Source organism: Somniosus microcephalus, chromosome 17 (assembly GCF_052327205.1).
Source record: "Somniosus microcephalus isolate GS21.2 chromosome 17, FLI_Smic_1.0, whole genome shotgun sequence".
NCBI lineage: Eukaryota > Metazoa > Chordata > Chondrichthyes > Squaliformes > Somniosidae > Somniosus > Somniosus microcephalus.
The window spans coordinates 37,715,336-37,840,754 of NC_141003.1; the positions used below are offsets into that span (position 1 = coordinate 37,715,336).

At 43.5% G+C, this 125,419-nt stretch overlaps 2 protein-coding genes across 7 annotated transcripts; one reads left to right on the forward strand and one right to left on the reverse strand.

The window, feature by feature from the left end:
- Positions 1–20,300: 20,300 nt before the first annotated feature.
- actr6 (actin related protein 6) lies at positions 20,301–68,699 on the reverse strand. 2 transcript variants are annotated; one of them, XM_086010192.1, is made up of 11 exons: positions 68,615–68,699; positions 68,348–68,465; positions 59,364–59,432; positions 53,926–54,049; positions 53,678–53,813; positions 52,006–52,062; positions 46,995–47,093; positions 40,622–40,700; positions 28,298–28,469; positions 22,622–22,760; positions 20,301–21,225 (listed from the first exon to the last, which is right to left on the reverse strand). In XM_086010192.1, exons 1-11 carry the CDS (start codon positions 68,680–68,682, stop codon positions 21,096–21,098), a joined length of 1,191 nt encoding a protein of 396 aa, XP_085866318.1. In that variant the 5' UTR covers positions 68,683–68,699; the 3' UTR covers positions 20,301–21,095. The 2 variants fall into 2 exon arrangements, with proteins under 2 accessions (XP_085866318.1, XP_085866319.1); XM_086010193.1 differs by lacking the exon at positions 46,995–47,093.
- Positions 68,700–68,771: 72 nt separating this feature from the next.
- Positions 68,772–120,036, forward strand: LOC147105651 (T-complex protein 11-like protein 2). Of its 5 annotated transcripts, none has more exons than XM_086010188.1 (11): positions 68,772–68,858; positions 89,508–89,571; positions 91,293–91,459; positions 100,255–100,387; positions 105,584–105,704; positions 108,459–108,679; positions 108,902–109,038; positions 109,862–110,052; positions 112,541–112,722; positions 116,073–116,245; positions 117,550–120,036. In XM_086010188.1, exons 3-11 carry the CDS (start codon positions 91,300–91,302, stop codon positions 117,789–117,791), a joined length of 1,560 nt encoding a protein of 519 aa, XP_085866314.1. In that variant the 5' UTR covers positions 68,772–68,858; positions 89,508–89,571; positions 91,293–91,299; the 3' UTR covers positions 117,792–120,036. The 5 variants fall into 5 exon arrangements, with proteins under 5 accessions (XP_085866314.1, XP_085866316.1, XP_085866312.1 ...); XM_086010190.1 differs by lacking the exon at positions 68,772–68,858 and adding an exon at positions 86,727–86,744; XM_086010186.1 differs by lacking the exon at positions 68,772–68,858 and adding an exon at positions 86,902–86,963.
- Positions 120,037–125,419: the final 5,383 nt, after the last annotated feature.

The following is a 125,419-nucleotide window of genomic DNA, read 5'->3' on the forward strand; positions in this document are numbered from 1 at the left end:
CCTTCAACCAGACGAAATCAAAGTTCTCAGCTGAGGGCTCAATTTCTGCCCCACCACCAAAATGGACCCCAGCGGTCTCGCGGCAGACACAGAGGAATTCATCAGGAGAATGAGGCTCCGGGAATTCTTCCACAAATCCCAAGATGTCAGCAGCGAACCCAATGAGACAATCAATGATCCGGAACAGCAGACAGAGGGATCCGCAGTGCAGCAACCGAAGAAGAGTCAAATTGGACCCCTCCGGAGGGTCGCTGCCCTAAGCTTGACATGTATGCTCAAGCTGTCAGGAGATGCATCAATGCCAGATTCATCAGCCGCACTCAAGACAGTCCAGAATGTCACCCGAGCACAACGCAATGCCATCCACGCTCTCGAGTTCCACCGCAACATCGTCATCAAACCAGCAGACAAAGGAGGAGCCATCGTCATACAGAACAGAACGGACTATTGCAAAGAAGCATACCGACAACTGGATAACCAGGAACACTGCAGACAGTTACCCGCAGATCCGACCAAAGAACACACCCGCCAACTCAACAGACTGATCAAGACCTTCGATCCAGACCTTCAAAGCATCCTACACGCTCTCATCCCACGTACTCCCCACGTGGGAGCCATCTACTGCCTCCCAAAGATACACAAAGCCAACACCCGGACATCCTATCGTATCAGGCAATAGAACCCTGTGTGAGAGCCTCTCTGGATACATCGAGGGCATCCTGAAACCCATAGTACAGGGAACCCCCAGCTTCTGTCGCGATACTACAGACTTCTTACAGAAACTCGGCACCCACGGACCAGTTGAACCAGGAACACTCCTCGCCACGATGGACGTCTCGGCCCTCTACACCAGTATCCCCCATGATGACAGCATCGCTGCGACAGCCTCAGTACTCAACACCAACAACAGCCAAACTCCAGACGCCATCCTACAACTCATCTTCATCCTTGACCACAATGTCTTCACCTTCGACAACCAGTTCTTTACCCAAACACACGGAACAGCCATGGGGACCAAATTCGCACCCCAATACGCCAACATCTTCATGCACAAGTTCAAGCAAGACTTCTTCACTGCACAGGATCTCCAACCAACGCTATACACCAGATACATCGATGACATTTTCTTCCTATGGACCCACAGCGAAGAATCACTGAAAAGACTACACGATAACATCAACAAGTTCCATCCCACCATCAAACTCACCATGGACTACTCCTCAGAATCGGTTTCATTCTTGGACACACAAATCTTCATCAAAGACGGACACCTCAGCACTTCACTCTACCGCAAGCCCACGGACAACCTCACGATGCTCCACTTCTCCAGCTTCCACCCTAACCACGTTAAAGAAGCCATCCCCTATGGACAAGCCCTGCGAATACACAGGATCTGCTCCGATGAGGAGGAACGCGATGGACACCTACAGATGCTGAAAGACGCCCTCCTAAGAACGGGATATGACGCTCGACTCGTCAATCGACAGTTCCGACGGATCACAGGGAAAAATCGCATAGACCTCCTCAGAAGACAAACACGGGACACAACCAACAGAGTACCCTTCGTCATCCAGTAATTCCCCGGAGCAGAGAAACTACGCCATGTTATTCGCAGCCTTCAACATGTCATCGATGATGACGAACACCTCGCTAAGGCCATCCCCATGCCTCCACTACTCGCCTTCAAACAGCCGCCTAACCTCAAACAGACCATCGTTCACAGCAAATTACTCAGCTTTCAGGAGAACAGTGACCACGACACCACGCAACCCTGCCACGGCAACCTCTGCAAGACATGCCAGATCATCAACACAGATACCATCATCACACGTGAGGACACCACCCACCAGGTACATGGTACATACTCATGTGACTCGGCCAATGTTGTCTACCTCATACGTAGCAGGAAAGGATGCCCCGGAGCATGGTACATCGGCGAGACCATGCAGACACTGCGACAACGGATGAACGGACACCGCACAACAATCGCCAGGCAGGGAACACTTCAGCAGTCAAGGACATTCAGTCTCCGATCTTCGGGTAAGCATTCTCTAAGGCGGCCTTCAAGACACACGACAACGCAAAATCGTCGAGCAGAATCGGAAGCAACATGCGATAGAGCTAAGCGATCTCACAACCATCGGATCAAATCAAAGCTCTGCAGTCCTGCCACATCCAGTCATGAGTGGTGGTGGACAATTAAACAGTTAACAGGAGGAGGAGGCTCCAAAAATATCCCCATCCTCAATGATGGTGGAGCCCAGCACGTGAGTGCAAAAGACAAGGCTGAAGCATTTGCAAATATCTTCAGCCAGAAGTGCCGAGTGGATGATCCATCTCGGCCTCCTCCTGAAGTCCCCAGCATCACAGATGCCAGTCTTCAGCCCATTCAATTCACTCCACGTGATGTCAAGAAACGGCTGAAGACACTGGATACTGCAAAGGCTATGGGCCCTGACAACATTCCGGCAATAGTACTGAAGACTTGTGCTCCAGAACTAGCTGCGCCCCTAGCCAAGCTGGTCCAGTACATCTAAAACAAAGGCATCTACCCGGCAATGTGGAAAATTGCCCAAGTATGTCCTGTCTACAAAAAGCAGGACAAATCCGACCCGGCCAATTACCATCCCATCAGTATACTCTCAATCATCAGCAAAGTGATGGAAGGTGTCATCGACAGTGCTATCAAGCGGCACTTACTCAGCAATAACCTGCTAACTGACGCCCAGTTTGGGTTCCGCCAGGGCCACTCAGCTCCTGACCTCATTACAGCCTTGGTCCAAACATGGACAAAAGAGCTGAACTCAAGAGGTGAGGTGAAAGTGACTGCCGTTGACATCAAGGCAGCATTTGATCGAGTGTGGCATCAAGGAGCCCTAGCAAAACTGAAGTCAATGGGAATCAAGGGGAAAACTCTCCATTGGTTGGAATCATACCTAGCACAAAGGAAGTTGGCTGTGGTTGTTGGAGGTCATTCGTCTCAATCACATGACATCACTGCAGGAGTTCCTCAGGGCAGTGTCCTAGGCCCAACCATCTTCAGCTGTTTCATCAATGACCTTCCCTCCATCATAAGGTCAGAAGTGGGGATGTTTGCTGATGATTGCACACTGTTCAGCACCATTCGAGACTCGTCAGATACTGACGCAGTCCGTGTCCATATGCAGCAAGACCTGGACAACATTCAGACTTGGGCTGACAAGTGGCAAGTAACATTCGCACCACACAAGTGCTAGGCAATGACCATCTCCAACAAGCGAGACTCTAACCATCTCCCCTTGACATTCAATGGCATTACCATCACTGAATCCCCCACTATCAACATCCTGGGGGGTTACCATTGATCAGAAACTGAACTGAATCAGCCATATAAATACTGTGGCTACAAGAGCAGGCCAGAGGCTGGGAATTCTGCGGCGAGTGTCTCACCACCTGACTCCCCAAAGCCTTTCCACCATCTACAAGGCACAAGTCAGGAGTGTGATGGAATACTCTCCACTTGCCTGGATGAGTGCAGCTCCAACAACACTCGAAGCTCGACACCATTCAGGATAAAGCAGCCCGCTTGATTGGCATGCCATCCACCACCTTCAACATTCACTCCCTCCACCACTGGCGCACTGTGGCTGCAGTGTGTACCATCTACAAGATGCACTGCAGCAACTGGCCAAAGCTCCTTCAACAGCAGCTTCCAAACCCGCGACGTCTACCAGTTAGAAGGACAAGGGTAGCAGACGCATGGGAACATCACCACCTACAAGTTCCCCTCCAAGCCACACACCATCCTGACTTGGACCTGTATCGCCGTTCCTTCACTGTCGCTGGGCCAAAATCCTGGAACTCCCTTCCTAACAGCATTGTGGGTGTACCTACACCATATGGACTGCAGCGGTTCAAGAAGGCGGCTCACCACCATCTTCTCAAGGGCAATTAGGGATGGGCACTAAATGCAGGCCTAGCCAGCGACGCCCACATCCCATCAATGAATTAAAAAAAAAAGAAACTGATAGCCAAGTTCCGCACTCATGAGGACGGCCTCAACCGGGATCATGGGTTCATGTCACGCTACATGTAACCCCACCTGATGTAAAGTCATCCAGACTCGAGTCGTCATTGGCTTGTTCTCTCTACACAGATGCGGCTAGACCTGCTGTGATTTCCAGCAAAAAAATAATAATTTTTAAATATTGTTTTTTGTTTTTCATACAGACCCCAGCATCTGCAACATTTGACCCCTTGTGACCCCACCTCATTGTTCTTTGATGTAATGTTTTCCTGACTGACCTGTTTGGACACCATTCACACCTTTGATTGCTGTGATTATCTCTCTGCCGAGGTGTGATAAAGGGCAGTTAGAAAGATTACCTGTAATCATCTGGCAGTATTCTCTGACTATATATGCTGTGCCTATATGCATCTCTTCACTTCACCTGACGAAGGAGCAGCGCTCCGAAAGCTTGTGATTTCAAATAAAGCTGTTGGACTATAACCTGGTGTTGTGTGACTTCTTACATTTGTCCACCCCAGTCCAACACTGGCATCTCCACATCATGGCTACTATCGCCACCACAAACTGCCGGCTCAAAGTGGAGAGGATCTCCAAGAAGATCGCGCATATCGACACAGACATCAAGTTTCTACAGAGATGCAAGAAAGCAGACAAGATCCCGAAAGGACTACAGATCACGAACCCACTCAAGTCGACCTACAACACAGACTACGCTGAGAAACTCTGCCATCGTACCTCTCGCACACTCCTCAACCATCTCGTACACCAGCTCTACAGCAGACGCCGCAACCTCGAAACCAAGATAGAGTCCATGTTCTCAGCCTGTGCTCAGGACACAGCAGACCAGCTACGAGACACCGCCAAACAGACGAGGCAATGGAACTACGTTGCCTACATGCACACCAAGAACAGGAAGCTTCAGAAACTCGGCATCACCACCAGCAAAACCAAGCCTCCCCCGGTACCACGGTTGAAACCACAGGGAAGTCCATCATAACCTGGCAATCAGTAACCAGTGCTGTTCCGCAGGGGTCAATGCTGGGACCCCAACTCTTTACAATCTATATTAACGATTTGGAGGAAGGGACCGACCGCGTCGGTGGGAATCCTGTGCGGCAGAGCGGGGCTATAAAAGTCCCAGAGACCAGGTAAGGTCCCGCAGCGTCGGCGGGAATCCTGATCGGCAGAGCGGGGCTATAAAAGTCCCAGAGACCAGGTAAGGCCTCACAGCGTCGGCGGGAATCCTGAGCGGCAGAGCGGGGCTATAAAAGTCCCAGAGACCAGGTAAGGCCTCACAGCGTCGGCGGGAATCCTGAGCGGCAGAGCGGGGCTATAAAAGTCCCAGAGACCAGGTAAGGCCTCACAGCGTCGGCGGGAATCTCGAGCGGCAGAGCGGGGCTATAAAAGTCCCAGAGACCAGGTAAGGCCTCACAGCGTCGGCGGGAATCCTGAGCGGCAGAGCGGGGTTATAAAAGTCCCAGAGACCAGGAAGGTTTACCAATCTCCAGTCTGGGAACTCGGAGGGAAGGAGAGAGGTAAAAAGTAATCCAAGTGTGATGTCACCAGAAAGCGGGCAAGTGATTGGTTGGTAAGTATTTCTCCCTTTTTAAGCTTAAATCTCTTTGGTTTATAGTTTCTAAGGTGTGATATTCACCATCTAGAATCGGGGCAGAGGATATTTAAGAATAATATTAATAAATTTAATTAATTACATAGAATGGGAGATCAGGTGATGTGTTGCTGCTGCAATATGTGGGAGCTGGTGAACACCATTGATGCTCACGGTGATCACATTTGCAGTAAATGTTGGCTGCTCGAGGAACTCCGGCTCCGTGTTGAAGAGCTGGAGTCCGAGCTTCAAACACTGAGACACATCAGGGAGGGGGAGAGTTACCTGGACTTTGTGTATCACGAGGTATTCACACCAATTAGATTAATTAATTCAGATGTAGTCCGTGGCCAGGGTCAGGATGCTGTGACTAGAAGTGAGGCAGGTACGGGGATCCAGGAGGTAGTGTTGGAGGAGCCGCAGCCCTTGCACTTGTCCAACAGGTTCGAGGCTCGTACTCCCTGTGAGGATGGGAACAGGGACTGCGGGGAGGATGAGCAACCTGACCACAGCACCGTGGAGCAGGGAGCCATTCAAGTGGGGGGAGTTAAAAGAAATGTTGTAGTGGTAGGGGATAGTATCGTTAGGGGGATAGAGTTCTTTGCAGCCGAGAGCAAGAGTCCCGAAGGCTGTGTTGCCTGCCCGGTGCCAGGGTTAAGGACATCTCCTCTGGACTGGAGAGAAACTTGGAGTGGGAGGGGGAGGATCCAGTTGTCGTGGTCCATGTTGGTACCAACAACATAGATAGGACAAGGAAGGAGGTTCTGCTGAGGGAGTTTGAGCAGCTAGGGGCCAAATTAAAAAGCAGAACCACAAGGGTAATAATCTCTGGATTATTACCTGAGCCACGAGCGAATTTGGCTAGGACAAATAAAATTAGAGAGTTAAATGCGTGGCTCAAAGACTGGTGTGGGAGAAATGGGTTTTGCTTCCTGGGACACTGGCACCAGTACTGGGGCAGGAGGGAGCTGTTCTGTTGGGACGGGCTTCATTTGGCCAGTGCTGGGACTAGAGTCCTGGCGGATCATATAACTCGGGCTGTAGAGAGGGCTTTAAACTAACTAGTGGGGGGGAGGTTCCTAGAGAGCAATAATAAAAATGACAACAGAGAAGGTCATAGACTTAGGTAGCAGTGGGGAAATTAAAAACCAGAGTGTGTCAGGAAGGGGCAGAAGGAATGGAGTAAAAGGTAAAGTAATAAAAAGGGCAAAAGCAGGAACTAAGTGTCACAAAACATATTTGAAAGTTCTCTATCTGAATGCACGTAGCATTCGTTACAAAATAGACGAGTTAATGGCACAAATAACTACATATGGGTATGATCTTGTGGCCATTACAGAAACATGGCTGCAGGGTGACAATGCCTGGGAATTAAACATACCAGGTTATTTAACGATCAGGAAGGACAGGCAGGAAGGAAGGGGAGGTGGGGTGGCTATGTTAATAAAGGAAGGAATCACTGTAATACAGAGAAATGATATTGGGTCAAAAGATCAGGATAATGAAACAGTTTGGGTGGAGGTAAGGAATAATAAGGGGGAAAAAACACTAGTGGGCGTAGTCTATAGGCCTCCGAACAGTGGCAACTCTGTTGGACGGAGTATCAATCAGGAAATAGTTGAGGCTTGTAATAAGGGAACATCTATAATTATGGGGGATTTTAACTATCATGTTAATTGGACAAATCAAATTGGGCAGGGCTGCCTTGAGGATGAGTTCATTGAGTGTATTAGGGGTGGGTTTCTTCAGCAGTATGTAACTGAACCGACCAGGGGGCAAGCAACCTTAGATCTGGTCCTGTGTAACGAGACAGGATTAATTAAAAATGTCCTAGTAAAGGATCCACTTGGAATGAGTGACCATAACATGGTTGAATTCCATATTCAATTAGAGGGTGAGAAGGTTGGATCTCAAACAAGCGTGCTAAGCTTGAATAAAGGAGACTATGAAGGTATGAGAGCGGAATTGAGTAGAGTGGATTGGGAAAATAGATTAAAGGGTAAGACGATACATGATCAGTGGTGTACATTTAAGGAGTTATTTTACAACTTCCAAAAAAAATATATTCCACTGAGAAGAAAAGGGTGTAAAAGAAAAGACAGCCATCCGTGGCTAAGTAAAGAAATTAAGGATAGTATTCGACTAAAAACAAGGGCATATAAGGTAGCCAAATCTAGTGGGAGGATAGAGGATTGGGAAAACTTTAAAAGACAGCAAAAAATAACAAAAAGATTGATTAAGAAAGGGAAGATAGATTGTGAAAGTAAATTAGCAAAAAATATAAAAACAGATAGTAAGAGTTTTTATAGTTATATAAAAAGAAAAAGGGTGGCTAAAGTAAATGTCGGTCCCTTAGAGGATGAGACCGGGAAATTAATGGTGGGAAATATGGAGATGGCAAAAACACTGAATGAATATTTTGTATCAGTCTTTACAATAGAGGACACCAAGAATATCCCAACACTGGACAAGCAGGGAGCTATGGGGGGGGAGGAGATAAACACGATCAAAATCACTAAGGAAGTGGTACTCGGTAAAATAATGGGACTCAAGGCGGATAAATCACCTGGACCTGATGGCTTACATCCTAGGGTCTTGAGGGAACTGGCGGTAGGGATTGTGGATGCATTGGTAATAATTTTCCAAAACTCCCTGGACTCGGCAAAGGTCCCGGCAGACTGGAAAACTGCTAATGTAACACCCTTATTTAAAAAGGGCAGTAGACAGAAGGCTGGAAACTATAGACCGGTTAGCCTAACATCTGTGGTAGGTAAAATTTTGGAGTCCATTATTAAGGAGACAGTAACAGGACATTTGGATAATCATAATTTAATAGGACAAAGTCAGCATGGTTTTATGAAGGGGAAGTCATGTTTGACAAATTTGCTGGAGTTCTTTGAGGAAGTAACGTATAGGGTGGATAAAGGGGAACCAGTGGACGTAGTGTATTTAGACTTCCAAAAGGCATTTGACAAGGTGCCACACAAAAGATTATTGCTTAAGATAAAAAATCACGGGATTGGGGGTAATATTCTGGCATGGATAGAGGATTGGCTATCTAACAGAAGGCAGAGAGTTGGGATAAATGGTTCATTCTCAGACTAGCAATCAGTAACTAGTGGTGTTCCGCAGGGGTCAGTGCTGGGTCCCCAACTCTTTACAACCTATATTAACGATTTGGAGGGGACCGAGTGTAACATATCAAAGTTTGCAGATGATACTAAGATGGGAGGGAAAGTAGTGAGTGAGGAGGACATAAAAAACCTGCAAGGGGACATTGACAGGCTAAGTAAGTGGGCAGAGATTTGGCAGATGGAATACAATACTGGAAAGTGTGAGGTTATGCACTTTGGCAGGAAAAATCGTAGAGCAAGTTATTATCTTAATGGCAAGAAACTGGAAAGTACTGAAGTACAAAGGGATCTGGGGGTCCTGGTGCACGAAACTCAAAAGGTTAGTATGCAGGTGCAGCAAGTGATTAAGAAGGCCAATGGAATGTTGGCTTTCATTGCTAGGGGGATAGAATATAAAAATAGGGAGGTATTGCTTCAGTTGTACAAGGTATTGGTGAGACCGCACCTGGAATACTGCATACAGTTTTGGTGTCTATACTTAAGAAAGGACATACTTGCTCTCGAGTCAGTACAAAGAAGGTTCACTCGGTTAATCCCGGGGATGAGGGGATGGACATATGAGGAGAGGTTGAGTAGATTGGGACTCTACTCATTGGAGTTCAGAAGAATGAGAGGCGATCTTATTGAAACATATAAGATTGTGAAGGGGTTGGATCGGGTGGATGCGGGGAAGATGTTCCCGATGATGGGTGAAACTAGAACTAGGGGGCATAGTCTTAGAATAAGGGGCTGCTCTTTCAAAACTGAGATGAGGAGGAACTACTTCACTCAGAGGGTGGTAGGTCCATGGAATATGCTGCCCCAAAAAGCTGTAGAAGCTACATCATTACATAAATTTAAAACAGAAACAGACAGTTTCCTAGAAGTAAAGGGAATTAAGGGTTACGGGGAGCGGGCAGGAATTTGGACGTGAGTCTAGGTTCGGATCGGTCATGGCCCTGTGGGTAGCGGAGCGGGCCCAGGGGCCGTGTAGCCTGATCCTGCTCCTATTTCGTGTGTCTAATTCTGTTAGATTCAGGAGATGGTTCTGTGATCGTGGATTGGCGGTTAGGATCAGATCAGCCATGATCTTATTGAATGGCGGAGCAGGCTCGAGGGGCCGATTGGCCTACTCCTGCTCCTATTTCTTATGTTCTTATGCAACATATCCAAGTTTGCCGACAATACAAAGATGGGAGGGAAAGCAGTGAGTGAGGAGGACATAAAAAGCCTGCAAAAGGACATAGGCAGGCTAAGTGAGTGGGCAGGGATTTGGCAGATGCAATATAATGTTAGAAAGTGTGAGGTTATGCACTTTGGCAGAAAGAAATCAAAGAGCAAGTTATTATCTAAATGGAGAGAAACTGCAAAGTGCTACAGTACAAAGGGATCTGGGGGTCCTGGTGCATGAAACACAAAAAGTTAGTATGCAGGTGCAGCAGGTGATCAGGAAGGCCAATGGAATCTTGGCTTTTATTGCAAGGGGGATGGAGTATAAAAACAGGGAAGTCTTGCTGCAGTTATACAGGGTATTGGTGAGGCCACACCTGGAATACTGCGTGCAGTTTTGATTTCCATATTTAAGAAAAGATATACTTGCTCTCGAGGCGGTTCAGATTTCAGCGCCAGGGACCCGGGTTCGAATCCGGCCTCGGGTGACTGTCTGTGTGGAGTTTGCACATTCTCCCCGTGTTTGCGTGGGTTTCCTCCGGGTGCTCCGGTTTCCTCCCACAGTCCAAAGATGTGCAGGTTAGGTTGATTGGCTATGATAAATTGACCCTTAGTGTTAGGGGGATTAAATACGTGGGGTTACGGGGATCGGGTGGGATATGTGTCGGTGCAGGCTCGATGGGCCGAAATGGCCTCTATCTGCACTGTGGGGTTTCTGTGATTTCTGTGAAGGTTCACTCGGTTGATTCCGGAGATGAGGGGGTTGACGTATGAGGAAAGGTTGAGTAGGTTGGGACTCTACTCATTGGAGTTCAGAAGAATGAGAGGCGATCTTATCGAAACATATAAGATTGTGAGGGGGCTTGATTGGGTGGATGCGGTGAGATTGTTTCCACTGATGGGTGAGACTAGAACTAGGGGGCATAATCTTAGAATAAGGGGCTGCCCTTTCAAAACTGAGATGAGGAGAAACTTCTTCACTCAGAGGGTAGTAAATCTATGGAATTTGCTACTGCAGAGAGCTGTGGAAGCTGCAACATTAAATAAATTTAAAATGGAGATAGACAGTTTCCTAGCAGATAAGGGAATTAGGGGTTACGGGGAGAGGGCAGGGAAGTGGACATGAGTCTAGATTTGCATCAGCCATGATCCTATTGAATGGCGAAGCAGGCCCGAGGGGCCGTATGGTCTAATCCTGCTCCTACTTCTTATGTTCTTATGTAACTTGTCCGGCCACACCCTTCCACCAGACGAAATCAAAGTTCTCAGCCGTGGGCTCAATTTCTGCCCCACCACCAAAATGGACCCCATCGGTCTCGCGGTAGACACAGAGGAATTCATCAGGAGAATGAGGCTCCGGGAATTCTTCCACAAATCCCACGATGTCAGCAGCGAACCCAATCACACAATCAATGATCCGGAACAGCAGACAGAGGGAACCGCAGTGCAGCAACCGAAGAAGAAAGAGTCAAATTGGACCCCTCCGGAGGGTCACTGCCCTAAGCTTGACGTGTATGCTCAAGCTGTCAGGAGATGCATCAACGCCAAATTCATCAACCGCACAAGACAGTCCAGAATGTCACCCGAGCACAACGCAATGCCATCCACGCTCTCAAGATCAACCGCAACATCGTCATCAAACCAGCAGACAAAGGAGGAGCCATCGTCATAAAGAACAGAACGGACTATTGCAAAGAAGCATAGCGACAACTGGACAACCAGGAACACTACAGTTACCCACAGATCCGACCAAAGAACACACCTGCCAACTCAACAGACTGATCAAGACCTTCGATCCAGACCTTCAAAGCATCCTACGCGCTCTCATCCCACGTACTCCCCACGTGGGAGACTTCTACTGCCTCCCAAAGATACACAAAGCCAACACACCCGGACATCCTATCGTATCAGGCAATGGAACCCTGTGTGAGAACCTCTCTGGATACGTCGAGGGCATCCTGAAACCCATCGTACAGGGAACCCCCAGCTTCTGTCGCGACACTACAGATTTCTTACAGAAACTCAGCACCCACGGACCAGTTGAACCAGGAACACTCCTCACCACGATGGACGTCTCGGCACTCTACACCAGTATCCCCCACGATAACGGCATCGCTGCGACAGCCTCAGTACTCAACACCAACAACAGCCAATCTCCAGACGCCATCTTACAACTCATCCGCTTCATCCTTGACCACAATGTCTTCACCTTCGACAACCAGTTCTTTACCCAAACACACGGAACAGCCATGGGGACCAAATTTGCACCCCAATATGCCAACATCTTCATGTACAAGTTCGAGCAAGACTTCTTCGCTGCACAGGGCCTCCAACCAACGCTATACACTAGATACATCAATGACCTTTTCTTCCTATGGACCCACGGCGACGAATCACTGAAAAGACTACACGTTAACATCAACAGGTTCCATCCCACCATCAAACTCACCATGGACTACTCCTCAGAATCGGTTTCATTCTTGGACACACAAACCTTCATCAAAGACGGACACCTCAGCACTTCACTCTACCGCAAGCCCACGGACAACCTCATGATGCTCCACCCTAACCACGTTAAAGAAGCCATCCCCTATGGACAAGCCCTGCGAATACACAGGATCTTCTCAGACGAGGTGGAACGCGATGGACACCTACAGACGCTGAAAGATGCCCTCGTAAGAACGGGATATGACGCTCGACTTGTCAATCGACAGTTCCAACGGGCCACAGCGAAAAATCGCATAGACCTCCTCAGAAGACAAACACGGGACACAACCAATAGAGTACCCTTCATCGTCCAGTACTTCCCCGGAGCGGAGAAACTACACCATGTTATTCGCAGCCTTCAACATGTCATCGATGACGACGAACACCTCGCTAAGGCCATCCCCACCCCTCCACTACTCGCCTTCAAATGGCCACCTAACCTCAAACAGACCATCGTTCACAGCAAATTACTCAGCTTTCAGGAGAACAGTGACCATGACACCGCACAACCCCTGCCACGGCAACCTCTGCAAGATATGCCAGATCACCAACACAGATACCATCACACGTGCGGACACCACCCACCAGGTACATGGTACATACTCATGTGACTCGGCCAACGTTATCTACCTCATACGTTGCAGGAAAGGATGCCTCAGAGCATGGTACATCGGCGAGACCATGCAGACACTGCGACAATGGATGAACAGACACCCCGCAACAATCGCCAGGCAGGAGTGTTCCCTCCCAGTCGGGAAACACTTCAGCAGTCAAGGACATTCAGCCTCCGATCTTCGGGTAAGCATTCTCCAAGGCGGCCTTCGAGACACACGACGACGCAAAATCATCGAGCAGAAACTGATAGCTAAGTTCCGCACTCATGAGGACGGCCTCAACTGGGCTCTTGGGTTCATGTCACGCTACATGTAACCCCACCTGACGTAGAGTCATCCAGACTCGAGTCGTCGTTGGCTTGTTCTCTCTACACAGATGCGGCCAGACCTGCTGTGATTTCCAGCAAAAATTTTTTTTTTTAATGTTTTTTGTTTTTCATAGACCCCAGCATCTGCAACATTTGACCCCTTGTGACCCCACCTCATTGTTCTTTGATGTAATGTTTTCCTGACTGACCTGTTTGGACACCATTCACACCTTTGATTGCTGTGATTATCTCTCTGCCGAGGTGTGATAAAGGGCAGTTAGAAAGATTACCTGTAATCATCTGCAGTATTCTCTGACTATATATGCTGTGTCTATATGCATCTCTTCACTTCACCTGACGAAGGAGCAGCGCTCCGAAAGCTTGTGATTTCAAATAAAGCTGTTGGACTATAACCTGGTGTTGTGTGACTTCTTAAATTAACAGGTCATAATACTGCAGGACTACTCTGAACTGAGTTCACTTAACTTAGCTTCCTTTCCTTTAAGACTGTGAGAGCCGGTCTTCTGCTCTGTACCTTCCTTAGGCTCTGCAAAACTGGTGATAAGGCTCTTGCTCCTGACTTTTACTCTCAATTTATAAAAACATTTTTAGCCCTTTGATATGTTACTATTTTTTTTTTGTGGTACCCTGCTTGTTTGGTGTACACATCCAAACCACTGCCAATGCCTCCGTCTTGTAAATCTGTCACTTATCAAGGGCTTCTGGCCTAAAACTCAACTAAGGCTGACCTCTACTGGTCATCTTAAAGATGTTTTCACAGGAAGTATTTTTTTATTGGGATTGACGCTGACTATCAAATAAGGGAAACGTTGAGCCATTTGGTTTTTCAAAGGCTTTCAAGGTCATAAACACAGGAAAAGCCACTTGGCCCTTATTACAGCTCCAGCCCCATTGGGTTTTGTTCAGTTTTTTCCAAGTCTTCATTTTAAACAGATTTTAAATATCCCCAATATTAAACAGAATAAGAGTTTTAACTCCTACCATGGACCCACTCCTAATTTACCTAGTGTACTTACTGTACCAGATTGGCATTATCATGGAAGACTGTCTAATGCTAAAATCTAGGTAGACAGCAGGTCCCATTTATAGATAAGAATGGAAGAATACATCTAACATGCACACAGCTTTAAAATTATGCTGCACAAATGTGTACAAAAGCTTAATACATTTGAACAAAATTCTATTTTAACACAAGCATCAATCCATTTAAAATAGCAAAAAATGAAATTACACAAACCTGTTACTTACATAGCATGTACAGCACAGAAACAGGCCATTCGGCCCAGCTGGTCCATGCCGCTGATTATGTTCCACACGAGCCCCCCTCCCACGCCTCTTCCTCTAACCCGATCAGCATAACCTTCTATTCCTTTCTCCCTCATGCTTATCCAGCTTCACCTTAAATGCATCTATGCTATTCACCTCAAATACTTCTTATGGTAGCGAGTTCCACATTCTAAGCACTCTCTAGGTAAAGAAGTTTCTCCTGAATTCCCTATTGGATTTATTAGTTACTGTCTGTACACTAACACACAGGAATTATGGAATATATTTACAGGTCCCAGTCAGCCAAACTCAAATTTGAATTAGCTTCATATCAAACTGAACGACAGTTACAACCTGTGATACCTTTTCATAGAGATAATGTTCCAAGAGCTGATGGCATGGTCACAATTACAGGGGAAATAAAAGTTCTGCAGTGAAGGCACTAGAACTGCTCATAATCCATGCATCAATTTAGCTCTAGTTTTTTCCAAACGTTATATGCCACTTTTGTCATTTTAATTAAAGTGTGAATTAGACAGCCACATGATTAGGAATGTGAGATACAAATTATGTCCCTATGACTCCTCAGCTCGTATCCTTTGTTTAAATAGTTACTTGTGGTACAAACAAAACACACACATATATGGGGCAGTAGAATCATAGAACGGTCACAGCACGGAAGGCGGCCATTTGGTCTGTCGAGCCTATGCCGGCTCTCTACAAGAGCACTTTAGCTAGTCCCACTCCCCCGCCCTGCAAATTTCTTTCCTTCAGATACTTATCCGACTCCCTTTTGAAAGCCGTGATTGAATCTGCCTCCACCACCCTTTCAGGCAGTGCATTCCAGATCTTAACCACTCGCTGCGTAAAAATGTTTTTTCTTACGTCGCCTTTGGTTCTTTTGCCAATCACCTTAAATCTGTGTCCTCTGGTTCTCGTCCCTTCTGCCAATGGGAACAGTTTCCCTCTATCTACTCTGTCCAGACCCCTCATGATATTGAACACCTCTACCAAATCTCCTCTCAATCTTCAGTGCTCCAAGGAGAACCACCCCAGCTTTTCCAGTCTATCAACTAACTGAATCCCTTATTCCTGGAATCACTCTCATAAATCTTTTCTGCACCCTCTCTAAGGCTTTCACATCCTTCTTAAAGTGTGGTGCCCAGAATTGGACACAGTACTGCAGTTGGGGCCAAGCCAGTGTTTTATACAGGTTCATCATAATTTCCACTTTTGTACTCTATGCATGAAGCCCAGGACCCCGTAAGCCTTAACTGATTGCTCAACCTGCCCTGCCACCTTCAACAATTTGTACACACATACACCTAGGTTTCTCTGTTCATGCAAACCCTTCAGGATTGTACCATTTAGTTTATATGTCCTTTCCTTATTCTTTCTACCAAAATGTATCACTTCACACTTTTCTGCATTCAATTTCATCTGCCATGTGTCCGCCCATTTCACCGGCCTATGTCTTCGTGAAGTCTATCACGCTCCTCCTCAGTTCACTAAACTTCCAAGTTTTGTGTATCTGCAAATTTTGAAATTGTGCCCTGTACACCCACGTCCAAGTCATTAATAAATATACATTAAAAGCAGTGATCGTAGAACCAACCCCTGGGGAACACCACTGTATACCTTCCTTCAGTCCGATAAACCATTCACTACTCTGTTTCCTATCACTTAGCCAATTCCCTATCCATGCTGCCACTGTCCCTTTTATTCCATGGGCTTCAACTTTGCTGGCAAGCATATTATTTGGTACTTTGTCGAACGCCTTTTGGAAATCCATGTACACTACATCAACTGCATTACCCTCATCAACCCTCTCTGTTACCTCAGCAAAGAACTCAATCAAGTTAAACAAGATTTGCCTTTAACAAAACCATGCTGGCTTTCCTTAATTAATCCACACTTGTCCAAATGACTGTAAATTTTGTCCCTGATTACGGTTTCTAAAAGCTTCCCCCCTACAGAGGTCAAACTGACTGGCCGGGTTTATCTTTGCACCCTTTTTTGAACAATGGTGTAATATTTGCAATTCTCCAGTCCTCTGGTACCACCCCCTTATCTAAGGAGGTTTGGAATATTATGGCAGTACCTCAATTTCTTCCCTCAGCATCCCATCCACTTCTGGTGATTTATCTACTTTAAATACAGCCAATCATCCTAATACTTCCTCTTCATCAATTTTTATCCTATCAAGTATCTCCACTACCGCCTCCTTTACTATGTCTATGGCAGCATCCTCTTCCTTGGTGAAGACAGATGCAAAGTACTCGTTTAGTACCTCAGCCATACCCTCTGCCTCCATGAATAGGTCTCCTTTTTAGTCCTTAATCGGCCCACCCCTCTTCTTACTACCCTTTTATTATTTATACTAGCTGAAGTGCCCGGCGGTGCCGAGGCTTTTTCGAGGGCATGTTGTTGTTGGAAGAGAGAGAGAGCGACTGGGGGGGGGGGGGAAAAGAGAGAGCGACTGGGGGGGGGGGGGGAGGAAAGGGAGGGCGGGCGGGAAGGGAGGGCTTGAGGCTGAGAGACGGCCATGGCCACGCCCGGTTGCCGGGGTAACCCTGCCGCGCCGCCCCGCTCTCGAAGCCGCAGCCGCCCCGCATTCCCGAGAGCCCCGCTCTTCGAGCCCGCCCCGCTCTCCAAGCCCCAGCCAGCCCGCACTCCCGTTGCCGGGGTAACCCTTCCCGCTCACCAAGGCCGAGATCCGCACTCTCGAAAGCCCCGCCCCCCCCCCGCCCGAGCCGAGCGCGGAACAGAGTCTCACCTGCTCCTGCTGCGCGCGCACCCTGACCCTCGTGGCTGACGCCGTTGCCCCGGGTAACGTGACACCGGGGGGTTGAGGAGCTTAGCAGCAGCCCAGTTACCTAGCTCGGGCCTGGCTGGGCAAGAAAGGCCCAGGCTTTCAGGCCTAAGGAAAAAATGGGCAAAGGTAGGAAAAAGAATGTTCAGGTTAGATAAAATATTTACAAATGAGTGATTTATTTTAAAAGAATTTAATAAATTGAATTTTATTTTGCTGGAAATGTATATTTGAAAAGAAAGACGCAGAAAGCAGGAAAAAGAATGGAAGCAAGATGGCGGCTACTCACCTCGGTTCAGAACGATAAGGCCCGCCCACACACGCACCGATTGGTCGACCGTCAGGTCACCAAAGCGTAGGATTGGTCAATCGTCCCGTCACTCGACCGTAGGAGGGCCCGGCCGCACGCGGCAGCAAGCCGCCGTACGATTGGTCGACCTCGAGGTCACTCTGTCGCTAATGAGCGGATAATGAGATGCTAATGAGCAGAATGTTAAGGTTTTTCGGATACCGCGGGCGCGATTTTAGCCCAGCCGAAACGTAAATACGCTTAAAACCGTTTTGGAAAGGTAAGCTTTCTTTCGACGTAACGCACGCGTAGGTACGCCCTGTAACTTTTGAGCGCATAGCCCGACAGACGCACACGCGATGACAGACAGAATGACAGAAGGACCGATTTATATATATACAAGAATAGATAGAAGATAGATGACTATAGAAGACTTTTGGATTACCTTTTATGTTGGCTGCCATTCTATTCTCATGCCCTTTCTGCCCCTCTTATTTTCTTTTTCACTTCTCTGACCTTTCTATATATAGCCTGATTCTCGGCTGTATTTGTGACCTGACATGTCATACACGCTTTTTCTGCTTTATCATATTCTCTATCTCTTTCGTCATCCAGAGAGCCCTGACTTTAGTTGCCTTACTTTTCCCCCTAGTGGGAATGTACCTCGATTGTACCTGAACTATTTCCTCTTTAAAAGCAGCCCATTGTTCCATTACAGTTTTGCCTGCCAATCTTTGATTCCGGTTTACCTGGGCCAGATCTGTTCTCATCCCATTAAAATTGGCCTTCCCCCAGTTAAATGTTATTACTCTACATTGCTGTCCTTTTCCATAGCGAATCTAAACCTTATGATACTATGATCACTGTTCCCCAAATGTTCACCTACTGATGCTCCACTTGACCTACCTCATTCCCCAGAACCCGATCCAGCAATGCCTCCCCCCTTGTAGGGCCAGAGACATATTGATCACACTTCAGAAATTTTTTCACTATTACAATCCCAGTCTATATTAGAATAGTTGAAGTCCCCCATTATTACTATTCAAGTTGTTGCACCTCTCTAATTTCTCTGTAAATTTGCTCCTCCATATCTTTCCCACTATTTGGTGGTCTATAGAATACACCTAGTAGTGTCTATTATTTCTTAACTCTAGCCATATAAATTCTGTCCTTGACACCTCCAGGACATCCTCCCTCTCCAGCACTAACATTCTCCTTGACCAATACTGCCACATCACCTCTTATCTCTCCTTTCCACTTTATAAACAGGGATATTTAATACCAAATCCATCCTTTTTGAGCCAGGTCTCAGTTATTGCCACATCATATTTCCATGTGGCTATTTGTGCCTGCAGCTCACTTAACTTGTTTACTACACTAAACCCATCTTAGACCATCCTGTATTCTCTCTTAGTTTGACCCCACCCAACACCTTAGCATTTTTTACTTTAGTGCTCTCTGCCTATCCCAATCCTTTGAGCACTTTATTTCCCTTTTCTAATGTTATATCCTGGTGCCCATCCCCGCCAAATTAGTTTAAACCCTCCCCAACAGCACTAGCAAACCTCTCCACGAGGATATTGGTACCAGTTCTGTTGAGGTGCAACCCGCCCAGCCTGTACAGGTCCCACCTTCCCCAGAATCGGTCCCAATGCCCCAGGAATCTAAAGCCCTCCCTCCTGCACCATGTCTCCAGCCACTCATTGATCTGCGCGATCCTCCTATTTCTATACTCACTGGCGTGTGGCACCGGGCGTAATCCAGAGATTACTACCTTTGAGGTCCTGCTTTTTAATCTCTTTCCTAGCTCCCTTTAAGCCGCCGCCTCTGCTGCCTCCGCTCCTGCTCAGGTCCGCGCTGTGAATAGATAATTCATAACTTGTGCACATGAAGACAATTACATTTCTTTCAATTGCTATTAGTACAGCAGAGAAAGTACCTTAAGCCCATTAAATTACGTGGCCAGTCTATCGGTTTAAATTTTAAATTCACAGAGGTGGGACTGTCCCAAACACTACTCAATTTATCAGTGACTCACAGGGCAGTTTACAGTGTATACAGTAGATACATAAAAAAACCTCAAATTTTTAGTTGACTATCCTATGGTAAGTCACCTTTATCTGCTTCAATTCCATACATTGGAACCACTGGCTTGGAACATTAAACACCTCAGTCCTTTAGGATTTGACTGGAAGAATGAAGCAGTCCCACTATGGAGGTTTTCTCATTTTCACCCCACAGTGGCATCAATTTTGCTCCGCACATACGAGAACAAGAATTTAATTTTTCATTTATTGACCACAAGGTGTGACCATGCATATATATTCTACTAGCTGGGGAGCCCCGCGTTGCGAGGGCAATTTTGGGGCGCTTGGTCTCCCTGCCCGTGTGTGCCCCCTCTCCCTGTCATGTCCTCTCCCGGTCCTATCCCTCCCTCCCCTCCCCTCTCTCCATGCATATATATTCTATATATACACAATAAAAAGTTGACACACATCACACCTCAGATGTCACAGATTTCTGTGTCACATTTAAAAAAGCCAGTCCAACCTCAATGATTTTAGGATCTTTTAAGAACAGTTAGCCTCTGATTGACCCGAGGGAAGGTGCAGAAATTATGCTTTATGGCTTTAAGGAGACACACCAAATTACACAGCAGAATAATAAAGTGTGTGTTACATGGGATAATATTCCTGTCCTTATAAATACATCCTCATATGTATAGTGAACAGCATCACTATACATATCAAATTATAAATAAACTTAAATTTTTTTCTAAAAGGCAGAACTTTTTCTAAAGTGGTGCAAAAACTAGCACAGCAAGTTTCAGCTTTCAATGGTATTACTCTAGATTTAATAAGTGTAAATAATGTCTTAACTGAAAAAAAGTATGCATAAGTTTTCAAAAACAAATGAAAGTTTATAATACAATATATATAAGTTCAAAAGGAAGCGAATTAACTAGCCAAAATGAACATTCAAAGATTATTCAAAAATAAGTTATGCAGGGAAATGTTTCCTTCTTGCATGGTGTGTAGTGAAAGCATAAATAGGTTTTTTATTAAAAGAGTTGCGATTTTTTTACACAAACTGCACACAGGAAGTCTTTCCCTGGTTCTATCTCTCCTCTCTACACTCCAGTTTTATAGATAAATATCAGAAATACAAATTTAATGTTACAGCTTATTCGCTGTAGTTTTGTCAAAGGCAATGATACAGTCAGAGGATCACACACCACTAAGGCAGTTATTTTGATTCATTATAAAACAGTTCATAACTGTGGCATCAATATAGGAGATACTCATTTTCTCCAGTCAAAGTGTCACTACTGTATCTGCAGTATCCTCATCATTTTCTTCAAACTAATCAATTTCTCCAATTTTCATAGCTCTTGGCTTCAGATATCAAATTTCTCTTCACAGATGCAGTGCCCATTTTCTTCATAATCATCTCTGGTAACAACCAAGTCCATGAAATCTGAACTTTCAGAAAGCAGTTTTCCACCTTCCCATGAATGTGTGATAGGGCTGCAAGAAAGAAAAATCACCCAATGTTACTGTTCATTAAAGATATGAATTATACAGTAAAGATCACTAGAATTCCACAAGAGACTGGCACATTTTCACAGCAAAATTTGAAGACCGGCAAAACGCAACACAATCAATAAGAAAAAAGTGAGGCTGTAATATTCATGAAGGGGGGATCCCCACTTGCCAGGTACTGAATTAATTCATTTGTTGCTAGAGGGACATTTAGCGCTTTGCCATAATGACACCAAGCATGTTCCTAGGACAATGCATATGTGGACTGTAGCAATCACCATTATACCCTTTCCTCCCTTCCCGTGCCTGCATTTCCCATCTGATGTCCGTTTCTCCACATCAGATCTCCGAGTGACCCTTTCCCTTTCCTCCAGCAGCAGGGAGGGTTATTCCAGTATCCTCCAGGAGTGAAAAACTGTTCTTCTTTTCACTGGCACTACTGGATGGTAGGATGCCCCTGCTTCCAGGCACTCCGTCAATGGAGCAAAGCCCCGAGCAAGCATCACCAGCAGGAAAGCAAGGTCACAAGAGCACTCAAGTGCAGACTGAGTGAGTGGATGCTTGGACACAAAACCAGGCAAGCAGCCAGCTGTGCATGTATGTTCATTTTGAAAATGTAAAGTTGTCAGCCAATTCCTAGAATGAACATTAATAATCCCATTGATGCGCTATCAATTACTCATAAAAGACAGAGTTAAGAGAGTAACTAAAGGCTTTTATTAACAAAAGAATGAAGGTCTGCCTCGAGTGGTCAACCGGTCCAGAATACAAAGGGGCTGGGGAGCAGTCACCTTTATACTAGGACTTGTGGGAGGAGTCAGCCGAGGCATGTCCAGGCATGTACACAGTGGAATACAAACAGTGGTTTACCACACCCATCACAGATATTTCCACTAATACCCTTGTATACTCTGACCCTGTACTTGTTGAATGGTAATCTCGCTGTAGAACAATGTGATTGTGAGGTTATACAGTGATAATTCACAGCAGAATAAGTATTGTACAATGTATCAAGTGTACATACCTGCAGGACAATTTAAAGCGATAACATAAGAATAGCAATAATGAAAAGTTACTGAATTGAGTTTTTTTTAATGTTTAAATTAAGATAGAAGTGAAAATTAAAATCAAGACAAAAAGAAATCTATACTGGGGCCATATTTCAGCACCTCCAGTGAGCTTGTCAGAATGGTGCTGGCAGATACTGTGGGAAAACCCAGAGTCATCTGCTCATCCACTGACTGGCATACGGGGTGCATAGTCTGAGAGGGTATAAAGGAAAGAAAATGGGAATAAAAGTCATTCAAAATAAAGTTTAAAAGGTTCATAAATCACATTTTTGAAATGAAGTAATTAGTGGTATCTCTGCGACAAAACTTACTTTTCAGGCAGCAAAACAGATACATCATAATCACTTGGAGTAAGAGATCGGACATCAGCATAAACACGATCTCTGAACCCTGGCAGGAGAGAGTTGCCACCAGTCAGGATGATGTTCTTATAGAAATGTGGGTGCATCTCTAGATAAAATAAAAATAGGTTTAATTTTAAAAAGTTGGATTTGAACATGTTCAAAGGAAAATATAGATAGCTTACATGAATATTTAAATATAAATTATAATCATGCTGCTAGATAAGCACATCATAAGACTTGCCTTGATTTTAAAATTCTCATCCTTGTTTTCAAATCCCTCCATGGCTTCACCCCATCCCATCTCTGTAATCTCCTCCAGCCCTATAACCCTCAGAGAACTCTGCACTCCTCCAATTCTGGCCTCTTGTGTGGTGTATGTGCCTTTAAGAGCAATTATGGTGTATGTGCCTTTACGAGCCCCAGGTGTGCGTAATGCCGGTAATTGCCACTCGGGCTATATAAGCCTGTGTATTGTGTATATCCTTTAGAAACCCCCCCCCAGACTTGCTTAGTAAATACCTATGAACCAACTCCTGTCTTCAGTGTCTTTATCTACACACGGACACTACAGTGGCGACGAAGTGGAAACGGACTTACCTGCAATTCGGCAGCACCTCAAGGACATCGATTCCTCCAGCGTCCAGAAGACTCAAGGAAGTAAGAGAAACTGTGGTTTCACCAGCTGGCCAAGCTGGTGACAGGTACTGCGCTAATCCTTCCTGGGCGTCAGGCTGGAGCTCCAGCGGTGGGCTCTACAGCTGAGACAGGCAGCGAAATCGGAGGCAAGCAATAACGGACTGGGAGGGTGCACTCGAGATACAGCCGGCGGGGCAAGCAGGTCAGCGTTTAGACCTCCGTCGAAAACGAGTCTCCAACAGTGAATAAACGGAAACCACAGTAAAACAGCGTTGTTATCGGTAGCAGCGGCGGGAAAGCGCAGGAAGCGCCATATAGTTGCTACAGAGAGAAGAAAAAAAAAAAGCGCGGGAAGTGCCATATCTTTTCTGAAATGCCTAAATCTGGTAATATTGAGGCTTTTGATGGCGAAATAGAAGATTGGACCACATACGTGGAAAGAGTAGAGGTTTATTGCACTGCAAATGGAATAACAGATGAAAAAAAAGCTTCAGTACTTCTGAACTTAATGGGCGCGAAGACATACGGGCTGTTACGAAATTTAATCACTCCAGCCAAACCAAAGGACAAGACTTTTAAAGAAATTGTTGATACCCTGCAGGAGCATTTAAACCCAACACCGCTGCTGATAGCGGAACGATTCAAGTTCTTCAAGAGAAATCAACACAAGAATGAAAGTAACGCTGACTACCTAAACGAATTAAGAAAGCTATCAAAGTACTGCCAATTCGGAGCAGGACTATCGGATTATCTTCGAGACAAATTTGTTTGCGGTCTCTTAAGTGAAGGAACACAAAAAAGACTGCTTTCTGAAAAAGATTTAACATTGGACAAAGCTTTCAGTATGGCTGTATCATACGAAGCAGCAGCAAAAGGAGCTGCAGAGATACAACAAGAGACACAGGACTTCAGCACCCATAAAATGACACAGGAGTTCGGAAGATGTTATCGCTGCGGCAGATCCACCCATAACCAGAGGGACTGCTGGTTCAAGGGCAAAGCATGCAGGCAATGTGGTAAGATTGGACACATTGCACGGGTATGCCAATCTGGACAAAATAAATCCACTGACAGAAAACAAAAAATCAATAAAGAAAAGTACAGGAAGGTACAAGTGATGACGGACAATAGCTCCGAAGACCAGAATAGCAATAGCGACTCCGGAAACAAGAGACTAAGCTGTCTCAAATTACATAATGTACTTGCCAAAGAGGATTACCAAACCATTTGGGTTACCCTCACAATAGCAGGGTCCCCAGTTAAAATGGAGCTAGATACAGGATCAGCTCTAACCGTAATAAATCGACGAGATTACGAGAGGCTATTTTCGCATATACCTCTAAAAGACACATCCATTATCTTAAAAACATATACGGGGCAGAAAGTCTACCCCAAAGGAAAAATAAGGGTGCCTGTGGTATACAACGGCAAAGAAATACAAAAGTTGTATTTATACATTCTACAAGATGGTGGTCCACCGTTGTTGGGACGTGAATGCATAAGGAAGGTACGTTTAGACTGGCACTCCATTCAGGCACTGACGGTGACCAGTAAGGAAAAAAACAATGATGACATCATACCTGAACGATTAAAAGACATCTTGGCCAACGCCAAAGAAGTGTTTCAAGAGAAACTAGGAACCTTGAAAGGCATCACCGCCTCAATAAAAGTGGAAGATACAGCAATTCCAAAATTTTTTAAGGCAAGACCGGTGCCATACGCAATACGTCCGGCAGTCGAGGCAGAGCTGAAGAATTTGGAAAAGGCAGGCGTATTATCCAAAATAGATTGGAGCGAATGGGCAACACCCATCGTTCCAGTCATGAAAAAAACATTGAAAAATAACTCTGAGGAACAGAAAAAAATTCGCATCTGTGGGGACTTTAAGGTGACTGTAAACCCGGTCCTTCACACGGTACAGTATCCTCTTCCGAGGATAGAAGATATTTTCGCCTCACTATCCGGAGGGAAACGTTTCACAAAAATTGACTTGGCACAGGCATATCTACAGATGGAGGTTGAGGAGACCTCTAAAAAGTATCTCACAATAAACACACACAAAGGCCTGTACCAGTACAATCGACTGGTTTTTGGAATAGCATCAGCTCCAGCTATCTGGCAAAGAGCTATGGAGCAAGTCCTGCAAGGGATTCCGGGGACTCGATGCTACCTAGACGACATCCTTATAACAGGAGAAAACGACAACGAGCACCTTGTCAATTTGGAGCAGGTGCTCACTAGGCTGAAAGAACAGGGCCTACGAGCAAATCGCCCCAAGTGCGAATTTTTCCAAAATCAGATATCATATTGTGGCCACATAATTAATAAGGAAGGGTTGCATAAGTCACCTGAAAAAATTGAAGCAGTTATAAAAGCCCCAGCACCTGAAAATGTTTCACAATTAAGGTCATTCCTGGGATTAATAAATTACTATCATAAATTTTTACCGAACCTATCAACTATTCTACACCCTCTTAATGATCTTCTACAGACAGGAGTGATTTGGAAATGGAACGAAGACTGTAAATGTGCCTTCCATAAATGTAAAGACTTAATCACATCCGAGAAAATTTTGGCTCATTACAACCCATCACTACCAATCAGACTGGCGTGCGATGCATCCCCTTACGGCATAGGAGCGGTATTGTCCCATAGATTCCCTGATGGCTCGGAACGACCGATAGCTTTTGTGTCATGCTCATTGAACTCAGCTGAGCATAACTATGCCCAGATAGACAGGGAAGCACTCAGCCTGGTATGGGGAGTGAAGAAATTCAACCATTACCTACACGGACAAAAATTTACCTTGCTGACTGACCATCAACCCCTCATCTCCATATTCAACCCTAAAAAAGGTGTCCCCATTATGACGGCACAAAGACTAGAGGTGGTCCCTTTTTCTAGGGGCACACCAATACAACATTGAATACAAAGGGTCAAAACAGCATGGGAATGCTGACGGTTTATCACGCCTACCGTTGCCAACGATAGAAGAGGCACCTACAGTAGACCCAGTAGAGATATTCCACTCTACCATAGTGGAATGTCTACCGGTGACAAATTCTGCCATTGAAAGGGAGACAAGAAATGACCCTACTCTCTCACGGGTCTACGATTTAACAGTGAAGGGATGGCCAGCACATGGCGAACCACTGTTGCCAGCATTCTCGCAAAGAAGAGAACAGCTGTCAGTGTGCCGAGGAACCTTGATGTGTGGATCCAGAGTGGTGATTCCACCCAAACTCCAGGATAAAGTACTAAAGGAGCTTCACGAGGGGCATCTGGGTGGAGTGAAAATGAAGAACCTAGCTAGGGCGTTTGTATGGTGGCCAGGTATCGATGGAGACATCAAAGACATGACCAAGAGCTGCCTAGGATGCCAGAAGGTCCAAAATGCTCCGCCACAGGCCCCTCTACATCCATGGGAGTGGCCCTCATCTCCCTGGCAAAGGGTGCACATCGACTTTGCTGGTCCATTTATGGACTCAATGTTCTTAATCGCAGTTGATGCACACTCCAAGTGGCCGGAGGTAATAAAGATGTCCTCCACCACCACGGAAAAAACCATCACAGTATTAAGGACCATATTTGCCAGGAATGGGCTGCCGGAGCAGATATGTTCTGATAATGGACCGCAATTTGTGTCCGAAGAATTCAGAAAGTTCTTAAAGAACAATGGGGTAAAGCACTACATGTCCACCCCATACCATCCCGCCACCAATGGATTGGCTGAAAGGTTTGTCCAGACCTTCAAGAAGGCCATCAAGGCCATGGGTAATGAAGACATAAAACTTCAGCACAAGGTGGATAACTTCTTATTTGCATATAGGAATGCAACGCATATGGTTACTAACCAAACTCCCGCCATGATGTTCTACAATAGAAACCTAAGATGCCGGCTGGATTTGGTCAAGCCCAACATCCGAAGGGACGTGGAGAACCGGCAGTTTCAGGGCATGAATGAAAGGCCAACTAGGGCCTTCCAGATAGGCCAACCGGTTTTGGCCCGGGACTACCGTACCGAGAAATGGCAGCCTGGAACTATCTGCACACGATTAGGACCACTGATTTATACCGTGGACATCGGAGACAGCATAATAAGGCGCCATGCTGACCAAATCATCAAGTCATCCGAAAAGGGACAACCTACACCACCACTCTATACATCTAACGATGAAGTAGAGATACCCATATCTACCTCCGATCCGGTGATACTGGAGCCCGATGAACCCGACACTGGCCTTCAAGCCGAATCAGCCTTGCCAGAAGAACCTACTACACCACCAGAAACTACTACACCCCCGAGGCGTTATCCGGACCGAGTCAGGAAGCCTCCTGAGAGACTAACTTATAATTAATTAATACAGCAATGTATATTATTTTGCATATAACATGTAATTAATAATTACTTAAAATATGATGTACTAGTTAGCTAGAAGGGGAGGAATTGTGGTGTATGTGCCTTTAAGAGCAATTATGGTGTATGTGCCTTTAAGAGCCCCAGGTGTGCGTAATGCCGGTAATTGCCACTTGGGCTATATAAGCCTGTGTATTGTGTCTATCCTTTAGAAACCCCCCCCCCCCCCCCCAGACTTGCTTAGTAAATACCTATGAACCAACTCCTGTCTTCAGTGTCTTTATCTACACACGGACACTACATCTTGCACATCCCTGATTTTCATCGCTCCACCATTGGCGGCTGCGCTTTCAGTTGCTTAGGCCCTAAGCTCTGGAATTCCCTCCCTAAACCTTACTGCCTCTCTCTCCTCCTTTAAGACGCTACTTAAAACCTACCTCTTTGACCAAGCTTTTGGTCACCTGTCCCAATATCTCCCTAGGCAGCTCAGTGACAACACTCCTGTGACACACCTGGAGATGTTTTACTACGTTAAAGATGCTATATAAATGCAAGCTGTTGTTGTTGTTGTCTGAATGCATGTCATGACTCAAGTAATGTATATGCAAATAATCAGATGAAACTTGGCTTCCAGGCCTGAAGCTTCTCACCTTCAGGTAAACTTTGCACAGAATGAACAATTGCTTGCGGTATTCCCATCTCCTGAATGCCAATGTCAGAAGGGTGAAAGAGGATTTCAGGAACAGCAAATCTCTCATTAGTCAGACGCAGAGTCTGTTCACTTGTCTTGTATTTTCCACTAAAAACCATCTCTTCCAGAGGCTAAATTAAAAAACATTTAGCACAAACCAACACAATTGAGAAATTCTTAAAAAAATACACAACAAAACAGATGAAAACAGAGTCTCCTTTTCTGAAGAAGCCCCAAGATCCATATGCAGACTATTTGTCAGCAGCTAAATATAAACTTGAATAAGTTCTGTAAACAAGCAATAATTCTAAAATGAAGGATTTGAAGTAGTGTTCTGTGCTTAAAAAAAATTACCTCAATAATTTGAATTAAGTAATGCGAATGAGAGTGGAGAGCAGTGTTACCTTTAATTTTTGGGGGGCCGCATGGCCCCTTTAACGGGCTGCGTGACCCAATTAAAGTTCTGAGCATGTGCTTTTTTTTTCCAAATTAAAAGCCAACTCACTGGCTGCGCAGGACCCCTGGAGCGCCGTGTGGCCACGCAGCTTAAAATGAACATTGGTGGAGAGAGCGAGCCTGAGGGGGAAGTAGTACGAGAGGCCCACAGGTAAAAGTGGGAGAACCAGCAGCAGGGAGTCAGAGCGGAGAGTGCGAACCTGAGGGGAAGCTGTGCGAGAGACCCACAGGTAAAAGTGTGAGAACCAGCAGCGGGGAGCCAGTGAGAGCGGAAGTAGTGCGAGAGGCCCACAGGTAAAAGTGGGAGAACCAGCAGCGGGATGTCAGTGAGAGCGGAGAGCGCGAACCTGAGGGGGGAAGTAGTGCGAGAGGCCCACAGGTAAAAGTGGGAGAACCGCAGCGGGGTGTCAGTGAGAGCGGAGAGCGCGAACCTGAGGGGAAGCTGTGCGAGAGGCCCACAGGTAAAAGTGGGAGAACCAGCAGCGGGGAGCCAGTGAGAGCGATAAGTCAAGAGTCAGAGCACGAGCTGAACGCGGAACACCGAGAAAGAAATTCAGAAGTGATGTCACTGCTGCGGAGGGAATGGATTGGTGGGTAACAGGCAAGCGTCAGTTTGTTTTATTAAATTGTTCATTTTTTCTTCATTGGAATTCACTTGATGGTAGTTTTAGATTTATAGATATAAATAATTTCCAGTGTTTTTAGTTAACTTTTTACTATTTTAGTATCTCAGTCTTTCAGAAGTCAGTTTCTTAGATTATAGGTCAGTGTCTTAGCCGTCAGTGTCTTCGATTTTGAGAGTTCAGTGTCAAGTGTTTTAGTGGTCAGGGTCTCAGGTGATTTAGAGGTCAGTGGATTGCCTACCATGGCAGGCCAGTGGAGACCCATTGCATGCGCATCCTGTTCTATGTGGGAACTCCAGGACACTTCATGCTTCTGGATAACCATGTGTGCAGGAAGTGCTGGCTGTTGCTCGAGTTCAAGGAGCAGCTGGAGTCACTGCAGTGCATCCGGGAGTCAGAGAGTTTCCTCGGACGTATGTTCCAGGAGGTGGTCACCTCACTGGCATAGAAGGTGCAGGAGGTGAGGGAATGGATGGCCACCAGACAGGGTAAGAGGAAGTCACAGGTCGTGCAGGAATCCCCATACCAATGCCACTCGCTAACTGGTTTTCAATTTTGAATAAGGGGAGGGTGACGACTCCTTGGAGGAATGCAGCAAGAATCAAACCTCCGGCACCACGGGAAATTTGACTGCATACTGAGGAATAAGAAAGAGTAGAAATGCAGCAGTCATAGGGGATTTGATAGTTAGGGGCATAAACAGGTGTTTCTGTAACTGCAAGTTGATTCCCAAATGGTATGTTGTCTCCCTGGTGCCAGAGTAAAAGATATCACCAAGCGGGTGCAGGACATTCTGCGAGGGGAAGGGTAACAGCCAGAAGTCATGGTCCACGTTGGAACCAATGACACAGGTAGAAAAAGTGTTGAGGTCCTTCAGGCAGAGTTTCAGGAGCTAGAAAAAAAGATTAAAAAACAGGACCTGACCTCAAGGGTGATAATCGCAGGATTACTCCCAGTGCACGTGCTAGTGAGTATAGAAACAGAAAGATAGTGCAGGTAAATGCATGGCTGGAGAAATGTTGCAGGAGGGAGGGTTTCAGATTCTTGGGCATTGGGACTGGTTCAGGGGAAGGGGCACCTTGTGGACGGGTTGCATCTGAACAAAGCCGGGATCAATATTCTTACTGAGAGGTTAACTAGTACTAGTTGGGAAGTGTTTAAATTAATTTGGCAGGGGGAGGGGAACCAGAAAATAGCAGTAATGAGATCAGAGGACAGAGAGATATAAACAGCAGTAAAATAGAAATAGCCCAAAAATTGCAGGGACCAGATTGAGGAAAATAGCTAAAGTGACGAGGGCAGTATTAAATTGTATGTACGTCAATATCCAGTGTAACTAATAAGGTTGGTGAGCTGCAGGCACAAGTTGCCACATGGGATTATGACTTAGTTGCATCAACAGAGACATGGCTCAAACAAGGCCAGGAATGGGTTCTTAATATTCTTGGTTACATAAGAAATAGGAGCAGGAGTAGGCCATTCGGCCCTTCGAGCCTGCTCCGCCATTCAGTGAGATCATGGCTGATCTTCTACCTCAACTCCATTCAATTTCAATTTCAATTTTATTGGTCACATAACTAAATACAAGAAGTGTAATCTAGTCAGTGAAATGCTTTTTTCTTGACGAGCCGAGAGCACCAAGCAGCAAGAACACTTAGCTGCCTGGTGCGCACGGAGCTCGCAAGGACGGCAGCCATCTTCATCGGCGCCATCACAAAAAAACACATACCGACATATACATGCATACATACTTTAAATATAAATAAAGCAGACATAAAATAAATAAAAGACATAAAAAGACAGCACATAAAATGAACAAGCAATAATGTAAAAAAAGTAATTTCTACAGTAATTACATTGATATTTCTAACCAGGCTTCTAGAATAATCTCTGGTTACAGGGTGGCCGCACTGGGAGAGCATCGTGAGGAACTCACAACTTATAATTAAATAAATTTAATTAATTAATTAATTAATAAAATTAAATAAAGTGCCCCCTCAGTCTTTCTCTATGTTTCCATCTTGGTCTCTCTCGATGTTTCCTCTCTCTCTCTCTCTCTCTCTCTCTCGATGTATCCTCTGTCTTTCTCGATGTTTCCCCTCGGTTTCTTCCACACACCTGGCCTGCACATTACCCGTGGCTGTCCAACTTGGCGTCTTGGTAACCGGGTTCAGCTCCAGCTCTCATCCTTCAAACTGTCTCTCTAGCTCTCGACCTTCAAACTGCTCACTCCAGCTCTCGACCTTCAAACTGTCTCTCCAGCTCTCGCTCCTTCAAACTGTCTCTCCAGCTCTCGACCTTCAAACTGTCTCTCCAGCTCTCGACCTTCAAACTGTCTCTCCAGCTCTCGACCTTCAAACTGCTCTCTCCAGCTCTCGACCTTCAAACTGTCTCTCCAGCTCTCGACCTTCAAACTGCTCTCTCCAGCTCTCGACCTTCAAACTGCTCTCTCCAGCTCTGATCCTTCAAACTGCTCTCTCCAGCTCTCGACCTTCAAACTGCTCTCTCCAGCTCTGATCCTTCAAACTGCCCTCTCCAGCTCTCGTCCTTCAATCTGTCTCTCCAGCTCTCGACCTTCAAACTGTCACTCCAGCTCTCGACCTTCAAACTGTCTCTCCAGCTCTCGACCTTCAAAACATTCACCGGCCCTATCACCATATCTCTTGATGCCTTTACTAATCAGAAATCTATCGACTTCTGTTTTGAATATACCCAATGACTGAGCCTCCACAGCTCTCTGGGGTAGAGCATTCCAAAGATTCACCACCCTGTGTGTGAAGAAATTTCTTCTCATCTCAGTCCTGAATGGCCTACCCTTTATCCTGAGGCTGTGGTCCCTGGTTCTAGACTCCCCAGCCAAGGGAAACATTCTCCCAGCATCCACCCTATCAAGCCTTGTAATAATTTTGTATGCTTCAATGAGATCCCCTCTCATTCTTCTGAATTCAAGAGAATACAGGCCTAGTTTACTCAATCTCTTCTCATACAACAGTCCCGCCATCCCAGGAATCAATCTCGTGAACCTTCGTTGCACTCCCTCTATGGCAAGTATATCCTTGGTTAGGTAAGGAGACCAAAATTGTACACAGTACTCCAGGTGTGGTCTCACCAAGGCCCTATATAATTGGAGTAAGACTTCTTTACTCCTGTACTCAAATCCTCTTGTAATGAAGGCCAGCATACCATTTGCCTTCCTAATAGCTTGTTGCACCTGCACAGTCACTTTCAGTGACTCATGTACAAGAACACCCAGGTCCCTTTGAGCATCTGCATTCCCCAATCTTTCACCATTTAGGAAATACTCTGCCTTTCTGTTTTTTCTACCAAAGTGCATAACTTCACATTTATCCACATTATATTCCATCTGCCATGTTCTCACCCACTCACTGAGCCTGTTGAGATCCCCTTGAAGCCTCTTCACATCCTCTTCACAACTGACACCTAGCTTTGTAACATTTTGTATTATCAGCAAATTTGGAAATGTTACATTTAGTCCCCTCATCCAAATCATGGATATAGATTGTGAATAGCTGGGGCCCAAGCACCAATCCTTGCGGTACCCCACTAGTCACAGCCTGCCATCCTGAAAAAGACCAGTTTATCCCTACTCTTAGTTTTCTGTCTGTTAACCAATTCTCAATCCATGCTAGTATATTACCCCCAATTCCATGTGCCCTAATTTTGTTCACCAACCTCTTATCGAAGGCCAAGTATTCAGGAAGGATAGAGATGGAAAATGAGGGGGCATGGTACAGGAAACTTTGGTTTATCCGGAAGTTGTATGTCCGGAAACCTCGATCTACCGGCAGAAATCAGGAGCCGTTCTGTTAGGTTTTTTTTCTTCTCGTGACTTTGTTTTCAACAGTCGGGCTCTGGAAAGTCTCTCTGAAGCTGTTGCTAAGCTATAGAGACGCTTCCAAGGTACGGGCCGACTGTTTACAAGCTATTGCTAAGCAACAGTGTTTGTTGTCAGATACGGAGATGAAAACCTCTGTATGCTTCAACATTAACTTTGTATGTCCGGCAGTTTTGATAGATCAGCAACAGCTCGGTCCCGTCGGTGCCAGATATAACAAAGTTTCCTGTAGTATTGATTAAGGATGATGTTACAGTTCTAAATGGAAAGAATATACTAGATGGTTCTAGGACTGAATCTATTTGGCTTGAGTTGAGAAACAGGAGGGGGAGCTGTTATATTGTTGGGAGTATTTCTATAGAGCTCCAAACAGTAAGGAAATAGATGAGCAAATTTTTCGGCAAATTTCAAAGGTGGGTAACAAAAGTAGAGTAGTAATATTTGGAGACTTTAATTACCCTAATACAAACTGGTAAAAATGCTAACTGGACAAGAGCGAATTTCAGTGATTTAAGAAGGGAGCAAGCATAGATTGGAAAGGGCGATTGCCGGGTAAAGCAGTAACGGAGCAATGGAGAACATTCAGGGAAGAGATAGTTCATGTACAAACTAGGCATTTTCCTTTGAAGGAAAAAGGTAGAGCTTCCAAAACTAATGCGCCCTGGATGACAAAGGAAATAAAAGTTAAAATAAAACAGAAAAAGGAGGCTTATGACAAATCACAGAAGCAAGATTCAGTTAATAACCAGGAAGGTTATGGGAAGTACGGGAGGGAATTGAAAAAGTTAATACGGGAGGCAAAATGAGGTTGAGAAAAGATTTGCAGGCAACATTAAATTGAACCCTAAAACATTTTATAAACATATAAAGTGTAAATGGTTAGCTAGGGAAAAAGTTGGGCCTATTAAGGGCCCAAAAGGAAATCTTCATGTAGAGGACATGGCAAAGTATTAAACGAGTACTTTGCATCTGTCTTCACAAAGAAAGCGGATAATGTGAAGGTTACACTGAGGGAAGTTATGGACAAGATAGTATTAGACAGAGAAGACGTACTAAAAAGATTAGCATTACTGAAAATTGGTAAGTCACCTGGTCCAGATAGAATGCATCTTAGGTTGCTGATAGAAGCAAAGGTAGAAATAGCAGAGGCATTGATCACAATCTTTCAAGCCTCAGTGGATACAGGAGTAGTGCCGGAGGACTGGAGGGTTGCTAATGTTATACCACTATTCAAGAAAAGGGAGAGGGATAAACTGGGAAACTACAGGCCAATCAGCCTAACATCAGTGGTGGGGAAGTTATTGGAAATGATTATCAGGGACAAAATAAACTTACATTTGGAAAGGCATGGGTGAATCAAGGAGGGCCAGCATGGATTTGTTAAAGGCAAATCGCACCAGACTAACTGAATTGAATTCTTTAATGGGGTAATAGAGAAGGTTGATCAAGGTAGTGCAGTAGATGTTATATATATATATATTATATATATATGGACTTTCAGAAGGCATTCAACAAAGTGTGTCACAGGATATTAAGAAGCTGGAAGCCCATGGAATTAAGGGGAAACTGGCGGTATGGAAACAAAATTGGCTCAGTGACAGGAAGCAAGGTGTGGTAGTGGATGGATGTTTTTCAGTCTGGGAGGTGGGTTGCAGTGCTGTTCCCCAATGGTCAGTTTTGGGTCCATTACTCTTTCCAATTTTTATAAAACGACCTAGACTCGGGTGTAGGGAGCAGCATTATAAAGTTTGCAGATGATACGAAACTCGGTAAAGTAGTAGTGATGAGGATAGTTATAGACTTCAGGATGACGGACAGGATGCTGAAATGAGCAGAAGCATGGCAGATGGAGTTCAACGTGGAGAAGTGTGAAGTGATGCACTTTGGGAGGACTAATATGGAAAGACAGTATACTATAAATGGCATGATTTTGGAAAGCCTAGATGAGCAGAGACACCTTGGTGCCCATATATACAAATCCTTAAAGGTGGCATGGCAAGTTGATAAGGTGGTTAAAAAAGCATCTGGGTTACTTGGGGTTATAAATAGATGAATAGAATATAAAAGCAAAGAGATCTTGCTAGAACTTTATAAATCACTGGTTAGGCCTCAGCTGGAGTACTGTGGACAATTCTGGGCACCACACTTCAGGAAAGATGTAACAGCCTTAAAAAGGGTACAGAGGAGATTTACCAGGAAGTTACCAGGGATGAGGGACTTCAGTTGAGAAGTTAGGACTGTGCTCCTTGGAACAGAGAAGGTTAAGAGGTGATCTAATAGAAGTTGTCAAGATGATGAGAGGTTTTGATAGAGTAGATGGACCCTCTGGCGAGTGGGTCATTAAAATCATTGGCAATAGATCTAGAGGAGAGAGGAGTAGAAATGTTTTCACTGAGTTGTCAGGATCTGGAACGCTCTACCTGAAAAGGTGCTGGAAGCTGATTCTGTAGATAATTTTAAAATGGAGTTGGACAGGTACTTGAGGATAAGGAATTACAGGGTTACGGACAAAAAGCAGGGATGTGGGACTAAGTATGACTGCTCTTTCAAAGAAAGAGCACAGGCACGATGGGCCGAATGGCCTCCTTCTGTGCTGTAAGTTTCTATGATTCTATGAATAACACAGCAAGATAGTAATTTAGTTCTAGAAAAACGGAATTATCAGATTATATGAATTAAGTCACACTCTAAGAAAGTCAGGACATTTTCAGTTACATTAACAGGCAACACATTTTAAAAATACAAAGTACTGTAGCTTGTATTTAAGATTGTTTATTGCAGGAATTAACTCTTGTACTAAATTATTGCTTAGAGACCGTCCCAAGGGGTGTTGGGACAAAAGTTGAAATCTCTGATTCCCCATGCCGTTGTGTCTTGACCCAGCTGCATCATTTGATAGGTTAATGCTGAGGGGAAACTAGGCGTTGCTCCACAAGAGGGGAAAAATAAAAATGAAAGGAGTCCCATTCCTAAGTTATGCACACACATTTACCAGCAGCTGACTCAAGTAGCAGAGGCAAGGGGACAGGTTAAGTGTGTGTTACAGGGAGAACAGGGAATTCATTGAGAAGGAATATTGAGGAGGTATTGCCCTGAAATAGTAAAAATATTTTAATTATTTGGAATTTTCTAGATCAAGAGTGAACTATATCCTTGCTTGGCTGTTTACCGTGAATTTCAAACCTTTAAAAAATATACAAAAGCACCCTCCTCAACTCCAGGCAGCAGAAATACCCATCTACAGTTGTCATAGTAATGGTAATCAGAGCAGATGGTCTATTTCTCAAATCAACCAAAAATAGGAAAGTGCAGCTATGGGTGGATTTGTAAGCAATGGCTTGAAGGAAAGCCAGTACTTAACATAATGATATCCTGATTGATGATGGGCAAATTGCAGTGGCTTTGTATTTGATTACTAGTCTGCACTGCATCCTGGAGAAGTTGCCCAGAGCATAATCATAAAAGATAATCTTACATCAAACAAACAGACTTCCTCCTTCCCCAAAACCAGTGAACACTGTTCTAGTCTCTGTTATGTAACCACGGGAATGGTATGCATTTACAAGCCCCAAAATGATCAAGTTACAATGCCTACCTCAACAGTTTCCCATAACAAATAGAAGAATTCAAATAGGTGAACTGGAGGACATTGCAAACCACTTTGGAAGCCTGTCCATTCAAGTCAAACATTGATCCTTGTATCACAATTTTATATTTGAGACTCCAAGCCAACGCCATCATGTATTGCAGTGCAGATGGGCAGCTCTAAAGCTAATGTGGTCTGGTCCAGAAGCAATTTAAAACAGCAGGGAACTGGGTGGCACAGTAGGTTACACACTGGCCTGTCACCATGGCAACTTGAATTCAAATCAAGGGATGAAAGTCTCCTTTAGCTGCTGACTGGAAGGGTCGTGTACAAAATGAGTATGAACAGATCATATTGGGCATATGTGCACAGCCAAAACTATCCCTAATTAGCAATCTCAGAGGCCACAGGAGAGCTGATGTGGGAAATTGAAAAAATGTCACACTGGTGCAGTAAGAGATACTATTCTGTGATTGGGGCTGAGGTACACTGTTGGGACAGAGTGCTGGGAACTTTACTTTGCAACTGGCTGTGCTACACATGACACGGACTGTTTCATGCTGACACTGTGGGCCTGAAATGGGAAGAGTTTCACATCCTCAGCACTATCATCCCTGAACACAAAGAAAAAAAAAGATCTTTTTTTTTTAAAAGAATAGCTACAGGTCCCAGTGCAGACCAGACTCCAAATTTCACAGGTGCAGATCATACACGGGGGAACATAGAGAACACATTGTGGATCTCTGAACAAACCTCTGCAATTTAACACTCACTAGTCAGGATGTCATTATGCCAAGTACAAGAACTAGGCATCACAAGGCATTTTTACCTTGAGAGAATGCCATCAATGACAGACGTACACCACTCAGATATAAAAAGGACCTGATCTCTGGAGACCCAACAGTACTCAGATGTTCTAAATTGGGGGAAGGCCGATTTTAATATGATAAGGCAGGATCTGGCCAAATTGGACTGGGAGCAGCTACTTATAGGAAAATCCGCATCAAAACAGTGGGAGACTTTCAGAAGGGAAATAGAGAGAGTACAACGCCAACATGTTCCTGTAAAGGTCAAGGGTGGGACCAACAAGCAAAGGGAACCTTGGATGACAAGGGATATACAAAAATGCATTAGAAATAAAAGGGGGGCTTTTGGCAGTTACAAAAGACTAAAGACGGAAGAAGCCCTAGAGGAGTATAAAAAATGCAGGGGCATACTTAAAAAAGAAATTAGGAGGGCGAGGAGGGGCCATGAAATAACACTGGCGAGCAAAATAAAGGAAAATCCTAAGATGTTTTATAAGTATATTAAGGGCAAGAGGATAACCAGGGAAAGGGTAGGGCCCATTAGGGACCAAAGTGGCAATCTGTGTGTAGAGCCAGATGATGTAGGCGGGGTTTTAAATGAATTTTTTGCATCTGTGTTCACTATGGAGAAAGACGATGCAGACATAGAAATCGGGCAAGGGGGCTGTGACATACTTGAACATATTAGCATCGAGAGGGAGGAGGTGCTAGCGGTTTTAGCAGGCCAAAAAGTGGATAAATCCCCAGGCCCAGACGAGATGTATCCCAGGCTGCTGTGGGAGGCAAAGGAGGAGATTGCAGGGGCTCTGACACAAATTTTCAGAACCTCTCTGGCCACAGGGGATGTACCAGAGGACTGGAGAACAGCTAACGTAGTACCATTATTCAAGAAGGGTAGCAGGGATAAACCAGGGAATTACAGGCCAGTGAGCCTAACATCTGTGGTAGGGAAATTATTGGAAAAAATTCTGAGGGACAAAATTAGTCTCCACTTGGAGAGGCAAGGATTAATCGGGGATAGTCAGCATGGCTTTGTCAAGGGTAAATCATGTCTGACAAATCTGATTGAATTTTTCGAGGGGGTGGATGAGGGAAATGCTGTGGATGTGGTTTACATGGACTTCAGTAAAGCTTTTGACAAAGTCCCGCATAGGAGACTGGTCAAGAAGGTAAGAGCCCATGGGATCCAGGGTGCCTTGGCGCGTTGGATCCTAAACTGGCTGAGTGGCAGGAGGCAGAGGGTGATGGTCGAAGGTTGCTTTTGTGACTGGAAGCCTGTGTCCAGTGGGGTACCTCAGGGATCGGTGCTGGGTCCCTTGTTGTTTGTGATCTACATAAATGATTTGGATGAGAATGTAAAAGGTATGATCAGTAAGTTCGCAGATGACACGAAAATTGGTGGGGTGGTAAATTGTGAGGAGGAAAGCCTCAGGCTACAGGACGATATAAACGGGTTGGTCAGATGGGCGGAAAAGTGGCAAATGGAATTTAACCCTGAAAAGTGCGAGGTGATGCATTTTGGACGGACAAATAAGGCAAGGGAATACACAATGAGTGGTAGGACCCTAGGAAGTACAGAGGGTCAGAGGGACCTTGGTGTACATGTACATAGATCCCTGAAGGCAGCGGAACAGGTAGATAAGGTGGTTAAAAAGGCATATGGGATACTTGCCTTCATTAGCCGAGGCATAGAATAGAAGAGCAGGGAGGTTATGATGGAACTGTACAAAACGCTGGTGAGGCCACAGCTGGAGTACTGTGTGCAGTTCTGGTCGCCTCACTATAGGAAGGATGTGATTGCTTTGGAGAGGGTGCAGAGAAGATTCACCAGGATGTTACCTGGGATGGAGCGCCTCAGCTATGAAGAGAGGCTGGACAGGCTGGGGTTGTTTTCCTTGGAGCAAAGAAGGCTGAGGGGGGACCTGATTGAGGTGTACAAAATGATGAGGGGCATAGATAGGGTAGACAAAGAGGAACTTTTCCCCTTAGTAGGGGGGTCAATAACAAGGGGGCATAGATTCAGGGTAAGGGGCAGGAGATTTAGAGGGGATTTGAGGAGGAACTTTTTCACCCAGAGGGTGGTTGGAATGTGGAACTCAATGCCTGAAAGGGTGGTAGAGGCAGGAACCCTCACAACATTCAAGAAGCATTTGGATGAGCACTTGAAATGCCATTGCATACAAGGCTATGGACCAAATGCTGGAAAATGGGATTAGACTGGACAGGGATGGATGGGCGGCGCAGACACGATGGGCCGAAGGGCCTCTTTCTGTGCTGTAAAACTCTATGACTCTATGAGATGTACACGCAAGTTCTCATAGTCTGCAGTGTGGCTTGCTAAACATAAAGCTGGTTCTGTATGTCAATGTGCCTGTGTCATGGTGCTATTTTGTGTCAATACTCATGCCCTGCAATTCATAGGACACAAAATTGACTTTCCAAATCAAGTTTGTAATATCAAGTTGAAGTAATCAGAAGAAATGTGGGGAGGTTGAATAAAGAGTTCAGCCTTTAATGCTTATACTAACAAACGGCTGCTGCAACATAGCAATATCATGATCTCATTCATGCAGGGGCAGTTGCAAAAATCACAGCTGTACACAGTCTAGATCCACGTGACAAAACTGACCTCTCAGGCCTCGATTTGAAATGGTTCAGGAATAAGGTACAGTGGAGAGAGGCACATGGAGGCTGTACTTTGTATGCTTGAGCACTGCTGTCCCAGGACCCCAATCTAAATATTGAAGTGCCTATTGCTTTGCATGATAACCTTCAAAGAAATACTACATTTGATAGCATACCTGCAGTAATACTGGATGATCAATGGCACAGTTAGTACACAATTCATATGAACAATGGAACTATGTTGTGATGAAAACAAGTTTCCAGATTAAATGCTAATGTTCAGTGTCTGGGTGAATTAACAATTAAAGAGTAAAATTTCTAGATGATTTACCTTACAGAAGCCCTTCTTAATGGTACTGAAGTCAGGAAGCACGTAATCTCTCATTATTGTGTTCGCTTCGCCTTTCAGCCTAGATAAAATTTTAAAAATCAATTATTGTTTTGATGGATCTAATAAGGAGTGTATCTAAAATATTCTCATCTGGCTTGATGAATGACATAATAAATGCATTCATAACGCCTCATTTGGGTACCAATATCACCAGGCCAGCACTTCCTCATCCAGGATCATCTGCATGACAAAGCAAGCTGGAAAACTGTCTACAGACTATCCAACGCTTGCAAACTTTATCACTTGCCTGCTGGAGCCCCACCGCACCCCCTGCCCAACGTCTGCCCAGTGGCTCTATGAATAAATGCCTCTCACTGTCTCAATGTGTACAGTCATCTTTCTTGGTGCAACTTGTGACCTCTAATAGTGAAGATAAGCTTTTAAATTGTATAGGGAGGGAGAAGTACTTTAAAAGTACATCCTCCTTGCTAGTAGGTGTCAGTGGTAGCACGCTCACCTCTGAGTCAGAAGGTCATGGATTCAAACCCCACTTCAGAGACTGGAGTTCCAACTCTGGTTGGAGGCATTCCTGGAGGTTTGATCACGTGACATTGCGACCACGTGACATCTACAGATGTTATTGCATTTACTGTAGTCCCCAGTAGTTGAGTATTTTTGCTTGTGGTTTTGCACCAGCAGCTGTTGTGCGTGAAGTTCCAAGAACCAGGAGGCCACTCATGAGCAGGGGAAGAGGGGTGGGAGAAACTTTGATTCCACCAGTAACTAATGGCAACTCACTGAAATTGCACTGATAACTAATAATAACATTGTAACACTCAGATTTCCCTCATAACCAACAGCAATACAATAGCTCAGATTGTCTATTTGTATCTGGTAGTAATAGGTGCAATGCCCCGATAACCTACCTGTAACCAGTAGCAATCCTATAACCCGCTGATATTCGCCCTGAAACCATAGCCAGAATCCCCCTGCACTGCACAAGGAGGGGTCGGCTACCCAGTCTATGCCACTTTTAACTGGCTCGATCTCTTTTCCTATCTCCTTGCACTAGTTTGGACTCTGGTTCCATGTGAAGGTGACAACTCTGAACTGGGAACCTCAGTCAGAGCTGATCTGTACTTGGACTTCACACGTCAAAACTGGGCAGCACAGACCGTGAACCAAACCAAGAGATCGTACAAAAGGCAATGGGCTGTGTTTGGGAAACTTCTCACAGGGCACATCATCCTAAACTCAGCTCAGCACCAACATTACTAAACCACTCCCTGGGCTCAGACTCAATAAAAGGAAAGTTTTCACAGAATTATAAAAATTAGAGCACAGGAAAGCCATTCGGCCCCTGATGCTGGCGCTCTCTCCTGTAACCCTATCCCCTCCACCGAAGATCTTTTTATATTCCTCCTTTTCAAATATATTTTTTTAATTCATTCATGGGATGTGGGCGTCACTGGCAAGGCCAGTATTTATTGCCCATCCCCAATTGCCCTAGAGAAGGTGGTGGTGAGCTGCCCTGCTTGAATTGCTGCAGTCCGTGTGGTGAAGGTACTCCCACAGAGCTGTTAGGGAGGTCCAGGATTTTGACCCAGCGATGAAGGAACGGCGATATATTTCCAAGTCAGGATGGTGTGTGACTTGGAGGGGAACTTGGAGGTGGTGGTGTTCCCATATGCATGCTGCCCTTTTCCTTCTAGGTGGTAGAGGTCGTGGGTTTGGGAGGTGCTGTCGAAGAAGCCCTGGCGAGTTGCTGCAGTGCATCTTGTAGATGGTACACACTGCAGCCACGGTACGCCGGTGGTGGAGGGAGTGAATGTTTAAGGTGGTGGATGGGGTGCCAATCAAGCGGGCTGTTTTGTCCTGGATGGTGTCGAGCTTCTTGAGTGTTGTTGGAGCTGCACTCATCCAGGCAAGTGGAGAATATGTCATCACACTCCTGACTTGTGCCTTGTGGATGGTGGAAAGGCTTTGGGGAGTCAGGGGGTGTCTCACTCACCGCAGAATACCCAGCCTCTAACCTGCTTTTGTAGCCATAGTATTTATGTAGCTGGTCCAGTTGAGTTTCTGTTCAATGGTGACCCCAGGATGTTGATGGTGGGGGATTAGATGATGATAATGCTGTTGAATGTCAAGGGGAGATGGTTAGACTTTTGTTGGTTGGAATATCCCATTCCCTTTGAAATGAAGTTTTAGTCTCTACCTCAATAACCACACGTGTTGAAGGACCCAGTGTCTAATAGCCCTCAGTTCAAGAATATCATGGAGCAGGGGGTGGGGTGGGGTCAGAGGGGGCGCACTGCGGTGGGAAATTTAAATCACTGATCGCCTAGGCTGCTGGATGCAGCACTTGGGGGAGGTACTCCCGATTCCGGGAAACTCCCAGTCTGTCCAGGAGGGTTGGGAACCCTATCAAAGACAATAGCACATAATCTATGCTGACACTTCAGTGCAGTGCTGAGGGAATGTTGCCCTGTTGGAGGTTCCCTCTTTTGGATGCGACATTAAACTGAGGACCCGTCTGCCCTCTCAGGTGGATGTAAAAGATCCCATGGCACTATTCGAAGAAAAGCAAGGGCGTTCTCCCAGTGTACTGCCTAATATTTATTCCTCCACCAACATTAAAGCAGATTATCTGGTCATTATCTCATTGCTGTTTGCGGGAGCTTGCTGTGCACTAATTGGCTGCCACATTGCCCTACATTATAAGTGACTACACTTCAAAAATACTTCATTGGCTGTGAAGCACTCTGTGACATTGTAAAAGGCACTATATAAATACAGCTGTTTCACAGAATCACAGAATCTACAGTGCAGATAAGAGGCCATTTCGGCCCATCGAGCCTGCACCGACACATATCCCACCCTATCCCCGTAACCCCACGTATTTAATCCCCTAACACTAAGGGTCAATTTATCATAGCCAAATCAACCTAACCTGCACATCTTTGGACTGTGGGAGGAAACCGGAGCACCCGGAGGAAACCCACGCAGACACAGGGAGAATGTGCAAACTCCACACAGACAGTCGCCCGAGGCCAGATTTGAACCCGGGTCCCTGGCGCTGTGAGGCAACAGTGCTAACCACTATGCCACCGTGCCTTTCCTTTAAATTAAAGATCCGTTCACACAAAACTTTGGTAATTTGGTAATGCATCAAAGTTTCAGTCAGAGTAACTACAATTTTAAAAAAATAGATCCAACAAACCACGTCTTATAGTGCATTTATTCTAGTTGTCATAAATACCTGTAGTTGCGCACTCACAGTTCTGTAATGGCAGTGTGAAGCTGTTCTGCGTTGTGATTAGACATGCGTTTGTGCCCACTTCACCTCATATGATGAGTCTGCAATATGGGCTGCCAGTTGAGGCCAAGTTAAGAGCCTCAGAGGGGAGAAAGAGTGGAGCAGGAGGAAAGGAGTACTCAGGGGAGCAGAGCTACAAAAAGACAGATGTCAAAATAAAGAACTGGATAGAGTCCCCAGGTAGCTTTCAAATTCACATTGTTGTGCAGTCTGCATTATGGATGAGCAAAAAGAAAATCAACCAACCCACTAACTCAGCATAACAAGACACAATATGTGGCAGGGGATGAGACAATAATCCCTTTAGATGTACACACATGACTGGCAAAGCCTAGCATCTTGCTAGAGACTGATGGTATTTTGTAAATCACTCAAGTGTTATCATTTTAACGCAGAGCTGTTTGAATGCCAGCATTCAAAATGAGCAGAAATGGAAAAATGCAGAAAGGAGTAACGATAAAGAAGTCAAAAAGGGCAAGAAATAACAAGGGAAACTGAATAGTAAGGGTAAATTCTTCAGCCTTGATGCTCAGGCAGCTGGCCTAATAAACTGCGAGCCTTGCAACCATCTGTATTAGGAACCACCATCCCCACTGGATCTTCTAAAACTGGCCAAATTATATATCCAGTACAAGCTTTCAGCCTGGAGGGCCACCCACCAGGGGTTACCTTCCCACAAGAGGGGTGCAGACTGTGTGGGGAAAAACAAAGAGCGAATGCTATGTCCAACACTTTGATATGTTGATGGGGTGAGATGAAGTAAAATGGAAAGGAGTTCGTGTGGGACATAAACAGCATAAACAGTGGCATAGACCTGTTGGGCCGAATGGCCTGTCCCTGTGCTGTAAATACTATTCAAGTATGGATGCCACAAAGTGTTTCCTCTCAACCAGTCAAAGCTCGACAGTGGCCATATGCAAAGCGCTCAATCATACAGTTCTTTCAATGGTTTAACGTACATGCCCCATACTGCAGCAGCGCAAAGTTTCTAACTATGACTTAAAACTGGAATTGTCAAACTAGCATCTGTAAAAGCCCCTAAAGCAAGTTGCATAATAGCCCCTAAAGCAAGCTGCATAATGCATGCTCATTTAATCACACGTGCTGGGAGGCACAGTATGTGCTCTTCAAATTTCCACCATCTCAACACTACTCTGCTTGCCAGACAAAGCAGGGCAACAGGAGGGAACAAATCTGCATAGAATGAGGAGGGCCCTGAAACTTAAGCCTAAGCTTTTTGGTTTTCCTGGTATTTTTTTCCCCGCTTCATATTCATACACATATACTCCAGCACATCACGACATTCAGTACATAGCCATGTTTGAAGAGGTGTTTTGTGGCCAACATTCTAACAAATGTTCCTCTTCCAGTTCTGAAAGCAACCCAACAGCCAACTTTACCTGCTACACAAATGGAATGAGTTAGAGTGTCCAGCAACACTCACTCCACTCATCAAGCACCAGTACAAGTACATCCAGTGCAGGTGGATTTAGACAGTCAGTTCGAGGAGGATGTATCAGGTGAATCACAGTGCACAAGTGATTAAGAGCATATGGCGGTGACAGTTGAGGAGCAGGATGGTCAGCTCACATTCTTCCTCAGCTACAGAGCCCTGGGATTCAGACCTCATGGGCTTACATTTAAAAGGCTGCTACCTGATCAATATGTAATCAATTAAGAATGTGCAAAACACCCTGCATGGTCTTGCAGCAACTGTGATGGAATGCACTAGTTACTTGTGTGCAGTTATGCTTGACCACTTTACATCACGGAGTGTATGGCAACTTCAGGGATATCTTGAGTGCAGCCCACAGTAACAAAGGTACATTTAACACTGCATCAACATACGTGTAGTATGTTCCAAAAGTTACCCTGGTGGCTTCATGTGCCTCATTGCATCTTCACTTAGCTAATGCTCACAGCTTTTGCAACAGTGTCATGAACCAGTCCGTCCTCTCAGTCAGGTTTCTCCTTCAGAAATTTGTCTTAAAATGAAAGAATGTATGACTGCCTCTTGGGAAAACTGGCATTTAACTCTATGAATGTGTGTTTCAGATTGATAGAGGAATCCTGCGATGTGGCAAAATTGCAGTACCCTCTCATTCTGTTGCTAGTTTTCCATGGGGACACTGATGAAGTGCGCTTGCCTTGGTTAACAATGCATCAGTGGGCTGATTGATGCTTCTGCCTACTGCAGATTTTCACTTATGCATCCTGTGGTAGCTTGCAACACGCCTTAAGTATAAACGTTCAGGACAGTGGTGACCATAACTGCCAACAGCATCACCTTCCCATGGTGAAAATTGTCCAGCAAACACAACTCTCTCGCAGCGCCCCTGGTAAAATGCAGCCTGTGAAGGTAGTTGTTCTCAGACACTCAGGTAGACTGCTTTCCTTCCCCCTCAATAAAACTCAAAACTGAGGGGAGTATCCAGTTTTGAATCTAATACAAATGTGAATAATCAAGTGTTAATCTAAGAATAAGAAATACCACTGACAAGGATCTCCACTCAATTTCACAGGCCCACTCGCCTGTTCTGAGCCAGTGCAAACTATATCGGCAGCTGGAAAATCTACCCTGTAAACTGCAAGCTGAGGCCTCCCAGACAGTATACAAGATAAACAAAGCTTCCCTCAGGTAGAGAAGAACAAGGATCATATCACTAATATGTATATTTGAATACCTTTTAATATCCTATCATTTTCAAAAGTTATTTTAGGTATTTCATTTCCCCTTCCACATCCACACTCTTCTCTTCAGGTCTATCTTTCTAACATCCCCATTATCCTTCTCAATTGGAAGGATGCAGTGGTCCAGCGAACAGACATCCCACAGATAATATCAATGCCACTTTTTAAATGGCCTCATCAGGAGGTGTGCATGAGAAACATGAAGCGAGTCTCTTGCTAGCTTTTCCTCTCCATCTCGCAAAGGAGCAAAACCCATCTCAATGGGAAGCCCAATTATGAAGATTAAAGGAAGCTGGGTCTGTGAATGTTAGAACAGACTGGCATTTTGACTTGACTCTCAGTTAGAAAGCTAGTGCAGTTACTTACTGTGCTATTTCCATATCTTTGTAGAAGTCTTGAGACACGTAACATACATCCTCCTTCACTTGATTAATGACATGCGTCTCATCCATCACATGCAACTGTCTAAGAGACACAGATTTACCCAGTTTGAATCAAATGCAAATGTGAATAAACGGACAATTTAAGAATCAGAAATACTAGTTACCAACACTTTTAGGATTGAATTATATTCCAAATTTATATACTGATAAAATGTTTGATAGTGTGCTAAATTACTGCAGTACCCATCATCAGATGGGTGGACATTTGATGATAATTGTCAGATAGTAGAAACAGAATTCATATTAAGATATATTTATGGGCTTTTATTATATATCTATTAATAATCTTCCCGTCTGCACAGCCTGATATCCTATCGTCATGTTTTTCTCCCACCTTAATGTCAACTTTTTCCTATTATGAATTCCTCAGTCCACATTTATAATTTGTTTTACTTGTATACTCAGCACTCGAACTACACAATCTGATCTGGGTTCCTACAAATCACTCAAATTGCATTCTGAATATATATATATATATATATTTTTTTAAACTTAAATTTCTAACTGATAAGGGTTTAAACAAAAACATTTTCTAATTACAGATTTCACAATAACATGGTTAAATTTCACCACTGATCTGTTGTTGTGTATTCTAATGCATTCATTAAAGTTTCTACTTGAAGTCCTCAGCCTCTCCCAAAAACAATATTTTTGCCCAGGCTGGTGACATTGAGCTGAATTAGGATTGTGCTGTCCAAGCGTGTGCAATGTAAACTTGCAGCTTCTGGTCAAGTTTTTCCAGAGTTATTTTACAATAAAGCTAGAGGACAAATTTCAAAATCTTTATTCAGATAAAATTTACACTGCCTGTGCTTTTTTTTTTTAAAAACTCATTTACTTTCAGGTTCCTCCTCCTCAGCGATGCCAGGTTAAGGGGCCCCTCACGCGGTCAATCTCCAGGACCCTCACTCCAGTTCTGTCAAATCCCACAGCCATCCTCTCAATGACACCAGTGTGTACGGCTATCCTCAAGTGCAGCAAAATCCCATTTTCCCAATTTCTATGGTTATAATTGGAACAATGTACACTTGTCACACTGCAATTACACCCTCCTGCCAGTGGTAGTGCTAAAGGACCTCAGTTTTGTCATTTGCTGCTTCTCTGCCTGCACAACAGAGAAATGTCTCTGCTGCAACAAACTCTGCTTCCCAAATTGCCATATGTTTTGCCAAAGTATTGTATAAAAAGCACAGAATAACTTTAAAACAGGGACTGAATTGCATCTGTATGCTCTAGTCAATCTAACACCGCACCCCCAGTCACCTGGCCACCACATATAATGTCACAGGAGATCAACTAGCTTACTATTAAAGTTTTTTAAAGCACTTTTATACAGAGACTTGAAGGTTGGGTTGAAGCACAGGGTGCGATCAGGGCAGGGGAAGGTGTGAGGGGAAGCAGCAGGGAGGGAGAAGGCAGCATTGAACCGTAGGCTCCATTTAGCAGCTCCAAGTCTATGGGCAACAGCTTCGTATCACCGGTTTTAGAGACAGAGCTGGGTGGTTTGCGCAAGTGTGTGACAATGCTGCCTACCTTGAATGATTCAGGACTAAAGTATAATCATGACAGGAAAGTCATTGCAGGATTTTATGCAAGACACATTTTATTTATTTGATCCTCTCTTATTGTGTTGCTTCTTTTATAAGGGGAGAAATGTTATACCATGTAACACACAATGTATTATTTCACTGCTACAGTACAGTTGTGAGATCTCCTGGTCCCTTCAAGGTGACATGGTGTAAATCCTTTAAACAAACCCATCCTCTGCTCGATTAGTGGCTATTTATACCTTGAGGTCTACTGGAGGGAAACTATTCTTTTGCAGACATGCAAAGGCTTGCAAATCCCTGGCTCCTCTCCAAAACCAGAAAAACCACCAGGGCATGACTGGCTTCCTTTCTCTTACTTTAAATATGATGAGCACGTTAAAAAATGTAACTTACAAACTACATGCATCTCCTATAAAGACAGCAATATGGTGTCATGTGATGTATAATGTATTATTCTGCTTTGAAGTGAAAGGGTGCCACTTTATACACCACTTCCTAGCAGCTAGCTTTAGAGATGAACTAGTGGAAGCCTGGACGCAGGTTGCCCCTCGCACTATTAGCCATTGGTGATGAATGGCACATTGTATAAGCCAAGAGAGCCTCCCTCTCAAGTCAGCTTAGTTATCATCAGCTTTTACTTCGGTTGTAAGTTTTAAAAGGGACCTAATGAAACATTTTCAGAAAAAACAAATGAATTTGAATAATTTTCAGCTATTTTAATCCAGCAGATAAACAGCTGAAAATGCTGTAGCACAAAGGTGTACAGTTTATTTGTGATGTTCTTGCAAATGATGATGGTGATGGAGTCTCCCATCAAGTCGATGGATGAGTCTCAGTTGTTGCAAGTGTGCTGATGGGAGAATTGGAAGCCCAATAAGGCAGATACAGGAGTTGTCTTTTGTGCCAGGCACTTGGCATCAAAATCTCACGACCTCACAGCCACAAATTCATTCAAACCGGCATAGCAGACATGGTGCCATCATGGTCTACCCAGCCACTTTAGAAGACTCTCCCATAGTGCATCATGATTCACAGAATCAAATGCCTTTGTCGTCAAGTCAACAAACAGCATGTAGAGAGGTTCAGATGCTCTTCTCTACACTTTGTGGATTTGACGTGCTGAGAAAATCATGTCAAATGTTCAGCGACCAGTCCATGGTGACTATTTCAGCATGAGTGACCACCTTTGCGCCCAGAGGTGCAAAATATTGGCATCTTTGAAATTTTGTGGTACACTTTCATGTTCCCAGATTTTATTGTAGAGTGCAAGGAATTTCTTCTTAAGCTTGTGGCCCCTATACTTGTAGATCTCTGAAGGGATACCATCCAACCAGATACATTTAATATAACTCCTGTATCTTCCCCTCCCTCTTGCTCCACTATCACTCTCCCGACCCTGAACCGTCCATGTACTCCTGACCCACGTGGATCCCACAACCTCAACCAGTTTCCTCGTCCCTTCCCCTCCTACATTCCTTTCCTATCAGTGTCCCTCAAAGAGGAATTTGTTTTCAAAATTCAATTTTCTCTTTTTAAAAAAGGAAATTAAATTAGAATGAGGAAAAACATTTTGTTTAAACTCTTATTTTGGACAATAGGGGCTGGTGTTTCCGCTCGGAGTGAAATCAGGAAAATGCACTGGAAATTACGTCAATTTTGCAGAGTTGAAGTTATACCCCTCAACCTCGTTTGCATAAGCCCAAACATAAAATGTCCCACGGATCAGCGCAATCAAGCAGCATTATCGATCGTAACTGATTATTGGGAACATGCCCAATGGAGTCTCAAGGTGACTGAAGTAAACTAATTTAAACTGAAAATTCGTTCAAGTAATTGCTGCAACTAAAGAAACAGGCCAATCAGTGGGTTCAATTGACTGCTGGTCACGGGTCTTATGCGCCAAGGGCAGATCAACTGACTGAATTTGAACTCATTTATTCTGAATTTAAAGTAATTGTAGCATCAGCATGAGAAACAGACCCAAAAGAGGCTTCAACTGACTGTTGGTCACTGCAGCTGCAGGTCACCAACGATGGATTAATGTAACCACGGATGCTCATGGGTCTGAAATTTTGGCCGCAACAGAATGAGTATCCCCGAAAGAACGCAATCGGTGGAAACTCACCATGCTGACCTGGGAGCATGGCTAGTTTTGTAGGCGAGAACTGCTTTGGGCAAATTGACTTTTGAACTAGCATAAAAGATCATGGAAACTCGAGCGTAACTAGTTATAGACCTAACTCACAAGTTTTAAATTCCACAGTCTTTTGTGCTATTTCAGTCAATTCCGCCCAGATTGCGCTGATATCTGGCCGGAAACCAAGTGGAAACTAGAAATTTCAGTTGCCGAGACTAAAGTGCATGGGAAAAACCTTTCAGAAGGCATTTAAGTGATTCATGGGGACAAGCCATCTGATGGCCCTATTGTGCAATTTAAGAGGAAGCTAGATAAGCACATGAGGGAGAAAGGAATAGAATATATGCTGATAGGGTTAGATGAAGAGGGGTGGGAGGAGGCTTGTGTGGAGCATAAATGTCGGCATAGACCAGTTGGGTCAAATGGCCTGTTTCTGTGCTGTAGTCTATGTAATAAAGCACCTTTATAGACTCAACCCAAACAATGATTTAAATTATAGACTCAAACCAAATTCTGATTTAAAGAGGACTGTGCGTGATTAAACTAAGTAACCATGCTAAATTTTAAGAGTAGGATTAGTGCATCAAGTTTCCTGATCATTATAGGCGAGACGGTTTGTAAATGGAGATGATGCAACATTGAAGCTTCCCGCCATCCTTTATATGGAAAGGCGGTAAGTTTTACATCAGTCTACTTATAGAATTCCAAAACACTGTAATTTTGATTGATTTGTATCCCTATTATTATCCCTTTTAAATTAGTACAAATCTTTCAACACAAAATTATCTGTTAATCCTCTATTCAGTAAGCCACAATAAACCTTTCACAACCTAGCCGATTATCCTATGAATACCCTAAAATAGTTTCTAGTCTTTTATTTGACCATTATCTCATTCTTCCCTTCAAAACATTTGCATTCTTTTAAAAAAACTATACTAGACTTACATAAATTTGGTTAGCAAATTGGTACAATACCTAGACTCCACAAAATTTAAGAGTGCTTTGGAGAATAATGCATTTAATATAGTTTAGTTAATGAAACAATTACTGTGTTCATTATTTTAATAGAATCAGTTGTTGGACTTTCTTTGTAAGAAACCAATCCTTTGCTGACACAATTTAAAATACCCAAAGCTTCCTGGCGACTATCAACTGAAATGTAACACCCAGCACAAAATCTGAGAAATCCCCATACGTCACCCACCATCTCCCCTTCCCAAAGCCAGTAAAGTCTGAGGAAGCCATACCTGTAGGATATTATTTCCTTGAGATGGTTAGAAAGCAGTTTCCCTCCAACATTAATCCTAAGGAGAACAGAATACAATACAATTATTTTGTGTTTCACTTAGTCAGCCAGATGTCCAACATGTGCCAGAACCCAGTAACTGAAATTCACATGATTCGAACTTCAATTTGCCAGATATGGAGTGTACAATCTATCCTAGCAAGTACTCAGACCACTTACTTAAACCCAGATAATATAGATACAGTCTGACAATGGCTAAGATCCTCAAGTGTTCAAAGGGATAATGCTAGACTTTAACTGACTAAAAGTGTACATATAGAAACATAGAAGATAGGAGCAGGAGTAGGCCATTCGGCCCCTCGAGCCTGCTCCCCCATTTAATGAGATCATGTCTGATCATCCAAATTCAGTACCCTGTCCCTACTTTCTCCCCATATCCCTTTAGCCTTAAGAAATATATCTAACTCCTTCTTGAATATATTTAATGAATAGGCCTCAACTGCCTTCTGTGATAGAGAATTCCACAGGTTCACCACTCTCTGGGTGAAGAAATTCCTCCTCATCACTGTTCTAAATGGCTTACCCCTTATCTGAGATGAGGAGAAACTTCTTCACCCAGAGGGTAGTAAATCTATGGAATTTGCTACCTCGGAGAGCTGTGGAAGTTGCGACATTAAATAAATTTAAAACGGAGAGAGACAGTTTCCTAGCTGATAAGGGAATTAAGGGTTATGGGGAGCGGGCAGGGAAGTGGACGTGAGTCTAGGTTCGGATCAGCCATGATCCTATTGAATGGCGGAGCAGGCCCGAGGGGCCGTATGGCCTACTCCTGCTCCTACTTCTACTTCTTATGTTTAGACTGTGACCCCTGGTTCTGGACTCCCCCACCATCGGGAATATCCTTCCTGCATCTAGTCTGTCTAGTCCTGTTAGAATTTTAAAAGTTTCAATGAGTGTACAGAACTGACAAGCTTCCAGTTACATGTCCAGCTAGGTAAATCCTACCGGATAGGACTATGGCTTACCAGGTGATCTGGAGGTGTGGAAAGAATCCCAGCCCACAGGTGATACATCTGGCCATTGTTAGTGACCTCAAAAATATAGCGAGAGTGCCTCCAAGTTGTACTTCTAGTGAAAATGTAAACATTCTCTTAGAATGCATTTAGTTTCACTAGAAATAGTAAACATAGAAAAACTTTCTACATTTCTGATGTTAAATCTTCCCCTTTCTTCCCGCCTCCCCCAACCCACCAAGTTCCATCAATTAGCCAGTCTGGCTGGTCACTCACCAATATTGCTCTGATTCTCTGACTCAAATGTTGGATTAGAGTCGGCCACAAATGATGGCCTCAGTTTCACTCTCTCATCAACAGACATGTCATCTTGAAGTCACCACAACACCAGAGAAGCCACTTGCCTTCCTCTTTCCCCCTCCTAGGAAGATCTAGTTACCAGTTGATCTACAGTGCATTTTGGAATTTTTTACTACCCGAGAAATGAAATGAATTAATTAATTAATTAGTGAGCAAGAATATCTTATAATGTATTGTAAGCTTCACGTAGTTGACTACAATCAATATGGACTTGTTGATTTTGCTTAAATGGACATGACTAAAATTGAGGGAGATGATATTCAGTAATACAAATTATATATATTTACTATTCTGACTTACCTGCAAATACCTTCGTTCATCTTTTTTCCTTTACAATAAGGAACAACATGTGTGAAAGAGTAGCCACTATCCACCACGAGACAGCAGAGTTCAGATTTATTTTCTTGAAAATACTTGTGAGCGCTCAGTGTCCCAGCTGAAAAATACATTTAAGAATATTCAAATCATACTCCTAGTTTTAAAAGTATATCAAATAATCTATTACTAGTAGCTCCTGTTAGAACAAACAACTAAGTATAAACACTCACCATTTGTCCTGTAGACTGCTTGAAACTGGTATTCTTCAAATAAGATTTCATTCATTGATTCTTGGATGGAGTTAAAATTGAAATACGGTTCAGTGATGATTATATTGCTTTCAGGAAAATCCACCTACATGGAAGTTTTAAAACAATTAGATACATTTTGACAAAGCTCCATAATTATTCCTTTATGTCATGCGAAGTAGGCTCTGAAATTAGCTGTGATCTAGACATTTTGGAAATGTAACAATCAAGCATGGAAGAGGGAGAAAGTCACTGCACCACAATAATCATTAATACAGTCATTTCTGCAGGTCTGTAGCTGACAAGAGAACAATAAAATAATTAGGAACCTGCATATGGACAAAGCTGTGGAAAAGAATTTTGCACATTTTGTTCTCAATTATGAAAGTACTGTAGTTGTGTTGTGTTCACGTGTACACAATGAAAATTCTGCTAGGATTCATACTATTGGCACAAGACAGAAATGTTCATATGACCACAACCCCATAAACTCCAACAATATAGGGAATGAAAGAACTTGCATTTATATAGCGCCTTTCACATCTTCAATTAAATTTCTTTAGAGGTGTAGTCACTCTCGTGGTGTAGGTAAATAAATACCTACATAGATTATAAGGAACAGTTGGACTGTGCTTCAAGAATATCGGGATGCAACACATTTTGAGGTTGTGAAGAAAGAAATAAGGACAAAATTGAAACAAAACAAAAAGGCATACACCAAGTACATAGACAACAAAGGAGGGACAAAAGGGAATATTAAAACGTTAGGAAAGAAGTCTAAAATACAATTAGAAACTAGGCAATTAAATTATCAAGGAATATATAAAGAAATAGTAAGCGTATTCTACAGACACTTACTCACAGGTAATGACAACGAAATGGCAGAAATATTAAATAATTACTTTGCCTCGGTATTTACCAGGGAGACTAACATGCTGGACATGACATTAGAAGAAGAGATCAAAAGGATATAAAGACATTCAAGATAGAAAGAGGGGAGATAATTGATAAACTAATCAAACTTAGAGAGGATAAAACCCCTGGTCCGGATGAACGCATCCACGCATATTAAAAGAAGTTCGGGAAGAGATAGCAGAGGCACTATTATACATATAAAAAATCCTTAGAAAAGGGAATACAGCCAGAGGACTGGCAGACAGCTAATGTGATTCCTAGATGTAAAAAGGGAGAAAGAACAATTCCAGGGAATTAGCTTAACGTCGATGGTAGGAAAGATAATGGGCCAGATTTCACGACCCATACGGGTGCGTATGCCCCTGTAGGGGCCGCGCAAGTGCCGGTTTCAGGCATGCGAAGTGCATGCACTGAAAACCGGCACTTGCGATCGGTCAAGAATTCTCTTGACAGATCATCTGCATGCCCAAGAAAAGTGCCTCTGCGGGTGGAGAGTAAGGCCTGCTTTTACCAGCTTAAGAGTTTTAAAAAATAGAAAAATGAAATTTGATAACTCATTTATAAATTAAAAATACTATTCAAAAAGGTACGTTTATTTTTAGCCTTGTAAAAACATTTAATTCCCCCCCAAATTACATTTTTGTTTAAAATATTTAATTAAATGGCATTTTAATTAATTTTAAATGTGTAATATTTAAAAAAAACATATTTAATGTTTTAGTGCGTTTTTAAATGTGATCCCCATTCATACTTTTGACAGTTCTGTATGCACAGAACGGTCAAAAGTATGAAGGGGGATTCTCTCCTTTCATTGGTTCGCCTGGCCCACATGATCCCGGGGCGCTTGCGAACCGCGTGCGCCCCGAGATACGTGGGCCTCTGCGCATTTCGAAGAGGAGAGTCCCAGGATCGCAAGCCATGGGATCTACGGAACCAGCAGTTAAGTTTGTAGATTTTTTTTTTTGATCGGAGGCATCCGCCTGTAGGAAGCCTCCGATCGGAAATTCAGGGCCATTGGAATCCTTACTCAAAGATGTAATAGAAAAACATGTAGAAACTGAAAATATAGTAAAGAGTAGTCAGCATTGATTCCAAAAGGGAAGGTCATGCTTGACCAACCTTATTGAATTCTTTGAAAAAGTACCAGAAAGGGTAGATAAGGGTAATGCAGTAGGCGTAATATATTTGGTTTTCCAAAAAGCCTTCGATAAGGTATCGCATAGGCGCTATATAAATGCAAGTTGTTGTTGTTGAAAATGTAGCAATGATATGTAAATACTGTAGAACCACTGAAACAGCATGCTGGAAACACTCAGCAGGTCAGGCAGCATCGTGGAGAGAGAAACTGTGTTAACGCTTCAGGTCGATGACCCTTCGTCAGAGCTGGAAAAAGTTGGAAAAGTAACAGATTTTTAAGCAAGTGCAGGGGCAGGGAAAGGGAGTAAAGAACAAAAGGGAAGGCCTGTGATAGGATGGAAGGCAGGAGAGATTAAAAAACAAAAGGGATGATGGTGCAAGGCAAAAGGAGATGGTAATGGGACAAGTTAAGAAACAAAAGATGAGTCTACATGAAGTGTAAATGGGAATGGCAGAATCATCAACAGCTGCCATGTGTAAAAAAAACCAGAGGTTATGGTCTGAAATTGTTGAACTCAATGTCGAGTCCAGAAGGCTTTAAAGTGCCTAATCGAAAGATGAGGTGCTGTTCCTCGAGCTTATGTTGAGCTTTGTTGGAACAGTGCAAGAAGCCGAGGACAGAGAGGTCAGAGTGGGAGTGGAGCAGAGAATTAAAGTGACAGGTTACCGGGGTAAAGGTATGGGGTAAAGGTAGTTAATCAGATTGGCTAATGGGAAGTAGTGTTCCACAAAGATCGGTGCTGGGATCACTGTTGTTCACCATTTACATAAATGATTTGGACTCAGGAATTGGAAGTACAATTACAAAATTTGCAGATGACACCAAATTGGTGGGGATGTAATTACTAGAGGACTGTCCCAAAATACAGGAAGACATCAATAAACTTGTCAGAAATAAAATGCTGGAAAAACTCAGCAGGTCAGGCAACATCCGTGGAGAGAAATTTGAGTTGACGTTTCGGGTTTGACCCTTCTTCAAAACTGGAGAGAAAAGGAACTAGATCGAAGGCAGGGCTGCGATCGGACAAAAGAATAGGTTGGAAAAGATCTAGAGAGGGTAAGAGGCCAGGGGGAGGGGTCCAGGTAGAATGGGAATTCTGCAAGCGGGAGAAAGGGTCAGTTGTGCGGGGGGAAGACTCCTGGCCAAAGAAGTGGGCACGGAGACGAAGGCGGCGGAAAAAGAGCTCAGCATCGTGCCGAGCTCGAAATTCATTGAGGTGGGGGCGTAAGGGGATGAAGCTCAGGCCTTTGCTGAGGACTGATCGTTCAGGGTCAGAGAGTGGAAGGTCAGAGGGGATAGTGAACACACGGCAGGGGGTGAGATTGGGAGAAGGGGGGTCAGAGGAAAGTGAAGGGGAAGAAGGTTCCGGAGGGGCGTTGGTGTCCAAGAGTTGATGAAGCTTGCGATCCTTGACATCGGAAAGGAAGAAGAAAAGTTTTTTGTTGAAGCGTCGGATGAGTCGAAGGATGAAGTGGAACTGAGGACCCGGACAGCTTTGAGATAGAGTGCGCCGGTGTTGCTGAAGAGAGAAGTCGAGTGTGTTCATGTGGCGCCGCATGGCGTTGAGCGTGGATCTCAGGATGCGGCGAGAGCAGTAGTTCGAGGAACGATGAATATCTTGTCAGACCTGAAACATTAACTGTTTCTGTCTTCACAGATGCTGCCTGACCTGACCCGCTGAGTATTTCCAGCATTTTATGTTTTTATTTCAGATTTCCAGCATCCAGTGTTTTGCTTTTGTATCCGTTCAGTACTGCACTGAAATGTGGTCAAAACCTGAAGGGAAGCTGAAACCCACAGGCGTCTGACTCAGAGACAATGGTGCTACAAACTGAACAAAGCAAACACCTGGAAAGAATTTCAAAAACAATTTAACGCCTACTAAACACATTTTGAGAGTGGGTCTACTGGAAATACAGCTTTTTAACAAGTTCAGGTTACTGCATTTAATTATATGTTTTTCCAGCTATTTTTATATTACTCAGTAACTCCATCTGCCATTCAGCCCAAATCTGCAAAAGAATGCTGTAAATTAAAAACACCTATTGCAGAAAGCAAAACAAATAACCTAAAACTTCCGTACTTCAGAAAAAAAGTTATTTCACTGAGCCTAAATGTTGACAACTTAGAAAAGGGAATCTGCAAGTTATTGTGCTGCCTTCAGAGAAAAGTATCACCACATTTGGTTGCCAACACATGCAACTCTGCCACATCCCGCCCTTCCCCTTGTCCACTAAGCCAAGCTTCCCCCAAGGATCCCCCCTGCCCCAACCCTGAACTGGCACCTCTCTCTAGTTTCCCATCTTCCCTCATATCCTCTCCAAGCTCATCTTGACCACGAGATCCACCTTCTGCTCTCTCGACCCTATTACCACTAAACTGCCGACCACCCAACTTCCCTTCCTCCCCATGCTAGCGGATATTGTAAATGGTTTCCTACTCGGGCACTGTCCCCCACTCCTCAAAAAACCCACACGGCCCCTCTGTCCTTGCAAACTACCACCCCATCGCCAACCTCTTTCCTCTCAAGTCCTGGAACCTGTTATCGCCTCCCAAATCCATACCTATTTTTCCTGCTACTCCATGTTTCAACCTCTCCAATCAGTGTTCCACCCCTGCCAAAGTACTGAAACGGCCCTAATCAAAGTCATAAATTACATCCTGTGACTGTGGTGCACCATCCCTCCTCATTGTTCTCGATCTCTCTGCAGCATTTTAAAATTCTCATCCTCATGTTCAAATCACTCCATGGACTCGCCCTTTCCTCTCTCTCTAACCTCCTCCAGCCCTACAACCCTCCGAAAACTCTGCGTTCCTCTAACTTTGGCCTCTTGTGCATTCCCCACTCTCTTTGCCCCGCCAGTGGCAGCCGTGCCTTCAGCCATATAGGCCCTAAACTCTGGAACTCCCTCCCTAAACCTCGTTGCCTCTCCACCTCTCTCTCCTCCTTAAAACCATGCTTTGTCCCCCATTTCAATATCTCTTTTTTTTGGCCAGGTGTCAATTTTTATCTGTGAAGCGGCTTGGGATGTTTTCCTACGTTAAAGGTGCTATATAAATGCAAGTTATTGTTGTTGTTGCAGGACCATTTGTGGTGTTATCTGAGGGATAGTACTCACAGATCTGAAGGAATATGTTGAAAATTCTAATAATTGACAATAGCAACTATTTATTAAATAGGACAACTGAACTCAATAAGGTAGCCTACTAAGAGACTTTTATATGTGGAAAGTAGGACCCAAGGTGCCTCTAGGGCACTCATTGGTGTTTGCTGTGTTACCTGTAGGATAGTGGAACACAAGAATCAAAAGGTTAGGTTCACAAAGTAAGAACCAATGAAACATGCAAATCATCATACAGCACTTACCTTGTACATTTCTCTGCCAAACAGATGATCCCATACTTGCCTCTGAACATCCCAGTTTACCAAGTATCCCTGAAAGTGAGAAATGTTAGATAATGTAAACGAGGTTATCTAACAACTAAAAAGACTTGCATTTTATATAGCACCTTTCACATCCACCAGACATCCCAAAGCACTTTACAGCCAATGAAGTACTTTTTGAAGTGTAGTCACTGTTGCAATGTAGGAAACGTGGCAGCCAATTTGCGCACAGCAAGCTCCCACAAACAGCAATGTGATAATGACCAGATAATCTTTTTGGTGATGCTGATTGAGGGATAAATATTGGCCAGGACACCGGGGAGAACTCCCCTGCTCTTTTTCGAAATAGTGCCAAAGGATCTTTTACGTCCACCCGACAGCAGACGGGGCCTCAGTTTAACGGCACCTCCAAAAGTGCAGCACTCCCTCAGTACTGCAGTGGAGTGTCAGCCTAGAATTTTGTGCTCAGGTCTCTGGAGTGGACTTGAACCCACAACCTTCTGATTCAGAGGTGAGGGTGCTACCCACTGAGCCACAGCTGACACTACAGCAAGTTCTGAATTAACAGTTGTAGAGCTGAAGCTAGCTATTAATGTGCACATATATGAAACATATTTTTATTCAGTTTTCTCCCCTCCCCTTTTGCAACCCATCAGGATTTTCCATCCATTATTTTAAAACTATTACACAGAATTATGTGAAACTTGTAGTTCAGTCTTACCACTATAGTTGTAAAAAAAACTCAATACACTGATGCTTTAATGTCTTGGAACATTTCCAGTAGAATATGCCAGATTGCTGCCAATACTTATGAAAGACGTGTACCTACAAGTAGAATTTCCGGGTAGATCACTCGAATTGCTTTCTCAAGATGCAGTCCGAGATTAGGAGAACATTTTCTAGTGTACTGCTGAGATACAGTATGAATATTACTTACACATGGACACACACATACAATTTGGCTTTATCCAAATCCGAGAGGCAATAGTTGCGTTGAATTTTTCAGCTCAACAATTTCAGAAACTAACTTGCCTATAGCTAGTTGGAAAGTGGAATCTTGCACATTAATAAATCACACTACTCTTTTAAAAGCTAATCACAAGATTGAGGATGAAAACATAAGGGAAGGGATATATTTTCATTTCTCATTGTGAAAAATCATTTTCAACTATTCAGATACATAAAAGTACAGGAAACTTTTTGGTATCCGGCACTGACGGGACCGAGCTGGTGCCGTACCATCAAAACTGCCGTAGAAACCAGCGCTAATGTTAAAACATACGGAGCTTTTGAGCTCTGTGTGAATCAACAAACTCTGTTGCTTAGCAACAGATTCAAAACAGTCGGCTGCAGCTTAAAAGCGTCTCTGTAGCTAAGCAACAGCTTCAGCTAGACCTTGCAGAGCCTGACTGGAAAAAAAAAGCAACGAGAAGTAAAAAAACTTAAAGGAAACGGCTCCTGAATTTTGCCGGTAGAGCGAGCTTTCTGGACATTTCCGGTTAAACGAAAGTTTCCTGTATATGCTTTCTTCCCCTCCCTAAAAGCAATTTTATTCAATTTTCTCCCCTTTCCTCTCAACTGAACTGACTAATGCTGGGTTACAATTCCAGCAGCATCAGTAGTGCCCTGATGATCTTGCCCAAATGGCCATTCTCCACATGTGAACCTAGTCTCAGCAGGCTATTCTGCCATCAAAGACATCAGAGCCAAGCCTTATTCTATCCTTCCCCAACGTCAACACATGCACTTTCCAGCAGGGGTCACAACAGCTGTCAGAAGTGTGAACCTTGGTTGCTTCTTCCCCTCCCTTACCTAGGAACACCGAGGCCAATTGTAGCACCCTACCTGCTCCCGGCTGGGATCAATTAGCTCAGCACGCTGGGAATCAAACCTTGGAGAGACTCCCTTATATGGGTTAGCTCTAAATAGTGCAGTGTCTTCTTATCTACTCAACCATTGGAGAGCTCACATGGAACATATTAAAATAGCACGCAGCAAGCCCAACTCTGCTCCAGTTTCATCACTGCACGTGTAACAGGTCAACTGAGCACATAAATGGGCACATTCCACCCGTTTACAGCGCATTTAAACATTTTCTTATTGACCACACCTTTTAGTTCCCCCAACCTTCTCCACATTACTCCATTCCCCCCCCCCCTTCCTGTTACCGAGCGGTATGCATGGTTTCTTCTAACTGTAAAGCACTCATTTCTCCCTGTGCTTGAAAAATACTATAAAAATTGCAAGTTATTCTCTGCCTCCAGATGGTATGTTTACGTTTTAGTGCCACCCCCAGACGCAGTGCTGCAATATAAATGCCCGCTACAGTCAACTGTTCACTTTCCATTTGGGGAATGCTGATCTGTGTTTCCGTTTTCTTTAATGGTTTGCTTTCCATCTCTAGCTAATATATCAAACACACCCACAATGCACAGAGAATTAGCACGTTGTACCCTATGATCACATCAGTAGAAAGCTGATTCGCTTTGCATTTTTAAACTTTGCAATTAATCTATTCAAAATAAATTTAAACTTTAATCTCTACTGATCCAGCAGAAGATAAATAACATATTGTATTAAATAGAGAGAGTTTGGAGATTTTGGAGAAACAGAGTTTGGAGAAATTAAACAAGCCTAAATATAAACAAAACAGGAGAGCATAGGACAGACTAAACTAAGGTAGGCCATAAATAGCCAGGGAATAAATAGAGTTATAGAACAGGAGTGTAAAAAAATTGAAAATAAAGCAAGAGGAACTGCTAATAAAAATGAGTTAAACTGTCTGTACAGCAATGCACAGTGTCCATAATAAAACAGGGGAACTAGAGGCAATAATAAGATGCAAGGAACCTTACGGAGACATGGCTACAGAAAAATCAGGATGGGAATTAAACATTGCAGGGTATAACATATTTAGAAAAATTATAGAGGGGGAAAAAGGGAGGTGGAGTAGCTGTACTTATTACAGATTAAATAATGGCAGTAGAAAAAAGTGATGCAGCCATCAGTAAGACAGAAATAGAATCCATGTGGATAGAGATAAAAGATAAGAAAGGATCAATCACACTAATAGGGGTAGTCTACAAACTACCTAATATTGGGAGATGGAGGAAGAAATATGCAAACAAATTAGGGAAATGGGTAAAAGAAAACATAGAATAATCATCATGGGGGATTTCAACTACCCTGAAATTAATTGGCCAGAAGAGGTAGGTAACGGGGGAAAAGGATGGAGTTCCTACAATGTGTACAAGACTCCTTTCTAACCCAGTATGTAAGAAGCCTAACAATGGAGGATTCGCTACTGGATCTATTAATGGGGAATGAACCAGAACAGATAAGAGAAGTAAAAGTAGGGACTATCTAGGCAATAGTGACCATAATATAATACACTTTAAAATAATAACTGAGAAGACCATAAGCATGACAAAGATCAGGGTAATAGATTGGGGAAAAGCTGATTTTGAGGGGCTGAGAATAGAACTTGGGAAAATAAAATGGACAACAATATTGGTAAACAATAAAGTAGAACATCAATAGGAAACATTTAAAACGGTGTTCACAGAGTCCAAGAAAAATATATTCTGCAAAAAAAAAAAAACTAAACACCAATGAGACACCATGAATGAATAAAGACAAGGGAAAAATTGAGGGTAAGGAAAGAGGCGTACACTAAGTACATGGACAACAGGGGAGAGCATGTCAAGGGAGAAGGGATTAGGAGAGAAGTCAAAAAAACAATTAGGAAGGCAAAGAGGAACTAAGAAAGTAAATGATCAAGGAATATAAAACAAAATAGTAAAATATTCTACAGACACAAATAAAAAAAGGAAAGTCAGGATGGGAATAGGCCACTAAGGGATGGACAGGATAAAAATCACAGGCAGCGATTGAGAGATGGCAGAAATATTAAATAATTACTTTGCTTCAGTATTTACCAGGAAGACCGATCAGGTGGACATGATATTGGAAAATGAAATTAGAAATGATATAACAGCATTTAAAATAAAGAGAAATATTAAATAAACTAATCAAACTCAAAGAGGGTAAAACACCTGGTCCGGAAGGATTGTATCCAGGCATTTTAAAAGAGTCTAGAAGAGAGCAGAGGCACGATTATACATATTTAATAATTCATTAGAATAAGGTGCAGTGCCAGAGGAATGGTGGATTGCTAATGTAATACCGATATTTAAGAAGGGAGGTAGACCAGTCAGCTTAACATCGGTGGTAGAAAAAATAATGGAATCTCTACTAAAGGAGAAAATAGAAAGCAAAAATATAATTAGTCAGCATTGATTTTTTCAAAAGGGAAAGCCTTGCTTGACCAACCTCACTGAATTCTTTGAAGAGGTAACAGAGTGAGTAGACAAGGGTGATGCAGTAGATGTAATTTATCTAGATTTCCAAAAGGCCTTCGAGAAGGTGCCACATAATAGACTAGTGAACAAAGTCAGAGCATAAGTCAAGGGACAAGTAGCAGAATGGATAGCTAGCTGGCTGCAAGACAGAAAGCAGAAAGTAGGGGTAAGGGTAGCTATACAGAGTAGAAGGTGGAAAGTGGGGCCCACAAGAATCAGTGTTAGGACCACTGTTGTTCACAATTGATATTAAAGATTTAGGCCTAGAAATTCAGTATAGCCACGTTTGGGGCGCTACAGCCGGGCGGCCGCTAAAGTTTGCGCCCGGCGCAACTTTGCGCCACCTTCGCCGATATTCAGTGGCATTGCCCCAAGAGGTTGCTGCTGCGCTAAAACAGGCGATGCACGACTATCATTAGGCGCTAAGCCGGCGGCCCGGGGCGATACCCCCGAGGGCGGGCGCAGCGCAGGTTCGGCGAGTTGCTGATTGACGGCAGACACTCTGGCGCCGGTGAGCTCTTAAAGGGGGAGGGTGGATTTGTTTGCCTTCCACGCCCTGCACACTGCAGCCCTGAAGCAAGGCCTGACCACTGCTGCTTGATCTGTACAACGCCCAGGACTATGGAGAAGGCCAACGTTTGCACCCATTGCAGCCCCCATTATATGTTTCCAATCAATGCTAAGGCTCTGAAGTTAAAGACAAGTGCAAAGCTGTGGCCTGAAGCCACAAGTACCTGTGCGAGTGTTGAGCCAAAGCAGAAAGCTCTCTACCTTTGTCTCTCTGCAAAGATCCGTCTCTCACAAAGAAGGAGTGTTGCAAAATGGCTGCCATTTCTACTGCAGGAGGAGTGCCCTTTAATTTGCGCCCCCCTCGCCCCGCAGCGACTGGGAACCGTTCCCCTCTACCAGTCGCTAGGGGCGCCAGGCGCACAATAGGCCAGCGCCACTGAATTTCCGGTTTGGGGCGCACAAAGGGCGTTGCACCATGAAATGACGTCAGGATCTGCGCGCGCAGCTGAGCGCGCGCAAAGGCTTTGCGCCGCCGCTAAATCTTTACTGAAGTTGGGGAGAGGCGCAGATCGTGCTGCGCCCGGCCGCTGGCCGCCTAGCGCCCCACATCTCCTCCTCCTAAGGCGCTAGCGGCTGGCGCAAACAACTGAATTTCTAGGCCTTAGTCTTTGGAATCAAAGACACAATTTCTAAATTTGCAGATGGCACCAAATTGGCAGGGGTGGGGTGGAAAGAGAGGGGCAGGAATAGTCAAGACTGAGGAGGACTGCAACAAATTACAAGACAACATTAATAAACTTGCAGAATGGGCATATAATTGACAAATGAATTTCAACATAGATAAGTGTAAGGTATTACATTTTGGTAAGAAAAATAAGGAGGTCACATAATACTTGGAAAATAAGAATCTAAATGGGGTAGAGGAGCAAAGGGAATACAAATAGTACAAATACACAAATCACTAAAAGTAGTGACGCAGCTTCATAAGGCCGTAAAAAAGCAAACTATGCACTGGTAGAAAAGTTATACTAAACTTGTATCGAACCTTGGTTAGATCACACTTGGAGTACTGTGTACAGTTCCGGTCACCATATTATAAAAAAGGATATAGAGATACTGGAGAGGTTGCAAAAACGATTTACAAGGATGATACCAGAAATGCGAGGTTATACCCATCAGGAAAGGATGAACAGGCTGGGTCTCTTTTCTCTTGAAAACAGAAGGCTGACCTAATAGAGGTCTTTAAAATTATGAAAGGTTTTGATAAGAGTAGACACAGAAAGTGTTTCCACTTGTGGGGAAGAACAAAACTAGAGGCCATCAATATAAGAAAGTCACCAAGAAATCAAATTGGGAATTCAGAAGAAACTTCTTTACCCAGAGTGTGGCAAGAATGTGGAACTCGCTACCACAGGGAGTAGCTGAGGTGAACAGTATTGATACATTTAAGGGGAAGCTAGATAAGCATATGAGGGAGAAGGGAATAGAGGGTTATGCTGATAAAATTAGATGAGAAAGGATGGGATGAGGCTTGAATGAAGAATAAATGCTGGCATGGACTGGTTGGGCCAAATGACATAGAAACATAGAAGATAGGAGCAGGAGTAGGCCATTCGGCCCCTCGAGCCTGCTCCGCCATTCAATGAGATCATGGCTGATCATCCAAATTCAGTACCCTGTCCCTGCCTTCTCCCCATATCCCTTGATCCCTTTAGCCTTAAGAAATATATCTAACTCCTTCTTGAATATATTTAATGAATTGGCCTCCACTGCCTTCTGTGGTAGAGAATTCCACAGGTTCACCACTCTCCGGGTGAAAAAAATCCTCCTCATCTCTGTCCTAAATGGCTTACCCCTTATCCTTAGACTGTGACCCCTGGTTCTGGACTCCCTGGCCATCAGGAACATCCTTCCTGCATCTAGTCTGTCTAGTCCTGTTAGAATTTTGTAAGTTTCAATGAGATCCCCTCTCATTCTTCTAAACTCCTGTGAGTATAAGCCCAATCGACCCAATCTCTCCTCATACATCATTCCTGCCATCCCAGGTATCAGTCTGGTGAATCTTCGCTGAACTCCCTCCATGGCAAGAACATCCTTCCTCAGATAAGGCGACCAAAACTGCACACAATACTCACCAAGGCCCTGTACAACTGCAGCAAGACATCCTTGTTCCTGTACTCAAACCCTCTCGCTACGAAGGCCAACATACCATCTGCCTTCTTAACCGCCTGCTGCACCTGCATGCTTACCTTCAGCGACTGGTGCACAAGGACACCCAGGTCTCGTTGCACTTCCCCTTCTCCCAATCTATTGCCGTTCAGATAATAATCTGCCTTCTTGTTTTTGACACCAAAGTGGATAACCTTGCATTTATCCACATTATACTGCATCTGCTATGCTTCTGCCCAAATCATACTGGAGTTTCTCGGCATCCTCCTCACAGCACACACGCCCACCCAGCTTTGTGTCATCTGCAAACTTGGAGATATTACATCTAGTTCCCTCGTCTAGATCATTTATATATATTGTGAATAGCCGGGGTCCTAGGACCGCTCCCTGCGGTACCCCACTAGTCACTGCCTGCCAGTCGGAAAAAGAGCCATTTATTCCAACTCTTTGCTTCCTGTCTGCCAACCAGTTCTCTATCCAAGTCAGTACCTTGCCCCCAATCCCATGTGCCTTAACTTTACACGCTAATCTCTTGTGCGGGACCTTATCGAAAGCTTTCTGAAAGTCCAAATACACCACATCCACTGGTTCTCCCTTATCTCTCTTCTTCTTCGGCAGTCCCTCGGAGCGGAGGATGACTTGCTTCCACATTAAAAATGAGTTTACAGGTGACTGATGAGTCCAATGCGGGACCTAGTCTCTGTCACAGGTGGGGCAGACGGTGGTTGAAGGGGCGGGTGGGTGGGGTGCTTGGGTTGACGTGCGCTCCTTGCGCTGCCTGCGCTTGCTCCCGGCGAAGAGACTCGAGGTGTTCGGCGCCTTCCCGGATGCTTCTCCTCCACTTTATGTGGTCTTGGGCCAGGGATTCCCAGGTGTCGGTGGGGAGGTTACACTTTTTCAAAGGAGGCTTTGAGGGTGTCCTTGAAGCGTTTCCTCTGCCCACCTGGGGCTCTCTTGCCGTGCCGGAGCTCAGAGTAGAGCGCTTGTTTTTGGAGTCTCGTATCGGGCATGCGGACAATGTGACCCGTCCATCGGAGCTGATTGAGCGTGGTCAGAGCTCCGATGCTGGGGATGTTGGCCTGAGCAAGAACACTGACATTGGTACGCCTATCCTGCCAATGGATTTGCAGGATCTTGCGGAGGCAGCGTTGGTGGTATCTCTCCAGTGCTTTGAGGTGCCTGCTGTACATGGTCCATGTCTCTGAGGCATACAGCAGGGCAGGTATCACTGCTACCCTGTAGACCATGAGCTTAGTGCCAGGTTTGAGGTCCTGGTCTTCAAACACTCTCTTCCTCAGGCGACCTTATCTCCCTTATCTATTCTACTAGTTACATCCTCAAAAAATTCCAGTAGATTAGTCAAGCACGATTTACCTTTTGTAAATCCATGTTGACTTTGTCCCATCCGGTCACTGTTTTCCAAGTGCTCTGCTATTACATCTTTTATAACCTGTTTCTGTGCTGTATATTCTATGTAATTACAAATGATAAAGGGACCACCAGATGGCATTTGGTAGTCAACATTTTGAAATTTAGTACTAAAGGTTAAGGTAGCATTAACATATCCAAATTCTGACGTCGTAATACTACATTCCCAATATCCAGACATAAGTTATTCTGTCCACGTTACTTTGCAATGCAGGGTTATAGTGTAAATATAGCTTGAATCCGGCGTCACAGCTCGACCTGAAACCCAAATGATGCTGAGTGACAATCCCTGGAGACGTGGGTCTCACTCCCTTCGGAGTCAGCTCAATCCCTGGAGACGTGGGTCTCACTCCCTTCGGAGTCGTGCGGCACCTGAAGCACCGCAGGTTTATCCTCATTGCGCGCACACAGCAACACCAAACTCGTGCGGGGGTGACTATCGCAGCACGGGTCACTCAGTAACACCGCATTACAGCTCGAGCGCGGCCGGGCACCCACCTTCTGAAAAGGAAGGATGTAATATAAGCCGGAGGGGTCCTTGATCTCATCGATCTGGTTGGAGGTGAAGGTTTTGAGACGAGCAGTCCTTGATCGGAACTGGCAGTTGGGCAAAACGCTACAAGAGAAAAGGGGGGAGATAAACAAAAGATCAGTTAAAAGCCATGCGTTTCCGTCAGCCTATAGGCAGGAGGAGTCCGGGACGGCTGCAAATAGCACCGAGGGGCCGGGCCTCCTGAGCAGCCGCGGCCTCTCTTGGTGACGCACCTCACTCGCTTCTCGCTGAAGCCGATCTTGGCCATGCTCGCGCCATTGTCCAGCACCAGAGTCGCCATCTCGCGCGCACCGCCGCGGTCTCCGCGCAACCAGTCAGCCAATCAGCAGCCGCCCTCCTGTCCGTCCTCGGTACCATGCCCCCACAGTGTTCAAAACCACCGCTAAAAGGTTCCGGAGTCTGGAGCCGTCAAGGTCGGGGATTTAGTTGCGGTGGATTTTTAAAGGAAGAGAACAAGTAAGACAGATGACAAAGATAGTTTAACTTGACTTGGGTTTCTTGTTAAAAAAAAGTCACAATTGCAGATCAAAATGAAGCGTCTGTTACTTCTAATGAGTAACTGATAATTTGACAAGTCATTAAAATGGTTTCTGTCCATCAACCTACTGGGATTAGACAAGCGTGACTCTAAAGCAGGGTTGCCAACCCTTCAGGATTGACCTGGAGTCTCCAGGTATTGAAGATTAATCTCCAGGACACTGCTGCTAGCAACCCTGGAGAAAAATCAGAGGGGCATTCAAAAATGTGATGTCTTTTTTTCATTTTCTTTGAACACTTCTGTTATCAGTTATAAAAAATATTGGAGATGTGAAAAAAGGCTGACTGACAGTAAAGAATCATCCAATTGGGTAATGAAGAGTCTTTTTGCTTTCCAATTGGCGTGGGAAGGACGTGTTGGGCGACCAATGGGGGGGGGGGGCAGGAGGTCATATGATGAAACCTCCAAGAATACACAGTGTGATGAAATATATTCCATTCATCACTGCCTGTTTTCTGTGTCTTGTAACTGCCTGCTTTCTGTGTCTTTTCCCTTCCCCCAGTCCTCATGTATTATGTATTGGAATGTGCTGGAACTGGTTGTGTGCAGGGCTCCACCCATACCTGGCTCCTTTGTAATCTAACTTCAGTCGGGCATCAGCCTCCTGAAGGTAGACATCTCTCTATTTTACGTGTTATGTTCTGAGTTAATAAAAGCCTTACTTTTGTTCTGCTAACTTCGAGTCTCGGAATAATTGAGGCACATCACACAGTTGGCAACCCTTCCATAAATTTTAATTCACCACTCCATTCCCACTCGGACCTCGCCGTCCTTGGCCTCTTGTATTGTTCCACGGAAGCTCAACGTAAACTCGAGGAACAGCACCTCATCTTCCGATTAGGCACTCTGCAGCCTTCCGGACTCGATATCGAGTTCAACAATTTCAGATCATAACCTCGGCCCCTATTACACATTTTTTCTTGTAATTTTCCACTCCTTTCCCCCCCCCCCCCCACTTTCCTTTCTGTTTCTCTCTCACACCTGGCAGCTATCTCTTGCCCTGCTAGTACACTTTACACCTAATCTCAGCCTATTACCATCTCGCCTATCTCTTTTACTTCTTTTGTTTCTTTCACTTCTTTTGTCCGATCGCAGCCCTGCCTTCGATCTATTTTCTTTTCTTTCCAGTTTTGAAGAAGGGTTCGACCCGAAACGTCAACTCAAATTTCTCTCCACGGATGTTGCCTGACCTGCTGAGTTTTTCCAGCATTTTCTGTTGTTATTTCTTCCATAAAGAGATTAACAAATAAGTAAAAAGTTATTAAAAGAGGGCATTAAATTTTTACAAATACCACAGAGAGAATTGGGGGTAATATATTAGCATGGATTGAGGATTGGTTAATGGACAGAAAACAGAGAGTAGGAATAAATGACTCATTTTCAGGTTGGCAGGGTGTAACTAGTGGGGTGACGCAAGGATCAGTGTGGAGAAATGTGAAGTTATCCACTTTGGTAGGAAAAATAGAAAAGTAGAATATTTTTTTAATGGTGAGAGATTGGGAAATATTAGTATTCAGAGGGACCTGAATGTCCTTGTACATGAATCACTGAAAGTTAACATGCAGGTACAGCAAGTAGTTAGGAAAGCAAATGGTATGTTAGGCTTTATTACAAAAGGATTGGAGTATAATAGTAAAGAAGTCTTACTGCAATTATATAGGGCCTTGGTGAGACCACACCTGGACTACTGTGTACCGTTTTGGTCTCCTCACCTAAGGAAGGATATACTTGCCTTAGAGGGAGTGCAACAAAGGTTCACCAGACTGATTCCTGGGATGAGGGGATCGTCCTGTGAGGAGAGATTGAGGAGACTCGGCCTATATTCCCTAGAATGTAGAAGAGTGAGCGGTGATCTCATTGAAACATATAACATTTTATAGGGCTTGACAGGGTAGATGCTGGGAGGATGTTTCCTCTGGCTGGGGAGTCTAGAACTAGGGGTCACAGTCTCAGTATAAGAGGTCGGGCATTTAGGACTGAGATGAGGAGAAATTTCTTCACTCAGGGCTGTGAGTCTTTGGAATTCTGTACCCCAGAGGGCTGTGGATGCACATCATTGAGTATATTCAAGACAGAGATCAATAGATATTTGGATATTAAGGGAATCAAGGGATATGGGGATAATGTGGGAAGGTGGAGTTGAGGTAGAAGGTCAGCCATGATCTTATTGAATGACGGACAAGGCTCGAGGGGCCGAATGGTCTACTCCTGCTCCTATTTCTTATGTTCTTAAATGGAGATGGGAGGAAAGCCAGGATGAATACAGGAGTAGGCAGAATCAGAGGGGTTAAGAGAAAAAAAGCATATAGCTGTAGAGACAAAATTTAAGGCAAAATTATTTCAGTACTGCACTAGCAAGAGCACTGTCGGAGAACAGAAGAGAACATTAAAAGATGCAAATAGGCTTGAAGTTAATAAGCATAAGATATTAAATGGTCTGAATGATTACTTCTCAATGTATTCGCAAGGGAAGACATGAACAACGTGCCCTCTCACAAAAGTACAGAGGCTTAATTCAAGACTTAAATATAAATGAGTTTGAAGTCTAATGAAGTCTGTTTGTCTTGATCCTGTATTCGTTTTGCACTCATGTATATTACCCTCCCCCACTGTGTATAGTTTCACTTCCTCTTTCCCGACTAACCTGGGAGGTTCCAGGTCTTGGCTCTTGGCTCTGCCCCTGACTTCTCTTACATAAAGATCCCAGGATCTGTATGACTCATTCCTGTGAACCAGTCGGCGTGTTGAGATGTTAGCTCTGATCTTAGTGATTAAAAGCCAACTTGTTTAAGTCTATAACTTCTAGTTTTGTGGTTATTGAAGGCCCATCAATTTTAATCACTAAAGAATACTAGGATGGATCGACTCCTAAAACCAGAGCGTCTGGACTTGGATCCACATTCTGCTGAAGCATCAAATCAATTTGGACACTGGCTCAAATGCTTCGAACTCTTCGCGGGGGCCTCATCCGCTAGCGAGGTAGATAAACTGAGTCTACTGACTACTCGCGTAAGTCGTCGGATTTATTCGTTCATCCGGGACGCCACCTCTTACACGGAGGCCATCACTATCCTGAAGGCCCAATACCAGAGGCCGGTAAACGAAGTGTACGCCAGACATCTGCTGGCTACACGCAGGCAGCGACCAGAGGAATCAATGGACGATTTCTTACAGGGCCTAAAGGACCTGGTCCAGGACTGTAACTGCAAGGCCGTGACGGCCAACGCGTACTCTGACGAATTGGTCCGCGATTCCTTCATCACGGGCCTCGAATCGAATTATATCCGGCAGAGACTGCTGGAGAAGGAGGTCCTGGACTTAAAAAAGGCAGTGGCCACTGCGCGATCGCTGGACGTGGCCCAGAAAAACTCTGACTCTTATTCTTCCGGCCATGCGGCCCTCACCGCCTCGTGCGCGCTGAGGGGGCCGCCATCTTGGAATCAGCCATCTTCCCCATCCAGGTCTCAGACCAGCTCTACGCTGTCGGAGTCCCCACACAGAAGTTCACCCAGGAGTCCTACTACAGCGGCAATGTCTCGAGGCCCGAAATGCTACTTCTGCGGCCAGGCCAAGCACCCCAGACAACGATGCCCAGCGAAGGACGCTACATGCTTCAAATGTAAGAAAAAGGGGCATTTTAGCAAAGTCTGCAGGGGGAATCCGATTTCCAACTCCGTCACCGCCTCGTGCGTGCCGTGCGGGCCGCCATCTTGGGATCCGCCATCTTTTCCTGACTCAACGGCCGCCCAGGGCCCAACAGTGGCTTCGATCACGGTGGATCAATCCAGGCCACACCCGTTGACAAAATCCATGATGGACATACAGGTAAACGGGAATTTAACGAAATGTTTAATTAACTGTGGGAGTACCGAGAGTTTTATCCACCCTAGCCTGGTACGGCGGCACTCATTAACGGTAACCCCTACATGGAGCCGAATTGCTATGGCTGCTAAGCCCCACACTTCGGACATTTTGGGCTACTGTGTGGTAACACTGACTGTAAAAGGCACGGACTACAAGGATTTTAAACTCCTCGTGATGCCAGAACTCTGTGTTAATGTAATCTTGGGCCTGGACTTCCAGTGCCACCACGAAAGTGTCACGCTAGCATATGGCGGGTCCCAGCCGCCACTCAGTCTGTGGCCTATCAACCTTAAAAATCAGCCCGCCCTCTTTATTCGCTAATCTCGCTCCGAACTGTAGGCCCATAGCGACCAAAAGTAGACGGTACAGTCTGGAAGACAGACACTTTATCAAGGCGGAAGTGGACAGACTCCTGCGGGAAGGCATTATTGAATGCAGTACCAGCCCGTGGCGTGCCCAAGTAGTCATAGTTAAAAATAGCGAAAAGAAACGGATGGTAATTGACTACAGCCAGACTGTTAATATTTATACCCAGCTGGACGCCTACCCTTTACCCCGCATATCAGAAATGGTCAACCAGATTGCGCAATACCGAGTCTTCTCGACTATCGACCTCAAATCCGCGTATCACCAGCTCCCCATTAGAACGGAGCACCGCCCATACACCGCCTTCGAGGCGAACGGACGCCTCTACCATTTTCTCAGAGTGCCCTTCGGAGTAACAAATGGGGTCTCGGTCTTCCAACGTGAGATGGACCGCATGGTTGACGAGAATAAACTACAAGCTACCTACCCCTATCTGGACAATGTCACTATCTGCGGGCACAACCAGCAAGACCACGATCTAAATCTTGCGAGATTTTTAAAAACTGCCCTAAAGCTGAATCTAACCTACAACGAAGACAAATGTGTCTTCAACACAACCCGTCTCGGCTGTGTGGTGGAAGATGGGGTAATTGGACCGGACCCTGACCGATTACGCCCCCTAAAGGAACTGCCCGTGCCACACAATCCCAAAGCTTTAAAAAAGTGCCTGGGATTTTTTTCGTATTATGCCCAATGGGTGCCCAATTACTCTGATAAGGCCCGACCCCTCATTAAATCGACGTCCTTCCCACTATCAGCTGAAGCTCGGGAGGCTTTCACCAGTATTAAACAGGACATTGAAAGGGCTGCAGTGTGTGCAGTGGACGAATGCATTCCCTTTCAAGTCGAAAGCGATGCGTCAGACTTTGCCTAAGCTGCGACCCTCAATCAGGCTGGGAGACCTGTGGCCTTCTTCTCCCGAACCCTTCAGGGACCTGAAATCAGGCACTCTTCTGTCGAGAAGGAGGCACAGGCTATAGTGGAGGCAGTGCGGCACTGGAGACACTACCTAGCCGGCAAACGTTTCACCCTGTTCACCGACCTGCGGTCGGTGGCTTTCATGTTTAATAATAAACAAAGGGGGAAAATCAAGAATGACAAAATACTCAGGTGGAGGATCGAACTATCCACATTCGACTATGATATTATGTACAGGCCGGGAGCCCTTAATGACGCCCTATCGCGGGGAATGTGTGCCAGCATTCATACGGACAAATTACAGGGTCTCCACAATGACCTCTGTCACCCAGGGGTCACCCGACTATACCATTTTATAAAGTCCCGCAATCTGCCCCACTCCATCGAGGAGGTCAGGGCAATGACCAGAGCCTGCCGCATCTGTGCGGAATGCAAGCCTCGTTTCTACAGGCCTGACCGTGCACACCTTATCAAAGCCACACGGCCATTCGAGCGCCTAAGTCTGGACTTCAAGGGACCCCTTCCCTCTGCCGACCGTAACGTATACTTCCTCAATATCATTGATGAATATTCCCGCTTCCCCTTCGCAATTCCCTGCCCAGACATGACCAGTGCCATGGTCATCAAGTGTCTCTGTAATCTATTCTGCATGTTTGGCATGCCGAACTACATACACAGCGATAGGGGGACGTCATTCATGAGTGACGAGCTGCGCCAGTTCTTGCTCTCGAAGGGGATAGCCACTAGCAGAACCACTAGCTACAACCCCCGGGGTAATGGGCAAGTGGAAAGGGAGAATGCTACTGTTTGGAAGGCTGTCACGTTAGCCTTAAAGTCAAAAGGCCTTCCGACCTCCCGCTGGCAGGAAGTCCTCCCAGACGTGCTCCACTCCATAAGGTCTCTGTTATGTACGGCCACTAACGCTACCCCTCACGAAAAGATGTTCGTTTTCCCCCGGAAATCCACCTCGGGCATATCTCTACCCGCGTGGCTGACGTCTCCGGGGACAGTACTATTGCGGAAGCACGTGAGAGGCCATAAACGGACCCCCTTGTGGAAAAGGTACAGCTCCTCCATGCAAACCCTCAGTACGCCTATATCGAATACTCTGACGGGCGAGAGGACACTGTTTCCATAAAAGACCTCGCTCCCTCGGGGAGCGGAGAGAACGATGGGAGACTACCCGATGAAGACCTACACTACAAAGAGACAGGACGCCCAGAGGTATCAATACCCAACTTTAACCTGGAGGACACTGCAGATAACCTGGAAGACACTGCGGAGGCCCGGACAGCGGAGGAACCAGATTCCACTCCCCTAGAGGCACCCCAACCGGCTTTGCGCCGATCACTGAGAACTGCAAAACCTCCTGACAGACTCACTTATACCAACTTTTAAGAAACATCACCCCGATGGACTAAATCTATAGAAGGGGTGAATGTAATGAAATCTGTTTGTCTTGATCCAGTATTCGTTTTGCACTCATGTATATTACCCTCCCCCACTGTGTATAGTTTCACTTCCTCTTTCCCGACTAACCTGGGAGGTTCCAGGTCTTGGCTCTTGGCTCCGCCCCTGACTTCTCTTACATAAAGATCCCAGGACCTGTATGACTCATTCCTGTGAACCAGTCGGCATGTTGAGATGTTAGCTCTGATCTTAGTGATTAAAAGCCAACTTGTTTAAGTCTATAACTTCTAGTTTTGTGGTTATTGAAGGCCCATCAAAGTCCCAGATAAAATGAAAGGGCTTTAAACCAATAAATCCCCAGAGTTATTTATTCCAGAGTGTTGAGAGGGACTGGCAAGGAGATATTGGAGGCACTGACAATCATTATAAGTGAGTCAGTTGACACTGGTAAGTACCAGTAGATTGAACATAGGCTAACGTGGTGTCCATATTCAAAAAAGTTGACAAAACAGATGCAGGCAACTACACACCCATTAATATTACTTCAATTCCATATAAAATAACAGATCTGATAACAGGAGTAAACTTGAGGATTATGTGTACAGCACCAACCTATTAAGCAGTAGTCAATGCGGCTAAAGTTTTTGATTTATTTGAGGGAGTGACAACTCAAGCCAACATTGGTAAAACCTACAACGTTGTATACTTGAACTTTCAAAAGACAAAAGATTAGTAATTACGCTCAAAGCTGTCAGAATTCAGAACAAAACCTGGATATGAATTTAAAAATCTGGATGAAAAGTAAAAACAGAGAAAAGGGTAGCATGAGTACTGGTTAAAGGGGTAATGTTGGGGGGGAGGGGTTGGATACTGAGTGGGATGTCTATGCTCAGTATTGGGACCGTGACTGTTTCCAGTTTACATCAATGACTTGATTCTGAAACTCAATCCAAATTGTCTAAATTTGCAGATGATATCAAACTAGGGGGGACAATTGAATTGAAGAGGCAGCCCAGAAACCATAGAATGAGCTACCCAAAATATGTGAGTGGGCTGAACAATGGCTGATGAAATTTAATGCAGACAAGTGTAAAGTATTGCACATAGGAAACAAAAATGGGAAACATGCATACTTCATGAATGGTTTTGAAATAGCTACGGATGAAGTTGAAAAAGACCCTGGAGTCTTGGCAGATTCAGCAATTAACATGCCCAGCCAATGCAGAACAATAATCAATAAACTAATAAAATGTTAAAATAAATAGCTAATACAGTAAATTACAAATCAGAAAAAGTCATGATCAAACTAGTCAGACCACACCTTGAGTACTGTGTCCAGTTCTGATCACCAAGAAACAAGGAGACATTCAATAGCTGGAGGCAGTGCAGGGCAGAGCTGCAAGGTAGATCCTTAGTATCAAGGGTCTGAGTTGTGGGAGGAATGCCCTGACCTAGGAACTGCCTTAAATGTGTCCTCAAAATGTAGTCAGACTGAATGCTGCGGGAAAGGAACGGGCTACTGCTAACTAAACCATGAAGGCTTATACAAACAAAACATTCCTCACCAGGGATAGCAAACAAGCCATCAAGGTAATAGGCCTGGAGATAGCTCATTAAAGGTTCGGTTCGGTAACCATATTCACAAGTCTCACCACAAATGATGGTTCTCAGCTGCGGCTCAGTGGTAGCACTGTTGCCTCTGAGTCAAAAGATTGTGGGTTGTAAGTCCCGCTCCGGAGACCTGAGCACAAAATCTAGACTGACAATCCAGTGCTGCACTGTCTGAGGTGCCATCTTTTGGATGAGTCATTAAACCCCATCTGCCCTCCTTATTTTGAAGAAGAGCAGGGACGTTCTCCCTGGTGTCCTGGCAAATATTTATCCCTCAATCAACAGATTATCTGGTCATTATCATATTGCTGTTTGTGTGACCTTGTGTGTAAATTGGCTGCCACTTTTCCCTACATTACATCAGTGACTACACTTCAAAAGTACTTTATTGGCTTGTAAGTGCTTTCTGAGGTTGTGAAAGGTGCTAGATGAATGCAAGACTTTCTGTGTTCTGCAGGTGACTCTGGATCCTCTTAACACCTTCCCATCTTGAGTTCATAAGTTTTAGGAATGGACATCAGCTCAAAGATTAACAGATGGACCAAGACTGTCCTCCATACAGCAAGCTGACTTCCCAGATCTATTTGTACAATTGACAGATGCATAATGTTAGTATAGATGGCTGAGCTACAAAGAGCATGTTTTTCAGCTCTGAATAGCAAATGATGCACAAGCTAATCATGAGTTATCTTCTTCTTAGGCAGCCCCTCGGAACTGAGGATGACTTGCTTCCACATTAAAAATGAGCTCGCAGGTGACTGATGAGTCCAATGCGGGACCTACAGTCTCTGTCACAAGTGGGGCAGACGGTGGTTGAAGGGGCGGGTGGGTGGGGTGCTTGGGTTGACGTGCGCTCCTTCCGCTGTTTACGCTTGGCTTCCGCTTGCTCCCGGTGAAGAGACTCGAGGTGTTCGGCGCCTTCCCGGATGCTTCTCTTCCACTTTGTGCGGTCTTGGGCCAGGCATTCCCAGGTGTCGGTGGGGATGTTGCACTTTTTCAAGGAGGCTTTGAGGGTGTCCTTGAAGTGTTTCCTCTGCCCACCTGGGGCTCTCTTGCCGTGCCGGAGCTCCAAGTAGAGTACTTGCTTTGGGAGTCTCGTATCGGGCATGCGAACAATGTGGCCCGTCCGTTGGTGCTGATCGAGTGTGGTCAGAGCTTCGATACTGGGGATGTTGGCCTGAGCAGGAACACTGACGTTGGTGCACCTATTCTGCCAATGGATTTGCAGGATTTTGCGGAGGCAGCGTTGGTGGTACCTCTCCAGTGCTTTGAGGTGCCTGCTGTACATGGGTTATAATGAAGTGTGTGATATAGTGGCCCTGAAATTGCGGTTGGAGGCGTACCTCCAGAGTACGCCTCCGACCCCTGAAACATTTTCAAACTTACCGCCAGGCTCCCAGGCTGCGGAGAGTCCGGGGCCCGGGCCTCCAGGTGTGCGCCTGCGTAAAGGCCCACTGATCCCAGGGATGCAAGCGGTTCAGAAGCGTCCCTGGGATCACGTGGGCCAGGTCCCCCAATCACAAGAGGGATTCCATTGCAGTCATTTCCAAACAGAATTCCCTAATGACATGCAGTGGAATCCCCAAATAATTAAGCAATTTACTCAATTCTAATAAATGTACATGTTCTGATTTTCAAATTTAATTAAAAATCCCTTCATTACACCAAATACAAAAAAAAATGTTTTTGAAAAATAATTTTAAACATAATTCGGGCCAATATTTGCATAAACTAATGTTAAGCATTTAAGTGTTTGTGCATCATTTTTAATTTTTAAATGTTTCATTTAAGATTTATAATAACCCTTACGCTGATGAAAGCAGGCCCTGTGCAACGCTCGGAAACACTTACACTGGGCAAAGTCTAATAAGTGAGACTGCCATCTTCTGCCTCAATGGCATGAAGTCAGACTAATTTCCTACATTGCAACATTGACTACCACTTCAAAAAAAGTACTTCATTGGCTGCAAAGCACTTTGGGACGTCCAGTGGTCATGAAAGGCGCTATATAAATGCAAGTCTTTTTCTTTAATGAAGGGTCTGTTTCGCCAGTCGTGCAGAGTAGCACAGAAAGTGCCATATTAGCAATATGAGTCGGTTTGCCACAGAAAAAGCCACAGACTACACCAGTACTGTAATCTCCTGTTTTGAACTCTGATGTGTTTTTATTTCTCCTGCTGCAAGATAAAAGAGAAAACAAGAATATGTTTTACGACCACGTTTCTTTATTGTCTGTAATGCAAGTGAAATGATTCTATAAAACGGTTGGCTTGTAGGTTTATTACAAGGCTTTCACTTGTGCAATGGCCGCTGGCACAGCCCCGCTATCATAGCATTCAGTGTTGCTTTTTCTCACTCTCCGTCAGCTTGCAATTTATGACCATGTTTACGTTAAGGGCAGGAGGCAATGTCTCTGGCATAAGGCTCACAACTGAAAACCTCTTGGATAGAGTTTGCTCGATGCTTGCAGTGCTGCCAATGATGTCGCTGTGGATTATTAACTAGAATGCACTAGTGTGTGAATCCGGAACACTGACGTTTCCTCAGCTGAAACAGTAAGTTTCACAACACAGCAACACGTTCAAGACATCGGGTTAAAAGTTAGTGAGTAAATTATTAAACTAACAACTGTCCTTGGAGTAGAAACAGCAGTTGGTGAATGAGTGCTCCGCCCTGTTTGAAGGTATAAAATGGGTTGATGACGTGTGTACAAATATAAAAATAAAGGCTTTCTAGTTGACATCTATTTGACTATATATATATATAAATATATATTTATAGAAATTATATGAATAGCAAGGGTATTTTTCCATTTAAAAAAGTATAGTTAATAAACAGTTGGATTTAACAAAGATAGAGATTAGTAAAGGAACTTGAGACAATAGGAAGGTAATTTAATCTGAACACTAACTTGGTAATTATATTTATCAGATGGTCAATGAGACAGAGCATTAATGGAAGGCAGTAGTTAAGAACACAGAAAGAACAATAAACTTTTTTTCTTCCTTTCTGATGTCAAGGATCGCAAGCTTCATCAACTCTTGAACACCAATGCCCCTCCGGAACCTTCTTCCCCTTCACTTTCCTCTGACCCCCCTTCTCCCAATCTCACCCCCTGCCGCGTTTTCACTATCCCCTCTGACCTTCCCCTCTCTGACCCCGAACGATCAGTCCTCAGCAAAGGCCTGAGCTTCATCCCCTTATGCCCCCACCTCAATGAATTTCGAGCTCGGCGCGATGCTGAGCTCTTTTTCCGCCGCCTTCGCCTCCGTGCCCACTTCATTGGCCAGGAGTCTTCCCCCCGCACGGCTGACCCTTTCTCCCACTTACAGAATTCTCGTTCTACCTGGACCCCTCCCTCTGGCCTCTTACCCTCTCTAGATCTTTTCATTGCAAACAGCTGCCGTGACATCGGCCGTCTCCATTTCTCTGCTCCCCTCACTCACTCCAACCCACCTCCCTCTGAACTTGCAGCACTCCATTCTCTCAGATCCAACCCCGACATTGTCATTAAACCTGTTGACAAGGGTGGTGCTGTTGTTGTTTGGCGAACCGACCTCTACCTAGCGGAAGCTGAACGCCAACTCTCCGACACCTCCTCCTACCTGCACCTGAACCATGACCCCACTACCGAACATCAAGCCATTGTTTCCAAGACTGTCACTGACCTCCTCCTCTGGAGATCTTCCCCCCACGGCCGCCAACCTCATAGTTCCCCAGCCCCGCACAGCCCGCTTCTACCTCCTTCCCAAGATCCACAAACAGGACTGCCCTGGTAGACCCATCGTTTCAGCCTGTTCTTGCCCCACGGAACTTATCTCTTCCTATCTCGACTCTATCTTTTCTCCCCTTGTCCAGTCTCTTCCCACCTACATCCGTGACTCTTCCGACGCCCTCCGCCACTTTAACAGTTTCCTGGCCCCAACTGCCTCCTTTTCACTATGGACGTACAATCCCTCTACACCTCCATCCCCCACCAGGATGGCCTGAGGGCGCTCCGCTTCTTCCTTGAACAGAGGCCCAACCAGTCCCCATCCTCCACCACCACCCTCCTCCGCCTGGCTGAACTTGTTCTCACATTGGACAACTTCTCCTTTGACTCCACTCATTTCCTCCAAATCAAAGATGTTGCTATGGGTACCCGCATGGATCCTAGCTATGCCATCTTTTTCCGGTACATTGATGACTGTATCGGTGCCGTCTCCTGCTCTCGCCCTGAACTAGAAAATTTCATTCACTTTGCTTCCAATTTCAACCCTTCCCTCACCTTCACATGGTCCATCTCTGACTCTTCCCTTCCCTTCCTCGACTTCTCCATCTCCATCTCTGGGGATAGGTTATTGACAAACATTCACTACAAGCCCACTGACTCCCACAGCTACCTGGACTACACTTCCTCTCACCCTGCCTCCTGTAAGGACTCTATTCCATTCTCCTAGTTTCTCCGTCTCCGCCGCATCTGCTCAGTCTATGCCACCTTCCATACCAGTGCTTCCGACATGTCTTCCTTTTTCCTCAACCGAGGACTCCCCTCTACTGTGGTTGACACGGCCCTCGACCGTGTCTGTTCTATCTCCCGCACTTCTGCCCTCACCCCTGCCCCTCCCTCCCGGAACCACGATAGAGTTCCCCTTGTCCTCACCTTTCACCCCACCAGCCTCCACATTCAACGGATCACCCTCCGCCATTTCCGCCACCTCCAGCGTGATCCACCACCAAACACCTCTTCCCCTCACCTCCCCTTTCAGCATTCCATAGGGACTGCTCCCTCCGCAACACCCTAGTCCACTCCTCTACCACCCCTAGCACCCCTTCCCCTAGCACCTTCTCGTGCAAGCGCAGGAGATGCAACACATGCCCTTATACCTCCCCCCTTCCCACTGTCCAGGGCCCCAAACACCCCTTCCAGGTGAAACAGCAATTTACTTGTACTTCTTGCAATTCAGTATACTGTATTCGCTGCTCACGATGTGGTCTCCTCTACATTGGGGAGACGAAACGCAAATTGGGTGACCACTTTGCGGAACACCTCCATTCAGTCCGTAAGGGGGACCCCGAGCTCCTAGTGGCCTGTCACTTTAATTCACTGCCCCATTCCCACTCAGACCTCACCGTCCTCGGCCTCTTGCATTGTTCCACGGAAGCTCAGCGTAAGCTTGAGGAACAGCACCTCATCTTTCGATTGGGCATTCTACAGCCCTCTGGACTCAACATAGAGTTCAACAATTTCAGATCATAACCTCGGCCCCTATCACATACTGTATATATATTTTCTTTTTTTTATCCACACTTTTTGTTTGGCCTTTTCTTCTTCCCTCCCACATGGCAGCTGTCCTTCATTCTGCCAGCGCAATTCACACCCCATCTAGAGCCATCCTTTGTTCCTTTAACCTGTCCCATTACCACCTCCTCTTGCCTTGAATATCTCTTAATGTCTCTTAATCGCTCCTGCCTTCTATCCTATCACTGACCTTCCCTTTTGTTCTTTCATCCCCTCCCCCTTTTCCCAGCCCCTAAACTTGCTTTCCATTTCCTGCTTTTTTCCAGTTCTGACGAAAGGTCTTCGACCTGAAACGTTAACTCTGTTTCTCTCTCCACGGAGGCTGCAATGGCCTGCTGAGTTTTTTCAGCATTTTCTGTTGTTATTGAGGATTGTAGGTTGTTTCCACTCGATGAAATACATCCCATTTAAGGTATAGTATATTTTAAATCAGAATTGGCTTTGGAGAAGACATGAATTGTCTAGGAAAAATATCCTGTATCTGAAGCTGGTGGGGTCCTTCTTTAAATATAGAGCTGGGGCTCTGATGCAATCAACGGGCCTGACTGCTATTTTAACCGGAGGATGAGCGAGTAAGCCATTCTGGCTTTCCCGCCAGGTCCACCGAGTGAGCGGGAAGAGGAGCAAGGGCCAGAAGAGTCCCAAACAGGTCATTTAAAAAACTTTTTTTTAACATTCTTTGTGGGGCTAGGAGGAGCAGGAGTGGTCCTCTGGGCCCCACAAGGAAAGTTTAAGGCTCCCCTGCCCCGGGCTCCCCCCTTTCACGATCACAAGACCCTCCTGAAACCCCCTCCCCATGACTTATTCTTAAAAGTTGACACAATCTCTGCTTCAATCACTAACTCTAGTACTGCATTCCACAGCCTCACAACCTTTTTATTAAAAAAAGTTTCTCCTCCTGTGTCCTAAATCTCTTGCATGTAATCTTATATCTATGTCTCCTCATTTTAGACCATATAACCACTGGAAACTGTGTTTCTATATACCATGTCCCATCCCTTCATCATTTTAAATACCTCAATCAAATCACTGCATCATTTCATCTGTTCCAATAAAAACAACCACAATTTTTCACAAGTCTTTCTTCATATTTGTATTTCCTCATACCAGGCATCATCGACAAAGTCTGTACCGCACTCTATATCTTTCCTATAGCGTGAAGTCCAAAAGTGTTCACAGTACTCCAACTCTGTTAATAGCATGGTTTTATATAGATTCCCCATTCCTTCTTCACTTTTATGCCCTATACTTCTTGCCATAACACACATTGTTCCTTTAGCTTTTTATGGCCTTATCCACTTGAGGTGTTGCTTTTAATGTGAACCTAAACCATTAAATCCTTCTGCTCTTCCACATCATCCAGCCATCCCCATTCAAAGTATAAGTTTTTTTTAACCATAAATGCATCACCTCGCACTTACTGACATTGAATCCCATCTGTCACTTTTTTGTCTATGCAAACATATTTTCTTGCAGCTTCCTTTGGTTCTTGGGATTATTTATTATGCCTCCAATTTTAGTATCATCTACAAGTTTGGACACCATTCCCTCTAGTCCTATATCCAAAACTTATATACAGAGTGGTTCCAGAACCGAACCCCGTGGGACACTGCTACCCACTCCCAACCACTCTGAGACCTGCCCTTAAGTCCTACTCTGCTCCCTTCTAACCATTTTTTAAATACAATTTGCTACCCTTCCCCTAATTCCATAGTCTATTCCTGTACCCTCCTGTGTGGTACCTTTTCAAAGGCTTTCTGCAAATCCAAGTATACCACATCCACTACATTTTCACTAATCCACCATATCTGTCACCTTCTCAGAAGCATGATCTTCCTTTTTGAAATCCATGTTGGCTGCATCTATTTGCTCTTCATGTAGATATTTAGTAACTCATCTTTAATTAAAGATTCCACTGATATAAACACTAATTTATCTGTAATTACCCAGGTTGACTCTCTGATCAAACTGACCCTGACCCGTAGGGGGCGATTTTGTCAGCCCTGGGGAGGCGGGTTTGGAGGTGGGACTGCCGGGAAAATGGCAGAATCTGGGGGCGGGTACCCATCCCGCCTCCATGTCATCTTTCCAGGAGGCAGGTACCCGACCCGTGCTGGGTCCCGTCTCTTGGAGGCGGGAAGGGGATTATAGCCACTTAACTGCCTGTTAACAGGTAGTTAGTTAACAGAAAGTTAAGAGGATTATCCCCATTTTTCCATCAGAGGTGCGGGCTTCCCGACGTCAGGAAACCCCGCCAGGGTCACCAAGATGAACAGTGAGTCTGCGGGGATCGGAGGGGTCCAAAAGTGCGCTGTGGAGGTGGGTGCAAGTGTGGAGAGGTAAGTATGTGAGATGAGTGAAAAGTGTTAGAAAAAGTTTACTGACCTTTGTTTCTTCCTGCAGGCTTCAATTGTTGGGGATCCGGAGGCTCCGGCATCTCAATGGCAGTGATGACAGAATGGCTGCTGCATTCTCCGATCCAACAGCCATCTGCTTTCTGCTCAGAAAATAGGTTTGGTGAGCCTTGAGTACAAGAACTCACCAAACAACAGAGAATTTCAGTGTTTGACAGCTTCTCAAAGCTGTCAAACGATGACAATTCATCTGTCAAAAATTTTTGACAGATGAAATGTCATTCGCTGACGTTCTCTGTAACCGGCTTCCCCTTAATTGGCCTGCTAAGCCCACTGGGCGGGCTTAACAAGGTCAATCAAGGGAAAATAGCGTGGGTTGGCCACAAGTCAATGGGGGCGGGACTAAAACCCGACAAGCAGCAGTCCCGCCTCCAATGCGCCCCCATTGGCAAAATCACCCCCGTAGTTTCAACTTGCACAGTCCCATTGAGCAAGTTTCTCATCTTGATTCCATTCTTTCCCATTGATCATTGATTATGCTTCCCATTTTTGTCTGTCCCTTTCCTTTTATGTGATCCCTCTGACTCCTTTCGTCCTTTCCTTGATATCTCTTTCTGGAAAGTGATGCACATGCTCTCCTGTTATTATCGCTCAAATCAGTAACCCTATCCTACAGCGCAACAGTAGATCTACAAAAATGTAACAGGGGAACCATTGATGGCAAGACATTTACATAGCTGCAAACAAGTTGTCATCATTACTACAAAGGCCCTGAAACAAAGCTGCCACCAGTGCTTTTAGGAGAACCTTCCACATTGCTATCAGCTTAGTACCATCAGAGGGATGGTGACTTTCCTCCAGCTGCGAAGGACCTGAAGATAAAAATAATACAAGACCTCTATTGAGAGAAGTGTGTGTAAGCTTCTATTTTTAGTAATACAGTACATGTATTGTGTGGTTTTCGTATCCCAGTGCCATCAGAGGGTGGAGTGCAGTGGAAAACTCTCCCAAATAAACATTTGAATTAATGTAAAATAAATGTCAGAATTTAATGTGTCAGCTGGAAGTTGTCACCTGGTGCGGGGATAACGGGCAAGTCAGAGGGCCTCTCGTGGGACTGCTCCTGGGCCTGGCCAAGGTGGCCATCAACAGGTCCAGGCAGCGGGCGGTCGAGGGGGCCGTTCGGCCCGACTACCTGCCTCTCTTCTGCGGTTACGTTCGCGCCCGGGTGGCCCTGGAGATGGAGCACGTGGTGTCCACCAGCACGCTCGAGGCCTTCTGCGACCGGTGGGTACCAGTAGGACTGGAGTGCATTATCACCACCGAAAATGGAATTTTAATTTAATTTGTTAAGTTTCCGTTAAACTTTTTAAAGTTGCAGCTTTTATTGATTGTGCCCCTTTGGTTGACTTTTAATAGGCAATTGCCGCATAAATAAGAGTCAGCTGGAAGTTGTGTTCATGGTACAGCGAGAACCAGGACATTTCCTTCTCGAATAGATGGGTACAAATTGTACAGTTCCCCCGATGAGTGTGCATATTTGTTATAATTCAGCCAGCAATTTCCTGACCACTGCAAGTGTGAATTTTAAATGAACAATTGTTCTGTGTAACTACTATTGGAGTGGCAGCGCTTTGTTCCGTGAAAGACGAAAGATCGAGATGATAAAGTTTGTTTCACCAGGAAGCATATTTCCTTCGAAGCGTTGGGGAGGGGAGAACGGCAATGCTGCAGGTTCAGCATAAACCCTTGAGGCACTAGACGCTGCCACCTTTCCTGCCCGCTGGTTGCTAAGGCATTCTGTTAAGTAGCCCAACAGCTGCACACAGTTTGCCGGTTACTATGGAGCCAGCGCCGCCAGGTCCCGTCACGGGACGCCCACTCATTGTAGCAACAATAACGTCATCACGTCACATCCGTAAACAAACAGGCCGAGCTCATCGGTCCTGACACCGCGCGGGGGAGAGGGGCTTCGGGGAGAGCAGACATCAGCTGCCAAGGTACTTTTGCCGACAAAACATCGGCTTCCGAGACGACAGGTTCCGCAAAAACCAAACGTTCACGGCTGCTGAAGCGTCTAGCCGGCGGGTAACGCTTAAGATGTCCGGATGGTGACGGCATGCGCCCCCGCCGGCGGAGTGGACTCGCCGGGTCCCGGGCGATACATAAAGAGTGGCGCGCGCCACTGCCCCAGCTGCTGCTGCTGGTGCCCTTTAAATGTGAGTGACAGCTGGAGCTCAGCGATCCCCAGCCCGCTCAACCCAGCCCCCCGAACCCAACCCCAGCCCGCCGCCGCTGCTGGAGCCCAGCGAGACCCAGCCCGCCGCCGCTGGAGCCCAGTGAGCCCCAACCCGCTACTGCCTAAGCCCAGCGAACCCCAACCCCAGTCCCCTGCTGCTGGAGCCCTTTTAAATGTGAGTGACAGCTGGAACTCAGCGAGCCCCAGCCCAGCACCCTCCTGCCTACTCCTAAAGTCTCGTAAGGCACTGTTCACCTGCGACAGTCGGCATTCCGGGGTCGGCGCTACCTTGTCAGTCCCGTTGCCCTGCTTTGACAGCGTATTATTTATGCATCGACTGCACTTTTTTTTAGATTTCTCGTAAACAAGGGGTTAATTCGAGTAAGGCGCTCCAAAGTGATTTCTGTTTGTAAAGGGAGCCCCAATTCTCCTTTTTCCCCCCTCCCCTGTTTACACCGGGTAGTCTCGGTTCAGTGGCTGATGTGTCCTTCCTGGGCTGTTCTTCGTCCTCTAGTTGTGGAGGTGTTGATGTTTTTTTCGGCTTGTTATGATAGCTCTGATCACATGGGTGCCTGCGTGACGTGGGAAGAGGAGCTTTGCAACTGTACATCAACTCTCCACAGCGGCCCATCTATGGCCGTGTTGTTGCACCGAGTGCAGCAGTTTCCTTAGCGTGGGGTTGCAGTGAATTCACTCATTTCTTTATTGGCCTTTCTCATTCCATTTACCTCTCCGGCTACTCCGGATTTGCCGCTGCAATTCCGGTCTGCCTCCTATATGAAACTGCCTTTGTAGCAGTTTGAGTGTACATCAGTTCTCGCTAAACTGCAGCTATCTGAACTTCTATTTTTGAGTATCAACCATAAAGGTCATGCATGACTTGGTGAAAGCAAACATATATTCAGGCAGAAAGAACAGCTGTGTAATTCAGTGCTAAATGTATATCCCTTATTAAAACCGTATACAGTTACTTTGTACTTAACCCAGGGCAGTGATCATATTAGTGTGGTTACTCTGATTTCAGTAAAATATAGTAATGGGCATGTTTCCTGTAGAGTTGCATTGGGAGTCAAGACTAAGTGTAGTTTTCAAGTTAAGCATGGGTAGCGAGTGGGGGATAATCGGACTAGGGTGTTCAAATATAACTCGGTCCCCATTTTAAAGGCATACATTATGTCCTTATTTTTATTTGGTTATAAATTCCTATGACCATATTTATGTAAACTTGTTTGTAATTGCACTCTCCCGCCAGTGGTGGCACTGTAGCACTTTCACTGGGGGAGGTGGAATTACAAAATGATATTTTCATAGGCAGTTAAACATGTGAATGGGGAATCCATAATGGAAAGCGTTAAGTGGAAGTGCGTTCAAATGCAAGATGTTTAATTTGACTGGCCAGCTTCTGCAGCATCGATTCAATACTATTAAATCAACTCTAGGGAGTAATAAACAAACTCTTCAATGACCTAATTCTACAATTGAAATGAATAGAGATGAGATATCTAGTGAAAAGACTTGCATGCAGAAAGACACTCTTGAGAAAATGTGTTGGGGTATTAAGTTTGATTTATTGTAGTTTAAGCACGCTCAGAAACGTCAGGCCAGGAGCCTGATACTCCCAGGATTAGAATAGTAAACTGTCAATACCTTTTTAAATGGGTTTGATTTTTCATCATGACCTGCATATGAAGACTATTACCCTAAACTGTTGCCGCTACTTGACTGAGGCATGAGATGACCTGTCTCACTGTCACCTTTAAAAGAGAGGAAGAACGTCAGTGGTTGGCCCATAAAACCAGAAAGATTCCAAGTTTGATTCCTGATCTCTGCTGAGATAACTGAGCTCAGTGGGGCAGCAGTAAGGATGGTGCAATTAGCCTCAACACCCAGGGGTTAAAAAATGGCAGGGTCCTATTTCTGATTGCTGTTCAATGATCCCAGATCTCTGTTGAGGACACAATCGGACATAGCTATGATGCATCCATGGTTAAAGTGAGGATACAATCTGGTTTGTCTTGATGCTTCTGTGGTCAAATAGTGTGCCAACATTCACTGTCAAGATTCATGTATGACTGGTGCTTATGGAACTGTACCACAGTAGTTGCAATTGAGGAAAAATGTAATGTTGAAAATGTCAGACAACAGAAAATGTATAGGCCTCTAATTAGAATCTGATTCTACAAAGTTCTTTTTGTAGAGACTCAGTCTGAATTGAGGCAGCATATGATGTTACTGTTTAAATTGTTTTTGTATAATCTAACTGGTAACTATATCCAATCATGAACTAAGCTGTACACAAATATGGTACATTTAAGATCCTCCTAGCTACTTCACTTCATGTTTTCAAGAGACTTTCAAATCCTATCCACATTTTAACTTATTGGCACTCATTGAGTGAAAACTCATGACGTCTGCAGTTGTATGCTGTATTGTGTGGTCAAATGTAACATGAAAGTAAATTCTCTTTAGTTTGACTTTTAATTTAAAAGCTTGCAGGTTTGATCAATTTTTGTTTATTTTTAAGGTGCACTTCAAATCGGACACTTGGTTTATTTACGATCCTTTTGTAGAGCTACTACACTTGAAAGGTAAGCAATATTTTCATTTTGGAGGGAAAAGGAATGAACAGATTATCAGCAATAAGGGTTTTTATTTCTGCATCAGGTGTCCCATCCATCAGCGAGTAGTTAAAAATGACAAAAACTCTTTAAATATTTTAAGAAAATATTTATGGGGGGGGATGAATTCAAACTGGGTTCATATACATGTTAATCTATAATTATTAAATGTAATTTTTTGAGTCCATTTCACCAATCAGATTGGTTGAAGTGCCCACTGCGAATGCAGAACCAATCAGATCCCAGAGACCACTTCTCTTCATTCAGTCTGTCCATTCAACCTATCAGATCCAAGACCATGTCATCAGGAACTAATCCGAACCAAGAACCAGCTATGTAATTTCATCTCTGGTTAGGACCACTTACATTAAAACTTTCTAATAGAATAAACAAATAACAAATTTAATAATTGGTGTAAAAATCTTAAACTTAATCATAAACTTTCCCATCCCACCTTCCAATAGCTCTTGCATCGCATTTTTACACAGACTCTCTTTCCTCCCCCCCCCCCCCCCCCGCTCCTATTCAAAATCAAGCAATCTTCAGACCCTCTCCTTCTAACAGACACGGCACCTGCGTGTTCCTGGACTTGGCCCAAGGTTCTAATGAAGAATGCATGTGCATGCTGATGAATCCATCCTTTCAACCCCCCCCCCCCTTCACCCCATGCTCTCCTATTAACTGCGTGTCATGGATCTCTCTTCGGTTCTGACACCTGTTGCTCCCCACTCCGCTGCTTGCTTCCTTGTGCTGCTTTCTGGTCCCAACCACTGAGCTTTGCTGCTTGGCCGAAGTGTATCTTAAATCGTCCAAGCTGAGACAAACGCCACCTGCCACAGACCCATTGTGGGAGGAAAAAAAGCAATGATATTTGGATCACACTGATGGCAGAGCTCACTATTCTCTCCCAGACAATCCATGCATCTGAGAAACTAACCTGCAAAAGAAAAGAAAATTCCAATGAATGTATACTAGAAACTGCAAATAAAAAAGGGGAAAGGCTGAAACTGACACATGGCAGGAGTGAGAATAGCTTCACTTTCGCTGTTGCAGCCTCTGTCACAGTTTAGGTTTTTATTTCTTTTTATCAATTTATTAGATTACGGGCATTAAAATTAACCAGAGCTGCTCCTCCTTGGAGACCAGAGTCACGTGGGGGGAGGGGGGGAAGGATAGAATGAGCTGCTGAAAGTGAAGATTAACAGAGAGAGACACAGAGTGAGATAGTTGCATTAAGAGATGCTGTGTTTTTTCTCTACTTTTTGAACGTGAGCACTACCTTGGGAAGTCAATTGGCTTTGTCAAGGAAGTTGCAGTCTTACATTTTCTTGTACTTACCCCCTTTTGACTTGGAGGCATGTGATAATTTTTCTGCTATTTTCCTTGCTTGTAGGCTAGCTCAGTTTATTCAGGCCTTAATTTGTTTGGGTTTATAAGTGCAACTGGCAGGAGATTGCTAACTTTTGGCTGAGGGCTATACAAGTAACTCTTGGCATTTTTGTTTCTTCTATTCTGTTTGGTTGGTCTGGCATTTTTGTTCCTTCTATTCTGTTTGGTTGGTCTATTATTTTATATCATTTCTTTCAAGTTATTTTACGAAATCCCAATTAAATGTTTTAAAGATGATTTCAGAAAACACATGACCAGTTTGCAATAATGAATTTCTATGTTTGCACATTTTGTTTTTACAGTGAGAAGATGCCTTTCAGTAATGAGAAACATTCCTTGAATGATGAATCATTGAACAGTGACACTGAATCTTGTGAACGGTCAGATAGTGTCAACTCTTCAAGTGATTATGAATATGCTCGACAAAGCTTCAGTAGTGATTCTTCTAGCAAACCCAGCTCGCCAGCCTGTAGGTCTTTTGAGCTCCATTTTTTAAAAAAAGTTACAAAGTGTAGTCTGTGATAAATAATAATGTATGTGAAACCATCATACCACCTTCTACACAATATTGGGTTGAATGCAGACTTGCTTTATTTTGCTGTGCAAGAAGCCCCTAAAATGTTTGGTTTAGGTAACAACTGAGTGGTGTCGCAGTACAGGAAACTTTTTTATCCAGAACCGACATGGTGCCGGTTCATCAAAAATTCCGGATAACTGAAAGCTATAGTAAAAGAGACGGAGCTGAGAGCTCCGTATAAAGCAACAAACCCTGTTGCTTAGCAACAGGTTCAGAACAATGGCCACAAGTTCCAAGCGTCTCTGTAGCTTAGCAACAGCTGCAGCCACACCCTTGCACAGCAACAGATCGAGGAAGGCAAGTAATAAAACTTACCTGAACCTACTACTGAATTTTGCCGGTTAACCGAGATTTCCGGTTATTTAGGTGCCAGTAAATCGAAAGTTTCCTGTACCATGATTTAAAAAAATGTTCAAATGTATAAGATTGTAAGTAGCATGGAGTCCAGTTCGACGGAGTACTGCTTCTACAGAGTACTAAACTCTGAATTTGGTGAGTGAAAGAATTTTAAGGGTTTTAAGGGTCGATCTCTTTCTAATATTTAGTTAAGTTTTGCATTTAGCATTTAATTTAACTTTAACCTTAACTTGTAGTTTCTTTCACAGTGTTAGGCAGTGGTAAACAAGCTGCCTGCTAGTGGCAGTTACATAGTTAATTAGGTGGCTAGCTAGAACTAGTTACCTGGTAATTACTATCAGCAGGAGCTGACTTGGGTCTCTGCAATTTCTGCTAGTATAAATACAGGAGGCTTTTGCTAACGCACGGAGTCCAGTTCGACGGAGTACTGCTTCTACAGGGTACTAAACTCTGAATTTGGTGAGTGAGGGAATTCGGTGCATTGAGGGAAGTGGTGCTCTTCTGGTATTTTTTTAAAACAAGGAGCAGTCCGAGAGAGGGTGTGTGAGACAGCGATACCGGAGAGCTGAGGTCTAGAGACATTAATTAAAAGCAATAGTTTAAACAAGATACTAATTAGATTCTGAAAGAGGGAATAGACATTTTTTAGATCATGAATGGGTAGCTGATACCTGTTGCTTGCAATTCCTGCGCCATGTGGGAACTTCAGGACACTTCATCTGTCTTGGGGGACCATGTGTGTGGGTAGTGTTCGAGCTCAGGGTTTCTGAGCTTGAGGGGCAGCTGGAGTCACTGCGGAGCATCAGGGAGGCTGAGAGTTTCCTGGACCATACGTTCCAGGCGGTGGCCACCCCACAGGCAGAGAGTTCAGGATAGTAAATGGGTGGTCATCCGGAAGAGGCAGGAAGTGCAGGAGTCTTCGGGGTGTATGTCACTCTCAAACTGGTACGCAGCATTGGAGACTGCTGGGAGTGACAACACCTTGAAAGAGTGCAGTCCAGACCATGGCACCAATGGGCAAGGGACGGCACAGTGGGGATCAGCAAAGTGTAAAAATGTAGTCATTATAGGAGATGCCATAGTTAGGGGGCCAGACAGGCGTTTCTGTAACCTTCACCATATATGGTGTGTTGCCTCCCTGGTGCCAGGGTAAAGGACATCATGGAGAGGGTGTAGAATATTCTGCAGGGGGAAGGGAGTGAGCCAGAAGTTGTGGTACACGCCGGTACCAACAACGTAGAGAGGGCAGGTATTGAGGTCCTACAGTCAGCCTTTCAGGAGCTAGGGAGGAAGTTTAAAAAGTAGGACCTCAAAGGTAGTAATCGCTAGATTACTCCCAGTGCCACATGCCAGCGAGAGTAGAAATAGGAAGATCGGGAGGATCAATGCGTGGCTTGAGGCATGGTGCAGGTGGGAGGGCTTCAGATTTTTGGAGCATTGGGACCAGTTCTGGGGCAGGAGGCACCTACTCAAAAGGGATGGGTTGCACCTCAGCAGGACTGGAACCAATGTCCTCACGGCAAGGTTCACTAGTGTGGTTGGGAAGGGTTTAAACTAAATTAGCAGGGGGGTGCGCACCAGCAATTAGAAGTAGAAAAGAGGAATAAGGTGCATAAAGGAGGGAGAGTGTTGGATAGTACTAGAGAAGGAAGTAGTACCATATTAGATGATAGCAGACGAAGAAGGACTACAAGGAATACAGAGACAGATTTGGAATGCATGTTTGTAAACGCACGAAGTGTGGTGAATAAGGTTGGTGAGTTACAAGCACAATTAGCCGTGTGGGAATAACGAAACGTGACTTAAAAATGGTGAGGACTGGGTACTTAATATTCATGGATACAAGGTGTTCAGAAAAGATAGGGAAGGAAAAAAGGGAGGTGGGGTGGCAGTTCTGATTAGGGAAGACTAGTGTTGGAAAGATAGGATGTCCTTGAGGGGGCAAGGACAGAATCCATTTGGTTAGAGTTGAGAAGCAAAAAGGGTTTGAGTATTCTATAGGCCTCCAAATAGTGAGAAAGAGATATAGAGGAGCAAATCTGTAGGGAAATCCGAGATGTGCAAGAGCTATAGGGTGGTGATATTGGGGGGCTTTAATTACCCAAATGTCGATTGGGATAATGTTAGAGTAAAGGGAAAGGAGGGGGAGGAATTTCTGAAATGTGTTCAAGAGAACTTGCTTGACCAGTATGTTCTCGGCCCAGCTAGGAAGGAGGCATTGCTGAATCTGGTGCTGGGGAATGAGGTGGACCAAGTGTCTGTGGGAGAACACTCGGGTAAGAGTGATCATCGTTTCATAAGGTTTGGAATAGTAATGGAGAAGAGCAAGGAACAATCTAAAGTAGAACTTCTAACTTGGAAGAGGGCTAATTTTAATGGGATGAGAGGGGTTCTAGCCAGGGTAAAATGGAACCAAAGATTGATGGGAAAAACTGTAACGAAACAATGGGTGATCTTTAAGGAGGAGATGTTTCAGGTACAGGCTAGGTATATTCCAATAAGAGGGAAAAGTAGGGGAACCAAAGCCAGGGCTCCTTGGATGACGAGGGCAATAAAGAATATGATGAAACAAAAAAAAGAGTGTATGATGCATGTCGGGTGAATTCTTCAAGTGAGAACCGGGCTAAATACAATAAGTTGAATGGGGAAGTAAAGAGAAAATAAGACTGGCAAAGAGAGAATGAGAATAGAATGTCAGTTAACATAAAAGGGAACCCAAAAATTAGTAAATGGTAAGTAGGTAGTAAGAGGCGGGGTGGGGCCTATTGGGGACAAAGGTGGTGATATATGCTTAGAGGCGCAGGGCAAGGCTAGAATACTTAATGGGTACTTTGTATCCGTGTTTACTAAAGAAAAGGATGCTGACAAAATATCGGTAGAGGTAATGGATAGGGTGAAAATTGATAGGCAAGATATGCTTAGAGTGGAGAAGTCGCCTGGTCCAGATGGCTTGCATCCCAGGTTGCTAAGGGAAGTGGGGGTGGAGAGAGCAGAAGGGCTTGCAATCTTCCCTAGATATGGGGGTGGTGCCAGAGGATTGGAAAGTGGCAAATGTGACACCCAATCCTAGTAACTACAGGTCGGTCAGTTTAACACCTGTGGTGGGTAAGGTTTTAGAAACAATAATCGGAAAAAAATTAACAGGCACTTGGAGAGTAACTAAGGAGAGCCAGTACGGTTTTGTAAAAGGTAGATCATGTTTGACTAATCTAATTGAATTTTTTGATGAAATAACAGAGAAGGTTGATGAAGGTTGATGAACGCCCATATACAAAAGTGGGGACAAAATCGACCCAAACAACTATCGAGGCATCTGTGTAAACAGTAACCTGGGGAAGGTATTCTGTAGCATCATAAACAAAAGACTTATAAACTTCCTTGAGGAGCACAATGTCTTGAGTAAAAGCCAAATTGGATTCCTGCCAAACTATAGAACATCCGATCATATCTTCACCCTACAGACCCTAATTGACAAACACGTTCACCATAACAAAAGCAAAATCTACGCATGCTTTGTAGATTTCCAGAAGGCTTTCGACTCCATCTGGCATGACGGTTTATTCCTGAAACTTATCGAAAGCGGGGTAGGAGGGAAAACATATGATGTAATTAAATCAATGTATACAAACAACAAATGTGCAGTTAAAATTGGAGACAAACAAACAAAATACTTCCCACAGGGGCGGGGGGTGACGCAGGGCTCGCCAATCTCACCGACACTCTTTAATATTTACATAAATGGATTGGCAAAACTACTTGAACAATCTACAGCACCCGGCCTCACCCTATATGAATCCAAGGTTAAATTCCTCCTCTATGCAGACGACCTGGTTCTGCTGTCACCAACTAAGGAGGGTCTACAGCAGAACCTGGACCTGCTGGAGTCGTACTGCCAGACTTGGGCCCTGACAATAAATCCCCAAAAAACCAAAGTCCTTGTGTTCCAGCAAAGATCCAAACATCAGGGACCCAAAATAAATTTCACAGTAGGAACAACCAAAATTGAACAAACCACTAACTACACATACTTGGGCTTAAAAATCAGTTCTACGGGAAACTTCAAACTGGCTGTGAATGAACTGAAAGAGAAAGCAAGAAGGGCTTTCTATGCCATCAAAAAATCAATCCAACTAGAAATCCCAATTAGCATTTGGCTCAATTTTCAAATCAGTAATTGAACCAATTGCGCTCTATGGCAGTGAGGTATGGGGACCGCTAACACAACAAGAATGTGCAAAATGGGACAAACACCCAATTGAGATCCTACATGCAGAATTCTGTAAAAGTATCCTCCGGACTCAAAGGAAAACAGTAAACAATGCATGCAGGGCGGAACTAGGCCAATATCCATTAATAATCACTATCCAAAAAAGAGCCACCAAATTTTGGAATCACCTACAAATGAGCAACCCCCAATGCTATCACTACGACGCCCTGAAATGCCAAGAGCTGACCATAAAGAAGAATACCCTCAGTCAACTAGTCCTGGGACTCAGTGAAGTAACTATTAACAATACTAACAATAACCAGCCCCAGGACAGTGACAGGGTAACACAAAGAATTTGACCCAACACAATCGTCGCTAAGCAAAAGGAAAAATATCTGACATATTGGGCAGAAACAACAAAAACCCAAAGCAAACTCAATTGCTACTTGGCCCTAAACAGACAATACAACATAGCTGATTACCTGACCATGGTAAAGGATAACAAACTGAGAAGAACCTTGACAAGCTACAGACTTAGCGAACATAGCCTAGCGATCGAAAAAGGCAGACCAGGCTACCAAGAGAAGACAGGATATGCTCTCACTGCAGTCAGGGAGTAGTGGAGACAGAGATGCACTTCCTCACAGCCTGTGAAAAATATCAGGGCATCAGGGAGAATTTCTACCAAAAATTCTCACAAATATGCCCTGAATTCAGAAATCTGAATGACAACCAAAAACTCCCATTCCTACTGGGGGAGGAGAGAAGCTGTGTAACACTGGCGGCACACTATGTTACAGCTTGCCATGAACAGAGGGACAACCAGTAAACTAAGAAAAGAGTATATATAAACCATGCGAATGTATATTTATACACTCAGGGATATACCTGTTTATACACTGTATGAATAGAACTGCGTTTATGTGTTCAACCATAAATGTATTTTGATGCTTTGGCAACATAAGATGTACCTTATCATGCCAATAAAGCGATTTGAATTTGAATTTGAATGCAGTGGATGTTGTCTATATGGATTTTAAGAAAGCATTTGACAAAGTACCACATAAAAGGCTGGTTAACAAAATTTGAGGTGGGTCAGTGGCAGCTTGGATAAGGAATTGGCTTAAGGACAGAAAACAGCGAGTTGTTGTAAATGGTTGTTTTTCAGACTGGAGGATGGTTGACAGTGGTGTTCTCCAAGGATCAGTACTAGGACCACTGCTTTTTTTGATCTATATAAATTACTTGGATATTGGATTACAGAGTAAAATTTCAAAATTTGCTGATGATACCAAACTTGGAGGTGTGGCAAACAGTGAAGAGGCTACCAATTGACTGCAACAGGACATAGATAGGCTAGCAGAATGGGCAGACAAGTGGCAGATGAAATTTAATATAGAGAAGTGTGAAGTGATTCATTTTGGCAGGAGGGATAGGGAGAGGCAATATAGACTTAATGGCACTGTTCTAAAAAGTGTGCAGGGACAGAGGGACCTGGGGGTTCATGTGCATAAATCTTTAAAGGTGGCAGGACATATTGCAAGAGTGGTTAACAAAGCATATGACTTCATAAATAGAGGTATTGAGTACAAAAGCAGGGAAGTTATGCTGAACCTTTATAAAGCTCTGGTTAGGCCACAACTAGAGTATTGCGTCCAGTTCTGGTCACCACACTTTAGGAAGGATGTGAAGGTCCTTGAGAGGGTGCAGAGGAGATTTACCAGAATGGTTCCAGGGATGGGAGATTTTAGCTACAAGGTTAGGTTGGAGAAGCTGGGGTTGTTCTCCTTGGAGCAAAGGAGGTTGAGGGGAGATTTGATAGAGGTGTACAAGGTTATGACGGGTTTGGATAAGGTAGACAGAGAAGGGTTGTTCCCATTAGCTGATGGTACAAGGACTAGGGGGACACAGATTTAAGGTTTTGGGCAAGAGATACAGGGAGGATGTGAGGATGAATTTTTTTATGCAGCGAGTGGTAATGACCTGGAACTCGCTGCCGACGAGGGTGGTGGAAGCAGAGACGATCAATGATTTCAAAAGGAAATTGAATATGCACTTGACGGAAATAAACTTACAGGGCTATGGGGATAGAGCGGGGGAATGGGACTGACTGGATTGCTCTACAGAGAGCCAGCATGGACTCGATGGGCTGAAAGGCATCCTTCTTTGCTGTTATGATTCTGATACAGTGTCTACATAAACACTAGAAAGGACCTAGTTGGATTGGATGTTCGTACCTTCTAGAAGTTGGACAGGACTATGCTATTTGCATAAAGGCCATTAGCCTATATGGCTTTGGACTACTATATTGAATCCAGGAACAAGTGATTTGAGTTTCTTTGTCTCCACCATGCCAAATGGAGTTAAAATATTCCATGACTGGGTTGAAGGAACGGTGAGGTTGTGAATATTGACAAATGTTAAACTTTTTTGAGTGTTTGTATTCTTCTGCCATTTTCACCACTTTGTTTGTAACTGAACAGTATTCACAGTCCAATGAGTAGAGGATGGCCAACATTACAGACTGAAAGTTATTGACTTGGTATCATCACGCTGAAGATAACCCATCATTTGTTTTATGTCTGTCTAAAGTGATTTGATTCTCCCTTCTCTTAGATGGGGAGGTGATGGCACCTTCTGCAGAGCAGTCCTTGATAAAGACGCATGTGCACGTGATTAATGACATCCACCACATAATTGATTAGGATAGTAAACCAAGTATATTTACCTAAAGTGCACCTGTGTAGGTGTTGTAAAATAAAATGGAGGTTTGTTTTATTGTGACCTAATATTTATGCCCTCCTGAGGATGTCATGCATGTAGATAGCAACTCATTACAAGAAAAAACAGTTTCTCCCAAGACCAGAATGCTGCACTCCACTCGAGGCTCCAGAAATGCCAAGGGCTACTGCTGTAACTTCCTTCTGGATTTGGAGAGAATTGCTGTGTTTCAGTACTGTGAATTTGAGAATATCATCAGTGAACAGACTTGCTCTTAAGCCAAATTGGCAATCTAAGGTGATTTCAATTTCTGATAAACTTTTCATTCAATATAGTTTCTTTGGATTTTGACACTATTGTCAGGACATTAAAGGTCTAGGTCATTAAAAGCATGAAGTTGAAAGCAACAGAGAAATGAAGCGCTCAGAGGCTGAAGTAAACATAGGGTGAGGGAAGAGAATCAGAAGTCAGGACTATTTCTGTTGCCTGTTATTCTCGAGATTGAAATACTATCTCCTCATGCTCCTGGGGGTAAATACATCACACCTTGAATGATTGTGTCCAATCACTTATTAGTAGCTAATTCATTTTCCTCCTGCTCAAGGTGAGGGACATCTGTACTGGAGAGTGAAAAACTTCCACCACGTGCAAGCCAGATACAAAATAAAGTGCCTTCTATTTCAGTTGAAGATGCCTTAACCTCAACTTCAGAAGAGCATCCTATACTACGCTAATGTGACATTTGTTTCTCATCAGTGTGTGGCCTTATTACCTCACTGAATAAGATTATTCATTTTGTGTAATTAAGAGCAGTCTTCTGACGTGGATGGCTGGCAGTTAGGAGCTGAGTTGAGATTTCCTCATTCATTTAACTTGGGACTCTTGTAGCCAGTAGAAGAGCCTTTGATCCCATCAATATAGGCTGGATTCAGATTCCAGTTCCAGAAGTAAAAGGATGGTACCCTTAACCCACTCTGCTATCCATTCCTCTTGTTTACCTCATTAGACAGGTAAGATAAGCAATTAGGCATAGGTTCAAAAATGGTCATTGCTGAGTCTTGGGTGGTGATAGTGTTTTGGGAAACTGGTGAACATGGGAAGAATAAAGATCTACCCATGGATTTGTGCATGTAATCTTGGGTATGTTGCCACATGGCAGTAAAATGTTAGCAAGTACTTATGCAAGATAAACCAATCTAAGCTTGCATTTTGTGGTTTGTATTCTTGCACCTTCCACCTCACCTGGCTTTAATGGTAGGTACTAAATTGTAGATGTTAATGTTAAACAGGTGGAATAAGATGCGTATTCCTACACAAGTGATAATTATGAACAGTTGCATGTTTATACAAAGATTTGCCTGTGTATGAATCGTCAAAGCTATTTTTGTTTTTATCATTACAGCAAGCCCTCCTAAAATGGTTTCTTTTGATGACCTGATGGAGACTGCAAAAGGGTTGTCAAATATGACTCTGGCTCATGAAATAGTCATGAATAGCAACTTTCAAATGAAATCAATTGATCTTCCTCCACAAAGGTAAGAAAAGTTGCTAAATTTCTAAGTTGGGATGGTGGGTGTATAAACTTGTTCATGACCATCAACTTGTGTTGTACTTAAGGAGGTGTAGGATGGGCATTATTTATCTACTCCAAGCTGTTTTTTTAAAAGATCTGCCATCCTCGCCAATATTGATGCAGCTCTTCACATGCAGCTGATTTTTGCGTGTTGGGCATAGCCCACAAGGTTTCTTCGTGGTTGTGCCACCTATTAATCTGCACTAATTTCAGTTTCAACAAAGAAAATAATGTTCTGTTTTAGAATATTTATCATAACAGGATTCAAAAGATTCCAGTATGAATATGCCATCAAACTTCAGTCTGCAATGTTTCTAATTTTGTTCTCTAAAATGTTGTCAAGAAAGTTACAATTGGGGGGGGGGGAGGTGGGGGGGATCAAGATCAGTGAACTTTTCAGTTAACCCCAAACTAATTTAACACGGAGATGCATTTTTATTCCTGGGAGAAGAAATGTATTTATGGTGCTGTATCTGCTTTATAACTTGATATGTGAGCACTGGACTTTGACATCATTTAAATGATGGAGCATTGGACTCTCAGTCAAAAAGGCCAGATTTACATTTCCGCTTTGAAAGTTAATGCTACTTCAGGGAGAGGGGAAAAATAAATAATTTAAATGTAAAATACATCCATCCCCTCAAGAATATATATTACTCTCAAAATCTCCTATCTGTGAAGTGATATTTCCAGTCCAAAAATGAGTTGGCAGAGATGATTTGTGTCTCAGAAGGGGAGATAGTTTGGGAAGAGTCTGGTGACTGCTAGTGCAGCTCATTCCCACAAATGTGGGACTAATGCAGCCAACTGCAAGCATAGTGTATAATGCTGCAACATGTTAAGACCCACTAAAAATGGGTCTGCCTGGCAACCAAGCTTAGGGCGTCATATCAGTTTTGCATTCAGCTTGCAACTGACTGCACAAGATCCATGCTTCCAGGAATCGGTGGCACTGGTGTCTTGTGCAATGTAAAATTATCATGTACAATTTCTTCCAAAAAAAAGTCTGCCAGTTTAAAAAAAAGTTACTTTGTGATTTATTTGAATTTAAGACCCTTGACTGGTAAATATTTTGCTGTTTTTAAGTACTGCTCTCCAGCTTTAATCCTAATGCAGCCCTTTTCATTTTATGAGTATGAGGCTTTAAATCTAACAGCATGTATTACAATACCAGTTTGTCTTTGGTTTAGATTTCCCTATGATGCAATTCAGCTGGTCTAAAACCAAACTTGAATGCATAATTTGGGTTCCTTTATCTTTGAAACCAAAATTCAGCTTAGCAAAATCTCAAATAGTGGCCATGTTAAGATTTGATCCAAAGGTGTTAAATTCCAAATACCTGTTTCTAGCTTAAAATTCTCCTTTTTATCTCTTGAACTTGAGGCAATTCCGTTCAGACCATCCATATCAACAATGTGGCTACAAGAGCTGGATAGAGGGTTGGTATTCGAATGAGTGCCTCACCTCCTGACCTCTCCAAGCCTCTTTACCATGTAAAGGTGCAAGCCAGGAGTGTGATCAAATACTCACTATTTGCCTGGATGGGTGAGGCTGGAACAACAGTCATAGTTCAACACAATCCAGGACAAAGCAGTTTGCTTGATTAGTGTCTGTCACTGGACCCAGTAACCACCTTGCACCATCAGCACACTGACACCGTATGCACTGTCTACAGGATGTAATGCAGCAACTCTATGATTACTTTGACAACACCTCCCAGCCCCACAGCTTCAACCACCCAGAAGGACAATATCACCATATTAACATCATGGGAACACCAGCACCTGCAAGTTCCCTTGCTTCCTCTAAGTGATGCTCAACATAAAGTACGGATTCACCACGAGGGTGGAGACTGTATAGGTCATAGGTGCTAATCAGCAGGAGGTTTCTTTTTTTTTGATCTGAAGCCATGAGACTTCATTGGGGTCCAGAGTCTATGTTGAGAGCTCTTACCAATCTATATAATACTGTGCCCTCACCTTGATCTATCCTCGCAATGGAGGAGAAGTACATCCCCAGGACTTTGTGATGTTGACTGATTGGTACTGTATGTGATTGAGATTATGTTGGGCTGTTATTTGACTAGTCTGTGAGACAATTCTCCCAACATGGACACCAGCTCCCAGATGTTAGTGAGCAGGTCTTTGCAGAGTCTTGTCCTGATCAGTGCCCAAGTTGTTACTGATGAAATCCATCCAATATTTCCCTTTGATTATGTTCTGTAGCAATTGTTTACAACTGAGTGGCATTGATTGTCAATCACACATTGTGGGACTGGATGCACGTGTAGCCTAGACCAGGTCGGCATGGCAGGTTCTCTTCCCTTAAAATCTGGTTGCTTACTGGTGCTAGATTTATTACCAGCTATATTATGTTTACAACTTGCCATGGTAAAGATTTGAAGCTGTGATCTCTAGGTTGCTCATCCAGTACCAAAACCACTACCAAACTGTGTGTTCCTAGAGGGATTGGTTGAGAATATTAATAAGGGGAGGGTTGACTGTGTTTGGTAGTGTGTTGGAGTCCAGTGTTTCTACTGTCGTTCCTTTTTATAGAAGCTTACACAAGCAACTATTCTTTGGTACAAAGCCAGCAGACACCAAGGATTAAATGTCTCCTCTTTCTGGGCTTAACCAATAGATAAACATAGTTCATCCTCTAACATTCTTGAGATGCGTGGCTGGGTGTCTGCAAGACCACAATCAGCAGAATTAAATGAGTAACTAGTTGTTATTTTTTCTCCTGGTCAGGCAATTATGATTGCCAGCAGCTTCCCCCCCCCCCCCACTGTCATGTTTTTATTTTTGTTTAAATGCCACTGTTGGAAATTGTTAGGAGTGCTGCCAAGATTATTGGCCCCAATCACCAGAGGATGTTGAATTCATCCCAAGACTTGTATCGTTAATTGTACATCCCGCCCACCTCCCGCAGTCCTGCCCACCTCCTGCAGTGTCTTCTCCTTGCACCCCTGCACAGTCACTTCCTTGCGTGTCCCAAGATTACAAAAGTATAGCATTAATATTATAGTACCAATATACTGCTCAATAATAATTTATATTCTGGAAATTCACTTTGTTCTCACTTTACATGGACACCGTCACAAGAGATGCACTGGTTACTATTCTCTACCAATCTTCAAGCCATTCCAATAAATGTTGTTGGGCCTGACCAGCTTTTCATAAATCTATAAAAAGAAAAATATTGCAGATGCTGGAAATCGGAAATATGGAAATCGGAAATAAAAACAGAAAATGCTGGAAACACTTATTAAGTCAGGCAGCATCTGTGGAGAGAGAAAAGTAGGGTTAACGTTTCAAACCAATGACCTTTTGGTTCTAATGAAAGGTCATCAACCTGAAATATTAACCCTACCTTCCCCTCTCCACAGATACCGCCTGACCTGCTTAGTGTTTCATGCATTTTCTGGTTTCAGAAATCGGCATTGGTTTTGAATTGTATTTATTTCTGATAAAATTGCTGGCATTTCTTCCTTCCTTATAAAACCTGTCCTCAGTTCCTTTCTTTATAATCATGACATTTTAATATGCCTATAATAAGTAGAATCAAAGCTCTGAGTCTTTAAAACTAAAAAAAAATACATTTCTACCCTAATTTCCATACGTATTCTTAGTTGGATTCCATTTGGTCCTGCTGTGAGTACTCAAGCACCCCATTTTTGATGGCTGTTTTCTGTTGTGCATGTGACCATCAGATCTTCTACATAGAGAGTATGAATCTATTAATATTGTCCAGCTAATTAGAAAAAAACCTACCTACGCTTAAACAAAGTCACACAGTAAACATTTGGCCCACGATTTGTATTTGGCTGTGGAGAGGGGGTCTTAAAACCACGTTTTTTATTTTTCTCATCAATATTCTCTCCTGAAGGTAAGACTTATGCTAATGTTGGTTGTTCTCCAGCACCTTGCCTAAATGGCCGTTATCCACTTGTTCCCTTGACCATGAGTATCAGCAGATAACTCCGCTGTGGGGAGTGGGAGAAATCAAAGGAGAGCCCAATTCTGTCCTCACTTGATACTCATGCACACTTCTAGTAGAAGTCACTGGATAATTATAGGAATGGGAGCCCTGGCCTCTCCACTTGGGTGCTGAAGCCAAATGTAGAACTCCTACTGCCACTTTAGCTAAGGTCAACCAGGGATTGAGTTCTTCAAATTCTGCGCTGCGTAATTGATGAAAGATGGCTAATGCTCAGTGAAAACTTGGTAGGAGAGAACAGACCATGAGTCTCGTGGCTGAATTCGGCTGACAGAGGTGAAGCTGCACGTCATCCAAGAAAGTTGGTCTAGTGTTTGTTGAAGTTAATGGACACCATTTAAGGAACCTTTTAAGGAGCCTTCTAAGTGTTTTCTTAAAAAAAAATGATACAAGGGCCTGTGGAGTTGATTGGTGGGTAATAATTTCTTATCTAGTACTTTGTTACTTCCTCCTTTAATGGCTATTGTGTCCGGTTTCTTTGGACTCAACAAAATGACTTTTTTATTGTCTGTATTGTTGGCAGGCTCAGGTTGGTAGACAGGCTTGCTGTGTGACACTGAGAACTTGATGACTGTATGCCTGACTGTCATATAGAAAAGGCATGCAGTACTGAACACTTTTTAAATATAGCTATAACTTATTTTTTGCAATCTTTCCTTGGCAGACTGAAGTTTTCTGCTTTCTTGGATGTATTTTCTTCTCTCTCATTCTCCATCTGAAATGATTTTTTATTAGCACCTTTGATTAAGCACCGAATTACTCTCCAGTGCTATTCCCTAGTTGGTGCAGCTGAGAACAGGTGGTGCCCACCCCTCCTCCTCCTCCTCCACCTTCACCCCCGCAACCGGCGAGCTGCCTATGGGGCCGCAACTGTTGTTCGCAGCTCACCGATAATGAACAAATTTGCCGTGGTTCTGCCGCCACCTCATTTGGCGTGTGCAGTATGTGCTGCAGCCGGATCGCCTTCCGATTCAGGCGCTATCCAATTTCTAAGCCAAAATCTCTTATTATATTGTGTAATTTCTAAAGTGAGTACTGAAGCTTCCCAACATTCTTCTACTACTATAGCCCTCAAAATATTTAAAGTGTACTATTGAATAATTAAAGTGTAAATTAAGTGTTAACCTGAGACCACTGATTTAAAAAAAAATATGTACAGTTTACAGAGGAGAGTGAAAGAAATTGTTCACAAAGCATTCTGGGACTGCCTGGAGGCTCAGCTGAATAAGGATCCTCCTGAATATAATCACGCCCTCTTGCTTTTGGGAGAAATTAAAGAGGTAAAGGAATGAATGTTTCAATTCATTGACAGCTTTTTGTTTAGACTGTCATCCAGGTTATATACATCACATCAGTTTTAGTCTCCCCTCCCCTCCAGATCTTTGGTCTGGGTGTTGTGTATAATAAAGGTGAAAAAATATAAAAGAAGGGTGATGTAAGTAAGTATTTCCTCTGTGGTTAGCTATATTTCATGTCCACACTAATTCAGGCACATATCAGTATAACCTGTAATATGCTTGTGTGTTCTTTCTTTCTCTTTACCAATTCCACCAGACTGAAATGGGACAAAAGCAAAATACTGCAGATGCTGGAAATCTGAAATAAAAACAAAATGCTGGAAATAATCAGCAGGTCAGGCTGCACCTGTGGAGAGAGAAACGGAGTTGACCATTCAGGTCGATGACCCTTCGTCAGAACTGGAAAAAGTTAGAGATATAATAGTATTTAAGCAAGTGTAGGGGCAGGGAAAGGGGGGAGGGGAGGAAAGAACAAAAGGGAAGGCAGAATAGGGGGGTCACTTATTACTTGGAGGGGGTGAGTCTGGGTGGGGTAGAGGAGCAAAGGGAGCTGAGTACAAATACACAAATCACTGAAAGTAGCAACACAAAGTACCTAACCCTAACAAGGCCATAAAAAAAGCAAACCAACCACTAGGGTTTATTTCTAGAGGAATAGAATTGAAAAGTTATGCTAAACTTGTATCGAACCTTGGTTGGATCACACTTTGAGTACTGCGTACAATTCTGGTCGCCATATTATAGAAAGGATATAGGGGCACTGGTGAGGGTGCAGAGAAGATTTACAAGGATGACACCAGAAATACGAGGATATACATATCAGGAAAGAATGAACAGGCTGGGTCTCTTCGTTTGGAAAGAGAAGGCTGAAGGGTGACCTAATAGAGGTCTTTAAAATTATAAACGGTTTTGATAGAATAGACAGAGAGAGATTGTTTCCACTTGTGGGGAAGAGAATAACTAGATGCCATCAATATAAGATAGTCACCAACAAATCAAATAGGGAATTCAGAAGAAACTTCTTTACCCAGAATGGGGAACTCGCTACCACAGGGAGTAGTTGAGGCAACTAGTACAGATGCATTTAAGGGGAGGTTAGATAAGCATATGAGGCAGAAGGGAATAGAGGGGTATGCTGAGAGTTAGATGAAGAAAGGCTGGAGGAGGCTCGTGTGGAGCATAAACGCCAGCATGGACTGGCTGGGCCGAATGGCCTGTTTCTGTGCCATATATCCTACGTAATCCTATGTGGTAGGGTGGAAGGCAGGAGAGATTAAATGACACAAGATATGATTGTACAAGGCAAAGGGAGATGTTAATGGGACAAGTAAAGAAACAAAAGAGGAGTCTAGAAGAGGTGTAAATGGGAATGGCAGAATCATCATCAGCTGTGTCTGGGGAAAAAAAAAATGGGACAGAGGTCATGATCTGAAATCGTTGAATTCAATGTTGAGTCCAGAAGGCTGTAAAATGCCTAATCAAAAGATGAGGTGCTGTTCCTCGTGCTTACGTTGAGCTTCATTAGAACAGTGTAGGAGGCCAAGGACCAAGAGATCAGAATGGAGCAGAGAATTAAAGTGATAGGTGACCGGAAGCTCAGGGTCGCGCAGACTGAACGGAGATGTTCCACAAAGTGGTCACCCAATCTACGTTTGGTCTCCCCAGTGTAGAGGAGACCGCATCGTGAGCAGCGAATACAGTATACTAAATTGAAAGAAGTACAAGTAAATCGCTGTTTCACCTGGAAGGAGTGTTTGGGGCCCTGGACGGTGGGAAAGGAGGAGGTAAAAGGGCAGGTGTTGCATCTCCTGCGCCTGATGATTCTGCTATTCCCATTTACACCTCTTTTAGACCCATCTTTGTTTCTTTACTTGTCCCATTACCATCTCCCTTTGCCTTGTACCGTCATGCCTTTTGTCATTTAATCTCTCCTGCCTTCCACCCTATCACAGACCTTCCCTTTTGTTCTTTCCTCCCTTCCCCTTTCTCTGCCTCTGCACTTGCTTCAAACCTGTTATATCTCTAACTTTTCCAGTTCTGCCTAAAGGTCATTGACCTGAAACATTAACTCTGTTTCTCTCTCCACAGACTGAAATGGGAGTGGGGTATTTTTGCATAAGTACACAAGTTGTTTTAAGTTTTAAGTTTCAAGTATAATTGGTTCAGTCACCAATTCCGGGAGCAACTGCCCTAATCTAGCTCTCTTTTTTGCTGTGTAGATCAGTTCAACAAGACAATTAATATGGTGGCAATTTTAATGATCAAGTACAACACAACTAGTTATACACATTAGCAAGGCAATAAGTACAAAAGATGGATAGTAACCCCAATCCTTTGGAGGCCATGTGTTAAAGTTGTCTGATTCTTTGCTCTTGTTCTGCACTTCGCCCTTAAGGTCCCCTATATACTGTACCCCCAACTCCATGTGATATCCCCATGCCCATTTAACCCATATATGGACATGCTTCCATTTTGTTTCTCCCTCACTCTTTCAGCAGTTTTTCATCAGACACAGCTTAAAACAAACTGCAGTAAAACAGTTTAGGATTACAACTGCACCCAATTATATCACCAAATGTCAGTTTAAATAAGGGATAAGTGTTGAAGATACCATTACAAAATGAGCCTAGAAACTGCAGTTTCTTATTACAAATGTAACACCAGTGAATCTAATGTTGTAGATGCCCAGACACTAGATGCAAGCTTTTTAATTTGTGTAACTTTTTTAATCATTAGATACTACTCTCATTTCTGATACCTGGCCAAAATAGACTTCGGAAGCAGATCTCTGAGGTCCTGGATTTAGATCTAATCCAACAGCAAGCTGAGCACAATGCTATTGACATTCATAGACTGGCTGCTTATATAGTCACCTTAATGGGAAAGTTTTGTGCCCCAGTTCGGGATGAAGATGTCAAAAAATTAAAATCGGTTACTGAGATAGTGCCACTATTCAGGTAAATATGTTTCTGTGCGGGGGGGGGGGGGGGAGAAGGAGATGGATTTACAAGTTGCTAGTTTTTAAGTTTAATTCAGAAATTGAAAACCTTCCTCTTTACAATTAGTATATATTGATTTTAACATTTAACAACTCTTTATACATTTGTGACCAGAATGTTGCTTTTTCTGGCATACTTCTCCAATAAAATGTTTGAGTGAGCATTGTATTTCTTCATTAGAGAGATATTTCATGTCCTTGATTTGATGACTATGGATATGATCAACTTCACCATTCAAAATATCCGACCACACATCCAACAGTGTTCTGTAGACTATGAACGAAGCAAGTTTCAGGATTTTCTTAACAAACAGCCCAGTAAGTTTGGTAGATTTATGGTAATTAAATATTCTATGTTTAATTCTTTAATCAACAGTTTTTTTTGCAAGATGTGAATCAGAAGGCGCACTGCCTACTCTTTTCTCTCTGGCCCTTGCTATATTGTGTAGAATTAATTTCTGATTGTCTGGGAGGTCGAGCAGAGCAGAGGTTTGTATGAATGAAATTGGGATGTGGCCAGATTCGCTCCAAGAACAAGGCATTTGACATCCTCCGGCTATGGAATGGCAGCTGACTTTTAATGTAAATAAATTTTAAGGTAATACAGAATGAAATCAAGCATCTGGGGTGTCAATTGCTAAAGGTCTAAAGGGAAGATATCCCATGGAATGCAATAGTTTCTGTGCCACAAGGAGGAGGAGTTGCCAGTAAAGGATGGTAGTCCAGGTTTTAATAATGGAGATGTGGGATGTATGAATATTCAGGAAATTTGTTTGGGAACTAGGGAGTATTTATCCAGAACTTTCCCTTGAGATAAAATGGAGCAGAGTCTATGATTGGGTAGATTCTAGATAGTCTGTAATAGGAGTGAATTTTAGTTGAATGGCTTTTCCACATTCTATGCTTTTTGTTTATGAATTGCTTGGGAAATGGAGAAATTGGCAGTGGCCCAGTAAAGATAATGGTTGTCTACTTCGCCCATTTGAGTTGAAATGGCACCCCTGTCTGCGAAGCTGGAGTACTTTTTTTTTTTTTACTTTTTAAAAATATTTTTAATTCTGCAGGATATTAACATATTTGATAACTAGCCCTACTTGAGGAATACATAACTTTTATAAAACATGAATGTTTCTATTTATAGATGCTCTTGATTACACAACTCAGTGGCTAAAGGAGTCTATTGCTGAAGTTTCAGCCTCCGTGCCCTCCTCAGACACATCACCCTCTGGTGCTGGCGGGAGTTCCAGTCTTTCCCTAAGCCCATCTTCTGTGCTAAACAATGGTTATTTGAAATTCTTGCAGTGGGACTACGACAATAAGCCAGTGCCTGAGGTAAATATTAGATTTTTGTATAAGGGATCCTGAAATTCCTGTAATTTTGGAGATCTTTTCCCAAGTTGCAGTAAACAATAAAGTTGGAGAGACCTACATGGAACTCTAGAGCTCTCCAGGATCTTTCTGACTGAGATTACCCTTTAGGGTCTAATGATTGAGTGGGGTGGAGGAGGATGAGAAGTTTCTTCGGAGAACTCGTAACTGCATGTTGTGGAAAGATCTTTTAACGAGTTGAATGCCCAAATATTTTTGGGAAGGAAAAACTGAATTTCTGTTGAATGTATCCTGCAGACAGACAAAGAGGCTGCTGCTTCTTCTGGCAGCAGAGGTGCAAAGACCTAGATGATCTTTTGAAGTGGGTGGAATCTGAGAGTCTATCATTCAAGGGTATTTTTCATTCAAGGGTATTTTTTTTTCAACCCAAGAATAATGCCCAAGGAATTGCTACAGAAACTGGACTTTCTTCATTTGAGAATCCCAGTATTTGTATCTGTCTTTGATCTCTTCGCACAACTTCTCCTACTGTCGTCTGCAATCTATTAGAATATGGGGATGAAGTTGTCAAGTCTTGACTTGATGGGATGCATCCTAAACGGAGCCAACTTGCTGATTCCCTCTGTCTGAAACATTCGCCAGAGAGGAATATTCCACCAGGTCAGGCTAGTCTGGAAATTTTGGACCCTCAGCCAGTTAATTCATTTGCACAATGTGTAGTCAAATTGAGAAGTAGAACCAAATTATTTCCCCTCCACTGCAGACAATGTTGTAAGTCTGCTGAATATTCTTTATATTCCTAAAGAAGAGAATAGTTATCTAGTTATTCACATCTCAACAGGCACAGATGGAAGATTCTTCAGACATCTGCACAATTGAAGTAATGCTAACTCCACTTATGAAGGCTCGATTCTTGATCTGCTAGAGGCAGATATTTTTCGACTTCTGATGTCTCTCCAAAAAAAACCTATTAATTGAAAGTGGTTTGCCTTTTATGTGAAGTACATAAAATAGCAGCTCATTCCCTGATAACTACGACAAGGATCAGGACTCTTGTTTGACACTTCATGGTGGGGAATTTTTGCTCTTCACAACCTGTGTATGTTCCTTTTGAGTCTGTCATTTGTGATCTTTAATATTCTTATGTTTACAATGGTGCCTGACTCTCGTCAAATCTGAATGCTTCAGGCTGTCATTAAAGAGCCATCAAATTTATTTGGCACTTCCTTTATGGTGGCGGAGGTGGCTATTAGGTCTCACCCAAAATCCCTCCCCCCCCCCCCCCCCCCACCCGCCACACCCCCACACCCCCACTTAGTACAATAGAAAGGTTAGATTCTATGACCAGGTCCATGGAATTCTGTGGTCCATTCACATGGCAAACCAGTCAGATTTTGTGTCAGGTTTCTACAGAAGCGTTAATTTGCATCTGCATATTTGTCTTAAGAAAATTGTAACAGTGGCAATTTTAAAAGAAAGAGGCACTTGAATTAGAAACCTGGAGTACCTGATGAGAAGAGGAGACTAGGACACTGAAGCAGCCGAGCAGAAAGCCAGAGTAGGCAGCAGCACAATGGGAAAGGGGGCTCTAGTTCCCCAGGGGATGAGAGCAAGATAATGGAATAATGGACTTGACTTATGTGGAGTGGATACAGAGAGGTCTTGATAAGTGCAAGGTTTTTTTTATTTATTTCTATTTGATTTCCTGAGGCTTTTTACTGTTTTCAAAGAATAAATTAATAATTTTTCTTTAATCATGCATAGTGTGTGTCTGTATGTACTTAACGTGATATTTAAATATTTTTGTCCTCTATCTTTTCTTATGGGGAAAAATTAGTTATGGACTTGCTGCCTTTTCCACTTCCGTTTTAATATGTAATTTATCACTTCTCTTGTTACTGCTAATGAGGATCAAGTGAACAGCTTCCAGGTCTCTGGCAATAGCACCCTGTAGCCATTTGGAGGTATAAAGAAGTATCCCAGTGCATAAGTATCTCGCCTGAATGCACAGCAAGATCAAGTGTTGGCTGTTGGCTATAAGGGAGTTGTGGGCATTGTCCCACATCCTAACATGTAATGGCATGGTGTGTTAGACCACAAACTTGCCATTCATATCAACAGTTTCTTTGTCAAATTACAATGTAACAGTGTATACGGCCTGGTGACTCCTTGAGAAAAGGAAAGTCAGAAGCTAGTGCATTTCCAAATGGCTGGTAAGCAGCATTGATGGAGGCTTAGGAGCTGGTTCTCTGGCCACAGTTAGTGTATGGCCTGGTTAGACCAGGGAAATGGGTAGGAGAAAATAAGTTTGTGTATATACCCTCACCAAAAGTATTCAATTCAGCCTTGCACTGAAATACAGCTCCTGGATACACAGGACAAAACTAATATAGTGGGAGAGCATCTTTTGTAGGGTCACAAAGCCACAGAAATGAATTGTAACAAAACATTCAGGCTCATGGCCTTCAAACTATCTTTGATTTTCTTTTAGACTCTGATGACTGATCAATCACGTCTCAAAGAACTGCAGCAAAGACTGAACCAGCAAAGGCTTGTGGCCTATATAATGCTAATCATCTACAACATGGTGGGAGCAACCATCTCTGGCCTACCGGAGTTTGCAGAAAAATTAAAGCGAGTCATTATCGTCTTACTCGAGGGCATGCACAACAAGTGAGTCCTAATGCAGTAATCGGTTTTCAATTCAATGAGCTACTAAAATCAAGACCATGTGCCATGATCAGTAAATGATACTGGTTGGTGTCCGGTTAAAGCCAAGGATGAGAACCTGCTTACACACTACTGCAGTAAAATTCTGAGATGGGTACCTACAGTATTCAGATTTTCGGTTTCTTGAATTTTTAATTGTGTCCAATTCTGGGCAGCACACTTTAGGAAGGATGTCAAGGCCCTGGAGAGGCTGCAGAGGATTTTTAATCCCAAATGCAGGAAATCAGGGCTGGGGTGAGGCAGTTAAATGTAAAATTGCATTTGTGCCTATAAGGAAAATGTGATTCATGTGTGGGACCTGAATAAATGTATGCATTATGACACTGGGCTATCCCTTGAATAAACATTGTATTCCACAGGCTGATGGTATGTTTTCAATTTCATCAAACCGCACAGAAGGAGGCCATTCGGCCCATTGTGCCTATGCCAACGCTACTCAATTAGTCCCACTCCCCTGCTCTTTTCCCATAGCCATGCAAATTTATCCTTTTTAAAGTATTTATCCAAATCCCTTTTGAATGTTACTATTGAATCTGCTTCCACCACTTTTTCAAGTAGCGCATTCCAGATCATCATAACCTGCTGTGTTTATAAAAAAAAAGTAAGTCTCCTTATTTCTCCCCTGGATTTTTTTGCCAATTATCTTAATTCTGCATCCTCCTGCCAGTGGAAACAGTTTCACCTTATCTACTCTATCAAAACCCCTCATAATTTTGAGCACCTCTATTAAAATTCCCCTTAACCTTCTCTCCGCCAAGGCGAACAATACCAACTTCTCTGGTCTCGCTACATAAGTCCCTCATCCCTGGTACCATTCTGGTAAATCCTCTTTGCAGCCTCGCCAGGGCCTTGACATCCTTCCTAAAGTGTGCTGCCCAGAATTGGACACTGTTCTGAGGCCTACCCAGTAATTTATAAAGGTTTACTATAACTTCCATAATTTTAAATATTGAGCTCAGGAAAAGTAGCAGTGTAGTGTGTCATGATGCATTTGCTTTTAAACGGCTTTCCAAATAAAGCATTGTTCTAAATCTGTTTATGTCTGGGGCATATCAAAATACATCTTACAACAATCATTCACAGGTGTTCCAATGGCTCAATAGCTTGAATGCATCATATGACATTGAGCCACAGAGAACAGAATGGTCCCAGGTACAATCTCTGGTCTGCTGCATTAACTAATCTCCGCTAAGGTTGCATTGAGGGCACTACAATTGACCTCCATGCCCTATGTTGGTGGTGGGTAATAATTTGGAATTCCAGCTTCTGACGCTTGCCCACTGTCCTGCTGAAATTGCACGTGTGTATGGTTATATGTAGCTTAAGATTGGGCTTACCTGATGGGCCCCTAAGCTGATATATCATTGTAGGCTCTCAGATGAAAAGATACAACAGGGCTGAAAGCAACCACTAATTAATATGATTAAAAACTATGAATTTTTTTGAAAGCCGAAAGGAGAAATCGATAAAGATTGAAGTACAACTGTAACTTGCAATTGTGGGCAAGCTGTTAGGTCACTCAACGTCCATACAATCGCCTTAAGTGTTTGTTCAATCAGTGCTACTCGGGTCATGTAGGTAACTCAGTGCTTTAGACACAAAGAAATCCAGTTTAGCCATCTTTGGAGTGCTGAAAACTCTGCTTAAATTCTTAAGGCTTTTCTGACGCTTGTTTTTTTCTTCTGTCTGTGTATAATATAATTTTTAAAAACTTCAAAGGAACCTTCTGACCATAGACATGAATAATGGTACAGTACCGTAGTAATTGCCTGCTTTTTTAATAATAAGTTGCATTCAGTTTCCAACTCCCTATTCTTTTCCCATAGCCCTGTAAATTTTTCCCTTCAAGTATTTATCCAGTTCTCTTTTGAATGTTACTATTGAATCTGCTTCCACCACCTTTCAGGCAGTGCATTCCAGATCACAACAACTCGCTGTCATTTAAAAAAAAATAAAAAATGATGCAAACAGTGGGTTTGGAAATTAAAATGTGAAAATAAAAATGTGTCTTTTGTCCCATCATTCTGAGTCGTACACTTTCAGGTCTCAACTGATTCTACTTTTGGGTTGGCTGCTGGGAGGTGCACAACAATGGCTAGGGGATGACTTTGTCCCAATTATCTGCCTTCTCCATGCCCTTATTGCAGCAGAATGGGTGAGATCAATAACTCAGTACTGGGGTGTGCAGGTTTAGTTTCCCTTGAGCTGCTGTGTCACTATGTTGTGTTCCAACAAGCTGCACCATCACACTGCTTAAGAAATTATCCAGTCTGATTTTTAAAATGGTATTTAATGTTTTGAAGTATTGAACTAAAAATGGCATCCGTCATTGTATCCTGCATAAAACATTTAGTATGGCCTGAAGTGAAATGCAATAGTTGAGGCAGATTTGAAAAAATACTTTGTAAAAAGGCCTTGTTTTGCAATAAGATGTTCCCAAGATTAACAAGTCTAGACTCCATTGGTGGGAGACCCCCTAGAGGAGGGCACTTGGGTATGACACCACAGCATTTAACATAGCATGTGAGGTTGAATCTGGTTTTAAAAGGGGTCCCTTGTGCTTCCTATGGACATTTTTTTTAAATGCACTCTTGAATACAGTATTAACATTTTAAATGCTGGGAGGCACTCTATTTCTGCACATAAGCATGTGTGCACAGAGCTTTCCTCTGGGCAGGAGTAGCTGTATAAACATGGTTCTGTTTGGTTGGAATCAATACTTGCGTCTGTTTATTATACTGAAGAAACAATCAACAACATATTAAAATTCTTGCATTTGTTATAATTTCTGTCTACAAAACCTTACTTTGTTTTGTCACACTTGTCACCTTTTCCCTATTTATAAATTGTGCCCACATTTATAATGGCAACTGCCTATGTAAACCTGTCATGCTGTAATTACACCCTCCTGCCAGTGGTGGTAGCACTGTAGCACCTCCGTTTTTGTAACTCCCAGCTCCTCAGCCTGTATAACAGAGAAACTTCTATGCTTCAACCAGTTTTTTAGATCTGCTTTCCAAATTGCTGTATGTTTTGCTATTAAACTATATTTAAAAAAATCAAATCAAAGCATTATATAAAAATAAAGACCAAATGCATGAATTGGACTTAATTACATTTGCTTGCCCTGTTCCAATTATTCTCTGCCCTCTAACTCTGCTTCACCTGAAGACTACATTTTGCTCTGACTCGCTGTACGTAACACCACAGGAGATCAATTAGTTCATTTTGATACCCATTGTACTAACCACTAATCTGACAATTCTCTCTTTTTTATTGGTTATACTGAGCAGAAATTTCAATCTTGAAGAAACACTTAAGACCATAAGTGTAAAGGTTTGTTCTGAAATAAACCAATCCCTGACTGAACGAGGTTACCCTGCGCTTAATAATGAAAGTCAAGTAAACCTTACAGGACAAATCTGCAGCATCGAGCAAGAGAGCAACCCTGTCCGCACCCTGATCAGTAAGTAGAAAAATTAGCTTTGCTTATGTATTAAATTTTTTCCATTTAATTATCTGGTATAAATATGAAGGTTTATCTGCAACATTAAAGTAGGCTTTATTTCCCAGCTTAATCATGTCCTAACGTTAATGAAAATATGAAAGTGGACATAACAAAACACATTTTTGCTATCGGGAAAGATCAATTTCAAGCAGACTTTTGACTTAACTACAGAAATTTGAACCTAACCCATTGTTGTTTAGGTACTGTCGGGTCTGGCATTTGAGTTCAGATCGCCACCTCATCTCTTTCTCACTGAGGTGATTCTCCGCTGTAGCGATCAGGAAGTGTCCCCTTAGAATCATAGAATGATACAGCACAGAAGGCGGCCATTTGGCACATGCCTGTGCCGGCTCTTTGAAGGAGCTATCCAATTAGTCCCACTCCCCTGCTCTTTCCTCATAGCCCTGCATATTTTCTCCTTCAAGCATTTATCCAATTCCCTTTTGAAAGTTATTATTGAATCTGCTTCCACCACCTTTTCAGGCAGTGCATTGCAGATCTTAACAACGTGCTGCATTAAAAAACAATTCTTCTCATTTCCCTTCTGGTTCTTGTGCCAATTACCTTAAATCTGTGTCCTCTGGTTACCGACCCTTCTGCCACTGGAAACAGTTTCTCCTTATTTACGCTATCAAAACCCTTCATGATTTTTAACCCCTCCATTAAATCTCCCCTTAAACTTCTCACTTGCCTAAAAGGACTTAGCGACAGTTAATCACACTTTAGCGAGGTACGAGCAGCTGCTTCAATTGCCTGATATAGTTGGGAAATAAATTAACACCATTTTCCCAATTATAGGTGGTTGCCCAGGGTAAGTGGGGACAGTGTAAGTGGTGTGGACAGTACAATATTTGACCCTCAGCTAGGAATTAAAAAAAATTCTAATTGATTCACTTCTCTGACTCCAGAACTTGTAAGTGTGAACAAAATGGATGCTTTAAATTTAGTTCTGCATTTAGACTTCTGACAGGGTTTTCTGCTTGTGTGCTTACCAGCCTATAATATTCCTGTCCATTTAGAATGAATAGGAGGTGAGGGGAAATTGTGGGCTGGCAAATGCACAAACGGATAATACTTTCTGTAATTTTTAATTGGAGCTATGCCTAATCTAAAACTGTAGATTTGCATATCTTGCACAATGGCTATTGGGCTTGAGTTTAATCCATTCATAGTCAGTGGGTGGAAATTGCAGCCCAATCATAACTTTCTATATGGCTCAACTTTCTGTGCTATTTAATATGAATGCTTTAATTAATTTTCAGATAACCGGATTGAGCTGTACATAAGAAATTTGCTCAGCATACCAAATCTACAGAAGGCTGTTTCAGTTATTCCAGGGGGTCTTGCACCCATTCAAGCTGAACTGGAGGAGATTGGATCCCAGTATGTCAGTATTATTAAATACAACATACAGGTGTATGGGCCATTTTACTCTGGCATTCTGCGACAACTGCTGTTCAATAATATAGCAGCAGCAGGTACTACAGCATCACCTTCTCCTTGAATGTAGAAGGTTAATAAAAGGGGGCACACCCTGGTTTGCAGTGTTTTGTATTGCATCTTTGTATGTTGACTATGGAATAGTGTCTTCTGCCTATCACTTATATATTTGCAATAATCCAAATACATTTAACATTTACTGAGCTATTGCAAAGCCACCCAAATATATCATATAAGCTTATTTAATAAAAATCATGTGAACCTAAATTTATACATTGTATTTGTACTAAATAATTGCGGCCTTACTCAATATTTTTTAATTGGCCATTACTTTTATATTGTGCCCTAAATTTAATTTTTAACAGGATTATAAAATTGTTTAGAATTTTTCTATTCAGTGTTTGAGAATCAAAACATTTGGTTATTTTAAAATGTACATTAATACTTTTATATATGATGCCAACCACAAGATATAGTTTGCAAAGACTGAAAATAAACAGAGTTTTGGTCCAATGACTGAAGGAAGAATCTAATTAAATCTGTTTTAGATAAGAGTGGGGTAGTTAAAATATCTGCAGCATCTCCTCACTGTAAACTTCATTTATTAATTGACCCTCAACTTAACATTTTGCTTTTCACTTTTCTGTATTGGGGTGTAATGATGTTTCAGGAGCTGTCCATGTACCTTGGTTTTATAAGCATTTATGATTAGTAGAAACTTGACGGTAGCTTCAACATAAAATTATTTTTAAAAAGTAGCACTAATTGTTTGTATTCTTTAAATGTATTTTTCCTGTGTATGTAGTTTGGGTTTGTTGTGTAAATTTTTATGCTGTAAATGTGGTTTTTGGTTTCACTTGTTTGGAACAGGACTTTAATGCCAAATTACGACATCATGTAGTTAATACACACCCTTACTGTAATTGATGCATTTTGTTCAATACAGAAGACTGATTTGTGCATGGTTTCTTGATTTGCTAAATATGAGACCTAAGTTTGTCGGAACAGTGTTGCACAACTGTATTTGTTAATCTTGTCATTTGTGTTGCAGGCTGCTGACTGTCAAATTGGTGCTAGGTTTACTGTTAACTGACATGAGCAGTCTGTTTTTAAATCAAATACTTGTACTTTTTCATCATTTGACAGTAGCAGGTTTGTAGCCAATAACTTGGCAATTTTAGGTACTGAAGTACTTTTTTTTGCCAGGAACTGAGCTTGAGTAACACCTGGCTGTTGTTCATCTATGGCTTTTCTTGAGTAACTTTCCTGACCAAAGCAAAATGTGTGTTCTTCCCCCCACTTCCACCCTCCCCAAACCCGCATCTCCACACCCCTGCACACCGTCCACTGAACTTCTGTACATTCATGTGTGGTCTTTAAGCTTTCAGTAGTGGATAGAAGATTCATGTAATATACAGTTTAAAATCATTCAAAGCTTTTTTAAAAATAAAACTCAATTTAATATCTATCTATTCATAGTATGGGAGAGATTTTCATCTTTACTGCCTGGGAATTAAGCAACAGCTTGATGGAACATAGAGAGGAAAATCCGGTTCATGATTGCATGGTTGTACTGGAGCAACTTCATTTAATTGGAAGGAAATTAAGATGGATTCCATTATGGGCATCCAATTTTACTCACCCAATTTTTTTTCTTCTGACCTGTGCCCAAATATTAACCTAAATCTACCCTATTATTTCTTAGACTGAAGGGAACTTAAGATGAGCCCTTTAAGTTAATAATTTGACTAGCTTTTATTGTTGTGGAAATGGCTGCAATTGTGCGTAGTTTATCCTACCCCAAACTTCAACGCAAAAGAGGCCAACACCCCTATAGATTTATCTATTATTGGCATTCATTCGAGGCTGAGTTAGGAGCAGTGGCCTGGTGCTAAATCCTTGGATTTCAATGATTTAAAAATATATATATATATCCTGGACAATGATTACATTAATTTAAGTGGGTAAGATGGATATTTGGAAATGTAAAACTTGTTCAGTACCAATCTGAAGGATATCTGTGGGGGTGGGGTGCAGTGCAGTGGTAAGAAAGCTAATATTGGGATATTGAGTTTGATATCTCTGGGGGTGGGATATTGAGCCTTAGTCAAATTTGAGAACAACAAAATTACAAGAAATTCCAGATATGTCTGGGAATGCGGGGGAGGAAAATGGTGGTTGTGCTGTCGTTCTATTTGTCATACTTTAAGTCTCACCTCAGTTCTTCGTTGTTGGCAGGACTGATACTGATATAAAAATTAGGTTATATCTAAGTTTGAAGTTTTATACTTAATAAAATCCTAAATGAAGTCCTTGTGTGTTTTGAAATTTATATTTCACAATCTTGAAAGCAGTTTTCCCACACACCTCCTAAATATAGGCAAGGTAGGGGATGCATAATGACTTGTGATTTTCATGTCTTCTGCATCACGTCTAACTCCCTGGCTAAATCTCTGCTAATGTTGTTTGGTTGCTAAGAGGGGCAAGAGTCCACAAGGTGACTACATAACCAGCAGATCTTTCATGAGTTGATTTTTCTAATCTATACTCATACGATGGGACAATGGATATACACCAGCTGTGCAAGATTCTGGGTTACAAGTGATGCTAAATATGGATGTATTATTAAATCTGAAGTTGCTCATACTCAAAATGCATTGTTTTTAGCAGGGGAGCAGGAAGATATGCGATAGGTCTTATACATCAATAGAGAGCATGTATATTGTAGGAAAGCTCATTGTTTGCCATTATGCTTTTCCAGCTTTTTTTGTTGGTGGTCTATCTCTGTAAAAACCATTCCATGGGGCACAGAAAACCTCTTCATGCATGTTCCAGCTCACTTTGATCCTAGTCTGCTCAGCAATTGGTTTCTGTAGACTAAGGATAGTGATCTAGTTGGAGGGTAGACTGCAGGTACAGTTAGGTCCTTGAATACAGACTTAAACACAAAATGAAATTAGGACTCATCAAGGTGAACGTCAGCAATGCAACTGTCTGTTGGCTTTCGTACCCAGTATTTCTAAGCATAAGTAACAGTCAAATAAATCTTCGCATACCAGCTACAGCTACAGCTCCAGTGTGCTGCTTTAACTTCTCCACATTCGATGTACTTTTAACTCTGCGATTATTAATTTAGTGCTAAATTATGGGCAATTTCATATACAAATGTGATATGGTAATACAAGAGTTTCCATTTCCAGCCCACTGACATGGCAGCTGTTTCAGAGGGCTCCTACAAAGTTTCAAATGCATTGGTAAACATCATGACACAGATACCGAAAAACTCATACCAACAGAAGTAAATCAAAAGGACCACAGACTCTAGCGGGAGTCATCTAAATTGGTAAAAGGTAAGATATGATTGAGCAATTACTTGTGTCTGGGAATGCTCAATTATCAAGCCTCTCAACAGTGTGAAGTTTCAGCAATCAGGTAGAGTAACGATGTAGGGGAAAAAAACAGATCAATACCATCTCTAGGTACTTAAACGGTAGCAAAGGAATAAGTAGATTTAATGGGAAAACACCCACGTTAAGGTTATAAAGGTGCAGTGGAGAGGAACCAAAGTGAAAGAAAACATGTGTGAAGAAGAATATGAAGGGAACCAGCTTGATAAACCAACTAAAATAATACCTGATGGAAGTGAAAATTAAAAGGGGCACAAGACAAGTAAAATTAAGAGAGAACACCCAGGGTAAAAATAAAGTTAAACCAAAAGTGAGCTACAGGAGAAATATAACAAAGGGAAATGGCTGAGGAGGAAAATTATGAAGACCATGAGGTGTGTTTACTGTGGGATGTTCAGTAATGAGAAAGAAATATACAATAGAGGAGCTAAGTGATGCAGAAGCTGCTTTTAATTGTAAGCTTAAAAGAAGAGTTCTGGCCTTATAGAGCTAGGTACAGGAACTACAAGGGCAGACAGAAGTGAGGGGATTTTTAAGGGTGAATTGATCGTATTTGAGTCCATAAGTGAATCATCCCATGTAATTAATATGCTCAGGTTAACAGCAGACTGAGAGTGAACATTCAGGGATTGGAGATTAGTACAAGCGGGGACAGTTTTTTATGACCGAGGCACGCATGCTGAAAGAAGGCAAGGTAATGGAGATATTGGATAAATTAAGATTGGTGAAAGGTAGGAAACCCTGTGTAGCTACCCAAGAGATTACACTAGTGAATAGATAGCAGGCACTGTACAACATTCCAAAACCAAACAAGGTCCTAGAAGTAAAGATAGATAGATTAACCAAGAATACAGCCTGGACAAAGACGCACTTTCCAGTTCAGAGAGAGATTATAGGTGTAGGCAATTCTTTGCTCAGGAAAGTGCATAGCCATGTATGGTGCAAAGACAATACTTACGGGATGGTGAGCTGACTACCCAGAGCTAGTGTAGTACATATTGAAGAAAGGTTAGAAGGGATACTGAAGGGGACAGGTAGGACCCAATGGTAGTAGCCCACATTAGGGTAAATGACACCAGGAGAACTAATATATATGGGCTCTAAAAGCCACATGAGGATTGGCTCAAAACTCAAAGTGGATGCAAATTAATGTCCTCTGGTACACTGACAGTATGTGGGAAATGAGGGGAGTTCACAAAAAATATTGAGAAGGTAAATAATTGGCTGTGAACATGGTATTAGTACAACAATGCTACCTTCATAAAGTAGTTGAGAATCTTTCCACAATAAAAAGGACTGGTATAGGATGGATAGGGTACTCTTAACCCAAGAAGGGACAATGAGATTTGTGAGGACCATTGAAGCAGCAATAGAAAATCATTTAATGTAGACATGTGGGGGGAGGGCAAGAAGTAAACATGATCTCAGAATAGGGTAAAAGACAGTCAATATGTAGGTATGGACACAGATTCACAGAGAAACACACATGAACTAAAGAACAGAAATAGACAGATACTGGGAAAAGCAAGCGAAGGCAAATCTATAATAAGACAAGAAGCATTAGAAATAAGATACCAGAACTGGAGGCTGTTGTGGCAGTAGAGGACTATGATGTGGTAGAAATATCAAATGGCAGAATGGACAAAAAGAGGTGGTATAGCCCTATATGTCAGGGATTACTGTGAGGTAACAGAAGTTATCGAAAGCTACAAATGATGGTACTCTGGGTAGACATCACTAATGATTTTTTAAAATCCAAGCTAATGTTAGGTGTATGCTATTGACCATCAGGTCAACCTAGAGTGTCAGCCATGGCTCGGGTGGTAGCACTCTTGCCTCTAAGTCAGAAGGGTGTGGGTTCATAGTCCCATTCCAGAAACTTGAGCACAAAAACCTAGGCTGACACTCCAGAGCAGTACTGAGGGAGTGCTGCACTGTCGGAGGTACCGTCTTTTGGATGAGATGTTAAACCAATTTTCACACAGCAACCTCCCACAAACAGCAATGTATTAATGACCAGATAATTTTTTTTTAGTGATGTTGAGTGAGGGATAAATATTGGCCAGGACACTAGGAATAACTCCCCTGCTCTTCAAAATAGTGCCGTGGGATTTTTTACATCCATCTGAGTGAGCAGACAGGGTCTTGGTTTAACATCTCATCCGAAAGATGACACATCCAACAGTGCAGCACTCCCTCAGTACTGCACTGAAGTGTCAGCCTAGATTTTTGGGTTCAAGCCCCACTCTAGTCTCTGTGGGAACCCACAAACTTCTGCCTCAGAGGTGAGAGTGCTACCAACTGAACCACAGCTGACACTACATATGGAATGCCTTTAAGCGTATAATGCTGAACATACAGGATAAATATATTCCCAAAACCAACAAACTCAGACTAAACAAACTTAACCCAAAATCATAGAACCTTACAGCACAGGAGGAGACCATTCTGTCCACCGTGCCTGTGTCTGCCTCCACTCTGTCCACATAGCTCTGCAAGCCTTTCCTTTTCAAGTACAAAATGAATGAACAAACAAATTAAAAGTGAGACAAAAGGGAAAAATGGTCTGTACAAATGTTGCAGAGAGAAGGGCTCAGTAATACAAGTGATACATCTCATACATGCAGAAAGACATTAAAAGGGTGATCAAAGGGGTGAAGCGAAATCTGGAAAAGGGAATAGCGGCTGACTTTGGGTGCTTGCAGCCCATGATTGTCTCATCAAAATGTTCAGAAAATCATGGGCCATTTGTGCCTGAATTAAAAGTATGGCCTAAACTTTGCACTTGCAGTATGGACTGGTATAATTACTCCTTGCTCATGGGCTATCAGAAGGTATAATGGTACAGGATACAGTGGAGCTACAATGCCACTTAATTGCCACAACCTGTAATTACACAAAAATAACAACAGAAAATGCTGGAAAAACTCAGCAGGCCAGGCAACATCCGTGGAGAGAAAATAGAGTCAACGTTTCGGGTGAAAACCCTTTGTCAAGACTGAAGAAGCACAGGAAATGAAATAGATTAAAAGGCCAGTGTGGGCTGGGTACTGTCACTTAAACCTGTTTACATAAGGAATTCCCATTATAACTGATTATAATGACATTTTCATTGTTAGATTACATAGCATTACATAGTAAGATTTTGACATAAAAAGAATGACCAAAATACATGATAAAAGGAAGTGAAATTTGTGGACAGCAAATGTGTGTATTCACAAGATGTTTTATATACTATAGATTGTACTGTGGTGGTTTTATTGCAAATACATATTCATGTCACTGCATAAACAAATAAATCTTGTCCTTAGCAATGGATTTTATGAGGCATGACAATTGTTTTAATACTGATATTGCTAAGGTTTGAATATTTCGCTGTGATATGTTTTCTATTTTATACCGAACAATAAACCATTTTTCTGTGATTTATTTAATCATTAGAGTTATTCAGTCCTATTATTCAAAGTACAACAAAGCTTATTAAAAATGAGTTATATTTTTCTGCTGCACATCAACAATCTGTACTGGTACTAAAGTCCACACAGAATATGAGCGATGAGGCTTCATCCATCACTTCTCCTACATTAGCGTTATTATCTATCTGGATCCTTCACCCTTCTCTGCAAAAGTTTCACTGCAGAGACTGTCATCGTTTTCTGATCCAGAGTTCATGAAACATGATTTAGGCTCAAATTTCTCAGGGCCAAGTTTGTGAGATATCTCTTGTTACAGCAGTCTCCAGTGCTAACCTGCTATGAAATCTAATGTACAAAAAAAATCTCCATTTAGATTTTCAATATGGAGGACATATATATCTGGGGAAAAATGAAAATTCCTTTACAGGACTATGGGGAATGTAACAGGAGTAGAGTTCCATTCTGCTTCTGGATAAGTGCTGTATTATAACATTTTTATATGAATTTGGATGGACAGAGTAATGTGGATTAGAAATTGGATTTAATTAGCTGTATTTGAGGCATAGAATTTCTTTATCTCTGGGAGCCACAGGCCAGTCAATACACAAAGCTCTCTTGTTTGAGTTGCATTTCAATGAGTGCCATCTGTCTGAGCTGGTCTCCCTTGTTTGGTGCTGTTGCCTGTATTCAGAAGTTAACTGCATCAGAAGATGTTGGGGATGGTAATGTATGAGGGAAGGAGTTGAAATTCATTCTCTGCAGTGGCTAAACCCTCAGGTGCCTGTTTTTAACCTGCATTGATAAGTATTTGAGAACTAAAAACTGGAAAGGAAATGAAATAGATTGAAAGGCAGGTCTGACCATTGAGA

What these genes read in the sequence shown, in the direction of transcription:
- actr6 (XM_086010192.1), bottom strand. Translation starts at nt 68,682, where the DNA reads ATGGCGACTCTGGTGCTGGACAATGGCGCGAGCATGGCCAAGATCGGC. An exon ending in AGCAGTCTACAGGACAAATG is followed by an intron (nt 53,814 to 53,925) that starts GTGAGTGTTTAT and finishes TGTATTTTTCAG; the next exon opens with CTGGGACACTGAGCGCTCAC. An exon ending in TGTGCAAAGTTTACCTGAAG is followed by an intron (nt 22,761 to 28,297) that starts GTGAGAAGCTTC and finishes TATTTTATCTAG; the next exon opens with AGATGCACCCACATTTCTAT.
- LOC147105651 (XM_086010188.1), top strand. Translation starts at nt 91,300, where the DNA reads ATGCCTTTCAGTAATGAGAAACATTCCTTGAATGATGAATCATTGAAC. An exon ending in TTTTGGGAGAAATTAAAGAG is followed by an intron (nt 105,705 to 108,458) that starts GTAAAGGAATGA and finishes TTTAATCATTAG; the next exon opens with ATACTACTCTCATTTCTGAT. An exon ending in GAGATAGTGCCACTATTCAG is followed by an intron (nt 108,680 to 108,901) that starts GTAAATATGTTT and finishes TTTCTTCATTAG; the next exon opens with AGAGATATTTCATGTCCTTG.